Raw genomic sequence first — 144,179 nt, forward strand, 5'->3', positions numbered from 1 at the left:
AACATCATCATATATCATTCTGATAATTTTTGTTTTGTTTTTTATTCATCTACATTCGATTTGTATTCCTTCTTTTACATTACCAAATTGAATAAATAAATAAATTAACAAAAAAAATATTAACAATAAATATAAATACATATAAATAACTGGGATTCTCTAGTACATTTTCAATTCAATTTAAGGTAAGTAAAAAGCGCTATGCGTGATATTTCGTAAAATTATTATATATACTTATTTTTTGTTCTTAAAATTTTAATTTTTCTACAGTTTTATTATTATTATTATAATTATTAGGTATATATATTTATTGATGCTTAATAAATATTATTGTAACCATTTGTTTTTATGATGTCTTCTTGTATTTTTGTTTGGTTTCCTTCCTGTTTTCATTGTCTACAATTTGTTTTTTGTTTTTTTTTTTTTGTTGTATTGCAATACTTCGAAAATAGCTAGCATCTGGAATTTCGAAAGCTTTTCGTTTTCGACAAACGCACTAAATTTGAAAAAATATATATTTAAATAATATAACTACAGTATGTGTGTATATATAGAGAGATAGAGAGCGAGAAATGCATATAAAACTAGCGTTGTTTTTATGGACGAGAGCGTTGTATTGAGGGTCATTCGGACTATCGAGATCATAGAGATAAGAAACATACCACGCTTGGACAGAGAACGTTTGCGCTTGAAAATATATAGAGAAGCATTGTAATTAGAAGCAAAAGAGTCATATTATTACGGAAGAAAACAGCAACATCAGCAGAAATGGTTCGAAAAGAAAAGAAGCGACTTCATCGAAACCCTCGTCGCGGTGTAATTTAGGTTTCCGTGTAAATAAAGTTTAACCCCACATTAGATCACTTTACTGTGATCATGGTACAATGAAGAGAAGGTAGGTCAACTTTGAAAAAATTGCAAGTATAGAGTTCTACCTGTTTGGCTTGTAATGTCATAATTAGTATCAAAACAATAAAAAATCAAACAACTTGTTGCATTTATTTTGAATAGATAATTGAAAAACGCGATAATTGAATGAAAGGTCAACACTTCTTTTCAAAATAATGTACTATATATCTCTAAAGGATTATTTCGCTACAAAAACTCTAGATTTTGTCGATGCATACGTTGAAATAAACATTTTGAAAACACCCGAATTTCAATGTTTTCTGGATCATTTTTTTGTTATTGAAAAGAAAACACATACATAAACAAATAAAGATGACATATTAAGCCAAGAAAATAAAAAAAATTAAAATCATATGCTATCATAGCCCTACCTTGATATCATTGTACCATGATATAAATTTAACATTTTTTCCAATATTTCAATATAAAATTGATCTAATAGCATGTTTACACAAACGAGATCTAGTGGATATCCACTAGATATAGTATATCTAACAAACTTTGAGTTTATATCTCATTGGATCTCATTATTCGAATAACCCTCTTGTGAGTCTTCCGAGTAGAGAGAGAGTGAGAGAGCGAAAGATTTTTCTTTTAGCGAAAGTTTTCCAGGTTATTGTGAGTGTGTATTTGCAAATCCTTTATTATGTTATGCTTTTATTGATTGTGTTTTCGTCAGAGAAGCGTGTGTGATATATTCACTCTCTTCCAGAGGAGTGTTGTAGTCTTTTTCATTTGTAATGCGAGGAAATTGCTATTGTGATGTGTCTTTCTTCACATTGTTCAAGGCGCTGGAGGTTTTCCCAATAATAAGACCGGCTGTTCCGGAATATCCTCCTCATTCGATCGGGCTATATTAAAATATGATGTCGCACTATAATTGAAGAGTTCAAAGTCATATCTGTAAGAGAAGAAGAAAATGAGTGAATATTATTTTCTAAATGGGAAGATATTACAAATTTTCCAGTCTGAATATATACAGTGCAAAAAAAAAAAAAAAAAAACAAGTAAATGGGCCGAACTTTGAATGCCCTCCACCATTTGGAACAAATTCGCCAATTTGCAAAAAAAAAAAATAAATAAATAAATAAAATATAATCCGTTGAAAATTCAGTTAAAATCTTAAAAATACCGAATGTAGCTGTTATATTAGGGTCTATACGACGACGTGGACTTGCATAGGCAACTTTTGTCATAAGCCATTACAATATTCAAATGCGAAAATTGAACAAAAAATTCGGTGAATAATGTAGCTAAAACCATCAAAATACCGAATATAGGGAGGTATCATTATATGGGTGCACAGACAATTCTCTGTCATAGGCTGTAGTAACAATTACGAACTTCAAATACTAAATTTGAAGCGATTCCGGTGAATAATGTCGTTAAAATCATGAAAATTCCGAATATAGGGCGGTACCATTATATGGTGGCTATACGAAGACATGGACCTGCACAGACAATTTTCTGTCTTAGGCTGTAGTATCCATTATGAAATTCAAATACCAAATTTGAAACAATTCCGGTGAATAATGTAGCTAAAATCATCAAAATACCGAATATCGGGAGGCTATACGAAGTCGTGGACCTGCACAGACAATTTTCTGTCTTAGTGTGTAGTATCCATTAAGAACTTCAATTACCAAATTTGATACAAATTCCCGGGAATAAAGTCTCTAAAATCATTAAAATACCGAATATCGGGAGGTACCATTATATGGGGGCTATACGAAGACGTAGACCTGCGCAGACAATATTCTGTCATAGGCTGTAGTATCCATTACAAAGTTCTAATACCCAATTTGAAACATCTCCGGTAAATAATGTCGCTAGAATTATCAAATATCGAATAAAGGGAGGTACCGTTATATGGGGGCTATACGAAGAGGTGGACATACATTCGAAATTTTTTTGCATAGACTGTTGTACCCATTACAAACTTCGAATACGAAATTTGAAACAATTCGGGTGAATGTCGTTAAAATCATCAAAATACCGAATATCGGGAGATACCGTAATATGGGGGCTATAAGAAAAAGTGGCACGACATGGCACATTTACGAACTTAAAATGCCTCAATTCGTCGAAAGACAGCGTGACAACAGACAGACAGACGGAATAGTTCGAGGAGTTACAAACGGAATGACAAAGCTAATATATCCTCCATAGAATGACACCTGTATCGGCGTTTTGAAAGTTTTCATCGCAGAGTAACCTAAATTGAGGGGCAAGTTTCCTCCTCTTCTGCACTTTTGAATTAAGATTCCTCGGAATCCATGCCTTTTAGTTATTTAGTGAAATTTGAAATATTGCCTAAGACACTACACTACTACTACGCTACACTACCTAAAATGCATGTATTCTGAGGAATCTTAATCCGAAAATTTCCAAAAGTATGAAAGAAGGGGGAACTTTCACCCTCTATTTAGGTTACTTTGCGATGTAAACTTTTAATACGCCGGTACAGGTGTCTTCTTTTTTGCACTACTTTCATAATCTGCTGGATCTTTACCATAATTTAATTTTAATCTACTCTGCTCGATGTAGAAACTTTGCAGATCCCAATATTTTCGTCGGTGCTAGGTCAGGCGCCAAAATGAAAAAGTATCGTACTTCCCCCACAAAGGGTCAAATTTTTGAATAATTATATTATGAGAGTTTTTTACGGAGTCTGCTCTTCACTCTTGTTGATGTGGGAGCATTCCCCAGTCACTCCTATTTGAAAAGAGAGGGAAGAGAGGGGGTGTGACCGTGTAGAAAAAAGAATTACAATAACGGTATGAAAAATCGAAAAGAGTTCTCCGCAAGATTAGAATCTGCTCGATTTTGAAGGAATTGTGCTCCCACTCAAAAAAGATAAAAATATGGTCCTATGCTCTGGGGAGCGCTCTTGCTCGAATTCGGGCGAATTTTACTCTGTGTACAAATTCGAGTAAATTTTTTCGAGCTCTGGTTTTAATTCCAAATGATCTCAAACTTAGTCATATTAAATACAAATATTTACCTATAATAATCATACAGTCCATCGATCTCTGTTCTCGTTAACTTCGAATAGAATTGTTGCAATAAGTCCAATGTGTTTTTTCCTTTGCCAGGATTTTGCCATTCTGGCGCTATTATCTGTTTCAGACCAGTCTTTTCGATCAGATACAATTGATCCTCTTCCAGGGTTTCAAATTTTAAAATTACATCGAAATGTATGAGGCACGGTGTACAGAATCGTGTATACGAAACAAAATGCATGTCCAGATAGTTGTCATGCTTGATTTGATCCAATAGCCAACGGACAAATTCTTGGAATGTTGGATATTTGGGTGGCTTTAGCTGTAGACTCTGCAGAAAAGAAAAAAAAAAAAAAAACAAGAAATTATTGATTAATAACAAAGGCTGCAAAAATATAAGTATGTGTGTGTTTGTCTGCACCACTAACCTTTTTCCTATAAGTTCGTACTATTTTACGGCCGAACTTATCGTGCAGCGAATGTGGTATGGCATACACAAATTTATCGCGATAAGCGCTCAATAGCCTCTCGAAAGGATGGCGGGCTATTAAAAAGGTCACTGAATTGTTCTGAGCCTCGTGCAGCTGGTAGAGGAGAAGGAAGCAGAAAAACAACAAAGATGAAAATAACAAAAATGTCAGTAAAGAATAATAAAGGGTAATTAAGAGATAATTTACTTTTGAGTACTTTCCCCATTTACAACATTAATGAACTGTGAAAGGGTATTGAAGAGTGTGCCAAAAAGGACATAAATAGTAAATGTAGTTGGGTGGGAGGTAGGTAGAATGGTAAAGATTGGACTATTTGATAAAATTATATTTAATTGAACATTTTAAAGGGAATGTTTAATGAGTAATTTTGTTACACAATGATGAAGACACTAAGGGAATTGATGATTAGCTGTGGCGAGATTTGAAACTGTAAAGTTTATTGCCTTACTTATTCAATATTCAATGGCGGATGTGAAATTTTTTATGAAGTATTAAAACAGCACTGGGATATAGTTTGTATATTTTGAAAAAGGTCTCAGTTTAAATGGTATTTATATTAAAACGTCAAAACTTTTACTGCAAGAAAATAAAATGAAAATGCGTGGAGCCATATAGCAAGAGAGGGTATATATAATTTGATACGGTCAAGACAAAATAATTTTTTTAAAAACCTTTGAGAGGTAGATTTTTTAAAGAATATTTTGTGAAAACCCTTTTAGACGTGGATTTTTTAAGAAAATTTTTGGAAAACCTTTGAGATGTGGATTTTTTAAAGAATATTTTTGGAAAACCCTTCGAGACGTGGAGTTTTTAAAGAATATTTTTTGAAAAGCCATCGAAAATATTTATTACTTGATACTATGAACCAAAAAAAAAAAAAAAACGCTGTTAAATATAACAATTAAAAAATATAAATTATTTTGGAAGAGAATATATAACACGAATGGATCAAAAAACCATTTTATAGATATATGTATAACAAAAAGAATATTTGGAACCTTTTTCATTCACTATCGAAGTGAAACTGATATTTTTTTTTTAATTAAAACAGACCAATAGAACTGGGCAAGGCAGAGAGCCTCAAAAATTTTTTGTGATTGCATGTGTTTTGAAATAACAAAATATTGCAAGTGTTTTTTTACCTCTCTTTACAGAGTGAGAAATAATTGGTTATCTTAATATTTTCAATTTATAATTTTTCCGTTTTAAAAACAACTTCGTTGTTAAAAATTATTATTTTGATCAGACAATTCGGAGATATATTTGCAATAGACCAAGGCTAGGCAAAGAGTATCCCTTGGGATATCTGTGTGTTCACCAACACAATTGTAAAAAATAAATTGTTTTGAATTTTCTGTCAAAATGGTTTTGGGAGAATATTTAGTTTTATTCGAGCAGTCGTTGAGGAAGGTGCTGTCGGATATTTTTATGAATACACCGTAAGAAATATTGGAGCACAAATACATCTTACTACATATTCGGAACAAGTATTTCCGAATTTGTAAAAATTATAAATTTTAAGATTTTTCTTTTTATAATTGAATTTTATTTGACGAAATTTACATACGAATTCAGGAATAGGAATTTATTTCATATTGTTAGACAAATTTATTGTCCTTCCAAATTAATGGACATTTTCATATCCCTTGATTTCTCTGAAATTATATGTACGTTCTTAGTCAATATTATGGAAAATAACAGGATGTGATGTTTGTCATTCTGTTTGTAATTCATAGACATAATATTTTAGGACCCAACGCAGGATATGCGTTTCTGATCAGCATACAATTCTACAACTATTTGCGTATGTCAGTCCGTGGTAATCGGTATTAATTTTTAAAGGATCAACTTAGATGGTTAGGATGTTAAGTCCGAAATTATTATTTGTGTTTAATATTTTTTTAAATAAAAATTATATAAAATTTTATTTTATATATTTTTTTTTATTTTAAATTGAAATTTTTGAGGCTCTCTGCCTTGCCCTGCAATAGACCATGGCTATCTTTGTCACCCCTTTTTCTGAAATCAAAATTAAGTATTCAAAAGTAATGAAGTGTGTATTCGATATGATATCTATCAGCGCTAGGGCAGGTGCGAAAATAGACAATATAGGTCCACTCCATCAAGTGGAGTCAGAGTCAAAATTTTGAATATTAATCTACCTCTTATAAAATGTAATGAAAGAGAAAATGTCCGATTATCTTCAAATTTCACACATCCCAATATTTTAATTAACCTAAGGTCTGGTGTTAAGTTGGTATATCGGTCCACTGTTTCTGGTACCTCCCCCATAAAATATCAAAATTTTGAATAACCAAGAAGCTCATAAAAAGCAAAATATTTCCAGATGATAGGGATCGGACCATTCCATCTGGTACCTCCCCCACAAAGGGTCAACGTTTTGAATAACCAATACTATTATATGCGAAAAATGAATCCAGTTCTCTTCATATTTTACACATCTCATTATTTCTACCAACATACTTCTTGTGGCATCTCCCCCATAAAGAGTCAAAATTTTGACTCAAGCTCATAAAACGCGAAAATATTAACACAGTATCTGCTATAAAGGCGGTAGAGATCGGACCATTTCTTCTGATACCTCCCCCAAAAAGAGTCAACATTTTGAATAACCAAAACAATTATAAAATCCGAAATAAGCATGCGGCTATCTTCATATTTCACACATCACATTATTTTTTCTAACAAAAGAAGATGGGATATATCGGTCGATCGGTGAAGATGATATATATCTGCAAACACCTTCTGGTACCTCACCCACAAAGGGTCAATACTTTTATCTGTCATAAATTGCGAAACAAGTCAGTGATTATTTACCACTTTCCATATCTAAATATTTGTCTCAACCAGAAACCTGAGATGAATATTGAATTTATGATTTCGCATACAATTGGATATAAATATTCGATTTTCTTGTAATTTTGTGCAGATGAAGTATGAAAATGGAATACTTTGGTCGACTATATCTTTTACCTCACGCACATTTTAACAATTTTCTAAAAATTATTACATATCTGTAGTGGAATTCGTTAACTCTACATTTGAGTTACCGACAAGAGTCGGTAAAATTAAAATGCTTATCATTTCGGAATTTAACGAAATATGTCGGTAAGTTAAAGACGAAATCAAAGTATTCGCTAAGACCTATTGATAGATACCAATGTTGTCAACTTTAACTTCTTTTTTATATCAAAATTTTGAGTTTCAAAGTTACCGATTTTTGTCGGTACCTCAAAAAATGAGTTAGAGAATCCCGCTACTGATATAAAGTGAAGGAAGTAAGCAATATAGTCCAAACCTGGCACGTCTCAATATTTATATCTATTTATTGCGGTCCGATACGGAACAGGCTCCATAGAGTGTCAAACATTTGAATATTAATAACACAAGTCAAAATATGTTTAAATAATCGAACATTGGCTGAGGGTATATATCCGTCGGAAAAACCGACTGATACTTTTCAATTTGTATTTTAATTTGTTTCATATAGGGTCTGATTATTTATGACGATATGAAAAGTGAACGCGAAAGAAAAATACCAGTCCAAATAAGTTTTTCATATTTTTGGGTTGAAGTTTTGAAAACAGGCCCGCTTACCTCGTCTAAAGTAACTCGTGGATAACGCTCACGTGCTAAATGTAAAAATATCTCTTTGGTTTTACGCAAAAAATCTGGCGAATAACCGGCCAGAACATTAAAATTATACATCCATGATGAAGAGGCAGCTTTGAAAACATTGCACCTGAGGAGGAGAAGAAAGTGACGATTTGGAATTTGTTTAAAAAATGTTATTCGTGGAATTTTACCATATTATATGATGCTTTTTATTGACCAAAAATTCCCATGGATTTGGTTTGTGCCATGAATCATTTCCTGCAAAAGAAAAAAAGATTACACTGTGCAAAAAATTCTTTTTTTTTAATTATAAAAAAAACATTAGAATACGATTAGATTAGATTATGTTCCAGAACTGCAAGAATGTAAAAGTTTTTACTACGATAACAGATTTTCCCTTTATGATATCGAAATAAAAATTGCAAAAATAGTAGATTCTTGCAGGTTCTGGAACAGGCCACTAATAAGTAAGAAAGTAGTAATTTCGACCAGGCCGAACTTTTGATACCCAACGCCAAGATATATACAAAGTAAAAATTAGGATCAATATCAACAATTTTTTTAGGCGGTTAAACACCCATTATAAACTTTTTTACACCCTTCAAAGTATACATGGTGAGATGAAAAAACTGCAACCAACTTCAGACTGCTGTCACTTCTAAGGCACTTGTCCGACAGCTGTTAAAATTATTTCAGTGACATTATATTGTTTACAAGCGTAAAAAAGCATTTTGGTGAGAATTATCCAGTAAAAAAGTTATTCGTGATAGTGCGATTTCTTTATATTTGAAAACCAAAAGTGGCTATCGTTAGAGCACTCCAGCATTTAGATGTGAATAAATCTTTTGTGTCTCGTACCATCACTAGTTATCGTGATACTGGTAGCGTAGCCCAACGTCAAGGGAGTGGACGGAAGAAAACAGCAACATGAGCAAAAATGGTTCGAAAAGTAAATAAGCGACTTGGTCGAAACTCGCGTCGCAGTGGCCGATAAATGGCTCGTGAGCTGAACATATCGCAATATTCCATTCGGCAAATAATGAAAACTGAGCTCGGGGTAAAGCCATTGAAATTCCAAAAAAGTGCAATAACTTACACCGCAACAGAAAGAAAATAGACCCAAAGGAGCTAAAGAGTTGCTTCGCTTGGGAGAAAGTGGTGAACTGCCGAAATTGGTTTTCTCCGATGAGAAAACATTCATTGTCCTGCAGTTTGTAAACAAACAAACAAAATGATCGTGTTTACTTGCCAAAAAGAGGTCAACTGGAAATGTGCACCCTCGGTTGGCCACCAGAACTCAAGCGCCGGACATGGTGATGGTGTGGGCCGCCATAACAGCCGATGGTCTCTCTTCGCTCGTATTAATCGACCGTGGCATCAGAATAAATACCGAATATTATCGCGAAAATATTTATTCAGGGTGTATTAAAGCCCTCCGCAGACCTTGGACATTCCAACAGGACTCAGCACGCGCCACCCATGAATGGTTAAAAAATGTTCCTCGCTTCATTTCCAGCGCACAATCGCCACCATAATCTCCGGATACCAATCCGTTGGACTATTGTGTCTGGAGTATTTTGGAAAGCAAGGTTGGCACTAAAAAATACCAAAGTGTCGTTCACCTCAAGCAAGCGATTCGCCGGGAATGGGCCAAAATACTGCAAAGGTGATCAATTGGAACAAATCTAAATTTATTCTAAAATTTGATGGTATTTCCGAAATTGTTTGCTTTCATTCAATAAAATTAAAAAAAAAATGTAAAAATTATGGCGTTTGACTTTGTTGCAGTTTTTTATCTCATCCTGTATAGTCGGACCGCCCGACTTTTGACTTTTCCGTACGTTTTTTTTTAAATCTCCAAAGTTCTTCCAAACGGTAGAGGGTATTCAAAGTTCGGCCCGACCGAAATTACTGTTTTTTTCAACAATTTATTAGTATCCATATACAGGTATTTCCTGACTTAAGTTAATTCGAAAGTCTTGACCATATTTTCTAATGGAAAGTAGTTTCTAGCTTACTCTTCCGACCTAATTCGGTGGGAAATGTGGACATGGGAGGTACCTTCACCGATCTTACCAAATGAAACTTTTGGTGAAGTGTGATATTGAATTTAATTATACGCAAGTAATCACTGTCTCTCCTGCTCTAAAAATGTAACAATACTCTTAAAAAAAGAAATCAATATCACAGCTTTAATGGGTCACGGCACTTTCCGTTCGGGATAAAAGCAACGGATTTGTGTCACACCACATTAAATACTTTATTAATATTTCATTTGTACATCTGGCCGTATGTGTGTGCTTGCTAATAAATGTACATATACATATGCATGTTTCCATTGTATGCGAATAAGGAAGTATCTTCTTCATTCGCATTCATTGCATGGCGGATATAGGTTAGTTCTCTCAATTTGCATGATGATGTAACACATTCGTTCACATACTTGTTCCGCATACCTGAACAAACTCTTGTACATAATTGTGGCAAGGCAAACACATTGCTACACATACTTTAGGCTCGCATTCATAAATCCTTTTGCGGATTCAAATGAACAGGATATTTGCATAAGGCCAATATGACGATGGCGACGACGACGTTGTTACAGTTTTGTAGTTTTTTTTTATCTCTGCAACAAAAACAAAACTATGCCTTGCAACGATGTGGACTGTAGGCAAGGACAAGTGTGTGTGTGTGTGAATACTCGTATGTGTCGTTGTAACGACACTGTGTAAATATGTAAAATGTAAGCAAGGATGCTCGTTTGCAAATTCAATATCCTCCATTATTGACACATTAAACTTGTCCCCAACAAGCGTTCCGTACACTCAGGCGTATGCAAACCGAGTAAATTGAATCGGTTTGTCTGTGTGTCTGCCTGCGTGCATGTATTTCCGATGCTATCATGTTCTCGTATCGGCAACTAGGGCTATGGGAACATTTAACCTGTACCCCAGAGGCAGTTAATTATATTATTGAATTGCAGCTGCTGCGAACATTGTGCAGTTACATATGTACATACATTTATAGGTAACAAAGTAACTTATGGCTGATGGTTGAGATTTTTCACGGATACAAATATATATATATATATATATATATATATATATATATATATATATATATATATATATATATATGAAAACGCAAGTTTTGTATGAAAATTCACAAGTTGACAAAAAAACAAGTGCTAAGTTTCGTTCCATTATATCCGAATATAGTCTTAATATTGGGGGCTATGCGGGTTTAGGAACTTCAAATACGAAATTTCAAACAATTTCAGTTAATATTGTGCCTATATATGGAGCCTATAAGAAGACCTGGACCTGCATAGACCATTTTTTCTCATAGACTGTAGTTCCCATTATGAACTCTAAATACGAAATTTGAAACAACTCAGGCGAATAATGTCGCTAAAATCATCAAAATACCGAATATTGAGAGGTATCGGGGCTATACGAAGACCTGGACCTGCACAGACAATTTTCTGCCAATAGGAACTATTACCTATTAGGAACTTCAAATACGAACATTTCAAAAATTTTCGGGGAATATTGTACCTAAAATTGTCAAAATACCTAATATAGGCAGATACTGATACTGGGGCCTATACGAAGACCTAGACCTGCATAGACATTTTTCTTTCATAAACTGTAGTTCCTATTACGAGCTCTAAATAAGAAATTTGAAACAACTCCGGTGAATAATGTCGCTAAAATCATCAAAATACAGAATATAGGGAGGTACAGTTATATGTACTCCTGTGAATAATGTCCCTAAAACTGTCAAAATATCGAATATCGGGGGATACCGTAGTATTTGGGCCATACAATATCGTGGATCTATGTAGACATTTCTCTTCCAGGGGGTAAAGCACTTAGGAAAATTTTCTTGTATGGATTTATAGACAATTTCATTGAAAAATATAGGTAAATCATCAAAATGCCGAATATAGAGAGGTAGCGTTTTATTTTTTATTATAGGATATATACGATATATTATGGGGGATATACGATATCGTGTACCTATATAGACAATACTCTTTCAGGGGGTAAAGTACTCAGAAGGAACTCCTGGTGTGGAATTTCAGATAATTCCATTGAAAAATGTGGATACAGTCATCGAAATACCGAATATCGGGAGGTACCTTTATATATGGGGACTATACGATATCGTGGACCGATAAAGTCAAAAGGCCAAAGAAAAATCAAAAAATAGGAAATATTTTCTCTTTTTTGTAACATTGCCTCAAAAATTTACTTGATATATCATGAATTATTTTTTGGCATATTAGAATAGAAAAGAATTTTACCTAGTTGGTCCCTCCCGAAATCAATTCAAATGATTTAGAATTTTATGGTGATCAAGAATATATAGGATGAGAAATTTTAAATACCCCCTATTTATTTTGGTGGAAGGTATAAATACACATTAAGACGAGCCGCTATAACAACAACTTAAAATGCCACACTTCAAAATATTCCGATCTTGCCAAAAATAATGTTCTTACTATATTTACCCAAAGGCAGAACCAAAACATACCTTCAAAATTTTTAAAATATAATATGTTATAAGTTTTAAATTTAAATGCAAAAAAAGTTCCTATACCACGAAAAATGTATATGTCATCAAGTGGCTTAAGTGGTACCCCCTTTCTCAATCTCCTTCATTTTCAAATTCAATAAAATTAATTAGAATCTTATCAGCTTCTCGGTAATTTAGTTTTATATAAAAGTAGACTTCCAAAGCAAATATCCCATTTAAGCTCTATTCATTATTTTCATTATTCTCAAAGTAATTATTTGCTCTCATTGCAATATGTTGTTTTATGTGTACTCACCCACCACATCCAATCCCAGCTCGGAACATTTCTCCGCCAGAAATTTACGCCTTCTCTCCATGCGCCTCTCCACTTTCAGCATATCACTTTCCGATAGTGATTGTATTGCCTCATCCGGAATTAGTGGTAGATGTGTTTCGTTGATGTACTAACCGGATTCAAGATAAAATGCAAACAAAAGGCAGAAAAATAAACAAAGAAAAAAAAAAAACAAAATAACGAGAATAAAATTGCAATTAAATTACTTTTCAATTCAATTAATAAATGCCATTCAAGTAACGTTGGTGGTGGTCGTGGTGGTAGTGGGGGATAGAAAAGAAGAAAACTTAATAGGATATACGCACTTGAGTGAGGGAGGGAGGGATTATTCTACAACAATAAAAGACCATTAAATAAATTAATGTTTTAATAACAATTAAAACTAACAATAACAACAACTAAGAAATTAATGAACACTTCAGGAAACATGCAACATGGGGTCTTCTCTTTCCTACAACATTGTAGTTATTCAATGAATGGATATTGAAACCACAGGATGTAAACACAGAAGGAACGAACACCAATAGGAAGTTAAATATTGTGAAATTTCTCAATGCGATGAAGTGCTTCAAGATGTTGGGTAACCAAGGACATACATAGAGAGAGATAATTAAATTCTAATATAAGTTTAATGATAAGAATTACAAATCGAATTTCCAAATAAATGTTAGAGGGAAATGATTAAATTAAAATTGTAAATAATTGCTATTTTAGTTGTTGAGCAAATTTTCTTACTGATAAAATGTTTTAATACCTTCAAGAAAATTTTAGAAATAATCATTAAAAAGATTATTGAAAAGCTATCGCAAGGTCAACACTCCCTCTGAAAACATTTTAATGTAAGTAAAATAACCCCCATACAACGGTATTTATTGCTTGTAGATAGATTTTTAATATAATCATAGTAGAATTAGGAAGATTAAACGTCAATTAGACGTGACGTACTACCCATACCTATGAAGGTATATCCTCAATATAATGATACCTTGTGAAATTCGGTATTTTTCAGATTTTAGCCACGTGGATGCAATCATCAAAATACGGAATATCGGAAGGTACCGTTATATATGGGGGAAATACGTGTACCTATATAGACAATACTCTTGCAGGGGGTAAAGTACTCAGAAGGAACTCCTGGTGTGGAATTTTATACAATTCCATGTGAAAAATCGTAAACCCTATGGGGGATTTACGATATCGTGGACCTATATAGACAATTCTCTTCTAGGGGGTAAAGTACTATAGGATATCGATACCGTGCATTTTGATGAGTTCCAAACGAAATGACGAACTTAATATACCCTGTGTACTATGTGGTGGTTATAAAAAATAGTTTCGGAAGGCATTCCTGTGTACATTCCTGGTAATGGGTACCACTTCCTCTTACAGAAAAATTGCCTATACAATTTACATTTATCCACCAATGGAAATATCTTAAAATTAGGATTTGGAGTTGGTAATAGGATTTTTATGGCAGCTAAATGTTAATTAAATACATGCTCAGTATTTCGTATAGTCTCCATATAACTGTGCCAAACAATATTCGGTATTTTGATGATTTTTAGAAGCATTTTTTTCGCACCGCCCAACCTTAACTGCTTTTTTAACTGTTTTAGTCGCAATTTTAACCTGAATTTTCTGTAAATTGGTAGTTTTCTATTCCTCGCATAGAACTGAACCTCCCGATATTCGGTATTTTGATGACATGTGTTACAGTTTTCACCGGAATTGCTTCAAATTTGGTATTTGGAGTTCGTAATGGACCTCTTATGAAAGGAAATTGTCTCTTCAAGTCCACATCTTCGTTTAGACCACATATAACGATTCTTCCCTCTATTTCTCATTTAGATGATTTTAGCCACATTTTTCACCGGAACTATTTGAAATTTGGAGTTCGAAATATTCGTAATTATCTACCTTGGTAGATAATTTTCTAGAGAGGTTCATTTTTTGTGTAGCGCCCATAAAATACTCGAAATATTAATAATTTTAGTGGTATTTTCCAACAGATTTTACATTTTTCAAGTTCCTTCCAAATGTTGAAGCTGTTATTATAAGCTGGAACTATAAGATAGACTCCTAGCTCCTTTTGATGATCTGCATAGAATCACATTCTGAGTCGATTTATGCATATCCGTACGTCCGTTTGTCCATATGTTTTTGTAAGCAAAGTACAGGTAGCATTTATTGTCATTTATTTGGCCCAAGGACGAGATTAGAGATAATCGGTTAAAATTTAGATATAGCTCCCAGATATATCTTCGTTCGATTTGCTTTTTATTGTGTACCAAACGTGTAATATCAGCCCGAACAGCATGGAATTTTGCACATAGGACCAAATTAGGCCTGAAAATAAGTATGCCAAATTTGTTATTTTTGTCCTCCGCAGCCGTAAATGCACTCTGTAACAACAATATTTGGGGAAATATAACAAATACAGCTTAGAAATACCTTTGCCAAATTTTATTGAGATCGGTTCAGATTTGAATATAGCTCCAATATATTTCTTTATCTGATTTCAAGTTGAATGTGCAGCAAATGGGTAATACAAGCCCGGATTGAAAAGGCACAAATGACTCGGCAAATTTAATAGAAATCGAATCGAAGGAGGATATTCCTCTCATATATTAGTTCCTTTGAACTTTAAATTATAACTATGGTTTAATTCTCACAAATTCCCCATAAAAACTTTTATTTGTTATGTGAAGCTCTGCTAAATATGCAAAGTGGTTTAGCGTATTATAAAGTCGTCTACGCCCGACTTTAAGACTTTTTTTACTGGTTGACTTGTTTTCAAATAGCAATTTCAAGGAAAGTCCTATTGGTTTAATTTTTTCAGATTGCTGTCTCAAAAAACTGTAATAACTTACCGTTTACCATATATTAGCGTTTACCCGCAATATATAGTATGGAGGGTATATTAAGTTTGTCATGTCCCCTCGTCTGTGCGTCTATCCGTCTGTTCGTTTGTGGAAATCACTCTAGCTTCCGAACGAAATGAAGTGGGTTGATAAAAATTTACCCACATGTATATTATGTCTGCAGGACTTTTAGTACCTGGTATGGCCCCCATATAATGGTACCTCCCAGAAAATGTTTGAAATGTTTGAAATTTGGTATTTGAAGTTCGTAATGGATACTCCAGCCTATGACAGCCTTTGCAGGTCCACGTCTTCGTATACCTGCCGGTATTCGATATTTTAATGTTTTTTTGTCGACATTATTCACCGGAATTTTTTCAAATTTGGTATTTGAAGTTCATAATGGGTACTATAGCCAGGCAGAAAATTGTGTATGCAGGTCCACGATTTGGTATAGCGCCCATATAACGGTACCTCCCTATATTTGATATTTTGATGATTTTAGCTACGTAATTCACCGATTTTTTTTTTTCAAGTTTCGCATTTGAATATTGTAATGGCTTATGACAAATGTTGCCTATTCAGCCCGACGTCGGTATTTTTAAGATTTTAACAGAATTTTTAACGGATTTTTTTTTTTGAAAATAGCTAAATTCGTTCTAAATGGTGGAGGGTATTCAAAGTTCGACCCAGCCGAATTTAAAGCTTTTTTACTTGTTTTAGTTACTATGTTGAAATCTCATTAAACTTCTGTGAAATCTCATTAAACTTCACATTCAAATTCCCCAGTGAGCAAGCTTTTACCAAAGCTCCGATTTGTTCGATTTTACTCGCGAGTGAAAACTATTCGCTAGCGAGAGAGTACTTGTGGAGCACGGGTTTTATAAGATGTATAAACCTCATTTTTTGTTTTATTTGTAAGTGTTGAATATAAGAATACGCGGAGGAGTATTATCACTTCGAGCGAGTTAATTCGCTACTCAAATAATACCAAACATTTGGGATCTATCCCTTAGCCCAAAAATCTAGTTTTATAAATTTAAAACTTTTACAGGTTTTTTTGTTATAATAAATTGGGAGAAGTTACTGTTTCTCTTTTTAAATATTTAAAAAAACTATGTTTTTTCTACAATCACAAAAAATGATAAACTTCGGCACCAATTCTTTGGCTATCATAAAAATGGGGTTTTTCTCAGTATTTCTGAAAAAGAGTGTTGTTTTGTGAAATATATATGTTTTATAAAAATTGATATTTTGTTTACAATTGGAGATCTATAAGTGTTTAAAAATAAAAATTGAAATAAAAATTATTTCAAAATAATTTCCGATGATACAAAAGTTCAGTAAGAGAGAGTTTGCAATTCCTTCTAGACATTTTTGTTCAGTAAGAATTGTCCAGTATTATCCATTGATTGAAAATCAGCTGTTTTGTGATCAATCTAAAGATGTTAAAAATTGCAGATTGTTTATAGTTACAATTAAATAAAATAAATAAGTGTAATACAAATTAAAAAATATAAGAAAAATCCAGAAAAATAAATATTTGGAAATTCGATTTTAAAACAAAGATTATGGGGTTACACAGTATGAGGACCAATCAACAATGCAAAGTCTTAAACATTTATGCCAACTAAATCCATGGATAAAGGAATGATTTAGTAATTTTGTTTGGTATGTAAAATGTTCGCTTGTGTATTATATCAAAACAACAAAAAAATATTTACTTTATCGTATTTGGAAAATCTTTTTTTCGAGTTCCCTGTGGCCGCTACAGTTAGATCCTTATTTTTGCCAAGCAACATGACGGGATAACGAAACGATTTATCGGTAAAATGATCCTTGATTTTTGAGGCCTAAAAATTTGAAAAATTGTAGTTGTAGTAGTAGAAGTTGGTTTATTTGTTTATTATTGTATTTAAATGGTTTTGGGAGGAGCAAGGTTTTTTGAGAAAATTACAATTTGAAATACTAGCAAAAACTGGTAAAGGAAGCAGCCAGCCATTTTTTTTTTACTAAATAACAAAATAAAACAATTTTAAACTAAAGAACAGATTTCAATTTACTTTACAGCAATTATTTGTTTTAATGAAGATCCAAATTTCATTGGCCTTGTAGGAGCCAATTATGAAAGCAATATTTGGTTCTACTTTAAGCCTAGCAGTTCAATTAAATTTCTATTTTATGGTTAAGTTATGTACATATATATGTATTTTGAATCTTAGAATGATGGTGTCAATAATGCCCGCTTGGTGTCTATAATGATTAAATGTGGAGAAAGCTTTAAAATTGACGAATTCCGTTAGTGGCATTAAAAGTTTTTGTGTCTAAAAGCAATTGTAAAACAATGTAATATTTTTAAAAAGTGTTTCTTGATGAAATATATATATGAATCTCTTTTTTGGAGTATGAAATATTCCCATTTTATTTTTATAGGATAAAATGAATTTTGGTCAATAATTACAGGGGAAATCCAGCATATTATGAAAGTAGAGCTAAAAATCGCAAAGTAACCCAAATAGAGAAGGCAAGTAAACACTCTATCGGATTAAGATTCCTTGGAACATATTGATTTTAGGTGTATAATATCTTCCGCAATATTGCAGATAAAAACACGATCATTATTTTGGAAGAAAATTTTAACACTCAGGTCAGTTCAAAAAGTCTCGTTCTAATTATGGTTAAAAAACTCCGTTAAACCAGGATCGTAGCAAGTCAAAATATTCTACAGATTTATTTAGTACTGAAATTGCAAAATTTGTTCAGTTTGACAACATTTTTAATTCAAAATTTTGTCAGCGAAAAGTCCAACTTAAAACTGTAGATTCATTCTAACAGTTCGGAGGTAACAGTATGGAGGGTATATTAAGTTCGTCATTCTTTTTGAAACTTCTCGAAATAATAATTTTAGACCCGACCAAGTGTATGTATTCTTGATCAGCGTAAAATTCTAAGAGGATTTAGCCCTGTCCGTCCGTCCGTCTGTTGTAATCACGCCAGAGTCAAACCGAATAAAGATAGGAAGCTACAATTTTGCACAGATCAGTCTTTTGTCTGCAGGTAGGTCAAGTTCGAAGGTGCGCTATAGATCGGTATCGTATAGCTCCCATACAACGGTACCCACCGATATTTGGTATTTGGATCATTTTAGCCACATTTTACAATGGAAATGTTTGAAAATCGCCACAAGGAGTTCTTTCTGAGCACTTTACCGTCTGGAAAAGAATTGTTTACATAGGTTCACGATATCTATAGCCCCTATACAACGGTACCCCCGATATTCGGTACTTTTTTCATTTTAGCCACATTTTCCAATGGAATTTTTTGCAAATCCACACTGGGGCTTTTTTCTAAGTACTTTACCGTCTGGAAGAGAATTGCTTACATAGGTCCACGAATCGTATAACCCCCATTCTATGTCAATTTAGCGATGTCCGCCCGTCTATCCGTCTGCCCGTCTGTGGAAATCACTCTAGCTTCCGAACGAATGAAGTAGGATGATAAAATTTTACTCAAATGTGTATTATGTCTTCAGGACTTTTGGTATTGAAAATGGGACCATAATGGTACCTCCTTTTTCCGATTTTTTGGTGATTTAAGCGACATTATTCGCCCGAAAAATTTCAAATTTGGTATTTGAAGTTCGTAATGGGTACTACAGCCTATGACAGAAAATTGTCTGTGCAGGTTCACGTCTTCGTATAGCCCCTATATTCTATTTTATAGCCCCTATTCGGTATTTTGATGATTTTAGCGACATCATTCACCCGAATTGTTTCAAATTTGGTGTTTGAAGTTCATAATAGATTCTACAGCTTATGACAGAAAATTGTCAGTGCAGGTCCACACCTTCGTATAGCCCCATTATAACGGTACCTCCCGATATTCTGTATTTTGATTATTTTAGCTACATTATTCACCGGAATTGTTTAAAATTTCGTGTTTGAAATTCGTAATGGATACTACAACCTAAGGTAGAAAATTGTCAGTGCAGGTCCACACCTTCGTATAGCCCCCATATAACGGTACCTTCCGATATTCGGTATTTTGATGATTTTAGCGACATTACTCACCGGAATTGTTTCAAGTTTAGAGTTTGAAGTTCGTAATGGATACTACAGCCTATGACAGAAAATTGTCTGTGCAGATCCACGTCTTGGTATGGCCCCCATAAAATGGTACCTCCCTATATTCGTTATTTTGGTGATTTTAAGTACATAATTCACCGATTTTTTTAAGTTTCTTATTTGAATATTGTAATGGCTTATGACAAAAGTTGCCTATATAACATCTACATTCGGTATTTTTATGATTTTATATTTTTGAAAATTCCCGAATTCGTTCCAAATGGTAGAGTTTATTCAAAGTTCGGCCCAGCCGAATTTACAGCTTTTTTAATTGTTTCTTTTCCGAAGAAGCCTAAGTCATCGGCTGGCTTCCAGTCATAAAAGCGTTTTATATATTCTCACCGTTAGTCCTAAAGCCTTACTTTGTGTGAGTTTGTGCGAAGTTCTTCTACAAAGGATAATTTTAGAAGAATGTGTTCAAAGACAAACATTTTCTTTATCAAATTTCACTATAAGTCTCCTAAGAAAACAAATCTCTATTTACATCATATATCAAGAAAATATCTGCATCAATGTTCCCAAATAAAGAAATAATTTTTTGATCAACTTTTATCTTTAGTTCTTCTATTTGCCTTTGATTTTAATATCTCTCTAAAAACTGACTATCCCACAGTACAACTACACACACACATTTTGTAAATAAAAACTCAAGCTACTTAAAACAATTAAAATCACTAAAAGAAATATGCAGTTATATCATGAGAAAACAACATTTTCCTTTGAATTAGTTTTTTTTTTCACACCCACCGTAAACGGCGTGTGAGTGAGTGGTGGTTGGTTGGTTGGTAACCTTGACATAGACGTCTGTCTACCACACACATACACACATGTATACACATGATCATATACACTATAAGTGGGCTTGTAGGTGCCATGTGAGTTGACATGTTTATAAACGAACGAACTTAATGTCGGTTGTGCTGGTGTTGTCGGCTGACTTGCCAATTTGGCCCCAAGGACTCCGAGTGGAAACGGGGAAAAAAAACTCGGTTGTTTTCTTTTCCGTTTCGCGTACGTCAACCGATAATTGCATGGTTACAGGGTATTAATAATATAACGACACGATTCCTTTCTTTTTGCTGTTGTTTGTATGCGATTAACTGATAGTTGATGTGGTCGAATGGTGTCCTACATAAATACATATTTATGCAAACAAATAAATGAATGAAAGGAGCAATTATTTGCTGTGGCAATTCTTTGCATTCCAAGAAATAAAGAAATGAACAAATCGGGAATGTTTATGTTACTGGCAACATGTCTGTGAATTGTATTTGAATTCGATGTCATAAACATTTCTATTTTCGAAATAAGTCGGAAAATTATTATGTAAACTAAAAATCCACTATTTACAGTCAAAGAGTGCTTCTAAGGATTGTTCTAAATCGATTGGAGCTTTTACAAAAATAATTTATTTTAACAGCTTTTACAAAAATAATTTTAGAGTCATTTCAAATTATTTAAATAGCCAGGATTGAAGTAAAGGTAGCCATTTACAAATACTAAACAGTCCAGGTAATCATTATATGACTATTTTTTAAAATCGCTCTATTATTGATCTGATGGTATAATACAAAATTTTTACATTATAAAAATTCTACAAAAATATTTAACTTTTAGTACACGACTTGAATTTTGTTTACTTATATTCCGATGTCCAAAGACTCATTTTATGAGTCATGTCACCTTTTGAGTAAATGATATACAATTTTTGATTTTTTAATGGATCCTCACCATAAGAAGTAATATAGACGTGTTATGAAGTTTAGAGAAAATCTGGCAGAAAAAATAGAACCTTCTCGTACTCAAATTTGTTTAGTTTGACAAAATTTTTATACCCTCAGCCATATGGCTACAGGATAAGATGAAAAAACAGCAAACAACTTCAGACTGCTGTCATTTCTAAGCCACTCGTCCGACAGCTGTTTACAAGCGTTTTACAAGCAATTTGATGAGAATTTTCCAGAAAAAAAGTTATTTGTAATGGAATTCAAGCGTGATAGTATGATGTCTTTATATTTGGCTGGAAAATCATTAGAGCACTCCAGCATTTAAATGTGAATAAATCTTTTGTGTCTCGTACCATCGCTCTTTATCGTAATACTGGTAGCGTAGCCCGACGTCAAGGAAGTGGACGGAAGAAAACAGCAACACCAGCAGAAATGGTTCGAAAAGTAAAGAACCGACTTGATCGAAACCAGTGTCGCAGGCCGAAAATGGCTCATGAGCTGAACATATCTCAATATTCCATTCGCCAAATATTGAAAAATGAGCTCGGGGTAAAACCATTGAAATTCCAAAAATTGCAAGAACTTGCACCGCAACAGAAAGAAAATGGACTCAAAAGAGCTAAAGAGTTGCTTCGTTTGGCCGAAAGTGGTGAACTGCCGAATTTGGTTTTCTCCGATGAGAAAACATTCGTTGTCCAGCATTTTGTAAACAACCAAAATGATCGTGTTTACTTGCCAAAGAGGTTAGCTAAAAATTTGTACCTTCGGTTGACCACCAGAACTCAAGCGCCGGCCATGGTCGTCCCCGCTCATATTAATAGACCGAGGCATCAGAATAAATGCCGAAAATTATGGCGAAATTATTCTGGAGTGTGTATTTAAGCCGTGGGCACGCAAACATTTTGGCCGCAGACCTTAGTCATTCCAACAGGACTCAGCACCATCGCACTCAGCACGCGCCACCCAAGAATGGTTGCAAAATTAGGTTCCTCGCTTCATTTCCAGCGCATAATGTCCACCAAGATCTCCGGATACCAATTCGTTGGACTATTGTGTCTGGAGTATTTTGAAAAGCAAGGTTGGCATTAAAAAATACCAAAGTGTCGATCACCTCAAGCAAGCGCCTCGCCGGGAATGGGCCAAAATACAACAGAGCAACATTCGGGCAGCGTGTGACGGTTTCATTGGCCGTTTGAAGGCCATAATTCGTGCCAAAGGTGACCAATTCGAACAAATCTAAACTAATTCTAAAATTTAATGCTATTTCCGACATTTGTTGCTTTCATTCAATAACATTTAAAAAAAGTAAAAATTATGGCGTTTGTTGAAGTAGAGATGAAGAAGAGATTTTAACGGCACCTCCCGATATTCGGTATTTTGATGATTTTTGCGACAATATTCATCGGAATTGTTTAAAATTTGGTATTTGAAGTTCGTAATAGATACTACAGCCTAAGACAGAAAATTGTCTGTGCAGGTCCACGTCTTCGTATAGCCCCCATATAACGGTACCTTCAGATATTCGGCATTTTGATGATTTTAACTACATTATTCACCGATTTTTTGTTAAGTTTCGCATTTGAATATTGTAATGGCTTATGACAAAAGTTACCTATGCAGGTCCATGTCATCGTATAGACCCTAATGTAACAGCTACATTCGGTATTTTTAAGATTTTAACAGAATTTTTAACGGATTTTATTGTTTTTGAGAATTGCCAAATTCATTCCAAATGGTGGAGGGTATTCAAAGTTCGGCCCGGACATTTTTTTTACTTGTTTTATCTCACCTGGCATACGGATTCCAAGGAATCTACGAAAATTTCCAAAAAAGAAAATGTTCAAAAAGGGGTCCTCTATCCGCCGATGCACTTGTCTTCCATTTTAAGCTTTTCTTTCAGAATCTGTTGGATTTTCCCTTTAATTTTTTTGTGTTGCATAGTGTTATAAAATGGTTGTGATCATATTTTCGGAATAAAAGACTAGTGTTTATAAATCCATTGTATGTACACAAATCAGAGATGGGTATCTGTTTTTTATGCAGCAAAATTTTGACAAGGTATATTGCAGAAAATGCAGAGATTTATTTGAAATGACATTGCCTTCTTAATTTTACCAGGGTTGCCGATTCTCATTAACATATTTTACTTTATATTTATTTCTTCATCTTCTAATTTAGCAAAAAATAAAAATGAAAACCATTTTCTATTGATTTCCAACTAAATAAACAAACCAATTCGGCAAATGGTGAGAATATGAAATGTTTATTTACTTGCGAGAATATCATTACATTTTTACTTGGCAGATAGCAAGTGAAAACCCCCATTTCAATATTCCAACCCTTCCTCTCCTCCACCCACGGCTTTCATTTCCAAAGAAATGACTAGCCTTAATCATTCCGTTGTAAAAGCATTCCCGATGTGGCAATCATTTTTAATTGACCTGAGGGTCATGAATGTGTCTGTTCTTTTTTTTTCTTCTTTTCTACAAATTGCGAGTGTCATTTCGGTGAATGGGTGATGATGATTACTTTGACATTTCACTTTGTCCAATACTTTTTTCTTTTTGTTGTTCGTTTCTTTTGAGGGTAAATATAATTTGCCAATCAAAGGTGTAAAAATGATTTGAATTGATTTTGAGGTTGAGGTAATTAGTTTTCTTTTTGCTTTGTTTTACTCCGCACACGATTTTGTGGGTTGGGTTCTTAACCCGCTCTTTGGAACAATGATTTCTGAAACAAAAATGGATTTGATTGAGGTGAAAATATATATTTTTATATATTTTGACTTCTGTTCTGATTATGAAAATTTTTGACCCTCTATGGAGTAGGAATGGGTCAATATTATCCATTTCGTATCGGACCTAAATAAATATGATATATTGCGGAGTGCCAGGTTTCTACTATATCGACTATTTTGTGATATTTGATAATTTTTAGAAATTTTTTTAAATCTTTTAGATCCAATTTTATGCGAAATCGTAAAATTCATATTCAGGTCAGGTTTCTGGTTGAGAGAAATATTTAGATATAGCAAGTTATAAAGAAACGCTGAATTGTTTCCCAAGTTGTGACAGATAAAAGTATTGGAAAGTGTGACCCTTTGTGGGTGAGTTACCAAAAGGGGTTCGCGTATATAAATCATCTTCACAACAGATCTTGTGTTAGCAAAAATGTTTATGTGTGTGGAATGTGAAGAGAGTTAGATGCTCATTTCTTTTTTTTTTGGGCGTTTTGTTTTTAAAATTCTTGTGCCCTATGTGGGGTAGGTACCAGAAGAAATGGTCCGATCTCTACCATCTTATAGCAGATCTTGTGTTGATAGAAATATTGAGATTTGCCAAGTCTGAATGGAATCGAATGTTAATTCCGCATTTTATGAGTTTCATAAATATTCAAAATGTTGACCCTTTGTGGGGGAGGTATCAGAAGGAGGGGACCGATATATTTCCATTTTCACATTAGAATTTGGGTTAATGAAAATATTGTGATGTGTGACATTTGAAGACAATCGGACTCTTACATCACATTTTATAAGAGTTATAAATATTCAAAATGTTGACCCTTTGTGGGGGAGGTACTTGATGAGGTGGACCGATATTGTCCATTTTCGCACCAGACCTAGTACTGTTGCAAATATTACGATTTGCAAAGTTGGAGCAAAATCGGATTATCCTTTTTCTCTCTGTGGGGAAATTTTTTTTTTTTGAAAATCAATGTCAATGATTTTGTGTGGAAGGTACCAGAAGGAGTGGAGCGATATTGCCCATCTCCGAATTCGATCTAAGTTTGGCAATATTATTACGATGTACATAGTTTGAATCAAATCGGATACTCAGTTTGAGAGTTATCGTGCGCACCAGCCATCCAGACAGACAGACGGACGGACGGACATCTAGAGACTCCAAATATTCTGTAACGGATTTGGTCCAAAGGGAACTTGGGTTTAAAACCGTTATTTTGAGACGATTTAGCCCTGTTTTAATCACGCTACAGTCAAAACGTTTAAAGATAGGAAGGAAAAATTTTGCTCAGATCAGTTTTTTGTCTGCAGGCAGGTCAAGTTCGAAAATGGGCTATATAGGTCCACCATATCGTATAGATCTCATATAACGGTACCCCCCGATATTCGATCTTTTGATGATTGCAGCCAAATTTGTGAATGAAATTGTCTGAAAATCACAAAAGAGTTTCTTCCTTCCCTGGAAGAGAAATGTCTATATAGTTCCACGATATCGTATAGCCTCCATACAACGGTACCTCCCAATGTTCGGTATTTTTATGATTTTAGCGACATCATTCACCAGAGTTGTTTCAAATTCAAATTTCGTATTTATAGTTCGTAATAGGAACTACAGTCAATGACAGAAAATTGTCTATGTAGGTCCAGATCTTCGTATAGGCCCCATATATCAGTATCTGCTTATATTCGGTTTTTGATGATTTTAGCTTCATTTTTCACTAATGGCTTATTCATTAATGGCTTATGAAAAAATTGCCTATGCAGGTTCATGTCTTTGTATAGATCCCAATATAACGGTATATTCGGTATTTTTAAGATTTTAACCGACATTTTAACGGATATTATTATACCCTCCTCCTTGGAAAGGAGGATATACTAACTTTGTCTTTCCGTTTTTAATATCCCTAAATATTTGTCGTAGATCACATAGAGTATATATATTCATAATCAGAATAAAATTCTAAGTCGATTTAACGATGTCTGGCTGTCTGTCTGTCTGTCTGCCTCTTCGTTTGTCTGTTGAAATCCCGATGCAGCCCACATTATTTGACGTAGAGTGTCAAAATTTAGCAGAAAAATTTGTATTGTGTCTAGGATGGTTGGTATGAAAATGAGATATATTGGTCCACGTTTTGGTATAGTCCATATATAACGGTACCTCTCGATATTCGATATTTTGATGACTTTTGATTTATTTTTTACGGATTTGTCTGAAAATTGGTATTTGTAGGTCAAAATGGGACCTAGTTCGTGTGGCGAAGTAATGTATGCATGGGTCCACGCTTTGGTATAGGCCCCATATATCCCGATTTTTGGTATTTTTATGATTTTTGGCAAATTTTTTTTACGGATTTGTCTAAAAATTGGTATTTGTTGGTCATAATGGGTTTTGGCTGCGGTGTCGAAATATTGTATGTATAGGTCCACGTATTGGTATAGCTCCCATATAACGGTGCCTCCCTATATTCGATATTTCGATGATTTTTGCCACGTTTCTTCGCGGATTTGGCTAAAAATTGGTATTTGTGGGTCATAATGTGTTCTAATATTTCCTTTACCCTAAGGGGGATGGTTTTTAATTGTTTTTTTTTTTTTTGAAAATTACCAAATTCGTTCCAAATGTATAAATGGTATTGAAATATGGACCGGCCGAACTTACTACTTTTTTACTTTTTTTTCCCTGATTTCAAAACTCATTTTTCACCTGTTTTCCGTTTTGTCATCGACCCTAGCAACCTGTTCTCTTCTCTGAAATTTTGAAAACACTTTCATGCTACATCAAGTCAAATTTCCCCATTACAATGCTTGGACAACGTCAAGACTACACCACCACCCACATAACGGCTCATCGTTGCCGTGTCGTGTCGCATCGCGTCGACTTAAGTCAATGAAAATGCATTGTGCTTTCCGTCATTTTTAATAATTTATGGAATCTAAAGTGTTGTTCATTTAGTTGTAATCGCAGGGAAACAAATGTGGCAATCAAACACCTTTTGAGATTGCCAACAACAAGAAATATGTTTTCGTTCTGGTTTTTCTGTCGATGTGTATGGAGGTATGTATGTATGTATGTATGTATGGGGATTTGTATCAAAGCGGCCCGCTTAGTTGTAGAAAGAACGAACAAAATTTATTTCAAAATAAATGTTTCTTCTGCTGCCACTGCTGCTGATGATATAAATGGAAAAAAAATATTGTTTTCATAGTTGCCAGACACATAGCATACAAATCAGATCAATCGAATGAAATAGAATTTAATCGTTAATTCGTTTTAAATTTCAAATTGATGGCATAAACATACCTTTGAATTTTAATCATTTTCTTTTAACAATATTTTGAAAGAATTCCACAAGATTATAGAGTGATACATACAAACAAACTACTCTATACAGTCATTGGTATAACGAACGAAGTATTCTTTGGCTTTGTGATTTTTACACCTTCAGTTTTATGGATAGAGAGGTGGTCAGGGTGGGAGGCCGGAATCTCCCACAAACTTCAACCCTCAAAATGCATGTTTTTACTGCATGATAACTTTATACAAAATATTCCAAAATGGATATTAAATATTTAAAACATGACCCCCCTAACAACGTTTATCTACTCAAATTTTGGATCGAAAATAAATCAATAATTGATTAAATTTAAATTTGAAATGCCTAAACAAGACCATAACAACGGTAATTGTCCTAATGGTTGGACGTGACGAATAAGTAACAAATGTAATCGTTATTTCTAAATAAGTCATACTTCAATAGTCCACGAGTATGCACACGCACAATCATACATGTGTGTGTGTGTGTGCGTGTATTGACTATTCAAAATTGATAGGACAATTTACAATGTTGTTATGTGAAATAAACAAAATTGAGAAATTGGGAACTGTAATCCCAATTGCCTTGTTTTGGATTGGCAATAAACTATGTAAATTATTTTTAATGATGGATTCATTATTTTTAATGTCATATTTTAATTATTTGTTATTTATTGAACAAAATTAAAACTAAGCTAATGGATGTTATTATGGTTAAGGAGGAATTTTTACACTGTTCAAAATAGTTTAAATGTAATATTTTAGATCTAAACAAGTAGAAAAGTATCGGTCGGGTTTGCCGATTGCTGCATACCCTCAGCCAATGTTCGATTATTTTAAAATATTTAGACTTCTGTTATGAATTTTTAAACTCTTGACCCTCTATGGAGTGAGTTTTGAAAGAGTGGGTCAATATTGTCCATTTCCTATAGGACCTAAAAAATATGATATAAATATTATTATAAAAATATAAGAAAATCGAACATTTATATCCAATTTATGGGAAATAATAAATTCCATATTCATCTCAAGATTCTGGTTGAGAGACATATATTTAGAAATAGCTACTTGTAAAGAATCGCTGAGTTGTTTCGCAATTTATGACAGAAAAAAGTATTGAAAATTGTGTCCTTTGTGGGTGAGGTACCAGAAGGGGTTCGCAGATATATAGCATGTTTGTATGTGTGAAATTTGTAGAGAGTTGGATGCTTATTTCGCCTTCTTTGATCGTTTTGGTTTTCAAAATCTTGAAAATGGTCGGATCTCTACCATCTTTATAACAGATCTTGTGTTGATGGAAATATTGAGATGATCCCAGTCTGGAATGGAATCGGATGTTGATTTCGCTTTTTATGAGCTTCATGGATATTCCAAATTTTGAGACTTTATGGGGGAGGTACCAGAAGGAGTGGACCGATATATTCCGTCTTACTACCAGATCTTGGGTTCATAAAAATAGTAGAATGTGTGAAATTTGAAGACAATCGGACTCTTACATCATATTTTTTAAGAGTTATAATTATTCAAAATTTTGACTTTTTGTATGAGAGGCACTTGATGGTGTGGACCAATATTATCCATTTTGGCACCTGATATTCGTATATTCGGTATTGTAGTCAAAATTTTCAATAAAATTGTCTGAAAATCCACGTAAGGATTTCCTTCTGAGTACTTTACCCCCTGGAAGAGATATTGTCTATATAGGTCCACGATATCGTTTATCCCCAATATAACGGTACCTCCCTATATTCGGTATTGTGATGATTTTAGCAACATTTTTCAATGGAATTATCTAAAACTCCATACCAGAATTTCTTTATTCCCTAGAAGAGAATTATCTATATAGGTTCAAGATATCGTATAGCCCACATAAACGGTACCCCGCCCCCACGATATTAGATATTTGGCGATTTTAGGGACGTTATTTGCAAATTGCGTATTTAGAGTTCGTAATGGGAACTACAGTCTATGACAGAAAATTGTCTATGCCGGTCCAGGCCTTCGTACAAGCCCCATATATCAGTACCTCCCCATATTCGGTATTTTGATGGTTTTAACTATTCTATAACTATAACATTATTCACGGATTTTTTTCAAGTTTCGTTTTTCAATATTGTAATGGCTTACGACAAAAGTTTCCTATGCAGGTCCGCGTCTTCATATAGACCACAATATATTCAAAGTTCGGGCCGGCCGAACTTACTGTTTTTTTAGTTGTTAAATTTATTTTTTTGAAAGACTATTGAATCTATAATTGTTTTTTTTTTTAATTTTTGAATTTATAATTTTTTGCAGATATTTTTTTGAAGGATTATAAATCTGTTGTTGTGATTTTTTTGGGGATTTCGAATATTTTTTCCTGAAGTTATATCACAGCCTTAATTGTAGATTTTTATATTTTTTTTAAGAAAAGTGACTTCAGACCGTTGATTACGGATTTTTAAAATATGTTTCCTACAGACAATCAGAGCTTTTAAGAATGTAAAGTCATTTCAAATAAGCATATCCATCTCTGCATTTTCTGCAATTTTCTTGATATTTGAGGGAATATAGCAGATGATTTAGATTTATTATTTCAGGAACTGCCACTGCAAGAGCTAAAGCATTTGATTCTCTCCATTTATATTTTGCAGAAAAATCAGAACAATAATTATTGATTTGAAAATTTGGATTTAAAGGTTTGTTTTTTTATTTATTTATTATTTTTTTTTTTTTTTTTGGAAATTTGAAAACATTTTTTGAAGGTCTATCAGAGCTGTAACAGTGGATTTTTAAATTTATTTTTTGAAGGACTTTCGATTCTACAATTGTATTTTTGTTTAATTCTTGAAAGTCATTTCAAATAAGCATATCCATCTCTGTATTTTCTGCAATTTTCTTTATATTTGAGGGAATATAGCAGATGATTTAGATTTATTATTTCAGGAACTGTCACTGCCAGAGCTATAGCACTTGATTCTCTCCATTTATATTTTGCAGAATATTCAGAACAATAATTATTGATTTGAATATTTGGATTTCAAGGTCTGTTTTTTTTATTTATTTATTTTTTTTTTTTTTTTTTGGAATTTTGAAAACATTTTTTGAAGGTCTATCAGAGCTGTAACCGTGGATTTTTAAATTTATTTTTTGAAGGACTTTCGATTCTACAATTGTATTTTTGTTTTATTCTTGAATTTATAGTATTTCACGGACATTTTTTAATTAATTATTTTTTTATACATCAAAATAGTTATTAGATTTTGTTGTTTTTGATTAGCTATCAGAATATATTTTTTTGAAGGAATATCACAGATAATTTAGATTTATTTTATACCCTCTACCATTTTATGGAGGGTATATTATATTTGTCATTCCGTTTGAAAATCCTAGAAATATTCATGATATACCCTGGATCAGCGTAAAATTCGAAGACGAGATGTCTGTCTGTCTGTTTTGATCATGCAATCTTTCGAACGAATTGAGATAGGGGGTTAAAATTTTAAGGTTAAATTTTTTAAATTTTCTACATGGACCACGTCGGTCCACGTTTTCATATAGCCCCCATAAAAAGGTACCTCCCTTTAATCGGTATCTTTATGATTTAACCTACATAATTCTCCAGAATTCTTTCAAATTTCGTATTTGAAGATCTTAATGGGCACTTCAGCCTATGACAAAAAATTACTTATACAGGTCCACGTCTTTGCATGGCCTCCGTAACGGTATTTTTCGTATTTTTTTGAGATTTTTCAAGTTCCTTCCAAATGGTGGAGGGTATTTAAAATTCGGCTCAGTCGAACTTATTTTTTTAGAACTGCAGCTCTTGAGCAGTTGATTTTCTCAATTTATTTTTTGAAGAATAATCGGACAATAATTATTGATGTTGAAAGTTTGGATTTGAATGTCTTTGAAAATTTTATCCTGGTTTTTGATTTTTTTTAAGACAAAATTAATTCTCTATTAATTCGTAGGTTTCTTAATTATGTGTTTAAGATGTCCCACATCATTACCATATAACAGTATGTAGTAAACCTATTAGTTTTTCATTATATTCAAAAATTCATAAACATCACCTGTGATATATACATATGTACGCATTTCAATCCTATCAATCACACAAAGACAAGTTAGTCTGAATGTTTGCTTCCTTTTTTGTTTATTTCAGACTTGTTTGAGGAATAATTTAAAGCTACCCTAAAAAAATGAAAGAAACTCTTTTGCACGACTACCCCGCACCCCAGGCATATACAACACACACACACCCACCCACGCACAAACACTCACTTTCTTATGTACACACATATGGCTATGGCTACATATGTTCGTTGTTTGCTTAGGAGCGTCTACTGTGTTAGACTTGAAACAAAAGAAAATGAAAAACTGAAAAGCTACTTTACATTTTGTTTGCAGTTATTGAAAGCATGGTAGGAAAGAAAGCAAGAATTTAGAGGAAACAAAAAACAACAAAAGAAGCAAAAGCCAACAAACAAACAATGCGGACGTCTACTTGGATGGTTGGATCAATAGATGCATGGCTGGATGAAAGATGGAGGGTTGGTTGGATGGCTAAACTTTAAGACTTACCTCATAACCCTTGATTTTGTAGATTTGCTCACTGCGCACCAAATAGACCAGAGCCAGGGGTAGAAATGCAATTGCCGTGAAAACCAGAAAATAACGCCTTATGGCGCGCCAGTATGTCTTGTTGAGACGCATTGACGAAATGTCTGCGGAATCCGTCAACCACACACACGTCCACTTTACTTCGATGGCCGCCTCTAAAAAGGGGCTTTCGAATGCAGTTTTGTGTTTCCTTTTTGTTGTTGCAATGCAATTTTGCACACGTATACGCCCGATTGTAGCCGGCTCCCACGTTTTCTGTGATTCAGCTTAGCGGAGGAATGCACTCCGTGTAGATTTGTGTGAATGTATGTGTGGATGTTGAAATTTAACACCTTGATTCCTTTTCACACCACCATCGCCAAGTGCCGGTTTTAAACTTTTGTATAAATGTAAATATATCAGCATGTAGCTGTATGTCTGTTTGTCTGTCGACTTTTCTGTATGTGAGTGTGAATGTTTTGTTAAGTACTTTTAAGTTATTTTTCTACTTTGCAAAATTCCTTTTTTTTATTGTATTTTGTTGTTGTTGCTGTTTATTTTAATTTTTTCAAATACACTTTAGACACAATACAGCCAACCGGACTACTGGCGTTCTTGCTGCTACTGCTGCTGGACGGACGAACGAAATGTACAAAACGAACGATTAATTAACGCTGAGAGATTAAAAATATTCTTATTATTGTTGTTGTTGTTGTTCTTGTATTCTTTTTAGCACAAATTCAATTCACAGATTTGCTAGAGTCGTTTATACTGCTGCTGTTGTTGTTATTTGGCTGTGTGGTATTATTTTTATGCCGAGACTGCACTAAAATGAAAATTGCAATTAAAATTAAGAACCGCTAAACTGAAAAGCCGTTCTGTGATAATTATTCTCATTTATCTTCACTTTTAGTGCTCATATTCAAGAATAACAGCATTTAAAGCGGGTTGTTGTAGATTTGAATATAATTTTCAAAAATAATCTTCTTAAATGGGGACGTCCTTGGGGAAAGGCGTTTTATTTATACACTTCATTATTTGTAACAGTTTTTAAGGAATTTTTATATTGGGTCTTGAAAAAAACAATAAATTTATAGAATTGTTATGTTTTACGAAATTTTTAATTTTTTATTCAAATTTACTTATTTTGAAGGACTTTCAGAGCTCTTGTTTGGATTTTTTATATTTATTTCCGAAGGGACCATTATCCTGTTTTTTTAATATATTTTTTAAAGGACTATTAGATCTACCAATCTGGTTTCAAAACCAGTAAACAAAAGTCGAAAGTCGGGCGGGCCCTATAATTGCATGTATATTTAGTAGAGCTCCCGTAACAAAAGAATTTATATTGGGAATTTATTTTAAGTAGATTATGCCACCTATCAACCTTTGGCTTTGAGCAGTTACAATTTGGTTTCAGAGGAACCTATTATGTGGGAGGCATATCCAATTCTGAATTGATTTTCACCAAATTTGGCGGAGACATTTTTATTTTTTATACCAAATAGCATTGCTATAGAGAGCATGATATCACTTCGAAAAGGATTATATTCAAAAATATATATCGGAGCCGATTTCCATCAAATGAAAACGTACGTCCCGATATTCACTACATTTGTGCTGATATTAGCCATTATTTGTACAATAAACCCGAAATCGGATAATATATATATGCGGGAACTATATCCAAATCTTAGCCGATCTCAATAAAATTTGGCAGAGCTATTTCTGAGCTGTATTTGATTTTTGATACTAAATATCATTCTTGTGGAGTGCATAATACGAATGTGAGGGACTTCGGATTAAACATATATATGAGAGCTATAGCTATATCTGAACCGATTTTCACCAAACTTGATGTACTTGTTTCCAGATTGAATTCGGTCGGATGTGCAAAAATTCTGGTCATTTGGACTGATATTGGCTATTTGGAGCACAATTAACCAGAAATCGGTTGAATATATATGGGAGCTATATCCAAATCTGAACCGATTTCGATAAAATTTGGCAGAGGTATTTCCAATGAAATATATGTATATGGAAGCTTTGGCTATATCTGAACCGATTTTCACCCAATTTGATGTACTTGATTCCAGACTATATTCAATCGGATACGCCAAAATTCAGGTCATTTAGACTTATATTGGCCATTTGGAGCACAATTAACCCGAATTCGGTTGAATATATATATGGAAGCTATATCCAAATCTGAATCGATCTTGATAACATTTGGCAGAGGTATATCTGGACTCTGTCTGATATCTGGTACCAGATACCATTGTTGTGGAGTTCATATTACGAATGTGAGGGACTTAAACACCAAATCGGATGAAACATATATATGGGAGATGTAGCAATATCTAAACCGATTTTTTCTACACTGAATTCGATCGGATGAACCAAAATTCGGGTCATTTGAACTGACATTGGCCATTTGGAGCACAATTAACCCGAAATCGGTCGGTATGGGAGCTATATCTAAATTTGAACCGATTCTTACCAATTTCAATAGGGTTCCTCCTTGGGCCAAACAAATATTGTTTGGAAAATTCATCTCAATCGGATAAAAAATGCGACCTGCATTTTGTTCACGAGGTATGCAGCCAATTAGAATTTGCCGTCTGAACGTTCAGAGCCATTAACCCGTCTTCCTGCAGCAGCACTATAACAGGTGCATACTTTGGAACATTGTTGTATACAAAGATTTGCTAGTAGAAGTTCAGCCGATCTTGGAGGATTTCTGGTGTTTTATTAGCATATGCTTAATTGCAATAAGTTCCAAATAAGGCCCTTGTAAGCCATCGCCTACACCAAATATACCTGATGAGCTGCAAATTCCATTTCGCTATTCTTCTACAAAAACAAAAAAAAAAAAACAATAAATTTCAACTTTGAATACCCTCCATCATTTGGAACGAATTTGAAATTTTTCAAAAAAAAATAAAATCCGTTAAAATCTGTTAAAATCTTAAAAATACCGAATAAAGCCGTTATATTGGGGACTATACGAAGACGTGGCGTATACGAAATTTGAAAAAACTCAGGTGAATATTTTTGCTGAAATCATCAAAATATCAAATATCGGAAGGTACCGTTATGTCGATGCTATACGAAGACCTGAACCTTCATAGACAATTTTCTGTCATAGACTTCCATAGTTCCCATTACGAAATCTAAATACGAAATTTGAAACAACTCCGTTGAATAATGTCGCCAAAATCATCAAAATACCGAATATCGGGCGGTACCGTTGTATGTGGGCTATACGCTGTATCGTGCACCTATACAGACATTTCTCTTCCAGGGACTAAAGTGCATAGAAATAACTTCTACTATGGATTTTTAGATAATTCCATTGAAAATGTAGCTAAAATCTTTAAAATACCGAATATAGGGAGATACAGATGAAATTGTCTGAAAACCCACAAATGGAGTTCCTTCTGAGTAATTTAGCCCCTGAAAGAGAATCGTATAACCCCCATACAAAGGTGGCCCCCATATTGGATATTTTCATGATTTGAGCCACATCTTTTGGCTTAAAATCCACACAAGGAGTTCCTTCTGAATACTTAACCCCCTGAAAAGAATTGTCTATATAGGTCCACGAGAGCCCAAGGGTGCTCTACGATTTGAGGTATTTTGTTGATTTTAGCCATATTTTTCAATGGAATAGTCTGAAAATCCACACAAGGAGTTACCTCTGAGTCTTCTATCCCCTGGAGGAGAATTGTCTATATATGTATACATTTTAGTATAGCACCCATATAATTCTACCCCGAGATATTCGGTATTTCCTGGTTTTTGGCGACAATTCCCACACCGGAATTGCGTCAAATTTCGTATTTGAAATTCGTAATGGGTACTACATGCAGGTCTTAGTATAGCCCCCATACGACGGTACCTCCCTTTATTCGATATTTTGATGATATTAGCGACATTATTCACCGGAATCGCGTCAAATTTCGTATTTAAAATTCGGAATCGTTACTACAGCCTATGGCAAAAAATTACTAACCCAGCCCCACATAAAGGTTTTCATTTCAGCGATATTTTTTCGAGTTTTTTTTTTTTTGAAAGGTGTTTATAAGGCGCTTTTAGTCACAATTTACAACAATTGATACAGGACTCATAAAGAAAATTCCGACCAGACATATTAGATGACGAAATGCCATCTTCTTGTAATTCATAGCAGAGTTAAGGTGAGAATATATAAAACGTTTTTTTTTTTCTTTTTTGAATGGCTTAAGTCATAGGCTGGCTTCTTCGTAAATGAACAAAGAAGTTTTAGGTTGACTTAGTCCAATTTCGGCCCATAATTTGTACTTGCTCACCCCTCCCTCCTTTGTTCTTTTACAAAGACGACAGCCGACGAATTAAGCCAGTCAAAAAAAGCATTTAATGTATTCTCACAAACAAAAAACACTCACCGATTTGTATCCAATATCCCATGTTCGTACTTATGTAAGTATTGGACATGTAAATAAATCATCATTAGATTGAGTTCATCTTCATAGGAAAAACTAAAGGTCAAACATACTATTCAAATACACTGTCACATTTGCAGTAAAACCTCACCAAAGTCTATATCTCACGTCCTCAAAACGGTTACAACACAATAGTGACAAATGTAAGTTATTTACTCTGTCAACAATAATGTAATGCTCTCAGGAATTGTCAACATTCTAACAAATGTATGTCTGTTCGCATTCAAAAGGTTTTACTGTTAATGTAAACAAAAAACACAATAAAGAATACTGGCACGCGAATATTTGAATAAAAATAAAATAAACTAAAAACAAAGGCAAAATAAATAAATTTAATGTTCACATGCGGCATGTTTATCTAACATGACAGAGCACACATCTCCATACACAGACATGAAGGAGCTTTGTGTGTTTGTGTGTGACAGACACATTTGCCAACCATTAACATAAATGTAGACCACCGATGTGCATTTATAATTATGACACATTCTTTAGTCGTGTTTGGGTCAGAATGGGGGGAGGAGGGGGAGGCTTGGAGTTTCTGGCCTTTTGTGTCAGCGTTTCTATTCATTAACTTTGCTTTGACGATCGGATTAGTATTGAAGTCCACTGGAGCGTATGACTAACGCAACGCAAACAATTATCCGCCATGTAATCAGAAATTTCCAGTAGACATGTGTGACTGTGTGTATGTGTATGTGTGTGAGATTTGGTAACGGTGACAAGCCTAGTCAGCCATTATTGTAATATAAAGTATTCTAATGGCATTGCGATATAATCCAATAAAGGATTCGATCTAGTCAAAAACGTCCATAACACAATTTTCTCATTGATGTAGTCAAATAACGTTATTTTGTAATTTATGAAGGATTTAGAAATATTCCAGTTAATTTTTTTATCTATATATATAAATGAAAGTTGTGTTAGTTACTACGCTTATAACTTAAGAACCGCTGAACTGATTTTAATGATTCATACAAATTTGGAATTGTCTCCTCTCCGAAAAGGATAATATCCAAAAAAATCATGTAAAAATGTGATATATTAACATTTTCATTTTGACTTTTGAAATGTACAATAGTAATGTTTTATTTTGCATGATTTTTTTTACATTTTGACTTACTTTTTTCTAATGTACATTTGTAGTGTTTTTTTTATTATATTTTTGAATTTGAATATTAATACCAATTTATTTAATTGACTTGAGAACTGAAATTGATGGCGGGTTACATGGAAGTGTAGTACTAAATTATGTGGTGGCGAAACGGAATAGATGATATCGAAATAATTTAACGCGGTCACACCAAAGTTAAAAGATAATTACTTTTTCAAAATCGCTAAAAAATCACGAAAAATAGATCTCATTGCAAAAATTCTCAAATCGGGAAAAAATCGAAAAATTTTTTCAATGGAATCGAATTTTAAAATAATAGTACATTCTATTGACAAACTATGTAAGGATCTTTAAACATTTGCTGTAATACAGCGAACAAGTTTAAGATTTTTTTCAATTTGTTACTCTTTTTTTGTTAATTTTTTCAATTTATATTATCATATTGAATTCAGTGAATTTTTTGTGAACAAAATAAAAATAATTTTTCACTATATAAAATTTTTAAGCTAAAAATGAAATAAGTGCGAAATAGGATGTTAACTGACATCTACCTTTCAACTCCTGGGCCTGCATCGTGGTTCAGCTGGAATATGCGAACACATTTAAACAAACAAAAATGACCAAAAAGCCTGATGGGTCTCATTTAAAAGCGTGGACCTACTTCTTTCATGTGATAATAATCCGTCCAATGAGAGCTCAAAATGCAAAATTCGTTGGAAGTACAATCAGTAAAATCCCAAATTTAAAGGGTGCAAAATAGTAGAGCGAATGGAACTTTTAGTAAGAAAAGGATTTCTATCCTTCCAGAAATTCTTCCCAAACATTCAAAATACCTTAAATCGCATTTGCAGGTCATGATATCGATCATAACTCACGGATAAGGGTACAGCCCGATTTCATATTTATATAACCATCGTATGAATTAAGCTATTTTTGTGGTCTTGGCGACTTTTTTTCATATTTTGACCCTTATTTGGCTTCTTTGTTTCTAAGGGGGTAGAGAACCTATTCGCATAATATTTTAAATTTTCAGAGTAGGGCCCATTTTGGTCTTGACCACATTCATCAAATGATTTGGCTAAAAATAGTATTTATGCTACCCTGGGGTAGGGAACCATCATACAGATAATTGCCACATCGGAATTTATTTAAGTAAAGTCCCCAAGTCCACTTTCACATCTAATGTGTGGCCAGAAAAGAAAATTTTGTATTCTATTGAATTTGTAACCCCCAAGAGAATATTGGTTGGGCTACGTTTTGGTATAACCCTAATATGAATGTATCGCTGATTTCAGCTATGACCGTGGTCTTGGCCACGTTTTTCAACTGATTTCGCCTTTATTTGGCATCTTGGCTTTTCTATTTCGAGGGTCTTGACCACATTTTCCAATCGATTTTGCTGTATTCAGAGAACCATTTGTGAGTAGAGAACCGTCTTGCAGAAAAATGTCAACATACGTAAATATTTTGGTACAGTCCCCATATAGTCCCCAGGGCCACCGATCTACAGTGAGTTTTACCGATTGACGGACAACAACACGGGCATTGTTGATTCGTCATCGAATTTTACTATGAACAAGGACATAGACTTTTTGGAGACTCTAAAGCGTAATTTGAGGAGCTATGGTAATAGGCGTAAAAGCGTAATTAACTTTGACTATTCAGAAATTATTTTACCCTCATTACATAGGTATTTATTCCTATTTAGTCGGATCAATATTTATATTAAAATTTGTTCACCTTTATGAGCCAGATTTGTGAAATATTATGATATACAAAATTTGCATCAAAGACTAAAACTACGGGCCGGCAACGCGGACCGGGCCAGCTAGTTATTTTATAAATTTGGGATATTATGTAGACTATGGCAGATAAAAACTTGAATTTTCATTTTTTAAAGAATTTGTGCATTTGTTTATAACATGGAGAAGGAAGCCAAATAGACCTATAGTTACTTTTGAGGGTCTTCATAGAATCACTTTATGTGTCGATTTATACATTACAGTGCGTGCGTCCGTCTGTCCATGTATTTTTTGTGAACAAAATGCAGGTCGCATTTATTATCCGATTGAGATGACATTTTACAAAAATTATTTGTTTGGCCCAAGGACGAGCCCTATTGAAATTGGTGATAATCGGATCAAATTTAGTTATAGCTCCCATATATTTTTCGGTTTAATTGTGCACCAAATCGCTTATGTAAGTCCCAATGACCTGTATTTTGATACATACCACCGAATTCAATCTAGAAGCAAGTAAATCAAATCGGTTAAGATATGTTTCATCCGATTTGGTGTTTAAAGTCCCTCAAACGCGTAATATCCAAACCACGAGATTGATATTTGATACAGGGCATAAGATACTGCTTGAAAATACCTCTACCAAATGTTATCGAGATCGGTTCAGATTTTTATGTAGCTTCGACATACGGCTTCATCCGCCCGACTTTTGGCCTTTCCTTACTGGTTTAAGAGTTATTTTTTGAAGATCTGTAATATATTTTCAATATTTCTATCAATACAATATCTTTTATAATCGTGGTAAAGATTGGACCATTCCTTCTTGTACCTCCCCCACAAATGGTCAAAATCCGAAATAGGCTTCCGGCTATCTTCATATTTCACACATACTATTATTTCTACTACAACAAGACCTGCTGTTAAGATGGGATACATCGGTCCGCTTATTCTACCTCCCCCATAAAGGGTCAAATTTTTGAATATCCATGTAGCTCATAAAATGCGAAATAATATCCAATTCCATTAAAACTTGGCACATTTAAATATTTCTATCAGCACAAGATTTGTTATAAAGATGGTAGAGATCGGACAATTCCTTTTAGTACCTCCCCCACAAAGGTTCAAATTTGGAATAACCAAAACGATCATGAAATTCGAAAAAGATAATATTTCTACTAATACAAGATCTGCTGTGAAAATGGAATATAGCGGTGCATTCCTTCTGGTACCTCCCACAAAGGGTTGAAATTTTTGAAAAACAAAACGCTCAAAGAAAACGGCAAAAGCATCCAACTCTTTTAAAATTTGACACCTCCAAACCTTTTTGCTAAAGCAAGATCTGTTGTGAAGATGATAGATATCTGACAACCCCTTCTGGTACCTCACCCACTACGTTTCGCAATTTTCAATACTTATATCTGTCATAACTTGCGAAACAAGTAAGAAATTCTTTATATCTAAATATTCTTTTTATATCCAAATATTTCTCTCAAACAGAAATCTGAAAGCGGAATTTATGATCTCAATTTATGATCCAATTGGATGGATATAAATGTTCGAATTTCTTTTTATGGGTGAGGGTATACATCTATCGGCGAAACCGATTGATACTTTTTAACTTGTTAAAATATATTTTCTTAGAGGATTATCAAAGATGCTATAAATCCTGAAACCCAATTGAAATAAATTTCTAAATATCAAACACAATTTCCCAATACAAAATGGAAAATTCGAAATTTAAACAAAATATTCTAAAATCCAAATTTTTCAATTCGAATTTTCGTAATATGAAATTCTTTTTATAATTTTCAAACACACTATACGATATAATTCAAAAAGAATTTCCGATTTCTAACTGTTATTTTCTAAAATACTGATGAAAATGTTAAGAGTGCTCTTATTGTAGTGTTTGTTATAATATATTTTATACCGACCCCACAAATATGACCAGTTTGCGGAAATTGTTATCATTTAAGCCGGTCAACCAATGCAAATCACTCCGATTCAAAGTATTTTCATTCCATTGTCCCTGTGAACACATTTGCTCTTCGTGGAATAGTTCATTCGAAACTCTGCAAACAATGTGTTGCCACTGATTCAAAAGCTCCTCGTTCCCCCCTCACATCACTGGCCATTATGAATACTTAATGTCACACTCGCACACACAAATACACGCACTCTGGCCATTATGACACCCTGCACACAGGAAACGGATAAAGTCAATGAATGAAATTCAAACGTTAAATATATAACCATGTGTAGATAAGTAAATACAAATACATGTACATATATTTACATAGAAATTGTACGCACAAACATACATACATATATGGGGTGTTGAAGTTGAATAAATGAAGGAGGAAAAAGTGATAAGAATGAATTTTGTTACATGTGCACTTCTGTTCGAATTGCTGGTATGCCATTAGATTTTTTACAGGAAGAAGTTGATATTTTCTCATGGGGCACAGTGTGACATATATTAACTCTTGGTTTAAAGGTTTTGGCCGAATATTTTGGTCGTTTTTTTTATGTGTCTGGTTGGAACACACGATAATTGTCAATAATAATATCCGAGTATCAGACTTAGAGCGTTTTCGTAGAGTGACAGAATAGGGCACTTCGTCCTGGCAGCTCCACGAAAGACCGAATTTGAAAAAATATCAAAAAAAAAATTTGAATAATTACAATTCTTATAAAATGTGATGTAAGATTCCAATTGTCTTCAAATTTCAGACAGCCGAATAATTTTATTAACCCAACGTGTAGTGTTAAGATGGAATATATCGGTCCACTTCTTCTGGTACCTCCCTCACAAAAGTTCGAAATTTTCAAAAGAAAAAATATTTTCTGCACAGAAAGAGAAGCAATAATCCGATTTTGCTACAATTTTGCAAATCTTAATATTTGCCTTAGTTCTCGGGCAGGTGAAAAATGGATAATATCCGGCCACTTCATTAAGAGCTTCCCCACAAAGGGTCAATATTTGGAATAATTATAACTCTTATAAAATGTGATGTAAAAATCCGATTGTCTTAAAATTTCACAACAAACTCAAGATCTGGTGCTATGATGGAATATATCGGTCCACTCTTTCTGGTACATTCCCCACAAAAGGTCGACATTTTGAATATCCATTAAGCTCATAAAACGGGAAATTAACATCCGATTCCATTTAGACTAGGCACATCTGAATATTTCCATCAACACAGGATCTGTTATAAAAACGGTAGAGATCGGACCATTCCTTCTGGTACCTCCCCTACAAAGGGTCAAAATTTTGAATATCCATCAAGGTCATAAAACGCGAAATAAGCATCAGGTTTTCTTTATATTTCACACATTTCAGATTTCAAGCACTTCAAACCAAATTGTACCAAATATGGAATTATTAGGTACTTTTTGTAAAATTTCTTTGGTACATTTTCGGATATTTAGTACCATTTTAGAATTTTTCCTATCCATAAAGTTCGAATTTCCTGAACTTCATCAGTGCCTCCCATTCCAGTTGAAGGTCATTTCGTTTGTGAAAAAGAAGCTATGTTCCGTTGAGCCGAATGTTTAATACCCTACACTATATCAAAGGATCTTGAATAAATTAAAAAAAGAACCGTCGAAAAATGCCTCTTAAATGAAAACCGTTATATGTAAGTAAGTAATTTGTTATCATAGGCTGTGGTAACGATTCCGAACTTCAAATACGAAATTTGAGACAATTTCAGTGAATAATGTTGCTAAAATCATCAATACATTGGTTAAACGGAGGTATCGTTATATATGAACTATACGACGACGTGGACCTGCATAGACAATTTGCTAGCATAGGTTGTAGTACTCATTACGAGGTTAAAATTTAAATACGAAATTTGAAACAATTCCGATATAAAATGTCGCTAAAATCTTAAAAATACCGAATATCGGGGGGTACCGTTATATGGAGGATATACGATATCATGGACCTATATAGACAATACTCTTCCCTGGGTAAAGTACTCAGAAGGAAATCCTTGTGTGGATTTTCAGATAATTCTATTGAAAAAATGGCTACAATCATCAAAAATACCGAATATCGGTAGTTACCGTTATATGGGGGATATTCGATATTATGGACCTATATAGACAATTCTCTTACATGGGGTAAAGAACTCAGAAGGAACTCCATGTGTGGATTTTCAGACAATTCCATTTAAAAATGGTGGCTAAAATCATCAAAATACCGAATATCGGGAGGAATTGTTATATGGGGGATATACGATATCGTGGACCTAAATAGATAATTCTTTTCAGGGGGTGAAGAACTCAGAAACAACACCTTGAGTGGAATTTCCGACAATTCTATTGAAAATTGTGCCTAAAATAATCAAAATACCGAATTTTTTTAAAATTAGGAAAAATATTAGACAAATAAAAACAACTTGTTGAGTATATAATTTTGAATAATTCTGACAGGAAGCTGGCCAGTATCAGGACTGTATTTCTGTACTTTTACGAAGCTGTTCTACCTCCTTGTTTTACAATGGTAAAATCCAGTTCTCCATTTCCAATTTGTGTAATTTGACCACAACGCTATTTTTACTGGACTTTAAGGTATTCAAAATTTATAAAATAAATAAAGCTTCCAAATATTTTAACAGGTTTGTCCAAATGCAAAATTTGTCTTACACTTTCGAAATTAGGTTTTCCAAATATTAACTACCAGCATTTAAAAACGCAATGTACTATCATCATATTAAGACATTTTACTTGAAAGATCTCATATTTCATTCATGCTTTTAAAATGCATTTCCGGATACACCGGTAAAGTTCTGACGCACTGGTGCAAATCCCTATACAAAGGCTATGCTATAGGCTTTATTAATTTTTTAGTTCTTTTTAAATTGTACAACCAGGATTAAAAAAGGAACACTGTGTAACTGCAGGGTGGTTGTTTCGGAATGCCTAAAACTTCGCTGAGGGGGATGTATGTGTGTATGTATATTTGTGTTTGTCATAGAAATTGTCTCTTCTCTTTTGTACAATATTTTTTACAATTTTGTTGGTTTGCGGAAGTGAAACGGAGTCAATGTTTTGAACTTTAAGCCAAAAGAAGAAACACGAAGAAGAACAAGAATATAAACAAATACAACACAAAAGAGTAATGGTAAGTATCATTGGAACATACACATGTATGCATGTATGTGTAAGTTTGTATGTATTTTTTTCGGTGGAGTTGGTGTAACTGAAAGTAATGTAACAAAATTGTATAAGGCTGTGGTTATTGATTTTTCATTTTATATTTTTTTTCGCAGCACACCAATTTTCTAATACTTTCAAAGCAATTTATAATTAGCCATAACTTGACACATTGTTATAAATACATATATTTGACACATATTTTTGTCTGATGTTAATTTTAGTTTTTTTTTTTGCTTTTTGTTGTTCAACAACCATTTGTTTGCTTTTGTGGCCAGCACTTTTGTTTGCCAGAAAAACATAGGATTTTCACAGAATCGTGTAACCTTTCCCTACCAATTGGGTGGTTTGTGAGTGAAGCAGAACAACCTTCACATGTAATTTTGTCACATTTTTTCTATTTAATTTTCCATGTTTAATTTTTTGTTGTTGTTATTAGCTTTTCCTTAGCATATGTATTTTTTTTTTTGTATGATTTTATAACTTTTGTTTTTGTTAAATTATTTGTTGTTTCTTTCTTTTTTTTTGGTTTTTCACTGACTCGACCCGTTGTATTATTGTGCGTTTTCCTCAGCACCTGCCATGTGTTTGGCTTCACGTTTTCACTCGCAATGAATTGGGGGAAACATTTCACTTTAGTTCAGCAGAAACTTTGTGTCTCTTTCACAGCATGTTGTAGCATTAATACGTTTTCCCAACACATTTCAATTGGCTCTCTTTTGCGCTCTCGTGTATGCTATGTTTCTCTTGGCGCTCTAATGTTCTCTGTTTGGCCCCCCAATGCAACATCCACCCACCCCCAGTTAGGCAGCAAGTGTGTGTGTGCAAAAGAGTGGGGTTTCGTTTTGTTTGGCATTCACTCGACATACGAGTGCAGGCCATACAAACAACAACTCGAGTACTGTAGGTGTACGTGTGTGTGTGAGTGCGCGCATTTTTTGTGGTTATTGTTAGTGTTTTTGAAATAAGAAATAAATTTTTAGTGACAATTCCGTATTCTATGCACAATAGAATAGCAATGATTTCGTTGGAACAATGATGGGGTTGCCAATGTCACAGATAATTACTTTTTCTTTGAAAAAGAGAAGACGACTATTAAAAGATTAATAAAGGCGTTAGGTTCTGTCGAGCCGAACCATATTTACCCTTAATTGCGAAAAAAATATTAAAATTTTAGATGGTTATACAAAATATACCGTTTTTTGCCAAAGTTATATAATAATCAATTCTTGTTTTAACAAATAACCAAGACTTTACTCGGACAGGGCAGATCATTACAATATTTTAATACAAAGTTCCTGTGAAATTGCAATATCTTGAAAGAACGAACACCTCCAGATATAGGTAAAAAGTAATTATGGGTCTATCTGCTTACTTTTCCTGCAGAAATTTTCCAGATAAAGGTTGTCTTATTTTAATTTGCAAAAAAACTCTTGAAAAGTAAACAGACGGAGTCCCTGATAAATCTTTAAAGAATTCCGCTGATTGCAAAAATATTGTATTTTATTAAAAGTAACAAATACAAAAAACATTAAGTTCGGCCGTGTCGTGTTCCACTTTAAACTACAAATAACTGTAAGACCGTTTGGATAATGGTGTTAAACTTTTCAAAAAACCATAAAATCAAATCTTCTTAAATACCAAATTTGGAACAATTTCTTGGGTAAATGTGACTAGGATTATTAAAATACCTAACATCGGTGGGTATTGTTATATGTGCGCTATAAGAAAACGAGGACCTAATGTTCTGCCACCAAATCTAGAACCCAGTATGAACTAAAAATACCAATTTTTAGACACATCCGTGGGAAGGAGATACCATTATTTGGGGGGGCTATACGAAACCGTGGACCTATACATCCTATGTTCCGCCACAGCAGTTAGAACCCATTATGAACTACAAATACCAATTTTTGAACAGATCTTTGAAAAAAAGTGGCGAAAATCATCAAAATACCGAATATAGGGACGTAGCGTTATATGGGGGCTACACAAGAACGTGGACCTATACATACAGGGTTGCCCATATTCGACGAAACTTTGGGCCCTTTGGGCCCATTCCAATCGACGAGGCTTGTCCGCAGGCAACATTCTTTGCGTCAATTGAATTTTATACGGGAACAAATGCAAATCAATGCGAATAATCCGTTGTAAAGTGGACCGAGCCATGCCCAACTGCTGAGAACGGCGTTTTTGGGATGTTCTTGGGGACCTCTCAACACTGGCTCGCACGGCAGCGATATTCTCGGCCGATCGCCTTGATCGACTTTTATATGGCCTCTTCGGATTAGAAGAGCCTTACCAGTCGAAAATTGTTCGTATAAACGCTTAATGGTGTTCTTAGTAGACGCACTTCTTACATTTTTTAATGTTTTAAAAGCACGTTGAGTTTTCACAATTGACTTCTTCTGTTGAATGTAAATTTCAACTATTTCCGAGCGTTCGCGTGGCGTGTATTGGTTCATGGTAAAAATCTGCTTGGACTGACGCTTCAAACGCGGTATGTCATTAAGCGGTATGTCATTAAGCCATAACTTTTGACATCTCTGTCAAAAGTTATGGCTTTGCCAGATGGGTCCGTCGAATATGGGCAACCCTGAACAATGTTTCGCCACCGGAGCTAGAACCCATTTCGAACTTCAAATAAAAATTTTTAGACAAATTGGTGAAAAAATTTTGCGAAAATCATCAAAATATCGGCTATAGGGAGGTACCGTCTTATGGGGAGAGTTTTATTTATTTTTTCTTTTTGCTTAAAATGTGACTTTTTTTTATTAAAAAGTTGGTCAATTTAATTTTTTCTACCCACCTTCAGGAAAATTGAATTAAATTAATAAGAGAAACCCAATTTTCTCCTGAGTTTTTTTCAGTAAAAAATGGTAATTTCGGCCGTCGGTATGGCAGTTAGACACCACTTTAAATACAAAAGTTCAGACAATTCCGTTGAAAAAATTGTTGAAAACAATCATGCAAATATAGGTTGGTGCTTTTAAATGGGATACATACCACAATGTGGCTCTATATTAACACGTGACAACCTTTCAATATCAAATTCCATATAATTCCATTGAAAAATGTTGCGAAAATCGTCAAAATGCTTAAATGAGGGAGTACTGTTATGTGGGGGCTATACAAAAAGTTCGGCCTATATAACCCATCATCAAACTTGATCTAAGTTCAGACCTCAAGGGCATGTGTACCAAATTTCAGCACTCTATCTCAATCCCTTCGGATAATAGGGTGATTACAAGAGACGGACGGACGGACGGACGGACGGACGGAAATGGCTAAATCGGATTAGAATGACAAACTTAATATACCCTCCATGTTAAGGTGGAGGATATAGAAAAGTGTTAAGCACACAATGACTGAAACAGAGCAATCTCAGATCGAATATATCATAATCTACTAATATTTCATTAAAGTGTCAATTTGGTTAGAATATGGTGTTTGAGGAAAAATTATGCGGTTTTTCTGATGCGTGGTTACATGATACAGCAAGCTTTTAGTAGAACTGTTAGATTGTGACCATGACAACGGTATCGAAAACAAAACTGGTAGTATTCATCAGTGACGTAGGCTTTCCGGGTTCTCGGAATAAGAAGCAAAATTTCTAGACCAACAAGGCACGAAAAATGTATGGACTTATTGCAAAATCCCATGCATCTATAGTGAGAAGTTACAATTTCAGGCCACATGTTATTCTCTAGGCTTTTGGAGTGAAGGTAGAAGTAGAGCATTGCAAAAGTAACCAATGCATCCAGAAAAATCATAGTGACCGAACTGAGAATCGTAAGGTAACTGTGAATAGTGATCGCTATCGTTAGATGATATCCTGATTTTTTGACCAAAATGCAAGAGCTTGACTTGCAGGCACTCGTAAGAACGGCTTAATTGAGAGGCGAGTTCGGTAAAATTTTCTTTCACCTTCAGGACCGATCAATTGACCGCCAAGATCGTGTGATTTAAAGCCCTTAGGCTATTTTGGGGGACTGTGTTACAGCTCATGCCTATACAGATGTGAAGCATTTACTCAAGAGATACGGGCTGAAATGTTGGAAAGAGTATGCCAAAATTGGATTAAGCTTAAGATTTTGCAAGCAATAAACTTCAAATATTAAGATATATGGACAGTACTACCAATTCACATAAAACCTTCAACTCTCCTATAGCTCTTCAAATAACCCTATACAATGCCAAATAAGAAATTCGAATTTTTTATCAAAAATAAAATTTACTTTTTATTTAAAAAAATAAACTTTTCAAAAACTTATTTCTGATAAAAGTTGTGTTAGTAATTATTTAATAGTAAATGCTTTGTTTCAGGTAACTTCTATTGCTTTTTAGTGCCATATGTGTCTTTGATCGTTGATCTGCGATTTTAGTATTTTAATAAGGAATGAATATCGGCATCCAATTTTTTACGACCATCGAGGAATGCAAGTTCCATAACAACCAAACATTGAACAACTTCACCGCCAGCCTTGCGTACCAGTTCGATGGCAGCACTAAGTGAACCACCAGTGGCCAATAGATCATCAATAATGAGAACCTTTTGTCCGGGCTTTATTGCAGTTTTTTGCATTTCAAAGATGTCCTGTAAAGAAAGTATGATATTAGAAAATGCCATAAGAGATATAATTACAAAAAATCTTTTATTTTACTTATGATAAATTTAAATAAGAATTCGCCATATAAATATTTTAATCTGCATATATGAACAAAATATATATAAGTATTGAGCATCACTTGTTTTTGTCATATGAAATATATTTTGAAAATCACTAATATGTTTTAATTTCTTTGAATTAAATTATTTTTTTTTTTGCATTCTCTAAAGGTAAAAAACCATCTTTGGGCTCAATAATCCAAATAAAAATCACAAAAGATAAGTCAAAAGTAGATCATATTGGCTTTAGAGCAGTTTTAATTTGGTTTCAGAGGGAATTAATATATTGGAGGCATGTCCAATTCTAAATCGATTTTCACTAAATAAAAATGTTATAGTGCATCATATTAGGATTATATTAAAAAATATATATCGCAGCCGAGATCCACCAAATGGAAATGTACGTCCCGAAATTCACTCCATTTTAGGCTGATATTAGCCATTATTTGCACAATAAACCTAAAATCGGATTGGGGATATGTATGGGAGCTATATCCAAATCTTATCCGATCTTGATAAAATTTGGCAAAGGTATTTCCGAGCTCTATAAGATATAGGTTACCAAGTATCATTGTTGTTGAATGCCTATTACGAATGTGAGGGACTTAAACGCGGTGTGGTGCACAATTAACCCGAAATCGGTTGAAGATATATATGGGAACTAAGTCCAAAGCAATACCGATCTTAATACAATTTGGCAAAGGTATTTCTGGGCTGTATCTGATATCTGGTACCAAATATCATTGTTGTCGAATGCATATTACGAATGTCAGGGACTTAAACGCTAAATCGGATGAAACCTATAGATGGGAGCTACAGCAATATCTGAACCGATTTTCACCGAATTCGATGTAATTACTTCTAGACTGAATTCGGTCGGATTTGCCAAAATTCAGGTCATTTGGACTGATATCGGCCATGTGGTGCACAATTAACCCGAAATTGGTTGAAGATATATATGGGAGCTATATCCAAATATGAACCGACCTAGATACAATTAGGCAGAGGCATTTCTGGTCTGTATCTTATATCTGGTACCAAATATCATTGTTGTCGAATGCATATTACGAATGTCAGGGATTTAAAGACCAAATCGGCCAAATGCGACTTGCATTTTGTTCACAAAAATATATGGACAGACGGAAGGACTGACATGCACAAATCGACTCATAAAGTGATTCTATGATTCTCAAAAGTAACTATGGGTCTATCTCGCTTCTTTCTCCATGTTACAGACAAATGCACAAAGACAATACCCTTACCACTATGTGGGGTGTAGGGTATAATAAGAATATGTGTCTTAATGTCAATCTCGTACCGTTCATTTCACTTTGAGTATTTAATATTTCCGGTCTCCACCAAATTCTGTATTATTCTTGTGTAGACATCTAAACTTATATTACATACAATAACAAAATTACAATTGATATTTGAAGAGCGGTTCGTGGGCTAAACAGAAGTCATATCAGACAATGATTCGAAATTCTGTAATATGACGAAGGGCAAACAACTTCGGGATGTGACTTTTGAATCATGCATAGCTAAATGTTTTTCTATAAAAATCTCACTCTCCATCAAAATATTTATATTAATATATATTTATATAATATATATTTATATTAATATATTATTATATATTAATATATATTTGCCATTACCCATACAAATCGTTTTAATGAATTTTAAAAATATAATCTTGGGCGTTAAAAATTTGATAAATTGCATAGATGTATATTGAAGAAAAGTTAATTTTAAAGACGAAAACCAATTCAATGTATTACCCAAAACAGCCCCGCTTTCGAACCTCAATAAAGTGATCATTAATTAACTTTCCCAGATACAATTCCCTAAGACACATCTATCAATACTCCTTGACCTTTACTTACTGAACCATACTCCAATGTATATTCCACTGATACACATTCGCCAGGCAACTTGCCCTTTTTGCGTATCGGTGCACAACCGACTCCCAGTTCAGCGGCAAGCATTAAATTGAATAGAAAACCACGAGATTCCAAGCCCACAATTAGGTCAATATCTGGATTGGTTTTACGCACGTGTTCCAGCAAAACATCTTTCAGATACTGGCATGCTGTGGCATCAGTCAAAGCACCAAAAATGTCTCTAGAATATATTAAAGTTCCTTTAATATGTGGTACATACATATATGAATGCCATAACTCACCGGAAAAGTATGCCCTTTTTAGGAAAGTCTGGATAAACGCCAATATGTTTATTAATATATTCCAACTTTTGTTCGCTATTCATTTTGGTTATCTTTGATTGGGAGCCGTGTTTAATGACATAAAAGATGCTGCCTCTCTGAAGGGTCGTTGTCTTGTCAATGACTGCTGTTGCCTCTATTTGCTGATAATTTCAATGTCCAGTCCAAAACGATGGCGGTATCATTGACAATTTTCTTACATCTGTTATCAATAAACTCTACACCAACAACAAATCAACATCAAAATCATTTTGATAAGACAATACACGAACAGCTGACAATGACAACTGAAGGCATGGATGGGAGTATTGCATTGTCAACATTTGGTGGCGATTTGTTTGCCAAACATTAATAATGTTTACACAGTAGACAGGCAGATGTAAAACTTTTGATACCAAACTTTATAATGGAACATCTATTGATATCGCAAAAATTTTTAACAAGGGAAGTGGCGTATTGTTACTTGTTAAGGGTTATCGATAATAAAACAACCACAGGGAAACGTTCAGTATCGATCTATCTATTTATGCTTTTTGTATTATCGATAACATTTAACGCGTGACACAGGTTAACGGGAGTGTTTTGGTTAGATCTTAACAGTTTTTATACCCTACAACACTATGTGTTGGGGGTATTATAAGTTTGATTGGGCCAAAAATTATGTAACACCTCGAAATATTGGTTTCCCACATAGGAAAGTATATATGGATCTTCCTAGCTCGCCGAGCTGAGTCGATCTAGCTATGTATGTCCGTCCGTCCGTCTGTCCGTCTGTCCATGTTAATTTGTAATCACTCTACAGGTCGCAATTATGGCCCGATCTTCACGAAATTTAGAATGGAGGTGGGGTTAAGGTCAGAATAGAACCCTATTTCTTTTGGAGATGATCGCATAATATTTAGGGGTCGAAATGGACCAAAAACTGAAAAATTTCTTGATTTTGCAGTTGCTCTACAGGTCGCAATTATGGACCAATCGACGCGGCATGGCATGGGGCTAGAGCTTCGGGCTGGGCAGAAGCCTTCCATTTTTGATGGTCATCGGGTAATATTTAGTGGGTGAAAAAGACTATACATTTGTGTTAAATAAAAGTCAAAATTTCTATGAAACCACGAATATTTTTAGTCCCGGCGAAATCATAAATAGACGAACAGGTCAATTCTGACCGTTACGTAGATACCGATAGTAAATATATCGGATATATATAGCGAAATATATACAATGTGTATATACAAAGGAAAGGAATGTTAGATGGAATGCTTATATCTCAAGAATGGCTGGACCGATTTTGACAAATTTTGCCAATTCAGAACGCGCTCTTGACATAAAAGTATAAAATCTAAAAAAATCGCATAAAAATAAGTCAAAAATTATGTTAATATAGATTTTGTAGTATTTTGTGACATTTTTTTTATTTTTTTCATATTTTTTATCGCATGCGATTTTTTCATTTTGACTTATAATATTAAGGTATACATTTTGTAATATTTTTCCACCTTACGACACAGGTTTGGGATATTATATACAGATTGCAATTATCGTCCGATCCTCACGAAAAGGGTAGGGTTGGGCTCAGAAGGGCTAAGCCTATTGTTTTCAGAGATGTCCGCAATATATTTAGGGGTTGAAATGGACCAACAACTAAAATGTTCCTTATTTTGCAGCCGTTATAAAGGTCACAAATAGAAACGAATGGACACGAAATCTCGCATGAAGTTAGAGTTTAGGACAGCGGGAAGAATGAACCACTACTTTTGTCTGACTACTTTTGCTGATTTCGTTAACGAATATAGCCAAATATCCTAGACAAGCAAATTATATAGATGAGTCTAAATTTAGAAATACAGAGGGACCTCTTGCTTTTGGAGATGATCGCACAATATTCAAAAACAGGAAAAATTTCCTGATCACACAATTGAAGCCAATTGACACGCCTGAGAAAAAAGTTAGGGACAGGGAAGAAGTCTAGCATTATGTATGGCCATTGGATTATATTTAGCTGTAAAATGGACCACTACAACCAACAGCACGACGAAGTTCGTAAATATTGCTTAAATGTCCCTGGTCAAAATGCTAGTAATATCTGGGCAGTGCTCCGTAACATAATTTCAAAAGCGAAATCTTCCAAAATGGATTTGGACATAAGAGGGCTTCTAACATATTGTAGTGTTGTAGGGTATCACATGGTCGGCCCCGCACGACTATAGCCTTTGCTTACTTGTTTTTTTTTAAGATTTCTATCTATAGCTAGCAATTATGTACTCGTTGAAATGAAATGGTAGGATTATAATTAAATCTTTAACGGATTTTAATTAATGTTTACATACCCTCCACCATACATAGTTTGGAGGGTATATTAAGTTCGTCATTCCGTTTGTAACTCATCAAAATAATAACTTTAGACCTAATAAAGTGTATATATTCTTGATCAGCGTAAAATTCTGAGACGATTTAGCGAAGTACATCCGTCCGTTTGTTGTAATCGTGCTAGAGTCAAAACAAATATATTTAGAGAGCTAAAATTTTGCACAGATGAGTCTTTTGTCTGTTGGCAGTACGAGGCAAGTTCGAAAATGGGCTACATCGGTCTACGATATCGGATAGTCCCCAAATAACGGAGGATTTTATACATATTTTTCAATGGAATTGCCTAAAAATCCACACAAGGAGTTCCTAGTAAGAGAATTGTCTATATAGGTCTACGATATCGAATATCATTCATATAACGGTATCCCCGATGCTCGGTATTTTGATGATTTTAGCCACATTTTTCAATGAAATTGTCTCAAAATCCCCACAAGGATTTCTTTTTTAGTACTTTACCCCCCTGGAAGAGAATAGGTCAATCATACCCTATAGACACCCCCCGCACATAAGATATTTGTATGATTTTTGTAGCCCTCTTTCAACGGGTTTTCTTTTGAGCGGTATTCTTCGAAGTATTTTTTTTAACTTTTCAAGTTCCTTCAAAATGGTGGAGGGTATTAAAAGTTCGACCAGGCCTAACTTAGCTGCTTTTTTACTTGTTCGATATCATAAAAGTATCGTAGTAAAAAGTTTTTCATTCTTGCAATTATGGAACAAAAAAAATCATACAAATCATGGCTCAACCAGAAACGTTGTTTAGCTTCAAAGAAACTATAAAAAAATCAGCTCTGTACCAGAGTCGTATTGTCGAAAATACGCATTTATGTTGAAATAAAACCTACAACAACTTCGAATTGTTTTTTTACTGTTCCAAACAATACACACATATACACGGTGAGATAAAAAAACTGCAACAAAGTCAAACGACATAATTTTTTAATAAGTTTTTTAAAATTATATTAAATGAAAGCAAAAATTGTCGTAAATAGCATCAAATTTTAGAATAAGCAGTTTTTTCATCTCACCCTGTCTGTGCGCTATAGGAAAACGTGGACCTAAATTTTCAATATTCTGCCGCCGGAGCTAGAACCAATTATGAAGTACAAATTCCAATTTTTAGACAAATTCATGAAAATCATCGAAATACTGAATATCCGGAGGTATCATTAAATGGGGGCTATACAAAAACGTGCACCTATACATACAATGTTTCGCCACTGGATCTGGAATCCATTATGAACTGCAAATACCAATTTTTAGTCAAATCTGTGGAAAAATGTGGAAATAATAATCAAAATACCGAATATCGGGAGGTAGCGTTATATGGCGGCTATACCAAAACGTGGGCCGATGTATCTCATTTTCAGTACCAACCATCCTAGACACAATACAAATTGTTCTGCCAACTTTTGAAGCTCTACGTCAAATAATGTGGGCTGTATCGTGATTTCAACAGGCAGATAGCCGGATATACTTAAATCGACTCAGATTTTTATACTGATTATAAATATACACACTTTATGGGGTCTACGACGAATATTTAGGGTTGTTACAAACGGAATGACAAAGTTAATATACCCTCATTTTCAAGATGGAGGGTATAAAAATGTGACATAGAATTGGATTACCAGAAACAAAGTTGGAATTTAAGGAACTATGTTCTCAGATCGTTTCACGTCAAATATTATGTTGTTATACGTATAAAATATAATTTATCTATATCTATATAACAGATGATTCATCGGATATCAATATTTCATTCTGTCCCAATATCAAAGGGTAGACTGTGAGTAAATATTTACCTACCCATTGATAAATTGGGTCAATAGTTAAGCCCAAGTTCTTGATTATATATCATAAATTATAAAGTCATGATGAGATATCGAAATTATGTAAATTAGCATAAACAAAATCCAAAACATAAAAACTTTCTAACAACACACACACACACACTCTGACATCGCTCTCATACACACATTTGTTAGATACAAAATCGAAATTTTATTTCCATTATTCAATTCCGTAATACATGAAAGAATTCGTTCTCACACACGTACTGCGGTGAGGTAAATTAGATATGACATAAAATTGTGGTTTAAATCGGGTTATGGCTGGCAAAAAAAAAATAAAATTAAAAAATTACTTAACAATTTAATAACCTGAGATCGAACAGTTCAATTGATGAAGTTAAATGGCAGTAACACACACACAAAAATAAAACTAACGGCCAACGGAGAACAGCAAAGGTTATGCTTCTACTCCAATTTGGTCATTTCGCTGTGGTTAATGTGCTTATGGTTGTTTGTTTGTGTGTCATAAATCGGTTAATTTGTCTTCAAGAACACGACACCACCACCACATAATGATCATGAATTGAAGTTGACTGACTGTCAGACAGACAGACAGACAGATTGGCCAAATGCTCTTAGCCATCATTCCAATGTGAGCTAAGATCATAAGAATCCACACAAAACAAACGAACATTGAAAAGACATTAGCCAAGACAGGTGCTAAACGGCCAAGAAGAACAATTTACCGCTCAAGAAATGTAGAGAGAATAGAAAAAAGGTGATGTGATGCTAGTTGAGAGTTTCATAGATAAAAAATGAGAGACTTGTTTATATGAATTTTGGGTGAGAGAAGTATTTTGGGAGAATAATAAAAGTTTACTCCCATTAACGAAGTTAATAACAAAATGAGGGAAATTTAGATATTTTTGAAATTTAATTTTTATACCATCCACCATACATAGTATGGAGGGTATATTAAGTTCCGTTTGTAACTCATCGAAATAATCATTTTAGACCCAACAAAGTATGTATATTCTAGATCAGCGTAAAATTCTAAGACGATTTAGCCCTGTCCGTCCGTCTGTCCGTCGGTTGTAATCGCGCTACAGTCTAAACGAATTAAGATAGGAAGCTAAAATTTTGCACAGATTCCTCTTTTGTATTTTGATGATTTTAGCCACATTTTTCAACGGAATTGTCTGATAATCCACACAAGGACTTCCTTGTGGGTACTTTATCCCGTGGAAGATAATTATTTATATAGGTCCACGATATCGTATAGCCCCCATATAACGGTACCCCCCGATATTTGGTATTATGATGATTTTACCCACATTTTTCAAACGAATTGTCTGAAAAGCCACACAAGGAGTATCTTGTGGGTACTTTATACCTCGGAATAGAATTATCTATATAGGTCCACGATATCGTATAGCCCCCATATAACGGTACCCCCCGATATTCGGTATTTTGATGATTTTAGCCACATTTTCAACGGAATTTTCTGTTAATCCACACAAGGAATTCTTTGTGAGCACTTTACCCCCTGACAGAGAATTCTCTATATAGGTTAACGATATCGTATATCCCCCATATAACGGTACCCCCGATATTCGGTATTTTGATGATTTTAGCCATATTTTCCTATGGTATTGTCTGAAAATCCACACAAGGAGTTATTTGTGAGCACTTTAACCCTTGAAAGGTAATTGTCTGTATAGGTCCACAATATCGTATATCCCCCCATATATCGGCACCTTCCAATGTTTGATATTTGAAATATTTTAACAGAATTTTAATGGATTTTATTTTTTGAAAAGTTTCTAATTCGTTCGAAATGGTGGAGGGTATTCAAAGTTCGGCCCGGCCGAACTTACTGCTTTTTTACTTGTTTAGATTTACAATTTCACGATTGAGCTCTATATTAACCCTGCAGAAAACGTCAATGGTGAATAACTACTGGATTACTTTTGACTCTTTTCCTATAGACACTCACTAGTGATATTGGAGACATTGGAACCTGTGGGTCAGTAGTCCATGACGGGTCATATGGAGACATTGCAACCAGTTGAAGAGGGGCCATAGTAGTTTAGACATTGGTAGTTTAGAGTTTATTCGTTACTTTTTAATCCGCATTTGAGAAACGATTTAGTAAATTTCATAATTAGTTGAATTGTATTGTGAAGTTGCTTCAAGAGAAGAATTGTAAATTTATTTCAATTCATATTCAATTGTATCCCCAGCCTTGAGTTATGGCTATTCAAACTGTTGACCCTTTATGGGAAAGGCTGCGAAGCAGTTGTCCAATATTGACCAATTCGTATCTGACCTAAGACTGAAAAAAATTTACAACGTGTCAGATTTGGACTATACTTTATATGAGATATGTGCAAATTTTTGGAAAATGTGGAAATATGCGTGAGGTAACAGATATAGCGGACCAAAACATTCCATTTTCATACCTCATCTAATACAGATAAAAATATTGGTATGTGCACAATTTAATTTCGCATTTTATGAGCTTCATAGGTACTCAAAATTTTGACCATTTGTGGGGGAGTTACCAGAAGGAGTGGTCCGATATATCCCAATTTCACACCAGACCTTGACTTAATTAAAATGTTGTGATGTGTGAAATATGAATAGAACCTGATGCTTATTTCTGATTTTATAATCGTTTTGGTAATTCAAAACTTTGACCCTTTGTGGGGACGGTACCAGAAGGAATGGCCCGATCTCTACTATTTTTATAACAGATCTTGTGTTGATGAAAATATTGAGATGTACCAAGTCTGAATGATATCGGATGTTAATTTTGTGTTTTATGAGCTTCATGGATATTCAAACGTTTGACCGTTTGTGGGGGAGGTACCAGAAAGATTGGAGCGATATATTCCATCTTCACACCAGACCTTGGGTTAATAAAAATATTGTGATGTGTGTAATTTGAAGGCAATCGGATACTTACATCTCATTTTGTAAGAGTTGTAATTATTCAAAATTTTCACCCTTTGTGGGGGAGGTGCTTGATGGAGTGCTCCGATATTGTCCATTTTCGCACCTGACCTAGAACTGACGCAAATATTAGGATTTGCAAATTTGGAGCAAAGTCGGATTATCCTTTCTCTCACTGTGCAGTAAATTATTTTTTACATTTTGTGTGAGAGGTACCAGAAGGAGCAGATAGATATTGCCCATCTCCGAACACGATCTAAGTTTGACAATAATATTACGATGTACAAAGTTTGGATCAAATGGGATACTCCCTTCTATAGTTATCGTGCGCAACAGCCAGCCAGACAGATCGACTGTAAAAGATCGGCAAATATTGAAAAATGAGCTCGGGGTAAAGTGAAATTCCAAAAAGTACAAGAGCTTACACCGCAGCGGAAAGAAAATAGACTCAAAAGAGCTAAGGAGTTGCTTCGCTTAGTCGAAAGTGGTGAAATGCCGAATTTGATTGTCTCCGATGAGCAAACATTCGTTGTCCAGCAGTTTGTAAACAAACAAAATGTTTCGTGTTTGCTTGCCAAAGAGGTCAGCTGAAGATCCGCACCTTCGGTTGGCCAGCAAACTCAAGCGTCAGCCATGGTGATGGTGTGGGCCGCAATAACAGCCGATGGTCGCTCTCCGCTCGTATAAATCGACCGTGGCAGCAGAATACATGCCGAATATTATCGCGAAAATATTCTGGAGGGAAACATTCGGGTATCGTGTGACGCTTTCGTTGGCCGTTTGAGGGTCATAATTCGTGCCAAAGGATTTGTTCTAAAATTTGATGCTATTTCCGACATTTTTTGCTATTATTTAATAAAATTTAAAAAAAAATTGTTAAAATTATGGCGTCTGACTTTGTTGCATTTTTTTTATTTCACCCTGTATACCCTCTGTAGCCATATGGCTGAGGGTATAATAATGCGCGAAATTCTCGAATTACAATTGAAATATTTGCCAATAACAACTAGACATGTTGCCAAATTTTTCAATCATCCAATTTTCAACCAGTACCGTCCTCATATGCCTTACCGAAATTGTTATATAACCCTCGTATACAAGATTAATTTTCACCTGAATCCTCTCAATTACTCTCACCTGTACTCTTCAGTACATCTCACTAACCAGGTGTGTGCTGTTCAACTTCAGCTCTAGTTTAAGACGAGACGGCTTAAGTAACGGACGTGGTATTCGCATGCGTTAAGGTAAACGAGTGGGAAAATAAACCAAAACAAAAAGAAACGGATATTGAAATATATTTTGGTTAGCTATTCATGAGACGAGAAAGAAGTGCTAATCAAATTCAAGAAAGAAAAAAAAACCAAACGAAAAAAAACCTGAATATTGAATATAGAATTTTGAAGATACAAATTGTTGCCTTTTTAACAAAATATTGTTGTGGTTTGTGAGAAAATAAAAATACAAAACAGGGTTTGGCCTGGAAATGAAAAAGAATAACAAAAGCCAACCAAAATTCAGATTTATCTAAAAAAAGGTGGTGCATACATAAATTGCTGGCCAAAAGGAAACCAGTAAAGAAATTCTAAAGGTCACTTGTATTAACGGTGAGCTAAGCGTGAGAAAGAAACGTTTAAAGCAATTTCCTCATTAATTATGAATGTGTCCCAAAAATCGGATGATCGTGAAATTTGTCTAGAGTTGTGTTTCTGCTCTTGTCTGTATGTGCTAAAATAGAAATTTATCTGCAAAACTAAAATTTGGTTTTTAAGAAATAGTCGAAAATGAAAGAAAAAAACGCAAATCGAGAAATGAAAACCAGTCTTTTATCTTGAGAAATAAAAAAGAAGCAAAAACAACAACGCAAGAAGAAAACATTAACGGCCATACAAGAAGATCAGCGCAGGGCTGCCCCTCTGTGTAACATCATCAACAATTTTAACCAGAAAGCAGCAGCAGCAACTGCACAGGGAGAGTAAGCGGCATCAGACACAACGCGAATCCGCAAAAACAAAAAACGAGAAAAAACAAACCCATCAACCTTCGCAGAATCTTACATCTTAACCAGTCTGAGTTTACGTTTTTTCGCGCTTTTGTAGTAAAACAACTCTTGGCAAAAAAAAAAAGAGAGTGGGGCCACAACAATGAAACAGAATCAGACTCTACTACCAACATCGACTGGGCTGCTAGCCACATACCAGAGTAGTAGTCTCAACTCCATTGCAAGGAGAGCCATGATATTGGTTGCACTTTTGCGTAAAGCTGTTTGTGAATGTTTGTGGACGACATGAGAATCGTGATCTAATAAAAAAACATGAATATACGGCTAGCACTCCGCATGGTCGCCGAGCTATTGAAATGTTTGTTGGTCGGTCAGTCGTCTATCTGAATACCACGAAAAAAATGGTATTTCATTGATTTCAAAAGTCTATTCATCGCCATTGAATGTCAATATTTATTCGAAACTTCGTTTATGCCGGCATCAATATAAATCTGGATCATTTAGGAAATGTCAATTTCACTCTCATAAAATGTGGCAGATATTAAACTTGATATTCTGTTCGACGAAGATCGGAAGACGAAGATTTTATAAAATTATGATAAGGTTCTCATCCTAATCTCATAATTTTGACAACTTTCAACTGAAGGAATTGTGATTTGATATTAAGGGTCTTTGAGAAAATAAATTTCAAGATTGGTCTATTTTCCAGTATACTCCGATATAATGGTACCTTCGGATTTTTATGCTTTTGAACACATTTTCCGACCAAATTAGTTCTCATTTAACATTTTGGGTGCTCAGGAGATATAACAGCTACCTTTAAGAGTCATTCCGTGTAGATCCATTGTATGGTATATCATCTGTAATGAATTTTCAGCTTCATTATACCCTCAGCTATATGGCTAGAGAGGGTATAAATCATTTGATACGGCCAAAACGTGCCTCATCGAAATATTGGTTTTAGACCCTCGGTCTCTTTGGACCAAGTCCGTTTCAGGACATCTGGGGTTGATGTAGCGATGTCCGTCTGTCTGGCTGGCTGGTGCGCACGATAATTCTCGATGGTAGTATCCGATTTGGCCCAAACTTGGTACATCGTAAATCTATTATCAAACTTCGATCGAGTTCGGAGATAGACAATATCGATCCACTGCTTCTGGTACCTCCCAAATAAAATTTCAAACCTTAAAATTTAATAACTGCACAGAAAGAGAAAGGATAATCCGATTTTAGTCCAACTTTGCAAATCCTAATATTTGCACAAGTGCTATGTCAGGTACCTCCCCCACAAAGTGTCAAAATGTTGAATAATTATAAAATGTGATGTAAGATTCCTATTGTCTTCAAATTATATAAATCACAATACTTTTATTTACCCAAGGTCTGGTGTGAAGATGGAATATACCGGTCCCCAAACCTCCCCAAATTTTGAATATCCATGAAGCTCATAAAACGCGAAATTAACATACGATTCCATTCAGACATGGCACATCTCAATATTTCTATCAACACAAGATCTGTTATAAATATGGTGGAGATCGGACCATTATTTGTCTTACCGCCCCCACAAAGAGTCAAAGTTTAGAATAACCAAAACGAATATAAAATCCGAAAAAGCATCCGTTCTCTTCAAATTACAAACATCTCAGTATTTTTATTAACACAAGATTAGCGGTCCACTCCCTCTGATACCAAGGGTCAACATTTTGAATCTTCATAAAGCTCCTATAACACGAAATTAATATTCGATTCCATTCAGTCTTGCCACATCTTAATATTTCTATCAACACAATATCTGTTATAAATATGGTAGAGATCGGACCATTCCTTCTGGTACCTCCCCCACAAATGCTAAAAGTTTTGAATAACCAAAACGATCATAAAATCCGAAATATGGATCCGGCTCTCTCCATATTTCACACATCCAATTATTTCTACTAACACAAGGTCTGGTGTGAGGATGGAATTTATCGGTTCACTCCTTCTGGTACCTTCCCCACAAAGGGTCAACATTTTGAATATTCATAAAGCTCATATAACGCGAAATTAACATCCGATTCCGTTCAGTCTTGGTACATCTCAATATTTTTATCAACACTAGATATGTTATACAGATGGTAGAGATCGGACCATTCCTTCTTGTATCTCCCCCACAAATGGTCAAAGTTTTTAATAACCAAGACGATCATAAAATCCGAAATAAGCATCCAGTTACCATTAAATTTCTGGTACCTCCCACACAAAGGGACAAAACTTTAAATATCTATAGATTTCATAAAACGCGAAATTAGCATCTTATTCCATGCAGACTTGGCACATCATAATATTTCCATCAACATAAGATCTGTTGTAAAGACAATGGAGATGCGATCATTTCTTCTGGAACCTCACCCACATAAGGTTCAAGATTTGAAAAACCAAACGCTCAAAAAAGCGAAATAAGCATCAAAATCTCTTCAAGCTTCACACATGTAATAAGTTTTGCTGACACAAGATCTGTTGTAAAGATAGTATATATCTACGAACCCCTTCTGGGGTGAGGCACCTCTCCCTCAAAAGGTCACAATTTTCAATACTTTTATCTGCCATAACTTTCGAAACAAGTCAGCGATTCTTCAAAACTTACTTAACTATCACATATCTCATATAAAGCAAAGGAAATAAACAATATAGTTCAATTCTGGCATTTCGCAATATTTATATCATATTTATTTAGGTCCGATACGAAATGGATAGAATTGGCCCATTCCCTCGGAACCAATTTCAGAGAGGGTCAACAATGTGAATAAACATAATACAAGTCAGTATATATTTAAATAATCGAACATTGGTTGATGTCGGCAAAACCGGCTGATATATTTTAACTTGTTTTATTTAATTTCATTAGGAGTTTCGCAGATTGTGGCAATCCAATTAAATTGAAAATTTATAAAAAAAATATTGTGAAAAAATTAAATATGCCAAGAAAACATTTGAAGAATATGCTCCTGTAAGGAAGCGACTAAACGTTAACTTCATGAGCAATTTCATGTCGATTGGTCTATAATTGTGAAGGAAAATCAGTTATTGGTCCACATTACCCTCTTAATATTTTGCGATCATCTCCAACAACAATAAGTTTATATTGTGACCCTACCCCAACTCCGTGCAAAATATCGTGAGAATCGAATCATAATTGCGACTAGTAGTGTGATAACAAATTAACAGGGATTTATAAGTAGTTACGACTTCCGAAAATTAGATAGGAAACCTATTATTTAGAAATGGGAGTCCAGCTGCATGTTTATTCAATATTCAACGATATATCCAAATGAGATTTCCATTAAACGATTTAAAATATTTTAGCAGTCCTAACCAGATGGAAAATTTTGGTTTGAGTGGAAGAAATATCTCTTCAGGGAAATTTGTCACTTTAGTGATTTTAAAAGAGTTTTCATTGAGAATGGTATAAAATCTTTAATTGGGACCATGGTACAGTGAAGAGAAGGTAGGCTAACTTTGAAAAAATTGCAAGTATAAGTAATGTCGGAATTGATATCAAAACAATTAACAATCAAACAACTTGTTGCATTTGTTTTGAATAAATAATTGAAAACCGCGAAAACTGAATGAAAGGTCAAAATTTCTTTTCAAAATCATGTTCTATATATCTCTAATATCTCTAATAGTTTATTTCGCTACAAAAACTGTAGATTCTGTCGATGCATACGATGAAATAAACATTTTGAAAACACCCGAATTTGAATATTTTTTTTGTTATTGAAAAGAAAACATATATATAAACAAATATAGTTGACAAAATAAACCAAGAAAATTTAAAAATTAAAATCTATGGTATGATAGCCCTACCTTGATTTTATTGTACCATGATTGGGAAAATTTTCATGTAGTTTAGTACAAATATTTACTGCACAATTTCATGTATCAGCTTTTTGACGTAACTGTTTGGAACAGTGTTATTTCCGTTCCAAATTTATATCGTAAAATTTAATAGCACCAACAAATTTTTTCAACTATTATTCTGCAGTTGTCCGCCATAAACTATAACACCGACCCAAACCTAATTTTGATTTTCATTTTCTAAATAACCTGACTCATTCGCAAACAAAATTTATGTGTCAGTCCTCAAGAGATGAAAAGAGAAAATTGAAAAGAAAGAAAACACCGAAAAAAAAACAACGAAACACAAAAGAATTCGCCATACATTGAAAAATAAAAAACCAATAAAGGAAGTGATCGAAAACAAACAAAAGTTAAGAAGAAAACACACAAAACCCAAAAAAAAGAAAGTTAAATTTCGATTTGTTGTTTTTGTTAATTTTTCGTAAACAAAGAAGAAAAAATCATAATTTTTGGAAACGAACGTGCGAACCAACAGCAATAGCGGACGACCTCAAAGATACAACATTCACATCTTCCCAGCATTGCTCACGTAGGTGCACACCACTCTCTGGCAAATGTATGGTGGAAGTTACACAGGTAAATTTCCCAAGTACACATCACTAAACGACGGCCGCAAACCATACCTTCCGTACGTCCGTCAAGAAGAGTCAATAACGCCGTAACTGCACACACACCGCATCATTCGGAGCAACAACAAGAATCCAACTGCAAGACTAGTTTTTTGTTGTGTGTTTTTTTTGTGGCCCCCTCAAACATTGCATCGATCGAACATCGAACGCAGCAGTTTTTGAATATTCTTCCACTTTTGTTCCTCTCCATCTTTCTTGCCAATTTGCCGTTTACCAACCATAGCATATTTTTGCTTACCAGTTGTTAATATTTTTGTTTTTTTTTCGGTGTTGTTTTTTTATCATCCACAATTTGTAAACCTCATCCAATTGTTGCCGTTGCATTGCCGCACTTACAGCACGGAAGGAAGAAAGAAAGGTAAGCATGTTTGTGTTTTTTTTTTGTTTACACATATGTTCTTATTCAATTCCTGTGCCAAGCCGGAAGTAAAATAACAAACATTCTCAAGATTCTTGTAAAGGAAGTTACCGTTGTTGTCCATTGTACACGATTCACATCAATTTACTGGCCGATATGAAATGTTCCAACAAAAAGTAAGAAGCATGTGGCTGTCAAATAACCCATTACAGAGTTATGTTGACAAGTTAACCTTTGCATTACCGATAGATTGAAAATAGGGTATTCCCAAAAATACTTACAAACAAGTAAGCAAAGGCTATAGTCGTGCTGGGCCGACTATGTTATACCCTACAACACTACAATATTTTAGAAGCCCCCTTATGTCCAAATCCATTTTGCAAGATTTCGCTGTTGAAATCAGGATTTTGACTAGGGACATTTATGCACTCCGTCGGGCTGTTAGTTGTTGTAGTCCATTTTACAGCTAAATATAATCCAATGCTCATTCAAAATGTTAGAATTCTTCTCTGTCCTTAACTCTCTTCACAGGCGTATCGATTGGCTTCAATTGTGTGATCGAAAAAACATTTCTGCTTTTGGTTAATTTGAACCCCAAATATTTTGCAATCATCTCCAAAAGCAAGAAGCCCCCCTGTATCTCCAAATTTAGACTCATCTATATGATTTGCTTGTCTACGATATTTGGCTATATCCGTCCACGAAATCAGCATAAAAAAGCCAGAAGTTCGCCTTTTGTGTATTTCGGACATCGTCTGTAAGTAACGCTGGTATTTTTTCACACACAGTGGTCCATTGTCCCCGCTGTTCTAAACTCTAACTTTATGCGAGATTTCGTGTCCTCTGGTTTCTATTTGTGACCTTTATAACGGCTGCAAAATCACATTTTTAGTTGTTGGTCCATTTCAACCCCTAAATATATTGCGGACATCTTTGAAAACAATAGGCCTAGCCCTTCTGAGCCCAATCCTACCCTTGTGAAAATTTTCATGAGGATCGGACGATATTTGCAATACTTATATAATATGCCCAACCTGTGTTGTAAGGTGAAAAAATATTACAAAATATTAAAAGTCAAATTGAAAAAATCGCATGCGATAAAAAATATGAAAAAATATAAAAAATGTTACAAAATACTACAAAATCTATATTAACATCATTATTGGCTTATTTTTCTGCTATTTTTTTTTAGATTTTATACTTCTATGTGAAGAGGGCATTCTGAATTGACAAAATTTGTCAAAATCGGTCCAGCCATTCTGGAGATATAAGCATTCTAACTAACATCCCTTTCCTTTGTATATATACATTGTATATATTTCAGTATATATAACCGATATATTTACTATCGCCATCTACGTAACGGTCAGAATTGACCTGTTCGTCTATTTGTGATTTCGCCGGGATTAAAAATATTCGCGGTTTAATGGAAAATTTGACTTTCATTTAACACAAATGTTGTGGGCTATTTCACCCACTAAATATTACCCGATAACCATCAAAATTGGAAGGCTTCTGCCCAGCCCGAAGCTCTAGCCCCATGCTAGCTTCCGCTTTGATTGGTCTATAATTGTGACCTGTAGAGCAACTGCAAAATCAGGAATTTTTTCAGTTTTTGGTCCATTTAACCCCTAAATATTATGCGATCATCTCCAAAAGAAATATGGTTCTATTCTGACCCTATCCCCACCACCATTATAAATTTCGTGAAGATCGGACCATAATTGCGACCTGTAGAGTGATTACAAATTAACAAAGACAGACGGACAGACGGACGGACGGACATACATGGCTAGATTGACTCAGCTCGGCGAGATAGGAAGATCCATATATACTTTCCTATGTGGGAAACCAATATTTCGAGGTGTTACATAATTGTTGGCCAAATCAAACTTATAATATTAGTCGATTTTGCCGACAGATGATACCCTCAGCCAATGTTCGATTGTTGACCCTCTATGGAGTAGGTTCCGAAATAAATGGGTCAATGTTTTCCATTTATAAGTTGTGAAGAATCTCTGAATTGTTTCGCAAGTTATGGGAGATGAAAGATTTGAAAATTGTGACCCTTTGTGGGTGAGGTACCAGAAGGGGTTCGCAGATATATAACAATCTTGATCTTGTGTTAACAAAAATGTTTGTATGTGAGAAATTTGAAGAGAGTTTGAAGAGCGTTTTGTTTTTCAAATTTTGAAGTCTATGTGGAGGATGACCGGAAGAAATGGTCCGATCTCTATTATCTTTATAACAGATCTTATATTTATGGAAATACTAAGATGTACCAAGTCTGAAAGGAAAAGGATCGCTTTTTATTAGCTTCATGGATATTCACAATTTTGACCCTTTGTGTGAGAGATACCAGAAAGAGTGGACCGATATATCCGATCTTCACAGCAGATCTTGTGTGAATGGACATATTGGGATGTATGAAATTTGAAGGGAATTTGATGCTTACTACGGATTTATAAGCGTTTTATTTATTCAAAATTTTGACCCTTTACGGGGGAAGTACGAGAAGGAGTGGACCGATATATTCCATCTTAACTCCAGGGCTTGTGTTGATAGAAATATTGGGATGGGCGAATTTTGAAAATAGTCGGTTGCTCATTTCGCGTTTTATGAGCTTCATAGTTATTAAAATGTTAACCCGTTTTGGGAAAGGTATCAGAAGGAAAAACCTGATATATTTCATCTTTACATCAGATCTGGTGTTGGTAGAAATATTGGGATGTGTCAAATTTGAAGAGAATCGAATGCTTGTCTCGCAAATTATAAGAGATATAATTATTCAAAATTTTGACCCTTTGTAGAGGAGGTAAGGGAAGAAGTGGAGCGACATCCATCTTTACACCAAATCTTTTGTTAGTAGAAATGCTGTTATGTGCGAAAATTGGAGAGAATTGGATGCTTATTTCACATATTATAAGAGTTATAATTATTCCAAATGTTGACCCTTTGTGGGGGAGGTACCTGATGGAGTGGACCGATATTGTCCATTTTCGCACCTGACCTAGAACTGATACAAAAATTTTGGATTACCAAAGTTTGGGGTAAATTATTTTCTGTGGAAATTGTTGACCTTTAATGGTGGAGGTACCACAAGGAGTGGGCCGATATTGCTCGATCTAAATTTGACAATAATATTACGATGTACCAAGGTTGGATCTAATCGGATACTCTCTTTGAGAGTTATCGTGCGCACCAGCCAGCTAGACAGACGGACGGACGGAAATCGCTAGATCGACTTCAAATATTCTGAAACGGATTTGGTTCAAAGAGGCCTAGGGTCCAAAACCGTTATTTCGGCGAAGCACGTTTTGACCGTATCTACCCTCTGTAGCCATATGTCTGAAAGTATAATCATAACTTTTGTAAGCTGCGAAATATTTCACCGGTTCCTTACAAAATTCGTCTTTCTCAATATTTTTGTCAGTCTAAGATCCGAAGTACAAATGGGACATTTCAGTCATCTTTTTTGACCCTAGACCCCTTTAGACCAAATCTGTTTAAGTACATTTGGAGTCGATATAGCGATGTCAGTCCATCCGTCAGTCTGGCTCATTTGCACGATAAGGGAGCATCCGATTTGATCCAAACTTATTTCAGTATTGCCCGCTACTTCGTCTGCGAAAAGTCCACCTTAAAATTGTACATTCGTTCCAAAACGTTCCAATATTCGTTCCAGGCCTAACACGGTCTTTTTAGAACACAAAATTCACAATTTGACAACATTTTTTCATCAAAACTTCCGACATCGTACAAAATTTTCAGACTTTTCTGCGAAAAGTCCACCTTAAAATTGTACATTCGTTCCAAAACGTTCCAATATTCGTTCCAGGCCTAACACGGCCTTTTTAGAACACAAAACTCACAATTTGACAACATTTTTTCATCAAAACTTCCGACATCGTACAAAATTTTCAGACTTTCAAGGTTATAATATTCAAGTTTTTCCTTTTTTCGGAAAGTTTACCTTTTACACCAAAAAGTTACACCAAAGATCATATTAGTTGAACCCTTGCACAATAAACCCACATCCAATTCTCCCATTTAGTACGTATATCCAAAAAAAAAAAAAAAAATCTACATCTCTCCACCTTTGACACAAATAGTGATCCAGGTTTAGTACTATTTGGTACTTTTAAAACAATTATAGTACGCCTTTGCGAAACCACCACCAGATCTCAATACCAGAAGTCAACAGTGACATTTATATCAAATTTCCGCTCTATCGTTTCATCCAATAGAGTAACATGTAATATCATATCATATTTTAAACTACAAGCACTATATGTTCACCCAATACCGAATTGTATGAAAATATAGTGCTATTTAGTACTTTTCGTGGACATGTAGTACACCAAAACCACCTCAAACCAACAGCGACCCCAATGTCTAAAATTCCAGCTTCATCCTAAGCTGTTCCAAATTTAGTACGAGTATCAGTTCACACCTAAGTACACATTTCCAAAACAACCTGAATTCCCATTCCAAATTTCAAATTTTAGCGCTATTCATTCACCCAATACCAAATATAGTACCATTCACTACCGTTCGTATAATTATAGTATACATTTCTGAAACCACCTACATATGTCCAGGCTACACATTAACAGCGACCCGAATACAATTTTCAGATTTCACGCACTATCTGTTAACCTAATAATAAATTGTATCAAAAATAGTACTATTTAGAACTTTACGTGCACTTGCAGTACATATTTCCAAACTACCTCTTTATCACAAATCTGCCAGCAACAGAAGCCCCAAAACAAAATTTCAAAATTTCTGTTTCATCCGTTTACTTTAAATCAAACTGTTCCAAAATTAATACGATTAAGTACAGTTCGCACACTTAGTACCACCGAACTTCCAAATTTAATTTCTGCCAAACTTACTTCCCAACCTTGATTGTTATATCAGATTTCTAGTTTTTAGCTCTATTCGTTCACATACTATCAATGGTATCATTTTAGAAGTTTAGTACCATTTTAGAGCATTGAACGTAAGAATTTCCAAAAATCCTTTGGTACAGCTATCCTGAACTTCATCAGTGTCTCTCATTTCAAATTAGAAAATTATTAAATTATTACTACCTTTTAGTACCTTTCGTACACTTTTGGTACAAATTCCCAAAAACCCCGCCTTATCACGTTTTGTTTTATTTTCATACCCTCCACCATAGTTTGTAACACCTAGAAATATATGTACATTTTAGACCCCGCAATATATATATATATATTTTACTCAAATGTGTATTATGTCTGCAGGAATTTTGGTATTGAAAATTGGTCATGTAGGTCCACGTTTTAGTATAGCCCCCATATCATGGTATTTCTCGATATTTATTTAAGCGACATTATTTACCGGAATTGTTTTAAATTTGGTGTTTGAAGTTCGTAATGAATACTACAGCCTAAGACAGAAAATTGTCTGTGTAGGTCCAGGTCTTCGTATAGCCCCCATATGACGGTACTCCCCGATATTCGGTATTTTGAGGATTTTAGCGACAATATTCACTGAAATTGTTTCAAATTTGATATTCAAAGTTCGCAATGGATACTACAGCCTACGATTGAAGATTTTCTGTGCCCCCATATAACGGTACTTCTCGATATTCGGTACCTTGATGATTTTAGCAACATTATTCACCGGAAATCTTTTAAAATGTGGTATTTGAAGTTCGTAATGGGTACTACAGCCTATGACAGAAAATTGTCTATGCAGATCCAGGTCATCGTATAGCTCCAATATAACGTTGCCTCCCTATCTATATTCGGTATTTTGATAACTTTAGCTACATTGTTCACCGATTTGTTTCAAGTTTCGCATTTGAATATTGTAATGGATCATGACAAATGTTGCCCATGTCTTCGTATAGACCCTAATATAACGCCTACATTCGGTATTTTTAAGATTCTAACAGAATTTTTAAAAGATTTTATTATTATGAAAATTCCCAAATTCGTTCAAAATGGTGGAGGGTATTCAAAGATCGGGCCGGCCGACAGCTTTTTTTCTTGTAATTATTTTGTTTCATGTGGATACCAATTCTTTACAGGGGTTTTGATAACAATGTTTTCTTTTAAAAATATTAAACTTTACATAAAGTCCAACGTCTCTGCCTGGTAGTGTTGTAGTGCTGTAGGGTATGAAAATCACACCCCAAAAATCTGAAATTAAATGAGAGTAAAAAGCCATAACCATATTCTTTTCCGGTGCGCATAGTTTAATGGCCACAATTAACGCTATAACCATCATTTATTTTTATTTTTTGTTGGAAGTCTTCACGAATAAGAAGACTCGAAATCTAATTTAATGTCATAAATTTTGTTGTTGCTGATGTCTACAGAAATGATGGCCAAGAAGACATTCAACAAAGAAGACTTGGTGGAATAAAATAGTTTTTCATTTGGCAAATTTAACGGAAGTAAAACTTACCTTTCTTTAAAGTTGCGACCAAAACGGCTTAAAATGATTTTTTAAGTTTCACACGAAAACTGTTTGTGGTTGAAAGTTGTCCAAATGTTTTTTTTTTTTTTTTTTAACAAAAGTTTGACTACTAGCATTTAATTAGGTTAAATTAATAGTGGCTGGAAGGGAGGGAACACAAAAAAGATGTCTTACATTTGCTTCCATTGCTTGGTAAAAAGTTTCATCGTACCTGACACTTACTTCCATCAACACATCGTCCATTGTGCTGTAGGGTATCTTTGTTTTGGGCGGGTACCCAACATTACACACGAACGCAACGAAGTGTAAAGTTTATGTAATTAAAAAAATTAATAGCCGAGTTGTGACGTTGGCGATAAGACAGCCGCATTTAAGTCGTGGACGTCGTGTTTTCTAGGGGTTTGAGTTCGTAATATTTTCTTTTTGGCTATGTTTGCTGTCTCGTTTCAAAATAAATATAAAGTTAACAAATAACATTATCATTAAATTGTACAAATCGTGTATTTAAGCTGAAAACAAGGTGGGGAAGTGAGAGGACATGAAACTGTTGTTTGGAAACCTAAAGAGGTCATTGACTTAGAGTATTTTGAAAACAGAAAAAAAATTGTTTAAGAACTTACAAATTATTTATTAAAAACCCACCTAATATTTGTTGTAGACAATCTGAGGAGAGTTTTTTTTGGCTGAACAAAATGTGATCTTCTTAGACAAGAATAACTGATTACCTTTAGACGAGAAGAAGTCAGAGCAGTTCAAAAAAAAAAGAGCTTTCTAGCCAAATATAACTTCTCTTAGGTCTTTTAAATCAACAACAAATAACTGTTAAAACATTATTTATTAATTTTTCTGTATTAATACGCTTTATAGATAATCTTGGACAACATTCATGTTAAAAAATAATTGAAATGATTCGTTAAATATTACAAGAAATATAATTTTTGTTTTCTCTTAAATTATATCTTTTTTGGTCAATATATTTAGAGAGAGCTATTTTTGACGAGCTGAAAAGAGCCCCTTTACAGAAGTTGAAGAGAGACTCTTAACACACGCTGAAAAGAGTCTCTTCACACAAGCTGAAGAGAGTCTCTTGAGGGGGGCTGAATGGAGTCTCCGTAAGCGACCGTAACATAATGTCTCTAGAGCAGGGCTAGGCAGAGAGCCTCAAAAATTTTTTGTGATTGTATGTGTTTTGAAATAACAAAATATTGCAAGTGTTTTTTGCCTCTCTTTACAGAGTGAGAAATAATTGGTTATCTTTAAATTTTCAATTTAAAATTTTCTGTTTTAAAAACAACTTCGTTGTTAAAAATTAATATTTTGATCAGACAATTCGAAGATATATTTGCACAGTTATTTCAATTATGTTTGATTTTGAAATAAAAAAATACATAAGTTGACATTTTCAAAAATTTTATATAATTTTTATTAAAAAAAATTTAAAAAAAAAATTTATTAAACACTTATTATTATTTCGAACTTAACATCCTAACCATCTAGGTTGGTCCTTTAAAAATTAATACCGATTACCACAGGCTGACATACGCAAATAGTTGTAGAATTTTATGCTGATCAGAAACGCATATCCTGCGTTGGGTCCTAAAATATTATGTCTATGAATTACAAACAGAATGACAAACATCACATCCTGTTATTTTCCCTAATATTGACTAAGAACGTACATATAATTTCAGAGAAATCAAGGGATATGAAAGTGTCCATTAATTTGGAAGGATAATAAATTTGTCTAACAATATGAAATAAATTTCTATTCCTAACATGTGAATTCGTATTCAAATTTTATCAAATAGAATTCAATCAAAAAAGATAAATCTTAAAATTTTTAAATTTTTCCAAATTCGGAAATTGGAAGGACAATAAATTTGTCGATCAATATGAAATGAATTTATATTCCTAACATGTGAATTCGTATACAAGTTCTGTCAAATAGAATTCAATCGAAAAAGATAATCTTAACAGTTGTGATTTTTACAATTTCGGAAATATTTGTTTCAAATATGTAGTAAGATATATTTATGTGATCCAATATTTCTTACGGTGTATTCAGAAAAATATCCGACAGCACCTTCCTCATCGACTGCTCGAACAAAACTAAATATTCTCCCAAAATCAATTTGACAGAAAATTCAAAACAATTTATTTTTTACAATTGTGTTGGTGAACACACAGATATCCTAAGGGATACTCTTTGCCTAGCCTTGCTCTAGAGTCTCCTTAAAACACTCGGATTTGAAGAGCTTAATAGGGATATTTTTAAACGGGTTGAATTCTGCTTTTATAGACGAGTTGTAGGGAGTCTTTGTAGAAGAGTTGTAGGGAGTCTTTAAAGACGACTTGTGGAGAGTCTTTATAGAAGAGTTGTAGGGAGTCTTTAAAGACGACTTGTGGAGAGTCTTTATATACGAAGCGATTTGAAGCAAGTCTCTCTCTATAGACGAGTTGAAGCGAGTCTTTCCTATATACGAGTTGAAGCGAGTCTCTCTCTACAGTCGACTTAAAGCTAGTCTCTCTCTATAGACGAGTTGAAGCGAGTCTCTCTCTACAGTCGACTTAATACTAGTCTCTCTCTATAGAGGAGTTAAAGCAAGTCTTTCTCGTGGAGGCGAGTCTCTCTCTCTCTATAGACCAGTTGAGGCGAGTATCTCTCTGTAGACAATTTTAATCGAGTCTCTTTCTCTCTCTCTATAAACGAGTTGAAGCGAGTCTCTCTCTATAGACGATTTGAGACTTTAAATACCCTCCACCATTTGGAACGAATTTCTTAAATAATCCTAAAAATACCGAATGTAGCCGTTATATTAGAATCTATAAGAAGACGTGGACCTGCATAGGCAACTTTGGTCATAAGCCATTATAATATTCAAACGCGAAATTTAACAAAAAAAAAAAAAAAAAAACGGTGAATAATATCGCTAAAATCATCAAAATACCGAATATTGGGAGGTACAGTTATATGGGTGCTACACGAAGACATGGACCTGCACAGACAATTTTCTATCAAAGGCTGTAGTATCCATTACAAACTTCAAATACCAAATATGAAACAATTCCGGTGAATAATGTCGATAACATTATCAAAATACCGAATATTGGGAGGTACCTTTATATGGGGTCTATGCGAAGATGTGGACCTGCATAGACAATTTACTGTCTTAGGCTGAAGTAACTATTATGAACTTCAAATACTTAATTTGAAACGATTCCGGCGAATAATGTCGCTAAGATCATCAAAATACCTAATATCGGTAGGTACCTTTATATGGGGCTATACGAAGATGTGGACCTGCACAGTTAATTTTCTGCCTTTGGCTGTAGTATCCATTATGAACTTCAAATACCAATTTTGAAACAATTCCGGTGAATACTGTCGCTAAAATCTTCAAAATACCGAATATCGGGAGGAACTGTTATATGGATGCTATACGAAGACGTGGACCTGCACAGACAATTTACTGTCTTAGGCTGTAGTAACTATTATGAACTTCAAATACTTAATTTGAAAAAATCCGGTGAATAATGTCGCTAAAATCATAAAAATACAGAATATGGGGAGGTACCGTTATATGGGAGCTATACCAAAACGTGGACCTGCACAAAATTTTTCTGTCGTAGGCTGCAGTATCCGTTATGAACTTCAAGTACCAAATTTGAAACAATTACGGTGGAAAACGTCGCTAAAATCATAAAATTAGCGGATATCAGGAGATTCAATTATATGGGGGTTATACGAAGACTTGGTCCTGCACAGACTATTTTCTGTCATAGGCAGTAGCATCCGTTATGAACGTCAAATGCCAAATTTGAAATGATTCCGGTGAATAATGCCGATAAAATCATCAAAATACCGAATATCGGGAGGTACCGTTATATTGGGGCTATACTGAAATGTGGACGTACATAGCCCATTTTCAATACCAAAAGTTCTTCAGACAATATACATACATTTGAGTAAAATATTATAAACCTACTTCATTTTGTTCGGAAGCTAGAGTGATTTCCACAAACGGAACGGCAAATGTACATTTCGAGGTGTTACAAACGGATTGACAAACTTAATGTATCCTCCATACTATGGAGGGAGGGTATAAAAATGTTCAAAGTTGTATACGGAATATTCGCCGCTTCCCACTTCTTTTAGTCGCGAGAAAAATTTTTATTTACCTAATTTTTTATGAAATATCATTATTTTTTTTCAAGAAATATTTATTTTGAACATTCAAAATATGACCTTCTACTTCAGTTTCCGATGACTTGAGTACACACTTTCTAGGGCTCCATATGAACGAACCATCATCACTTTGCTCCACTCATTAAACCAAAACACTGATCATAATTCGATCGATCGAAATGGAGTATATCGGATATCGGTTTCATTCAGTCAGTCGGCCAGTCAGTCGGCCAGTCAGTCAGACAGATAGGCAAAACATACATTATGGTGTAATTGAATATCAATTTCCATGATTGAAATTTCAGATATGTATGTTTGTAATTAGTACTTCATATAGAAACAGACTTTCACAGCGGCAAATAACATATACATACTCGTATGTATGTACGTCAGTTTGTATTTATTTGCGCTGCAATCAACTTGATCTGACCATTCAATGTTATACAACTTTGTTTTTAGGCCTTTTATTGTGAAAAAAAAAACGACGTCCAAAGCAATCGCCAATCAACGGCACACTGTCTCAACAACAATACGTCTGTCATAAAAATCCAAACTTAACTCAGATTCAGATTCGAATTCAGCTGTAAGCGAATCGCCGTCGAAGACTGTTGTAAAAGAGAAGATTGCAATTAAGTGTAAATTGATGGAATGTCTGAAACGAGTATTTTCTGGTATTCAGACCAAACTTTCAGACAGACTCCAAAACAAAAATAAGGAGAATCATCATGAGACAGATGAATGGATGGATGGGATGGCTGGTTGTTGGACAGTTTAATGTGTGGTTGTTACAATGAACGACAAAACAGGAAAAAATCAAGTCATAGTCGTTAGGTTGAGTTATCGCCCATTTTGTCTGTTGTCTGTTTTGGGGAGAAATTAAAAGTAAAATGGTCACATTGCGGAGAGATGTAAGCGATGCACACATTACCCAGCGTTTTGGAGGTGTGCGGAGTTGGGCTACACACATCTTGAAAGCAATTTACGTTAAGTGAGTGCTAACTCTTTTTGCTTTCAATTGTGTGGTGGTATGGCTTTCAGCAGAGTCATGCCAATAATTCTTTGGATTTTGTTTTGTCTGCCAGCACAGCGGGGCCGATCTTGTCTTCGTCATATTTCTAGGCATCGCCATCATCATAAGTTTATTGGTTTACTTTCTACTTATAAACCGAGAGATAATTGTGTGTATCAGTGTGTGTATGTAACGAATGTGTGTGTGTGTTTGGACATACTTATGGACCGGCATAAATTGTTGTTAAAGTTTGTATCCAATGTAGAGATTCCAATTTTCATCGAAGACCAGCACAATCAAGAGGTTACCCAATAGAAAATGTGTGTCGACGTTCAAATGAGATAATTATAAACGAGCGGGGGAGTCGGTAAAGTCAAGATGAACCGAATGAGTCAAGATAAGCCGAAGGTAGTCTCTAAGGACGGCACGAGCCGAATTTCGCCGCTAAATACGACTCTATAAACGAGCCGAAGGTCGGACTCTATAGACGAGACGAAGGTCGGACTCAATAGAAGAGCCGAAGGTAGGACTCTATTGAAGAGCCGAAGTTCGGACTCTATGGAAGAGCCGAAGATCGGACTCCATAGAAGAGCCGAAGGTCGGACACTATAGAAGAACCGAAGGTCGGACTCTATAGAAGAGCCAAAGGTCGGACTCTATAGAAGAGCTGAAGGTCGGACTATATAGACGAGGCGAAGGTTGGACTCTATAGACTAGTCGAAGGTCGGACTCTATAGACGAGCCAAAGTTCAGACTCTATATACGAGCCGAAGGTCAGACTCTATAGAAGAGCCAAAGGTCGGACTCTATAGAAGAGCTGAAGGTCGGACTCTATAGACGAAGCGAAGGTCGGACTCTATAGACGAGGCGAAGGTCGGACTCTATAGACTAGGCGAAGGACGGATTCTATAGACGAGCCAAAGTTCGGACTCTATATACGAGCCAAAGGTCGGACTCTATAGAAGAGCTGAAGGTCGGACTCTATAGACGAGGCGAAGGTCGGACTCTATAGAAGAGCCAAAGGTCGGACTCTATAGAAGAGCTGAAGGTCGGACTCTATAGACGAGGCGAAGGTCGGACTCTATAGACGAGGCGAAGGTCGGACTCTATAGACTAGGCGAAGGACGGATTCTATAGACGAGCCAAAGTTCGGACTCTATATACGAGCCAAAGGTCGGACTCTATAGAAGAGCTGAAGGTCGGACTCTATAGACGAGGCGAAGGTCGGACTCTATAGACGAGGCGAAGGTCGGACTCTATAGACGAGGCGAAGGTCGGACTCTATAGACGAGGCGAAGGTCGGACTCTATAGACGAGGCGAAGGTCGGACTCTATAAACTAGGCGAAGGACGGACTCTATAGACAAGCCGAAGTTCAGGCTCTATAGACGAGTTATAGACGTGCCGAAGGTCGTCTGAAGGTCGTCGTTATAGACGAGTTGATGATGGTCTTCGTTGTAGACGAGCTGATGATCGTCTTACTGGTAGACGAACTGATGATCGTCTTCGTTATAGACGAGCTAATGATCGTCTTCGTTGTAGACGAGCTGATGATCGTCTTCGTTATAGACGAGCTGAAGGTCGTCGTTATAGACGAGCTGTGGAGGCAATCTTTTTATATCCTACACCACATAGTGGTAAGGGTATTATGTGCATTTGTTTGTAACATGGGAAGGAAGCGAGATAGACCCATAGTTACTTTTGAGGATCTTCATAGAATCACTTTCTGAGTCGGTTTATACATGTCAATCCATCTGTCCGACCGTCCGTCCATGTATTCTTGTGAACCAAATGCAGGTCGCTTTTATTATCCGATTGAGATGAAATTTTCAAACAACATTTTTTTGACCCAAGGACGAACCCTGTTGAAATTGGTGATAATCGGATCATATTTGGATATAGCACCCATATATATCTTCAACCGATTTCGAGTTAATTGTGCACTGCAATGGCCAATATCTGTCTAAAAGTCCTGAATTTTGGTGCATCCGAGCGAATTCAGTCTAGAAGCAAGTACATCAATTTTGGAGAAAATCAGTTCAGATATAGTTATAGCTACCATATATATGCTTCATCCGATTTGGTGTTTAAGTCCCTCACATTCGTAATATGCATTCGACAACAATTATATTTGGTACCAGATATCTTATAGAGCTCAGATTTGGGTATAACGCTCATATATATCCTTAATTAGATTTCAGGTTTATTGTGCAAATAATGGCTAATATCAGCCAAAATGGACCAAATTTGGCTCCTTCGACGGATTACGTCCTAAAAGCAAGTCCTTCAAATTTTGGTTAAAATCGGTTCAGCTATAGCTCCTATATATATGTTTCAACCGAATTGGTGTTAAAGTCCCTCACAGTGCAATCCACAGATGTTTATAAAGAGGGAATCATTTGGACAGGTTTTTTTTATAGACGAGATGAGCTGACAAGGTAGTGGTAATTTTGTGCTGCCAAAATTGAATCTCATTTTAATAACTTCATGGAATCCCTAATCATTAGCTAGAGATGATACTCTTTCAACTCCTCTAAATACAAATAAACACTGTTTCCAGCGATGAAGTGATGTTGAAGAGGAAGGAAAGATGAAATCGAAGCAAAACTTTAGTTAAAGTATTCCATTGATCCTCATCTGCACATGGATATGCAAAAAATATTACCGCGAGAAGCTCAGAGTATACATGTGTGTATGTATGTAAATATGAATACTACCACTTTCAGTTAGCTATTGAGCAACCAGACATGAAGTGAAATTAATTTTATTAACATGCAATGTAAACTTTAAAGTACCGGCTTTTTCGATGTTTTGTCTCTCGTTTTGTTGTTGTTATTATTTTTTTTTGTGGCAACAGGCAACCCATGACGCTGTACGTCGTACAGTTCACTACGTGTGTCTGCATCTTAAAGATGCCTTTCCATGGGGGTCTGATGTGTACTCGGTTACATGCTACACCACCGCAAATGAGTATCGTTTTATGGCCATCAGCTAGCCAGCCGGTCAGCCTCCAAGAAAAGTTATGATTTCAATGGAAACACCAATACATGATCGTTCATACAATATCTGTCCTAGAGAGTTGTTGAGTGTCCAGTTTTCTTTAGCCATAATCGATCATTTGCAGCCATGGCTTTTGGCGTCGGCCTGAGAATGTGGCACAATTGAAAAAAAAAAAAAAAAAAAAAAAACTGAAGCAAAAGGAGAAAGATAAAGTAACACAAAAAGTCTTGTGGATATATGGCGACAGCCCCACATCCTTGGGGGATGCTCAAATGTATGAGATGTTGTGTCTGTAACACATGTACACCTATGTTTGTGTGTAGTTTGTTGGTATTGACTTTATTAAGCGTAATGGAGAGACAGTTTTTTCCAATTTTATTTTTCATCTTTGCAAATTTCCACTATGATGCCAATTGATTTTCCATAATTGGTCAGAGTCTGTTGGTTAAGTTGTTGTTGTTTGAGATTTCATTCATAGCTTTTCTTGGAAATTTTCACAAATTATCTGAATGACTCATAAGGCTGTTTCTGCATTCCACAGGTTACGCCAACCAGTTTGCTGGAGAAAAAGTAAATTTATTAAATATTGTAAAAAATATCGAGATATGTTTTGGAGACAAAAATAGAAATTATAAACATAAATATAAGTAAAACCACATTTTGCCCTACTTCGATGATATTACTATGATTTGTTTGATTAAAGAGGTAACAAATTAAAAAGTATCAGTCGCTTTTTGCCGACAGATGTATACTCTCAGCTCATCAATGTACCATTATTTAAATATATTTTGACTTCTGTTATGATTATTCAAATTGTTGACCCTCAAGGGGTTCCTAAAGAAATGGGTCAATATTGTCCATTTCATATCAGACCTAAATAACATGATATAAATATTGCGACGTGCCAGATTTGGACTAAATTAATTACTTCCCTCACTTTATATAAGATATATGATATTTTTTTTAGAAAATATTAAAATGTGCGTGATGTACCAGATATAGTCGACCGAAGTATTCCACTTTCATACTTCATCTAATACAGATAAACCAAGTCAAAAAGGCAAAACCGACAGATATATACCCTCAGCCAATGTACGATTATTTAAAAATATTTCGATTTCTGTTATGATTATTCAAATGTTTAACCCCTTATGGAGTAGGTTCCGAAGGAATGGGTACATATTGGCCATTTCGTATCGAATCTAAATAAATATGATATAAATATTGCGACGTGCCATATTTATCTCAGGTTTCTGGCAAAGAAAGATATATTTAGATATAGCAAGTTGTAAAGAATCGCTGACTTGTTTCGCAAATTATGACAGATAAAAGTATTGAAAATTGTGATCCTTTGAGAGTGAGGTACCAGAAGGGGTTCGCAGATATATACAGGGTGAGATAAAAATTTTAAATTCTCTTTAAATGTTATTGAATGAAAGCAAAAGTAGCGGAAGTAGCATCAAATTTTAGAATAAGTTTAGATTTGTTCGAATGGGTCACCTTTGGCAAGAATTATGGCCTTCAAACGGCCAATGAAACCGTCACACGCTTCCCGAATGTTGCTCTACGGTATTTTGGCCCATTCCCGGCGAAGCGCTTGCTTGAGGTGATCGACACTTTGGTATTTTTAAGTGCCACCTTGCTTTCCAAAATACTCCAGACACAATAGTCCAACGGATTGGTATCCGTAGATTTTGGTGGCCATTGTGCGCTGGAAATGAAGTGAGGAACCTCATTTTGTAACCATTCTTGGGTGGCGCGTGCTGGGTGCGTTGGTGCTGAGTCCTGTTGGAATGTCCAAGGTCTGCGGCCAAAATGTTTGCGTGCCCAAAGCTTTAATACACCCTCCAGAATATTTTCGCGATAATATTCGGCATTTAATCTGACGCCACGGTCGATTCATACGGCGAAGAACGAATATCGGCCGTTATGGCGACCCACACTATCATCATGGCCGGCTCTTGAGTTCTGGTGGCCAACCGAAGGTGCACATTTTCAGCTGACCTCTTTGGCAAGTAAACACGAACATTTTGTTTTATTTACAAACTGCTGGACAACGAATGTTTTCTCATCGGAGACGGAGAAAACCAAATTTGGCAGTTCACCACTTTTGGCCAAGCGAAGCAACTCTTTAGCTCTTTTGAGTATATTTTCTTTCTGTTGCGGTTTCAATGGCTTTACCCCGAGTTCATTTTTCAATAATTGCGATATGTTCAGCTCACGATCCATTTTTCGGCCACTGCGACGAGGGTTTCGATCAATTACTTTTCGAACCATTTCTGCTTATGTTGCTGTTTTCTTCCGTGCACTTCCTTGTCGTCGGACTACGCTACCAGTATCAGGGTAACGAGCGATGGTACATTATATTCACATTTAAATGCTGGACTGCTCTAACGATAGCCACTTGTGGTTGTCCAGCCAAATATAAAGAAGTCACACTATCACGCTTGAATTCCATCACGAATAACTTTTTTCTGGAAAATTCTTACCAAAATGCTTTTGTCCACTTGTAAACAATATAATGAGCTGTCGCTGGAATAATTTTTATAGCTGTCGGACGAGTGGCTTAGAAATGACAACAGTCTGAATTTGGATGCAGTTTTGTCTTGTCACCCTGTAGCATCTGCACAACAGATATTGTATTAGCAAACATGATTGTATGTGTGAAATTTAAAGAGTGTTGAGTGTTGGGCAGGTAGCAAAAGAAATGGTCCGATCTCTACCATCTTTACTACAGATCTTGTGTTGAGGGAAGTATTGGAAAGTACCAAGTCCGAATGGAATCGGATTGTTAATTGGGGGGAGGAACTTGATGGATCGATATTATCCATTTGCCCGTCTGACCTTGCGTTGGTGCAAATATTAGGATTTGTAAAGTTTGGAGCAAAATCGGACTATTCTTTCTCTTTCTTTCAGTAATATATTTTTTTGAACATTTCGACGTTTGTGGGGGAGGTACCAGAAGGAATGGACCGATTTGTTCATCTCCGAACTCCATCTAAGCTTGATAATAATATTACAATGTACAAAGTTTGGTCCAAATCGGATACTCCCTTCGAGAGTTATCGTGAGTACCAGCCAGACAGACAGACGGACATCGCTAGATCGACTCCAAATGTCCTGAAACGGATTTGGTCCAAAGAGGCCTAGGGTGTAAAACCGTTATTTCGATGAGGCACGTTTTGGCCATATCAAATGACATATAACCTCTCTAGCCATATGGCTGAGGGTATAAAAACCGTTCTTAACAATTTTATTACCATAAGTTAACCCTTTATCTTCCGGTTTTCTTTAGAATTAATTATGGTAGTGAGAAGTCAAAAACCTTCTATTTTGTTTTGTTATATTATTATTGTTGTTGTAGTACTTGCAAGAGAAAATGTGAAAGATATTTTAATTGGGGCCTTGTTTTAATTATGGGAGACTGTTAATGTTTTTATTATTGTTGTCCAACGTGGGAGTGGCCGGCTCGTCAAGAATGTGGTTTTGTTGACGTTAAAACAATGTTGGGAGAAAAGAAAAGTAAACAATTCTTTGCTTTTGTTAATGGAGGGGGAGATTTACAAATAGAAAGATTAAAATAGAACATTGAACTAAACTAAATATAATCATTCATTTTATTATATAATGAATCACATCCAAAAAAAAAAAAAAATTGTGATAGTTTCGATTGCGGGAAGTTTTCAAATATTTTGTGGGAACAAATAAAACATAGACAGAACTTATTTTTGTTTTTTTATGTTAAAACAAAAATGCCATAATTTTTACATTTCATTTTTATTGAATGAAAGCAAATAATGTCGGAAATAGCATAAAATTTTAGAATTAGTTTAGATTCGTTCGAATTATTCACTTTTGGCACGAATTATGGAAAATTGTACACAATAGTCCAACGGATTGGTGTCCGGAGATTTTGGTGGCCATTTTACGCTGGAAATGAAGCTTATTTGTGACTATTCTTGGGTGGGCGTGCTGATTGCGATGGTGCTGAGTCCTGTTGGAATGTCCAAGGTCAGCGGTCAAAATGTTTGCATGCCCAAGGCTTTAATACACCCTCCAGAATATTTTCGCGATAATATTCGGCATTTTTTCTGATGCCATGGTCGATTAATACGAGCGGAGAGCTACCATCGACTGCTATGGCGGCCCACACCATCACTATTGCCTGCGCTTGAGTCCTGGTGTCCAACCGAAGGTGTACATTTTCAGCTGACCTCTTTGGCAAGTAAACGCGATCATTTTGGTTGTTTACAAACTGCTGGACAACGAATGTTTTCTCATCGGAGACGGAGAAAACCAAATTCGGCAGTCCACCACTTTCGACCAAGCGAAGCAACTCTTTAGCTCTTTTGAGTCTATTTTCTTTCTATTGCGGTGTAAGTTCCAGCATTTTTTGGAATTCCAATGGCTTTACCCCGAGCTCATTGTTCAATATTTTGGAATATTGCGATATGTTCAGCTCACGAGCCATTTTTAGGCCACTGCGACGCGAGATTCGATCAAGTCGCTTCTTTACTTTTCGAACCATATCTGCTGATGTTGCTGTTTTCTTCCGTCCACTTTCTTGACGTCGGGCTAGGTTACCAGGATCCCGGTAACGAGCGATGGCACGAGACACAAAAGATTAATTCACATTTAAATGCTGATGTGCTCTAGCGATAGCCACATGTGGCTTTCCAGCCAAATATAAAGAAATCACACTATCACGCTTGAATTTCATCACGAATAACATTTTTTTTTTTGAAAATTCTCACCAAAATGATTAAGTTCGCTTGAGCTGTCACTGGAATAATTTTAACAGCTGTCGGCTCTGGAGTGACAGCAGTCTGAAGTTGGTTGCAGTTTTTTCATCTCACCCTGTATATACATATATACAAATAGTTCCAAACCTTTTTCGCCTTAATCAAAATATTGATATTATTTTTAACTTATATCCAAAATAATTAAGCAATTATGGACTATCAGATTAATTTAATACCAAAAAAATGATTAAATAATTAATCAAATTTCAAAATTACCATAAATATAAAGGCAAAACAATAAACGAATCTTACAGCATAATACCGAAACGAAAGTGTTTTCGAACTCAGCTTTTTTTTTTGCCAGATATCGATATAAATTAAAGCCGCCAGCTATAAACAAAAAAAAAAACATAATTAATAACGAATGAATGAATGACGTCTGACAAAGAAACAGACAATGGAGCAGTTCACATAAAAAGTGAATTCATTTTGTGTGAAAGTTCATGCCAACCAACCAACCGACCAACTCCATTCATGGGACAATAATCTTTGTTGTGTTTCTTTTTTTTCGCATTTTCTTTTTGTTTCATTGTTATTAATATTATTATAAATTTATTATTATTTTTTTTTTAATGAAATTTCACATAAGCACCAACTTTTCATCCTGTGATTAAGACAACAATTGCAACATCATTATGTTATTTGTTAAGCAATTTTATTCATTTAATTAAATGAAAAAAGATATAACAGCTTTCATTGATTTTAAATCATAATTAAATGTATGACAATGCAGCATTTGTGTACGCTGACATCGGTGGCATTCAAATGCTTATATGCACGCATACATACCTGGGTGAATAACAAATAATAATTATGAAGTGTTAATCATCGAAACTCGACGATGTGATGAAACTGTCAATGGCAAGCCATGTACGAAAATATAGTATATTTACACAGTACAAGAGCTTATCTGAGGGAATGAGAGTTAGGGTTATGACATTTAAAACAAAGAGGGTAGCACCTATTGTCAACAACAAATTTCAACTTTGAAATAATTCCCTTTAACAATGTGTCTAAAATCAACAAAATAACGGATATAGGGCAGTATCGATGTATGATACGAAGATGTACACCTGTATGAGGAATTTTCTGTCACTGGAGGTAGTCCTGGAGTAGGTTCGAACTCTAAATATCAAATTTGAAACAATTCCGATAAATAAATTTGCCTAACATCATGAAAATAACGAGTTTGGCGAAATACGATCATAAGGGGTCCATACCAAAATGTGGATCTAGACGTGGACCGTTGTTTGCAAGTATGTTCCCGAAACACAGGGAGCTCAAACGGCTAAATAAAAGTGAATTGGGTGTAAAAAGCAATCTGTCGATACCCTTATATGGCGCTATACTAAAACGTGGACCAATGTGCCCTCTTTTTAATATTTGGGTACAATGTTATAAACCTCTATCATTATTTTTTGGGAACCTATTGTGATTTCCACATTAAATATGGAATATGTATGGAACTGAGGACACTGTGTAAGTTGAGAGGCATAAGTTTGGCCTTGGTTATGATACCGATATGGGTCTAAAGCATGGTCATTCAAAAGGGGATACCAACTTTTTACACTCTTCACCTTTGGGTAAAAAAACATTTTTATATAAAAGAATCTAAATTCAAACGTGTTTCCAAAAAGCGTATAATGCGTGAGGTCGTTGTATGGGTGGCCATACCAAAACGGAAACCTCTACTGGCAATTTTATACTTCATGGATTGTCATCTACCAAATCTTCTTAAATACATAATTTAAAAAAATTTTGTGGGTAAATGTGAATATTGAATTTCGGTGGGTATCGATATATATATGCTATATGAAAGCGTAGACCTAAATATTCAATCTTCTGCCACGGGAGCTAGAATCCATTATGAATATCGGGAGGTACTGTTATATTGGGGCTATAAAAAAACGCGGATCTTTACATAAAATGTTTCGCTACCGAAGCTAGAACCCATTATGACTTACAAATACCAATTTTCAGACAAATCTTCAGAAAAAATGTGGTGGAAATTATCAAAATACTGAATATCCGTAGATACCCTTATGTGGGGTAAGAACCCATTACAACTGTAAATATAAATTTTTAGGCAAATCCGACGAAAAATTTCGCAAAAATCATCAAAATATGGAATATCGGTTGGTACCGTTATACGGTTATACAATGTGGACCGATATATCTCGTTTTCAATACCAACCATCTTTGATTCAATACAATTTGTTCTGCCAAATATTCAAGATCTACGTTAAATAATGTGGGCTGTACCGTGATTTCAATAGACTTAGAATTTTATGCTGATTATGAAAATATATATATGCTGATATATAAATAAATTTATGTGGTCTACGACGAATATTTAAAAATGTTACAAACGGAATGACAAAGATAATATACCCTCCTTTTCAAGGTGGAGGATATAAAAAGCAGCTAAGTAATATCGCTAAAATCATGAAAATATTGAATTTCGGGAGGTATCGTTATATGGGGGTTAAACGAAGACGCCGTTGCATAGTCATTTTTGTCATAGGCTGAAGTGCCCACTACGAACTTTAAATACGAAATTTGAAGCAATTTCGATAAAAAAAATCTTTCAAATACCGAATATGAGGGGGGGGGTGTTACTGTTGTGTGGGGTCTGTAGTATATCGTGGATCTATGTGGACGATTCTCTTCCAGGGGGTAAAATACTCAGAAGAAACTTCTTGTGGAATTTTCTGCAAATCCAAATATATACGATATCGTGACCGATACTGTTGTTACTGTTGTGTGGGGTCTGTACTATATCGTGGATCTATGTGGACGATTCCCTTCCAGGGGGTAAAATACTCAGAAGAAACTTCTTGTGGAATTTTCTACAAATCCAAATATATACGATATCGTGACCGATATAATCCCTCTTCGAACTTGACCTGCCTACAGACAAAAGGCTGATCTGTGCAAAAGTTTAGCTTTTTATCTTAATTCGTTTTGACTCATGCGTGATAACAGCGTGATCAAAGCCGAACGGGAAGGACGACGAGTTACGAGGTGGTCCAAGATTGATCGACTCTCTGCCCTGTGCTGTTTTTAAAGAGTTACTCTCAAATTTGTAGTGTTTGTTTTGAAAAATTATATCTAACAAATAAAAAAGCAGCTAGAATCGACCGGGTCGCACTTCTTGAAAATTTTCAAAAAAAAAAAAAAAAAACCAGTAAGGAAAGCTCAAAAGTCGGGCGGGGCCGACTATATGATACCCTACACCACTGCATATTTAGTAGAGCTCTCGTAAAAAGGTTTATACAGGGCATTTCAGAGCTCTATGAGATATTTGGTACAAATTCAAAATCTATCTAATTCTATCGTGCATTTTACGAACTATAGCTATCTCTGAACCGGGTTTCTCCAAATTTTACGTATTAGCTTCTAAACTGGTGATTTGGGCTGATATTGACCATTTGGTGGTCAATTAACCCGAAATCGGATGAAGATATATATGGGAGCTGTATCCAAATCTGAACCGATTTCGATAAAAATTTAAAACAGCTATTCCTGTGCTCCATCTAATACCTGGTACCAAATATCACGGTTGTAGAGTGAATATTACGAATGTATGGGACTAAAACTCTAAATCGGATGAAACTTGGATGGTTGCTATATCTATATCTGAACCGATTTTCACTAAATTTGATATACTTGCTTCTAGGCTGAATTTGGTCCGATGTACTAAAATTCAGTCCATTTGGACTTATATCGGTCATTTGGTGCACAATTAACCCGAAATCGGATGTATATGTATATGGGAGCTTTATCCAAATTTGAACCGATTTCGATAAAATTACAAATAGCTATTTCTGGGCTGTATCTTATATCTGGTACCAAATATCATTCTTGTGGAGTGCATATTACGAATGTGAGAGGCTTAAACACCAAATCGGATGAAAGATATATATGGGAGCTATAGCTATATCTGAACCCATTTTCTCCAAATTTGATATACTTGCTTCTAGGCCGAACTAGGTTGGGTGTGCCAAAATTCAGGTAATTTGGACTGATAGTGGACATTTGGTGCACATTTAACCCGAAATCGGATGAAGATATATATGGGAGCTATAGCTGTTTCTGAACCGATTTTCTCCAAATTTGTTGTATTTGCTTTAAGGCTAATCTCGGTCACATGTGCCAAAATTCGGGCCATTTGGGCTGATATTGGCCATTTGGTGGCCAATTAACCCGAAATCGGATGAAGATATATATGGGAGCTATATCCAAATCTGAACCGATTTCGATAAAATTTAAAACAGCTATTTCTGTGCTCCATCTAATACCTGGTACCAAATATCACGGTTGTGAAGTGCATAGTAGGAATGTGAGGGACTTAAAGATCAAATCGGATGAAAGATATATATGGGAGCTATAGCTATATCTGAACCGATTTTCTCCAAATTTGATATACTTGCTTCTAGGGCGAACTCGGTTGGGTGTGCCAAAATTCAGGTAATTTGGACTGATAGTGGATATTTGGTGCACATTTAACCCGAAATCGGATGAAGATATATATGGGAGCTATATCTAAATTTGATCCGATTCTCACCAATTTCAATAGGGTTCGTCCTTGGGCCAAAAAAATATTGCTTGGAAAATTTCATCTCAATCGGATAATAAATGCGACCTGCATTTTGTTCACAAGAATACATGGACAGACGGACGGACGGACGGACAGACGGACTGACATGCATAAATCGACTCAGAAAGTGATTCTATGAAGGTTCTCAAAAGTAACTATGGGTCTATCTCGTTTCCTCCTCCATATTACAAACAAATGCACAAAGACATAATACCCTTACCACTATGTGGTGTAGGGTATAAAAACCGCTTGTATAGAATTTCAGACAATTCTATTAAAAAATGTGGCTAAAAATCATACCGAATTCGGGAGGTACCGTTATATGGGGGATATCGTGGACCTATAATGACAATTCTTTTTCTGGGCGTAAAGTAGTCACGAAAATCTTCTTGGTTAGAATACCAGACAATTCCACTGAATAGTGTGGCTAAACTTATCAAAATGCCAAATATCGGAATGTACCGTTATATTGGGGCTCATTGTGTAAAATTTCAGACAATTACATTAAAAATGTGGCTAAAATCATATATGGGGGCTATACGATGGCGAGGACGAAACTTGATCTGCCTGCAGACAAAAGCCAGATCGGTGCAAAATTTTAGCTTCCTATCTTTATTTGTTTTGACTCTAGCATGATTACAACTGAAGGACGGACAGGGCTAAGTCGCTTTAGAATTTTACCTTGATCAAAAATATATGAACTTTGTTGGGTTTAAAATTATAAAGTCACTGATAATCTTCAGGGGTATACTAAGGTTTGGTTGTTGTAAAATCAAACTAAAGTTGAGGATGGTGTGCGAAAATATGTGTCTATTTTGGTATGTATGGTGATATTTTAAAAAATCGTACAAAAAGGGAACTAAAACGAAGAATTCTAAAGAGAACAAGAAAAGCTGCAGTCTTTTGGAAGAAGTGGATCGATTACGTAACACTACGATGTATTAAATTTGTACGAAATCGGAATCTCCCTTTCGAGAGTTTTTGTGCGCACTAGCACACAGAGTTGAATATTACACGAAAGTTTCTTCTTCTAAATATATTATATATATGAAACGAAGAAACATCATATTTTAAACGAGTTTCAGTTTTGTGTGTGTGTTTGTGTGTTTTGTTTAATACTAAACATAGTTTCAAGCAGACGATGTTGATGAGTCATTAACAACTTTTGAATAAACAGAGAGAATTCATAAATGATTCGTCCGCAGACCAACCAGAAGAATAACAGGTTTTGTGGGTTTTAAATGAATATGAGCCAACCTATTAAACTCTTCATGATTAAGAGGGTTTATTATATCTATTTAAAATTGATTTATCGATCAAGAGAAATATTAAACACAAAAGCAAAGCTATTACTAAAATTTTGATTATGTTGAATGTCGGAAGAACTTTAATTACCTTTGGTACATTTTCTCCCAGGATGAATTCGTTCGTGTGCATACAAGGAGAAATGAAAAAAACTGCAACCAACTTCAGACTGCTGTCATTTCCAAGCCACTCGCTGTTAAAATTATTCCAGTGACAGCTCATTATATTGTTTACAAGCGTACAAAAGCATTTTGATGAGAATTTTCCAGAAAAAAGTTATTCGTGATGGAATTCAAGCGTGATAGTGTGATTTCTTTATATTTGGCTGGAAAACTACAAGTGGCTATCGTTAGAGCACTCCAGCATTTAAATGAGAATAAATCTTTTGTGTCCCGTACCATCGCTCGTTGCCGTGATACTGGTAGCGTAGCCCGACTTCAAGGAAGTGGACGGAAGAAAACAGCAACATCAGCAGAAATGGTTCGAAAAGTAAAAAAGCGACTAGATCGAAACCTGTGTCGCAGTGGCCGAAAAATGGCTTGTGTGCTGAACATATGCGCAATATTCCATTTGGCAAATATTGAAAAATAAGCTGGGGGTAAAGCAATTGAAATTCCAAAAAGTGCAAGAACTTACACCACAACAGAGAGAAAATAGATTCAAAAGAGCTAAAGAGTTGCTTCGCTTGGCCGAAAGTGCTGAACTGGGTTTGTCCGATGAGAAAACATTCGTTGTCCAGCAGTTTGTAAACAAACAAAGAGGTCAGCTGAAAATGTGCACCTTCTGTTGGCCACCAGAACAGCCGATAGTCGCTCTCCGCTCAGAATAAATTCCGAATATTATCGCGAAAATATTCTGGAGGGTGTGATGGTCTGCGGTATTTTGGCACAGCGTGTGACTGTTTCATTGGCCGTTTGAAGGCCATAATTCGTGCCAAAGGTGACCAATTCGAACAAATCTAAACTTTTTTTAAAATTTGATGCTATTTCCGACATTTTTTGCTTCCATTCAATAACATAAAAAAATGTAAAAATTATGGCGTTTGACTTTGTTGCAGTTTTTTTACTTAAGCCTAGGTCCACGATATCGCATATCCCCCATATAACTGTACCTCGAGATATTCGGTATTTTGATTTTAGTCATTTTTTAATGGAATTCCCTGAAATTCTATACAAGGAGTTCTCTGTGAGCACTTTATCCTCCGATAGAAAATTGTCTATGTAGGTTCACGATATCGTATAGCCCCCCTACAATGATGCCGTATTTTGAAGATTTACAGTCATATTTTTAATAGAATTGTCTGAAATTCTTCACACGGAGTTCCCTCTGAGTACTTTACCCTCTGGAAGATAATTGTCTATATAGGTCTACATTTTAGTATAGCACCCATATAATGCTACCCCAAGATATTCGGTATTTCCAGGATTTTCGCGAAATTATTCACCAGAATTGCGTCAAATTTTGTATTGAGGGTTCGTAACCTATGACGGAAAATTGTCCATGCAGGTTCACGTCTTAGTATAGCCTCCATACAACGGTACCTCTCTTTATTCGGTATTTTAATGATATTAGCGGCAATGAAGTTCGGAATCGTTACTACAGCCTATGACAAAAAATTACTTATCCAGCATCACGTCATCGTATAGCCCCCATATAAAGATCTTTATTTGAGCGTTATTTTTCGACGGATTTTTTTGTTGAAGTTTTTTTAAGTACCTTCCGAATGGTGGAGGGTATAGAAAGTTCGAACCAACCGAATTTAGCTACTTATTTACTTGTTCTGTACAAGATTTTGTATAATATTTACTTTGTATACTTGAATACGTATTTAGTGCCGACATTGTTAAGAGACTTCTAAGTTCTTAACTTAATTAAGCTTCTTACAGGTTACCAACATTTGCCAACAACAATGACCTTAAGCTTCTTGATTATTTTTTTCTGTCTCCATTTTTTTTTTAAAAAGCAAAACCTTAATTTGTGCTCATTTATTTCTTCTCATTCTAGTTTAATTGGAATTGTGGAGCATTACCAAAAATGGGCACAAAGATCGAGTACGTGGACACAACGCATCTCTATGCGACGAAATACATCCGGAACTCCAAAGCCATTGCTGTACTGTGGGCCATATTTACGATATGTTATGCCATTATTGGGATTGTGGCATTTGTGACACCAGGTAAAAGTCTATCTGTATTAGTTTAGTAGATGATCGATACAGTACGTGTGTGGAGTTGTGTTGGTGATTTTCTTTTTTCAATTATCTACGCAGAAAAAATATAATTTTTTCAATACTTTGTTGAAGCGAGTGAATTGGGAAGCGAGTGAATTGTGAGAATGATTAGCGATTTCTTGAAAGTGTCACGTTTTACAGTTTTCTGGATTATTTGGCGTACTGGTTGTTTTTTTCTTCTGTTTTTTTTGGTTGATTATTGCGGAAAACAGAATTTTCAAATATCAACGTAACTCTTATATAAATGTGAAAAATTGATAAATGGTTTTGAACAGAAAACAATAAGGAAATCATTTGTCATTTTTCGTTAATCGGGGTTGTATGCCTATTTTTCTGAAATTATGTGTCTCTTATCTGGGTCATTCTCTATTCTTCGCCATGGGGTGATATTCATTTATGTCACAAATCATGATGAAGGTAATTGTATAAGTTACACTGGGCAACACTAAAAATAAAAACAGGTATCACTCAGTAGATGATGAAAGTAGAGCTATAAATTTAAAGCGATATATAATACCATGGGTGGATTGTTCGACCTTTTTCCAAAATATCATTAAAAACTCCTTTTGAACCAGATCTTAGCAAATCCAAATATTCTACAAAAGTATTTGTCATAAAATAAAAGAGTGTTGATATAACTGATTGAGTGATCGAGAATCAATGCACTGGCGAAACGGCTAAAACAAGAATCTTGAGTCTTTGTGCGTAGTCGTATAAGAAGACTGGGTTTTTCGGAAGGCAGGAAATTCGCACCAAAAGGACACGAAAAGTACTAAAATGTACCAAAAATTGAATACCTTGTATTGGAAAATGGAATGAGCTGGAAAATTAAATTTGGAATGAGATGTACCAAAAGATTTTTGGAAATTCGAACTGAAAGGTTACGAAAAATTTAAAAATTGTACTTCCAAAATAGTATTATTTGGTATTATGTGGATGGATGGAGCTAAAACTTGAAATTTGGTATGAGAATCAAAGTTGGGAAGTATATATGAAGGTGGTTTTGGAAATGTGTGCTAAGGGTAAGAACTGTACTAAATGGTACAAAATTTGATTTAAGGTGAACGGAGGAACCTGGAATTTAGAAATTTTGTATAGAGGTTCCCTGTTGGTGGTAGGTTTGTGATAAAGAGGTGGTTTTGAAATGTGTACTACAAGAAGTTCAAGAAAAGTGGTAAATAGTACTAAATTTGGAACAATTTGGTATTATGTGAACAGATAGTGTTTGAAATCTGAAATTTGGTATTAGGGTGGGTCGTTGTTCATATGCAGCCTGTCCATATGGAGGTGGTTTCGAAAATGCATGAAAAGTCCTAAATGCTACTAAATTTAATATTGGGAGAAGTGATGGGGCTGGAATCCCCAAATTTAATATTAAGGTCTCTTTTGGTTTCTAGAATTTAGAAACAGAGGTAGTTTTTGGAAATATGTACTATACAGGGTGAAAAAACTGCAACAAAGTCATTTACATTATTTTTTTAATTTTATTGAATGAAAGCAAAAAAGTCGGAAATTGCATCCAATTTTAGAATAAGTTTGAATTTGTTCAATTCGTCACCTTTGACACGAATTATGGCCTCCAAACGGCCACACGCTGCCCGAATGTTGCTTTGCGGTATTTTATGCGATTCCCGGCGAAGCGCTTGCTTGAGGTGTTCGATACTTTGGTATTTTTTTAGTGCCAACCTTGCTTTCCAAAATACTCCAGATACAATAGTCCAACGGATTGGTATCCGGAGATTTTGGTGACCATTGTGCACTGGAAATGAAGCGAGGAACCTCATTTTGTAACCATTCTTGGGTGGGGCGTGCGATGGTGCTAAGTCCTGTTGGAATGTCCAAGGTCTGTGGCCAAAATGTTTGCGTGCCTAAGGCTTTAATACGCCCTCCACAATATTTTCACGATAATATTCGGCATTTATTCTGATGCCACGGTCGATTAATACGAGCGGAGAGCGACCATCGGCTGTTATGGCCGCCCACACCATCATCATGGCCGGCGCTTGAGTTCTGATGTCCGACCGAAGGTGCACATTTTCAGCTGACCTCTGTGGCAAGTAAACATGTTCATTTCGTGTAAGTTCTTGCACTTTTTGGAATTTCAATGGCTTTACCCCGAGCTCATTTTTCAATATTTGCCGAATGGAATATTGCGATATTTTCAGCTCACGAGTCATTTTTCGACACCTGCGACTGCGACGCAGGTTTCAAGTAGCTTCTTTACTTTTCGAACCATTTCTGCTGATGTTGCTGTTTTCGTCCGTCCACTTCCTTGACGTGGGGCTACGCTACTAGTATCACGGTAACAGGCGATGGTACGTGACACAAAAGATTTATTCACGAGTGGAAGAGTGCATTAGCAGTCTGAAGTTGGTTGCAGTTTTTTCATCTCACCCTGTAATTATCCATAGAGTAATATGTGGTACTGAATTTAAAATTATGATAAGGAATAGTGCTGGAAACCCCGAATTAGATATTGAGGTCTGTTTTGGTATCTTTTGGTGGTTTTGGAAATGGGTACCATATGTGTACGAAAAGTACTAAACTTGGTATTGGGTAAAGGAATAAAACTGAAATCCCGAAATTTTATACTTAGATTATTATTAATGGTATCTGCGTTTGAGATTTGGAGATGATTTCGAAAATGTGTACTATAATTGTCCGAAAGGTATTAAGGTGTACCAAATTGGGTATTGGATGAAGTTGGAATCCCGAAATTTGAAATTGAGGTCTACCTTGGTATATGGAATAGACATTTGGCGGTGGTTTGGAAATGTGTCCAATATTTGTATGATTAGTATCAAATGGTATTCAATTTGGGTGAAGGAATATGGCTGGTATCCTCAAATTTAATATTGAGGTTTCTGCTGGTATCTGGGAGGTGGTTTTGCAAATGTGTACTATAATTGTACAAAAAGTACTAAGGGGTACTAAATTGGATATTGGGTAAAGGGATAGAGTTCAAATCCTGAAATTCGATATAGATGTTATTGTTTTTATCTGAGGCTGATTAGAAGGTTGTTTCGGAAATGTGTACTATATTTGTACGAAAAGTGCTAAATGGTACTAAATTGAGTATTGGGTGAAGGGGTCGTTGTTGGTATCTGATTTGAGATATGGAGGTGGTTTTGAAAATGTGCACTATAATTGTACGAAAAGTACTGAATAGTACTAAATTTGGTATTAGGTAAATTGATAGAGTTGAAATTCTGAAATTTGCTATAGATGTCCTGTTGAGGTTGTGAGTTTGTGATTTGGAGGTGGTTTCGGAAATGTGTACTATAAACATAAGAGAAGTGCAAAATGCGACAAAATGCGCCGTTTGGTGTTGAGAAATATATAGAATTCTGATATTTAAAATTGAGGTCACTGTTGGTTTCTGAGATGTAGATATGCTGGTGGCGAAAATTTATTTTTTATACCCTCAGCCATTTGGCTAGAGAGGGTATATGTCATTTGATACGGTCAAAACGTGCCTCATCGAAATAACGGTTTTAGACCCTAGATCTCTTTGAACCAAATTCGTTTTAGGGAGATTTGGAGTCGATCTAGCGATGTCAGTCCGTTCGTCTGACGTTCTTTTCGAATTTGTGCAGAAAGTAAAATTTCGTTTTAGTTCAACAGTGTCGGCCTGTCCGACTTATGTCCATTCACATAAATGTATTAATAGTCCCTTAGTATTGGACATTTTAAAACATTTTCTAATCATTGTTTTATTCTTTCAGAATGGATTGGTGACCCCGACAATGAGAGTGCCGGTCGCATAGGTCTGTGGCAGATGTGTCAAAAAGACGAGATCTTCGATAACTGCAAACGAAAGTGGGAGAATATTCTACAAGTGCCAACATTTTCATTTCAAGTAAGTCCTCTTCGTGTTTTACACCCACATTTATCGATTGCTAAATAAATTCAATTTCGTCTTTTCACCGTTTTTCCAGTTGGCCACCCTATTTATGGCTGCTGCCGTTGCTCTGGCCTTATTGACGATATGTTTCCTAATATTTGTAATTTTCATGAAATCGACACGAGTCTTTCACATTTGCGGTTGGTTGCAAATCATATCAGGTATGTTGGGTGTGAGTGTGTGTATGTGTGTTGATGCAGACAGTTTGTACCGTTACTTGCTGGAATAATATTGAAAATCAAAATTGTGAATGTATTTTGTTTTGCATAGATCCATTTCAATTGATTGATTGAATTAATTGTGACTTAGACTTCTGTTTCTTTGTAACCACAAGACCCATATTTATTGGAGCTACTGTGTTTTTATGACGGAAGTGAAAATTAGGTAGATATGAAGAAGACCTGAAAAAATAGGGTCATTAAATTGGGTTACAAAATGACATTAACTTTTGACTTCAGCATTTTTGTTGTTGGCAAAAGAATCAACATTTGCTGATTGTAGCAATTTTGCTGCTTTTTTACATTATGGTCACTTACTTGGCGTTTCCACAGAATTTTGGCGAAACATGTCATTGTAAATAATTAACAAGAAAGCTTGTTGATATTGTAAAACTTGAAAATATGTCAAATGGAGCAATAAGCATGTTGTGCTGTATTAGCTTTTAAAAGAAACCCTTCTGAAAAGGGGTCTGCAGGGAATATTTTTTAGCGTTCTGAGACAAAAATCTACTAATTTACTACGATAAGTAAATTCTCTCTATTTTCTCTTTTCTCTATTTTGCTCCCTGTGAATATCTTCCATTTTTTCTCAGAGATGATCTACTCTTTCCAGAGCAGTATACCACTCTTCTCTGAGAAGATCAATAGCATGAGATTACTTTCATCTTCAATGGACTTCAGTTTTGTATAAGAAGACTTTTTGGACCTTTGGTAATTCCAGTCACCTATGAGAATACATTCTCGTCTTCATTTTTCTTTGAACAAATCTTCTACTCTGCTCACAGAAAATATTCTAATCTACTCAGAGTAGATCTTCTACGATAAGTTCTGATCTCCTAATATAAGAAGATCTCCTAACATTTTCCGAGAAAATCTCCTAATCTTTTACGATACTATATTCTATTTCTCCCGGAAAATATCTTCTACTTTTCTCTGAGAAGATCTTCCATTCTCTCGGAGATAATCTTCAACTCTTCGTGAAGAGGTCTTCTACTCTTTTCTGAGAAGATCTTTTGAGATTCAACACGAAAACCTTCTGCTCCACGGGAAAACCTTCTGCTCTTCTACGAGAAGACCTTCTTCTGATCTTCTACCAGAAGACCTTCTTCTGATCTTCTACCAGAAGACCTTCTGGTCTTCCACGAGAAGACATTCTTCTGATCTTCAACCAGAAGACCTTCTGGTCTTCCATGAGAAGACCTTCTGGTCTTCTACGATAATACCTTCTGCTCTTCTACGAGAAGACCTTCTTCTGCTCTTCTAGTGAGAAGACCTTCTTCTGCTCTCCTAGTGAGAAGACCTTCTTCTGCTCTTCTAGTGAGAAGACCTTCTTCTGCTCTTCTAGTGAGAAGACCTTCTGCTCTTCTCGTGAGAAGACCTTCTGCTCTTCTCGTGAGAAGACCTTCTGCTCTTCTCGTGAGAAGACCTTCTGCTCTTCTCGTGAGAAGACCTTCTGCTCTTCTCGTGAGAAGACCTTCTGCTCTTCTAGTGAGAAGACCCTCTCATCTTCTGTGAGAAGACCTTCTCGTCTTTTAAGAGAAGACCATCTCGTCTTCTATGAGAAGACCTTCTCGTCTTCTGTGAAAAGACTTTCTCGTCTTCTGTGAGAAGACCTTCTTCTCTTCTACGAGAAGACCTTCTGTTCTTCTAGTGAGAAGACCTTCTGCTCTTCTAGTGAGAAGACCTTCTGCTCTTCTAGTGAGAAGACCTTTTGCTCTTCTAGTGAGAAGACCTCGTGCTCTTCTATGAAAAGACCTGTTGAGCTTCTATGAGAATATTTTTTGGTCTTTTATGAGAAGTCCTTATGGACCTTCCCGTAGAACTTTAGATGGTATAGAAATTTTCATTCGTTTTATTTATTGAAAAAAAAATTAATATATTTAACAATTAAATGTTTTTTTTAATTTGCAGCTTTGTGCATGATTGTTGCCTGTGGTGCTTTTCCCTTCGGTTGGAATTCCGATGATTTCCGCAAGGTATGCGGACCCGATGCCAATCGATTTGAACTTGGACTGTGTGGCATCCGATGGGCCTATCCTCTGGCCATTATTGGTTGCATTGATGGTGTGGTGCTGGCAACATTAGCTTTTATATTGGCCACCAGACATGTGCGCCTGCAACCAGATCCAATGTATCAAAATTCTCTGTTTAAGGGTAATTAAAAAATTTCCACTAATTTGATTATGTATTAAATTAAAACACTTCCCTTTTACCCCCAACAGGTGAAATCAACAACAGTTACATCACAGATGGCGTTAGTTTAGCGGGTTCAAGGAAGAATCTCAATCTACAACCAATTCTGTTGGTTGCCCCACCGGGTGATGATACTATTTCCCAATTCTCGAGTAGAACACCCAACCATCGATACAATCGGCCGGACTATCACAACTCAATGCATCAATTCTAGTATCTCCTCTTCTGCTGCTGCTTCTTCATATTCTACCATATGTATATCGGGGACTTATCATCGCAATGATTGCTTGTGTGTTATATTGAGACAAATTTTTAAACAATTAGATTTAAGTTCTGAGTATACTTCCTCTTCTCTTCGCAGTCTTCTTTTGAAGATTAGCTAGCTAGCTATCTGTCTGTCTGTGTGTAACTGCCGTCTTTCTTGCTGATTTACATTTACGATGTAAGTTAATTTAAATGTGACAAGTGACAAATGTAACAAATTCGTAATAGGATATGCAAGTGTTATGCCCTTGACTGTTATTAATTTATAAACTATTTAAGTTGCGTAAACGTTTATGTGTATAGTTATAAAATAAAATATATATAAAAATAATTTTTATTTGTGTGTAAAAATATGTGTAAAAATTTATGAAATGTATACAAAATATATTTTTTTAATAAAAAAAGAAAAATAATTCAAAATGTATAATATAGAATTTAGATTTTAACAAGTAAAAAAAGGTGTAAGTTCGGCCGAGCCGATCTTTGAGAAGACCTTTTCCTCTTCTATGGGAAAAAATCCGTTAAAAATTCTATTAAAATCTTAAAAATACCGAATGCAGCCGTTAATTAGGGTCCATATGACGACGTGGACCTGCATAGGCAACTTTTGTCATAAACCATTACAGTGTTCAAATGCGAAACATGAATAAAAAAATCGGTGAATAATGTAGCTAAAATTATCAAAGTACCGAATATCGGGAGGTACCGTTATATGGGGGCTATATGAAGACGGGGACTTGCACAGACAATTTTCCGTCATAGGCTGTAGCATCCACTACTAACTTCAAATACCAAATTGGAAACAATTCCGGTGAATAATAATCATCAAAATTCCGAATATCGGGAGGTACCGTTATATGGGGGCTATAGGAAGACGTGGACCTGCACAAACAATTTTCTGTCATAGGCTGTAGCATCCGTTACGAATTTCAAATACGAAATTTGAATCCGGTGAATAATATCACAAAAATCATCAAAATGTCGAATATCTGGAGGTACCATTATATGGTGGCTATACCAAAACGTGTACCTACATCACCCATTTTCAATACCAAAAGTCCTGCAGACATATTTCACATTTGAGTAGAATTTTATCAACCTACTTCATTTCGTTCGGAAGGTAGAGTGATTTCCACTGACGGACGGGCATCGCTAAATCGACATAGACTTTTGTGAGATCAAGAATATATATACTTTCTGGGGTCTAGATCCTGTGATACTTCTAAGGAAGAAGATCTTGTCGTCTTCCATGAGTAGACCTGGTGGACTTCCGTGAGAAGACCTGGTGATCTTCTATAAAACGACATTCCACTCTTCTAGTGAGAAGACCTTCCACTCTTCTAGTGAGAAGACCTTCCACACTTCTAGTAAGAAGATCTACGACTCTTCTAGTGAGAAGACCTTCCACTCTTCTAGTGAGAAGATTTTCCATTCTTTTATGAGAAGACTTTCTGCTCTTTATGAGAAGACCTATTGCTCTTCCAGCGAGAAGGGATTTTGCTCTTCTATGGGAAGACCTTCTGCTCTGCCAGTGAGAAGACCTAGCACACTTTTATGAGAAGACCTTCCACTCTTCTATGAGAAGACCTTCCACTCTTCTAGTGAGAAGACTCTTCTTCGAGAAGACCTTGCATTCTTTTATAAGAAGACTTTCTGCTCTTCTATGAGAAGACCTATTGCTCTTCCAGCGCGAAGGGCTTTTGCTCTTCTATGGGAAGACCTTCTGCTCTGCCAGTGAGAAGACCTTCTGCTCTTCCAGTGAGAAGACCTTTTGCTCTTCTATGAAAGGACCCTGTGGTTTTCTTTGATAAGACCTTCTGGTCTTCTATAAAAAGATATTTTGCTTTTCTATGCGAAGGCTTTTTGCTCTTCTGTGGGAAGGCCTTCTGGTTTCCTGTGAGAACCCCTTTTGCTCTTCTACGAGAAAGTCTTTTGATTTTCTATAAGACGACCTGGTGGTCTTCTATGGGAAGACCTGGTAGTCTTCTATGAGAAGACCTTGTAGTCTTCTATGAGAAGACCTTGTAGTCTTCTATGAAAATATGTAGTGGTCCTCTAAGAGAAGATCTTGTCGTTTGTCTTGTATTTGGGAAGACCTGGTGGTCTTCTATGAGAAAATCTGGTGTTGTTCTATGAGAAGACCACTAGCTCTTCTGGTAGTCTTCTATGATAAAAACTTTTAGTCTTCTATGAGAAAATGTTGTAATCTTCTATGGAAAGAACCTGGTGATCTTGTATGAGGAAACCTAATGGTTTTCTAGAGAAGACCGCGTGCTCTTCTATGGGGACGCCTAGTGATCAACTATAAGAAGACCTCGTGAAAAGATCTTACGCTTTACTTTGACAATACCCGGTGGGCTTTTATGATAAGACCATATCTTGTGGTTCTGATACCATTTATCTGATCTTCTATAGGTTAGCTTGCAGCTTTTAAGAAAAACTATGCGTGAAGAATCCCAGGTATACTATAAGAAGGCCTTATGTCTTAGTTCCTTGAGAGTATATTATAGACTTCAATTAAAGGGCGATGTGGTCTTAGTGGCATCATTGATTTTCTATAACTGTGCACAAATATATATCACTATTCATTAGTGACGTCATCATGAATACCACCTGCACTTTTATGAGAAATAATCACAATAGAAAGTAACCATCAGTAAAACATTTTCTTTATTCCGCTGCAGTTAATTTTCTGGTGTATAATCGTTATCTAATAACCTTTAAATGCCATTAGTTGGTGGCTAAACCCAAGGCAATAAGCAGATCAGCCACGGTTTTCAGCAAATCTGCCACAAGTTCCGAAATGTGATCCACCAGCTCGGCAACATTTTCACCCAATTGTCCATTGAGAAGTACAGCAGGATTGATTAGAATCCGACCAACATCTCCAAGTATTTTGGTTATGTCAACGACAGCCGTTTCCAAATTCTGAACTAGAGTGTTCTCCTGAGCTTTGATGGTGGCAATGCCAAGGAGGGCAGCTGAAAGTGATTTGGGAAAGAAAAACTCAAAATTACTTTTTAGAAATATCGGTAATTCGCACTGTTTCACCTGAGATAATGAAAATTGCCAAGACTTTTTTCGAAAACATTTTGAGACGCTTTTAACGAAAAACTGTTACTTGGATCTGTAAGCGATTGAGTTTTTATACAGAACTCGGCTGGAATAATAGTTTGGGGTTTATAAATTGATTTCAAGCCTATCACACGGAAGTGGCAATGCTTTGTCGGTAACATGTTTTAAAAATTAGATTCGTTAATTTTTTTTTTGCATAGCAAATAGATTTTTATACCCTACAACACTATGTGTGGGGGTATTATAAGTTTGATTGGGCCAAAAATTATGTAACACCACGAAATATTGATTTCCCACATATGAAAGTATATATGGATCTTCCTATCTCGCCGAGCTGAGTCGATCTAGCTATGTATGTCCGTCCGTCCGTCTGTCCATGTTAATTTGTAATCACTCTACAGGTCGCAATTATGACCCGATCTTCACGAAATTTAGAATGGAGGTGGGGCTAGGGTCAGAATAGAAGCCTATTTCTTTTGTAGATGATCGCCAAATGTTTAGGGGTTGAAATGAACCAAAAAACTGCAAAATTGTCAGCAGGTCGTAATTATCGCCCGACCCTCACGCACATTTGAATGGGGATTACCGGACATTGCAAAAGGCAAGCAGGTTTGGATGGCCATCCAAAAATATTCAATGTGTGAAGGAGTTTGCCAACTTTTGTAGACAAAATACCAAAATATCCATTCCAGTGACTTTTTGGAGAATTCACAAATACAGGAAAGACGCACTTCTGACTATTTCGTTAACGCTGATTTCGTTGAAGAATATAGTCAAATGACTGTATCTCATGTAGATGCGTTTCATTCAAAAACCAATATTAAATGTTAATCTTTTGCCACTTCTGAGAGATTATGGGTCTTTGGGAAATATTGCTTCCAGATCTAGGAAGACCATTTAAGTGCAACATCTACCAATAAATTGGAAATGAGCAAACTAGTTTAAGTTGCTATTATTCGAAAATAAGAGAACGAAACCTGATGGTTTTCTTTTATTATTTGTCACAATATCTTGTGGAATTCTTTCGAGTATCTTGCCTATATAAACTGTATAGTTTATTATAGTGTTTTAGGGTATTCAACGGTCGGCCCTGCTCGACTGTAGCCTTTGATTACTTGTTAATGTTTAGAATTTAAAAATTTCTAAGAAAAAGTTTGTTTTTATATTGAAGTAAAAATAGGAGACATGTACGACATAAACATGTGCATGACTTTTTTTTCTTTCGAGGGTACGGGACTATACGAATACTACAATTTGCAACTATAGAACGTGTTCAAATTTAAATGGTTGAAGTTATATATAGAATGTTGTAGCTGCATATTGCAGCTAGGATCTTGAATTCGAATGGAAGCTTTTGTGGCGGATGGCGGATGGACATTAAAATTGTTATTCAAGGGTAATCTAAAAAAATCTGTTGAAAGATATGCCTCATTTCGAGATGTTACAAACTTAATATACCCCCATACTACGGTGGAGGGTATAAACAGCACCAGTAAGATAGTTTGGCTGTTTAACTTTTCAAAAAACCATAAAGTGGGTGAGGCCGTTGCATGGTGGCCATACCAAAACCGGAACCTCTATAGAAAATTTTATACTTCAAGGATTACCATCTACCAAATCTTCTTAAATTCCAATTTTGAAACGTGTGACTTGAATTATCAAAATACCGAATATCGGTGGGTATCCTTATACCTGCGCTATAGGAAAACGTGGACTTAAATTTTCAATGTTATGCTGCCGGAGCTGGAACCGATTATGAACAACAAATACCAAAGACTAATCCGTGGAAAAATGTGGCACAAATGATCAAAATACCGAATATCGGGAGGTACCGTTATATGGGGGCTATACAAAAACGTGGACCGTGGACAGGGGGAGATAAAAAACTGCCACAAAGTCAACCGCCATAATTTTTACTTTTTTTAATTTTATTGAATGAAATCAAAAATGTCGGAAATTGTATTAAATTTTAGAAAAAGTTTAGATTTGTTCGAATTGGTTACCTTTGGTACGAATTATGGCCTTCAAACGGCCAATGAAACCGTCACACGCTGCCTGAATGATGCGCTGCGGTATTTTGGCACATACCCGACGAAGAGCTTACTTGAGGTGATCGACACTTTGGTATTTAGTTTAGTGCTAACCTTTCTTTCCAAAATACTCCAGACACATTAGTCCAACGGATTGGTATCCGGAGATTTTTGTGGCCTTTGTGGGCTGGAAATGAAGCGAGGAACCTCATTTTGTAACCGTTCTTGGGCGGCGCGTGATGAGTGCGATGGTGCTGAGTCGTGTTGGAATGTCCAAGGTCTGCGGCCAAAATGTTTGCATGCCCAAGGCACCAATACACCCTCCAGAATATTTTCGCCATAATTTTCGGCATTTATTCTGATGCCACGGTCGATTAATACGAGCGGAGAGCGACCATCGGCTGTTATGGCGGCCCACGTCATCACCATGGTCGGCGCTTGAGTTCTGGTGGCCAACCGAAGGTGCACGTTTTCAGTTGACCTCTTTGTTTGTTTACAAACTGCTGGACAACGAATGTTTCCTAATCGGAGAAAACCAAATTCGGTTTCGACCAAGCGAAGCAACTCTTTAACTCTTTTAAGTCTATTTTCTTTCTGTTGCAGTGTAAGTTCTTACACTTTTTGGAATTTCAATGGCTTTACCTCGAACTCATTTTTCAATATTTGCCGAATGGAATATTGCGATATGTTTAGCTAACGGGCCATTTTTTGGCCACTGCGACGCGGATTTCGATCAATTCGCTTCTTTACTTTTCGAACCATTTCTGCTGCTGTTGCTGTTTTCTTCCGTTCACTTCCTTGACGTCGGGCTACACTACCAGTATCATGGTAACGAGCGATGGTACGAGACACAGAAGATTTATTCACATTTAAATGCTGGAGTGCTTTAACGATAGCCACTTGTGGTTCTCCAGCCAAATATAAAGAAATCACTCTATCACGCTTGAATTCGATCACAAATAACTTTTTTCTGGAAAATTCTCACCAAAATGCTTTTGACGCTTGTAAACAGCTGTCGGGCGAGAGGCTTAGAAATGACAGCAGTCTTAGGTTGGATGCAGTTTTTTCATCTCACCCTGTATACATACAATGTTTCGCCACCGGAGCTAGAACCGATTATGACCAACAAATGTCAATTTTTAGACAAATCCGTGAAAAAATGTGGCAAAAATCATCAAAATTCCGAATATCAGTACTGTTATATGGCGGAAATTCCAAAACGTGGAACAATATATCTCATTTACAACACTAAGGACTACGTCAAATAATGTGGGCTGTGTCGTGATTTCAACAGACTGATAGACAGTCTGTCGTGGTCAAATCTACTTAGAATTTCATTTTGATTATAAATATATATATACTTTATGTGGTCTACGGCGAATATGTAGGGATGCTACAAACGTAATGACAAAGTTAATATACCAACCTTTTCATGGTGGAGAAAGGGTAGGATAATTATCATTTGACCAGTAACTGTTTCAATCTTTCACAAAGGCTATTAACATAGAGTTCGTAAACATTTAACATACCAATTTATGTTATTATAGATAACCTTACAGAACCCTGCGCCATCTACTAAACAATCTATATAATTACAAGAGTAAATTTGTATTAAGTGTCTTAGATAAGCGAAGCCAAGCACTAATTACTTATAAAATGTTGCAACAGATGTCGCTGGTGCAATAAACAAATGCTAATAGTTTCTTATTATCGTCACAATGAAGGGTATATTTATTAATTTTGTTTGCCAAACTTGCTGGTGATTTTTATTCTCCCCGGCTTGAGAAGGAGGGTACATTCACCCACTTTATGTTTTTTTAAACTGCATTATCCAAATAGTCTTACTGATATATGTAGCTTAAAGTCGAACACGTTTGAATTCAGATACTTTGTATACCCTCCATCATACATAGTATGGAGGAAATATTAAGAAGTTCGTTATTCTGTTGGTAACTCATCGAAATAATAATTTTACACATAACAAAGTATATATATTCTGGATTGGCGTAAAATTCTAAGTCGATCTGGCCCTTTCCGTCCGTCCGTCTTTTCGTCTGCTGTAAGCACGCTAGAGTCAAAACGAATAAAGATAGGAAGCTAACATTTTGCACATATCAATCTTTTGTCTGCAGGCTGGTCAACTTCGAATATGGGCTATATCGGTCCACGTTATAACGGTACCCCCGACATTCGGTATTTTGATGAATGAATTTTTCAAAAAAAATGGTCTGAAAATCCATAAAAGGATTTCCTTCTGAGTACTTTACCCCCTGAAAGCGATATATTTAGATAGGTTCACGATATCGCATACATCCCACCTAACGGTACCTCCCTATATTCGGTATGTTTGAGGATTTTTGGGACATTATTCACCGGACTTGTTTAAAATTTCGTATTTAGCGTTCGTAATGGGAACTACAGTCTCTGCCAGAAAATTACAGGTCCAGGTTTTCGTATAGCCCCGACATAACCTCCCTATATTCGGTATTTTGATAACTATAGCAACATATTCACCAGATTTTTTTTCCTAATTTCGTATTTAATTATGGCTTATGCCTATGCAGGTCCACGTCTTCGTATAGACCTCAATATAACGGCTTAATTCGGTATTTTTACGATTTTAACAAAATTTTTAACGAATTTTATTTATTTATTTATTTTTTTTTTTTAATTTCCAAATTCGTTCCATATGGTGGAGGGCATTCAAAGTTCGGCCCGGTCAAACTTACTGATTTTTTTACATATTTTGCATAAAGTTGTTTTTTATCTGCTGCCAGGTCAAATTCGAAAAATAGCTATATTGGTCAACGTTTTCGTATACTTCCCCATATTCGGTATTTTGAATATTTTTATACCCTACACCACAAGGTGGTCAGGTTATTATGTCTTTGTGCATTTGTTTCTAACAGGCAAAAGGAAACGAGATAGACCCATAGTTCCTCTTGATGATCTGCATAGAATCACATTCTGAGTCGATTTATGCAAGTCCGTCCATGTATTTTTGTAAACAAAGTACAGTTCGCATTTATTACCTGATCCAGATGAAATTTTGCACAAATCATTTGTTTGGCCCTATTGAAATTGGAGATAATCAATAAAATTTTAGATATAGCTCCAATATATATCTTCGTCCGATTTGCCTTTTATTGTGCACCAAACGTTTGATATCGGCCCAAATAATATGGAATTTTTTTCATACGACCAAATTAAGCCTGAAAATAAGTATGCCAAATTTGATCAAAATCGGTTCAGATATAGCTATAGCTCCCATATATATTGTTCATCCGATTTCTTAATTTTTTCCCTCCTCAGCCGTATTATGCACTCTGTAACAACAATATTTGGGGAAATATATCAAATGCAGCTCAGAAATACCTTTCCTAAATTTTATCGAGATCGGTTGAGATTTGGATATAGCTCCTATACATAACTTCGTCCGATTTATCTTTTATTGTGCTCCAAACGTCTAATATTTGCCCAAATGGGATGGAACTTGGCACATACGACCGTAATATGAACTCTGTAAGAACTATATTAGGGGGAATATATCAAATACATGTCAGAAATACCCTTCCGAAATTTTGTCGGGATTGGTTCAGTTTTGGATATAGCTCTCATATATATCTCTGTCCGATTTATATTTTATTGTGCATCAAACGAATAATGTTATACCAAATGAGATGGAATTTGGCACATACGACGAAATTGAGCCTAGAAACGAGTATGTCAAATTTGGTGAATCGGTTCAGATATTGCCATAGCTTCCATATAAATTGTTATCCGATTTGTTATATTTTTTATTTGTTATAAGAAGCTCTACTAAATACTGTAATAAATGTTCGGTATCAAAAAGTCAGCTCCAACCGACTTTTAGACTTTCTTTACTGGTTATCTTTGACATTATGGAATTCCAAGGAATCTTGCGCAAAAATAACAAACTTTTTCCTGTGGTTCAATATTTTGGTATCAGATCCTTTTGAGGATTCCAAATATATTTATCTTCGAAACAAACTTTAATACCCAACATTTTACACCATCTCTTCCCTATTTATGTACCTACCATTTGCGAGTTATCGATTTGTATGTATGGGTATTTATCTCAATTAGCCAACACTCCATTAGAACTTTGGTATTACCTACAATTTTTTCAACCGAAATGTTTGCACTGGCCTTCAACTGAATTGACTTTTCACGTTCGCCAACTTCATTGCCAGTTCTATGAGGGTAATAGGAAAGTGGTAGCATCCTAGCTATGCCCTGAGTTTGGGGTTGTTTTGTCGTTTCTTTTAACGCTTCCTTATTCACTCGTCGTCCTTAAGACAATTCAATATAAAAATGCCAATATTTGGCGTCAGCTGGTTGGCCACTTAGATTATGTTAACGCATTATAAATGCGTTGATAGAATAACTTATGAATTATTCGGATTATTTTTTTCTTTCTTTAATAAATATGCTTTAGCTGGAGAGTACCCTATTTTGGGTATTCTAATATGAAATACAAATTTTGATACAAAATTATTAAAAGAGAATAGTAATGACACGAGATGACAAGAATTTTGATTGTGGCTTCTAGGTAACTACGATTCTGGTTATGACAATTATTCATAGACCACAAAAAATAGAATTTTGGGTATCCATGTCGACTAACGGCAACATTGCAAGAAATGCGTGCCTTAATTCTGCTAGCATTTCGTAGTGTGTCCCACTTAGCAGAACATAGGTCCAGATTTCGGTCGTTAATAGTTGAATTAATTGTAAAATTACAATTGAGGAGGTAAGTACTGCCAGAAACAAGTCTTAACTTCCAAAGTCCATATTTCCAATTGGTCAAGCAGTAAGTGATCTCCGGGGTTTAGAAGACGACTGTAATGCCTTTACCAAGAGCTTAAGCTTTTACAAGTCAATCTGGCATCTATCACCGCTGATGAGGGTGTTGCTATGTATACTGCAGCTATGCAGTTGACATTATCTATAAAGTAATAACTGATAGGGGGTTTGGAAGGAGAAAGATCATTTATTTACTAAAACCCGATAAATCGGCCACAGTTTTTTTAGAGATAAATCTCGGTTTTTCCGACTGATGTATACCCTCAGACAATGTTCGATTGTATCAATATATTTTGACTTCTGTTGTGATTTTCCAAGGAGGGCCACTCCGAAGGAATTGGCCAATATTGTCCATTTCGTGTCGGACCTAAATAAATATGAAATAAATATTGCGACGTGCCAGGTTTTGACTATATCGACTACTTCCTTCACTTCATATGAGACATGTGAAATATGTTAGAAAATGCTTAAATGTGCGTGAGGTACCAGATATAATCGACCGAAGTTTTCCATTTGCATACTTTATCTTATATAGGCTAAGATAAAAATGCTGCAACAAATTCAAATGCCACAATTTTTACATTTTTCCTCAAATTCTATTGAATGAAAGCAAAAAATGTCGGAGATAACATCAAATTTTAGAAAAAGTTTGGATTTGTTCCTTTGGCACGAATTTTGGCCATCAAACGGCCAATGAAACCGTCACACGCTGCCCGAATGTTGCTCTGCGGTGTTTTGGTCCACTTCCGGGGAAGCGCTTGCTTGAGGTGCTCGACACTTTGGTATTTTTTAGTGCCAACCTTGCTTTACAAAATACTCCAGACACAATAGTCCAACGGTTTGGTATCCGGAGATTCTGGTGGTCATTGCTCGCTGAAAATGAAGCAAGGAATCTTATTTTGTAACCATAATGGCGGCCCACACCATCAACATGGCCGGCGCTTGAGTTCTGGTGGCCAACCGAAGGTTCACATTTTCAGCTAGAGTTAAAAATAGTGCCTAAAATAAGTGGATTTCAAGATATTTTATTCCAAAGACCCAAAAAAAGTTGGTAAAAGGGGAAACTTTGCCCAACACATGTGTCTTCTATTTTTATACCCTCAGCCATATGGCCACACAGGGTATATATCATTTGATACGGCCAAAGGGTGCCTCATCGGAATAACGGTTTTAGACCCTAGATCTCTTTAGACCAAATCCGTTTCAGGACATTTGGAGTCGATTTAGCGATGTCTGTCCGTCTGGCTGGTGCGCATAATAACTCTCGAAGGCAGTATCCGATTTGGTCCAAACTGGGTACATTGTAATATTATTATAAAACTTAGATCGAGTTCGGAGAGGAACAATATCCATTCCTTCTGGTACCTCCCACAAAAAAGTTCGAAATTTCCAAAGAAAATATTTTACTGCACAGAAAGAGAAGGAATAATCCGATTTTGCTCCAACTTTGCAAATCCTAATATTTGCATCAGTCCTAGGGCAGGTGCGAAAATGGACAATATCGGTCCATCCTTCAAGTGCCTCAAATTTTTGAATAATAGAAGCAATGATTCGAACTCCACCATCGTTATAACAGATCTCGTGTAAGTGGAAATACTGATATGTACCAAGTATGAATGGAATCGGATGTTAATTTCGAGTTTTATGAGCTTCATGCATATTCAAAATTTTGACCCTTTGTGGGGGAGGTACCAGAAGGAGTGGACTGATATATCACATGTGATTTAAATCGGACTCTTACATGACATTTTATAAGAGTTATAATATATATATATATATATATATATATATATATATATATATATATATATATATATATATATATATATATGCTTCTCACATGTGATTTAAATCGGACTCTTACCTGACATTTTATAAGAGTTATAATATATATATATATATATATATATATATATATATATATATATATATATATATATATATATATATATATATATGCTTCTCTTATAAAATGTCATGTAAGAGTCCGATTTAAATCACATGTGATATATCAGTCCACTCCTTCTGGTACCTCCCCCACAAAGGGTCAAAATTTTGAATATGCATGAAGCTCATAAAACTCGAAATTAACATCCGATTCCATTCATACTTGGTACATATCAGTATTTCCACTTACACGAGATCTGTTATAACGATGGTGGAGTTCGAATCATTGCTTCTAGTACCTCCCCCACAAAGTGTCAAAGTTTGGAATATCCTAAACGATCATAAAATCCGAAATAAGCCTCCGGTTCACTTCAAAATTTACACATGCCATTATTTATTTTTTTGAGACAAGATCTGCTGTGAAAATGGGATATATCGGCCTACTCCTTCTGATACTTCCCCCACAAAGGGTTCATAATTTTGAAGAACAAAACGCTCATAAAAAGTAAAATAAGCAGCCAATTCTTTTCAAATTTCACGCATCCAAATATTCTGGCTAACGCAAGATCTCTTGTGAAGTTGGTAGATATATACCAACCCCTTCTGGTACCTCACCCACAAAGAGACACAATTTCCAATACTTATATCTGTCTTAACTCGCGTAATAAATCGGCGATTCTATACAACTAGCTATATCTAAATATTTCTCTTAACCAGAAATCTCCGAATTTATGATTTCGAATAAAATTGGATATAAATGTTCGATATCCTTTAAATTTTGCACATACCAATATTTTAATCCGTATTAGATGAAGTGGAATATTTCGGTCCGCTATATGTGGTACCTGACGCATATTTCCACATTTTCCAAAAATTTGCACATATCTCACATAAAGTATAGGAAGTAGACGATATAGTCCAAATCTGGCACTTTGTAATATTTATATTAGACTTAGGTCAGATACGAATTGGACAATATTGGCCAATTGCTTAGGAACCTTACCCATAAAGGGTCAACAGTTTGAATTATGATAACTCAAGGCTGGGGTATACATATGTCGACAAAACCGACTGATACTATTTAACTTGTTAAGCTCTACTTTCATAATCTGCTGGATTTGAATTATTTGAGTTATTATTGATTATTGAAAAAAATAGAATTTTGTCGTACAATGTAATTCGCAACATGTCCAGATTAAGAAATACAAAAGTATAATAATTTCTCCTTGTAGGGTGTACTAGCTGTGTACTATCACCCTCTCCCTTCTAAAATATATCTACTTCCGAATAAGTATAAGTATGGTGCGTTTGGCAAAAATATTTTCATATATATATAGCATTTCTACCCCAAATTTTATTGGGAATTAAGATGTCTGTTGGTGTGCCGTTAGGTGGCGACATATGGTGGCAAAGCATTTCCACGAACTTTGTTTCCTTTTTCCGCATGAATTCTATATTTTTTTGGTTTTTTTGTTTTTTTCTTTTCTTCTGTCTATGTCGTCACATTGGTGGTTGGCAATAAGATTCACAGGATTGTGGATGAACCCAAACACCCCCTCCTCCCAACCATTCCAAATCGCAGCCACTCTATCACATCTTGGCCGAAATTGTTATTGGCATCTGTAAATTGCTGCGTTTTATTGATTTGAATTTGGTGGTTGATGTTCATTGACTATTTCTAGTCAGTCAGTCAGTCAGTTATGTTGTTGGAATTTCGAATCTTTTTGGCAAATTGGGCGCTAAACGTTTGGGAAATTTGTTTCTTATTGCCATTGGGGCTTTTAGTATGGTTATTTGTCGACTTGTTGTTGTTGCTGTCGTACTGATATTTTGATATGAAATACATTTGTTGTTGATGGTTATTTGATATTTTGCCAATGAAGAATAATTTCCATCTTTTTTTCTGGGAATAAATGACCGACAACTGTTCCAGTGTGAGGGTAAGAGGGTGCAGTATTAGTAATGTAACGTGTTGAAATGTTACAAAGAGAGTGGGTTGGCCGAATTTCTATGATTTGATGATGATTTTATTCTCTTGTGATATTGTTCTAATTGCCTTTTATTGATATCGTAAATTTGTACATTATGATATTGTTTTTTTTTTTTTGGTTTGAGTAATGAAATGAAAATCTTTGATATTCTGCAAATACATTTTAAGGAGTTTATTTTGTGTGGAAGGAATTAAGTGATGATTTCGTAAAACAATTTTTTATTTGAATTTTCATCATTTCGCCCGTCTGAAGGCAGACCCGACAGACCCACTTGGTGTTGGTTCATTATCAGATTAATTTATGCAGAATGATTGTGTGTGTAGTATTTGTATATCTTTTCTGTAATTATTCCAGATTTCGGAGGGTTCGACTAAGATGACTTAAATTTGGTCTGTGTGTATATAATGTCTAAGTTTGTGGTTTTGAAAATCGCTTCATATTTTTTATGTTTTTTTTGGTATAGCCTCCAACAGCATCTTCAAGAGTATACTTATTCTTAAATAAAAACAAGTAAAATCTGATTATTCATACTGGTGACCCTTTATGGGGGAGGTTCCGAAGCAGTTGGCCAATATTGACCAATTTGTATCTGACCTACGGCTGATATAAATATTACAACGTTCCAGATTTTGACTTCCTATACTTTATATAAGATAGGAGAAAATTTTCGGAAAATGTGGAAATATGCGTGAGGTAACATATATAGCGGACGAAGTATTCCATTTGCATACTTCATGTAATACAGATAAAAATATCGATATGTGCAAGATTAGAAGGAAATCGAATATTTATATCCAATTTTATGCGAAATAATAAATTTAGATAAATTACATATACATATCAGATTTCTGATTAAGAGAAATATTTAGATATAGCAAGTTGTACAGAATCGCCGACATGCTTCTCAATTTATGACAGATATAAGTATTTTAAATTATGAAATTGCACCGATATATCCCATTTTCCCACCAGACCTTGAGTTAAAAAAAAAAATATTGTGATGTGTGTAATTTGAAGACAATCGGACTCTTTGTGGTTGAGGTACTTTATGGAGTGGACTGATATTGTCCATTTTCGCACCTGACCTAGCACTGATGCAAATATTAGGATTTGCAAAGTTGGAACAAAATCAGATTATCCTTTCTCTTTCTGTACAGTAAATTATTTCCTTTGAAAATGTTGATATTTTGTGGGGAAGGTAGAAGAAGGAGTGGACCGATATTGCCCATCTCCGAACTCGATCTAAGTGTGACAATAATATTCGATGTACCAAGATTCGATCAAATCGGATACTCCCTTCGAGAGTTATCGTGCACACCAGCCAGCCAGCCAGATACATAGACCGAGGGACAGACATCGCTAGATCGACTCCAAATGTCTTGAACCCGATTTGGTCTAAAGAGACCTTGGATCTAAAACCGTTATTTCCTTGAGACACGTTTTGGCCGTATAAAATGATATATACCTTCTGTAGCCATATGTCTGAGGGTATAACTAGTAAGCAAAGGCTATAGTCGAGCGGTGGCGACCATGTGAAATCCGTTTCCGTTTTTGAAATAATGCAATACAGCCCTGCGCAAATATTACGTTTGGTTTTTGACCGGTGTTGTTGTCCTTGTCCTATATTTACGCTCTTTGTCGTGCTGATATGCCTTCAACAATGGAGCGACTGCAAAATCAGGACAATTTTATTTTTTGGTTCATTTGAACCTCCAAATTTACATCTTCAAAAACAATAGGATTCAATTCTGACCCTAAATCCTACCACAATGCAAAATTTCTTGTGGATCCGAATATAATTGCGACCCTCAACACATATTGTTGTAGGGTGCCGGTATTAAAAATATCCGCGGTTTAGTGAAAATTTTCCTTCTTTTACATAAAAGTTATGGTCTATTTTACCTGCTAAATAGTGTTCGATGACCATCCAAATTTGTATGCTTCTGCCCAGCTCTAAAATCCAGCCCTATGCTAAATTCCTCGTTGTTTGGTCTATAACTGTGGCCTGTGGAGCAAGTTCAAAATCAGAAAATTTTCCTGTTTTTGGCCCATTTCAACATATTTTGCGATTATCTCCAAAAACAAAAGGCTTCTATTCTGACCCTAACCCCACCTCCATTTTAAGTTTCGTGAGGATTGGGACATAGTTGCGGCATGTAGCGTGTTTACAAATTAATATGGGCAAACGGACGGACATACATACATCGACTTAAGATTTCAGCTCTGTAATTTCTCTCATTGCCAAATTTAGTACCGTTTAGTACAATTACAGTACGCATTTAAAAACCATTTTTTTCTCTCAACTGCAGACACCAACACTGACATCCATATCAAATTTCAAGATTTAAGCTCTATTCCATCACCCAATACAAAATTTAGTACTATTTAGTACTTTTCGTACAATTATAGCACACATTTTGCAAAACCACCTCCATATCTCAATTCCAAAAGCCAACAGAGACCTCAGTATCAAATTTAAGAATTTCTGCCCTATCCCTTCACCCAAATAGAAATTTAGTACAATTTATAACTTTTCGTACAAATGTAAGACGCATTTTTAAAACACTGCTAAATCACAAACACAGATACCATTTGTAATCTAAATAGAAAATTGCATACTTTTATCCCAATCTCTTTAGTCAATTTCGGATTTCAAGCACTATCTGTTTAGCCAATACCAAATAGTATTATTTAGTACTACTTTAGTATTTATCGTGCACTTTTAGTGCCCAATTCCAAATCCACCTCTTTATCATTAACCTACCACCAATAGGAACCCTAAATACAAAATTTTGAAATTCCAGCTTCTTCCATTCTTCCTAAACCAATCTGTCCTAAACTTAGTACCATTAAGTACACTTCGAACACTTAGTACATAAAACCTCCCTCATATATCAAACTTACTTCCAACCACACCATATTTCAAGTTTATAGCTCTATCCGTTCACATAATACTAATTCGTACCATTTTAGAACTTTTCGTAAACCGTTGGAAATTGTGTTGTTGGTTTTGAATGCAAAGACGGCTAATCCAAATTAGTTGGACACAGATTTTGAGTCCATCTTGCAGCCAGCCTTACGATACAAAAATGTTCAAAAACAGAACTTTAAAAACATTTGTGTCTCGAAATGTAACACATATTTAAAATAAATATGCAAACTTCGAGTTTCTATACTGATTGTTTTGAAAATGATGTTCGTATCCATTTTCCAGATTAAAAAGTTATTTTCGCTGCAGTTTTCCCATTCAGTTATTGTGTTTCATCATCGAACAGGAGGAGACTAAGTGAGTTAAAATTCGGCTATTTTTTTGCACAGCCAATAATAATGGTCCAAACAATCGACCCATAGCCCATTTTTAAATTTGGTAACCTATACTGGTACAATTTGTGTGTCTGAGTGTGTGTTTCACAGTAGCCGCCTTGCATACAAAGCAAACTGACGCCTTAAAGGTTTCACATTTAGTAAATGTCAGCAACAGAAATTGAAATTTTATAAATGTTTTGAAAAAAAAAAAAAAAAAAAAACAGAAAATAACAATCAGTTAAACAAAGAGGAAATGAAATCAAGTAAACTACCCGAAAAACAAACCATTGTAAAGAAAAAAAAAATATAATCAAAATACATACGTACATAGTTATTTGTATTGCTACAAAATATGCCAAACATATAAATGTGTTTGTTAAAGGGTACTATTTTGCAAGGCGATTTTTTAAGCTTCTTAGATTTTAAAACAAAAAATAAATAAAAAAAATTATAACAAAAAATAAAAAAGCAGTGAGTTCGGCCGGTAAGGAATTCGGAAATTAAATACTGTTAAATATCATAAAACCAGTAAAAAAAGTCCTAAAGTCGGGCGGGGCCGACTTTATGATACCCTACACCACTTTGCTAATTTAGTAGAGCTCCACATAACAATTAAAATTGTATGTTAGAATTTAATCATACACGCTATGACTATAATTATTATTTAAAGTTCAAAGGACTAAATATGTCGAAGCATTTGTATCTTTTAAATTCGGACTTGTGTTGCCCATTTGGTGCACACATAATTCAAAATCGGATAAAGATATATATGGGAGCTATATCCAAATTTGAACCGATCTCGATAAAATTTGACAAATATATTTCTGAGCTGTATTTGATATATTACCCTGAATATCGTTGTTACGGAGTGCATATTACAACAAATCGGATGAACAATATATATGGGAGCTATAGCTATATCTGAATCGATTTCCATCAAATTTGGCATGCTTATTTTTAGGCCTAATTTGGTTGCATGTGCAAAATTCCATACTATTCGGGGTGATATTACACGTTTGGTGCACTATAAAAGGCAAATCGGACGAAGATATATATGGGAGCTATATCTAAATTTTTACCGATTATCTCCAATTTCAATAGGGTTCATCCTTGGGCCAAACAAATGTTGTTTGGAAAATTTCATCTCAATCGGATAATAAATGCGACCTGCATTTTGTTCACAAAAATACATGGACAGACGGACGGACGGACGGACAGACGGACTGACATGCATAAATCAACTCAGAAAGTGATTCTATGCAGATCATCAAAAGGAACTATGGGTCTATCTCGTTTCCTTTTGCCTGTTACAAACAAATGCACAAAGACATAATACCCTGACCACCTTGTGGTGTAGGGTATAAATAGCGAATATAGGTAGTCACCGTTATATTGGGGTCTGCACGAAGATGTGGGTTCACATAGGCAATTTTTACAGGCTTTAGTACCCATTACGAACTTCAACTAAGAAATTTGAAATAATTCCGTTGAATAATGCCACTAAAATCATAAAATATCAAATTTAGGAAGGTACAGTTATATGGGGCCGATACGAACAAAAGGACCTGCATAGACAATTTTCTGCCACAGGATGTAGTAACCGTTAGGAACTGCAAATACGAGATTTGAAACAATTTCGGGGAATAATGTCGCTTAAATCATCAAAATACCGAATATAGGGAGTTACCGTTATCGGGAGGCTATACGAAGAAATGGACCTGCATACGCAGTTTTTTTGTCACAACAATTTCGATGAATAGTGCCGCTAAAATCATAACAATTAAAAAAGCAGATAAGTTCGGCCGAGCCGAACTTTTAATACCCTCCACCATTTTTAAGGAACTTGAATAATTAAAAAAAATGCGTCGAAAAATGTCACTTAAATTAAAATTGTTATATGGGAGATATACGAAGACGTGAACCTGCATAAGTAATTTTTTTCGTAGGCTGTAGTATCGATTCCTAACTTTTAATACAAAGTTGAAACAATTCCGTTGAATAATGTCGCTAATATCATAAAATTTGAAACATGATGTTGCTATATCATCAAAATACCAGATAAAGGGAGGTAGCGTCATATATGGGCTATACGAAGACGTGGACCTGCATAGTCAATTTTCTGGCATAGGTTGTAGTACTTATTACGAGCTTCAATCTTTAAATACGAAATTAAAAACAATTCAGGTCAAAGATGTGGCTAAAATGATCAATGTACCGAATATAGAGGAGGTATAATTATATGGGGGCTATACGATATCGTGAACCTATATAGACAATTCTTTTCAAGGTGGTAAAATACTCAGAAAGAACTTCTTTTGTGGATTTTCAGACAATTCCATTGACAAATTTGTCTACAATCATCAAAATACCGAATTGAAAAATGTGGCTAAAATCATCATAATACCGAATATAAGGAGGTACCGTTATATCGGAGCTATACGAAGACCTGGACCTATATGGACTATTCTCTTCCAGGGGAAAAACTTCTCAGAAGGAACTCATTGTGAGGATTTTTAGACAATTCCATTGATGGTACCGTTATATGGGGGATATACGCTATCGTGAACCTATATAGACAATTCTCTTACAGGTGGTAAGGTACCCACAAAGAACTCCTCGTGTAGCATTTCAGACAATTTCATTGAAAAATGTGCCTAAAATCATCAAAATACAGAATATCGGGGGTACCGTTATATGGAGGCCATACGATATTGTCGACCGATATTGCCCATCTTCGAACTTGACCTGCCAGCAGACAAAAGACTGATATGTGCAAAAATTTTGCTACCTATCTTAATTTGATTATGACTTATTTGTTTAGAGAATTACATCTAAAACCTTCAGAACATTTCAAATCGGTGGTATAGTTATTAGGCTTCACAATAAATAGGGGATCTGTGCCGAAGTGTTAATTTGTTCAAGTAGAGATTCTTCCTGTTGAGAATGTGAAATGTTAACTTACAGTAATTCTGTCAGACATTGTAAAAACATTAAATACTAATATAAGCTACGGTCAATCACAGTCTACCCGCAGGCTTCTAAAAAATTTATTTCAAATTCCTAACATCTACATGAGGTCAGAGGAAAAGTCCTTGTGTTCAATTCTATTTTCTTTTTACATATGTATGTATATCGATTGTAAAATTGTAAAAAAGTTCTCAATGCCACACATTCCTTTAGGCATGTACGCTCGTTGCATACATATGCTTTGCAAGAACATTAGTTTCTCGCCCTTTTTTTTTCTTTCTTTTCGAATCCAATCCAACATCACAGAATTCTTACAATTCACTGCGTTTGGATTGAAGTTATTTATGGGCCATTTATGACGAAGCTGTGACAAACAGAAGTGAAAATATTTCATTTTGAACAATTGAATTCTTGGACAAGGCAGAAATCTTATGTCAAGTCGGACATCAATCAGAGCTATTAATGTTTTTTTTTATTTTTTTTTGGTTTGTTTGAATTCAATATAACGGATTATGTTTAGAAACTTTTTATTCTAGGAAATGATGGATAACATATTGTAAGCAAGGGCTTTGGGGAAAAGGGAGTTTTTAACTTTTTGTGCCTTATATTGCTTACATATACTTAAGTAAACATTAAGTTTCGTCTCGTCTGAAAACTTTTAAGTTTTAAGTTAACAAACATTAATAATTCTTTTTTAAGCTGAACCCGTACTTTATGTGAGTTTTTGCAAAATTGTCGTACAAAGCATCATTTTAGGACGATATGATCGAAGACTAAATTATCCTTCATTAAAGTCATCAACGTAAAAAATCTCTATTTCCATTATATATTAATAAAAACTTTTTTTAAAGTTGCCTTGAACATATATTTTTTAATTTTTATAGTCTCATTTGATATGGCCAAAGGGTGACTCATCGAATTAACGGTTTTAAACCCTAGTCCTCTTGTACCAAATTCGTTTCAGGACATTTGAAACCGATCTAGCGATGTATGTCCGGAGAGAAAGGATCATCCGATTTTGCAAATCCTAATATTTGCATCAGCGCTAGGTCATATGAGAAAATGGAACATACCTCTTTATCAAGTACGTTCCCCACAAAGGGACAACATTTTGAAAAATTACAAATTTTATAAAAGTTGAAGCAAGTGTCCGATTGCCTTCAAATTCACACATCACAATATTTTTATTAACCCAAAGTCTGGTGTGACAATGGAGTATATCGGTCCGCTCCTTCTGGTACCTCCCCCACAAAGGGTCAAAATTTTAAATATCCATGAACGCGAAATTAACATGCGATTCCACTCACATCTCACTATTTCTATCACTACAAGATCAATTATAAAGATGGTAGAGATCGGACCATTCCTTCTGGTACCTCCCCCACAAAGGGTCAACGTTGTGGATAACCAAAACGATCATAAAACCATATTTCACACACCCCATTTTTTTCTATTAACGATATTAACATCCGATTCCATTCAGACTTGGTTTCAAGATTTTGGAAAACAAAACGCTCAGTGAAAGCGAACTCTCTCCAAAATTCAGACATACAAATATTTTTGCTAACGTAAGATCTCTTGTGAAGATTTTTTATATCTGCCAACCTCTTCTAGTACCTCACACAGAAAGGGTCAAAATTTCCAATAGTTATATCTGTCGTAAATTGCGAAACAAGTCGGCGATTATTTACAACCATCAGCCCGTGTGTCAGTCTGTTTGTTGAAATCACGATACAGTCCACATTATTTGACGTAGAGCTTCAAAATTAGGCAGAACAATTTGCACTGTGTCTAGGATGGTTGATATTAAAAATGAGATATATCGGTCCACGCTTTTGTATTGTCGCCATATAACGGTACCTCCCGCTATTCGTTATTTTGATAATTTTTGGCAGATTTTTTCACGGATTTGTCTAAGAACTGGTAGTGTTAGGTCATAATGGGCTCTAGCTCGGGTGGTGGAACATGATACCCATATAACGGTAACTTCCTTTATTCCGCATTTTAATAATTGTGCAATACTTTTCCACGGATTTGTCTAAAAAATTGTTATTTGTTGTTCGTAATGGGTTCCCGCTTAGATGGCAAAACGTTGAATATCTAGGTCCATGTTTTCCTATAGCGCACATTTAACGGTACCCACCGATATTCGGTATTTGGAAAATCCTAGTCACATTTACCCATGAAATTGTTTCAAATTTGCTATTTAAGAAGATTTGGAAGATGACAATCCTTGAAGTATAAAATTGTCTATAGAGTTTCCCGTTTTGGTATGGCCCCATATAACGGCCTCACTCACTTTATAGTTTTTTTGATAAGTTTAACTGCATTATCCAAACGGTCTTACTGGTATACAGGGTGAGATAAAAAAACTGCAACGAAGTCAAACGCCATAATTTTTACAATTTTTTTCAAATTTTATTGAACGAAAGAAAAAAATGTCGGAAATACCATCAAATTTTAAAATAAGTTTAGATTTGTTCGAATTGGTCACCTTTGGCACGAATTATGGCCCTCAAACGGCCAATGAAACCGTCACACGCTGCCCGAATGTTGCTCTGCGGTATTTTGGCCCATTCCCGGCGAAACGCTTGCTTGAAGTGGTATTTTTGGTATTTTTTAGTGCCAACCTTGCTTTCAATATACTCCAGACACAATAGTCCAACGCATTGGTATCCGGAAATTTTGGTGGCCATTAATTGCTTAAAATGTTGGGAGGAACATAATTTTGTAACCATTTTTGGGTGGCGCGTGCTAAGGCCTGTTGGAATGTCCAAGGTCTGCGGCCAAAATGTTTCGGAGACGGAGAAAACCAAATTCGGCAGTTTACCGCTTTTGGCCAAGCGAAGCAACTCTTTAGTTTTTTTGATTTTTTTTCTATTGCGGTGTAAGTTCTTGTCTTTTTGGAATTTCAATGGCCTTCCCTGAGCTAATTTTTTAATATTTGCCGAATGGATTATTTGCGATATGTTCAGCCCACGAGCCATTTTTCGGCCACTACGGCGCAGTTTTCGATCAAGCCGCTTCATTACTTTTCGAACCATTGCTGTTTTCTTCTGTCCACTTCCTTGACGTCGGTCTAGGTAACCAGTATCACGGTAACGAGCGATGGTACGAGACACAAGAGATTTATTCTGATTTAAATGCTGGAGTGCTCCAACGATAGTCATTTGTGGTTTTCCAGCCAAACATAAAGAAATCACACCATCACGCTTGAATTCTATCACGAATAACCTTTTTTTTCTGGAAAATTCTCACCAAAATGATTTTGTACGGTTATAAATGTCAATGGAATAATTTTAACAGCTGTCGGACGAGTGGCTTAGAAGTGACAGCAGTCTGAAGTTGGTTGCAGTTTTTTCATCTGACCCTGTATGTAGCTTAAGTGGAACATGCTTGAATTCAGATATCTTTATATAAAAATGTTTTCTTTAGAGGGTAAGTTCGGCCCGGACTACCTTAATGTTTTGCTACTTGTTTACATGTCGGGGAGGCGGAATTTAAAACCCTTAACTGTTATACTTACACTCAGCGACCCAGTGATCCAATAAACTAGGTGTGCACAAATATATTTGATAACAATGACATTTATTTGTGTAAAATTCAATTTCTTTAATCTAATAAAATATATAAACCCGTTTTGTTTTGTAACCACAGTTTGTAGAGTTTTGTGAACTTGTTTTTGTTGTCTTTTTTAGTGTTTTGTGAAATGTGGATGGTATTCTTGACTTAATCGACATTTTTGGCTGAGATTTAATATTTTTGTTTTGTAATTATGAATGGATGGAATTGTGAAAATGTGTGTTGCTCCCAACTTCGTTTTTCTTCGTCGTTTTTTTTTTGGCATGAAAATGGAATAATTTCAAGACTACAATAATAACAATATCGTCTAACCTAACGAAATACTTCTAAATGAGTACAAAACGTATCAAAAAAAGCTTAACAGTGATACTAGACATATTAAAGAAATTAAATTAACAGAGAAAAACATATTAAAACTAGATTTTAGATATAAATAAAAATATATTTTAACAAGTTTATTTGATTATTTTAAAAAGTTCAAAAGTTCCAAATCCAGTTTTGATTTTTAATTGCAATTGCCAAGAAATTCAAAAAAGTGGACTTGGAACTTTCGTTTTGGCGATATGTTTGCTGAGATTTATGCATTCCCGAATTTTACAAGCACGCAAATACTCCACAGGCACACGAAAATGTCACGTACACACAAACAAACAAACAAACAAACATTCATTCATTCACGGCATGTTTCGCAGGAGTGCTACACAAGCTAAGAAGACTAACAAAATAAATTTAATTTCAAATCCTAAGTTAGTTGTAAGAGTTTCAGTTTTCTCTGCTATTTTAAATTACATCACAATTAATTGTTGTTGTCGGCTCGGGCTCGCACAAAAAATTGCTCTTAACTAAAAGACAAATACATATTTTGGGTATACCTATACATACACATATGTACACATCTATACATAGGGGGGGCTGAAAAATGCCCAACTTATTTTTGTTTTACAGATTTATAAATAAATTTGTTTCGTTGTTGATTTCTTCTTTTTTACCTAGCATTAGACTAATCAATCTATTAACTATGAACTAGAATCGCCACTATTCGTCGTTAATATGAGCATTTCATTGTCCGCTGTTGTTGTTGCTGCTGCTTCTCTTGCCGAGTTTTGCATCTCCTCCCTACTCCCTCTACTACTGCTGCCAGCCTCATCTGTGCTGTCATTTGAATGGCTATTACTTGGCGTTGTCGCCTTGAGCAAGGCGTATGAATCGCGATGCATAAACCGATGCTGATGGTGGGCGATAAATGTACTGCTGCGTCGCAATGAACGTCGTCCCATTTCCAAAATCTCCAATGTCGGATCATGGGCAAACACATAATTCTGATAGGCACGCAGGAAGACATACATTATGGCAAATGCACCGCCGGCTATCATTAGATACGAGCCAATGGGTATAACAGTCGGCGCGAACACCGTGGCCAAATAAATCCAACGGCGGATAGGTGGTGTCAAATCGGAGATGCCCTCCTCCAGCCACATGACGGGAAACATAAAACTACGAAAATCTTTAACGGGAAAAATGTGTTTGGCCTGGGTCACACGCAGATTCAATTGAATGCGAACTTTACCCTCCAGGGGGACACCGAGTTTCTAAAAGAAAAAAAAATATTTTTCGATACAAATTATAAAATAAAAATTGCATTCTTTTCTTACCGGTTGTATTTTAAAATAGGTTTCATGTTCTGCTGGATTTGGTGATAAACCCTCGACCGTTTCCAACAGCTGTGGATCGGCCTGATAAAAATGTGGATTCGATAGGTAGACGGGGGCACCATACTGGCAAGGACTGATATTTTGTAGACCCTTCAATGCACTATAGTCTTTGGTATCATAACATTTATTCTCGGGATTCTTCTCTGCATCACCGTAGCTGGTTTCGGGCAGCTTGTACAAGTCAGCATTTAAACCTAAGGATTACAATTTTATATTTTGAGATATAATATTATATATATTTGAGATATATTTCGCAAATTTTTATATAGAACCTTGTCGGTGTAAACACAGATTTCAAGGAATTTTTTAAACTATAGGTTTTTATCAACCGACATTTATGATAATTTTCTGTGGTATATTAATTCGCTGTAATGTCTGTAATTATTCTAAAATCGAGAACGGTAGATAGAGCTGCTCGTCTGGATTGCAAAATTTGAGAAGCGAAAAAGCACCTAAGTTCGGCCGGGCCGAACTTTTATACCCTCCACCATTTGGAAGGAACTTGAAAATTTTCAAAAAAAAAAAAAAAAAAAATCCGTCGAAATATACCGCACCAATAAAAACCTTAATACGAAGACGTGGTGATGGATAAGTAATTTTCTGCCTATTTCGAACTTCAAATACGAAATTTGAAACAATTCCGTTGAATAATGTCTCTAATACCATCAAAATACTGAATAACATGAACCTGTATAGACAATTTTCCGCCATAGTTTGTAGCACCCATTACGAACTTCAAATACGAAATTTGATGCAATTCCGGTGAATAATGTTGTGAAAATCCTGGAAATACCGAATATCTCGGTTTAGCGTAGGCGATTGCTACACTAAAACGTAGACCTATATAGACAATTCTCTTCCAGGATGTAAAGTACTCAGAAGGAACTCCTTGTGCGGATTTTAAGTCGACCCATTTAAAAATGTGGCTAAAATCATAAAAATACTCAATGTCGGGGGCACCATTTTATGGGGGCTATACGACATCGTGGACGTATATAGACTATTCTCTTCCAGAGGGTAAAGTACTCAGAAAGAACTCCTTGTGTAGATTTTCAGACAATTCCATTGAAAAATGTGCCAGAAATTAACAAAATACCGAATATCGGGGGTACCGCTATATGGGGGTCATTCGATATCATGGACCGATATAGCCCATCTTCGAACTTAACCTGCCTGCACAAATGACTGATCTGTGCAAAATTTTAGCTTCCTATATTAATTTGTTTTGACTCTAGCGTGATTACAACAGACGGACGGACAGGGCTTAATCGTCTTAGAATCTTACGCTGATCAAGATGAGTTTCGATGAGTTAAAAACGGAATGACGAACTTAATATACCCTTCATCTGTATATGGTGAAGGGTATAGAAATAATTTATGGTTGGATTTTGGCCTAAAACTCCTCACCGAATAAAAAAACAATCAAATACGGTGAGTTATTAATGACTAAGGTACGAATTCGGGCCAGTTTCACTCTCTACCCGAATTTGAGAGAGAGAGAGAGAGTACGCCTGCAAGCGAAAAAAAGTAATCGATGTAATTGTATGCTACTCGAATAAGAGTATGTTTTGCTTGTCTTCGAATGGAAACAAAAAAATCGCTAAAAATGGAGCCGATTCCACTCTTGCTGAGTACCTTTGTCATATTGTTGTTGTATTTTCGTAGATATACATATTTTCTGAACTCATAAACAAATACAAATACCACCTTGCCTCTAGTTCATGTTTTCCACTCGATTCAACCTTTATATTAAACTCTTACTCAATTTTAAACTATTTGACTCCCACTCGAATTCTTAAATGGGAGCACACATGAGAGTAAAATAAATGAAACCTGAGCTATGTTTAAGAGTAATTTCACCGGTTTGCCATATGTCATCAGTATTGGATGGGGGGACCCAAAGTCTACGAACAAGCTAAATATATGTTGAAATATTGGTAAAATCTGCGGACATCTTTCTAGTGATATTCACTAAGCCATAACTCTAATAAATGTTGACGAGATGATTGAATTCTAGCTGGGTCCTTTGGAATATCGTCAACGCGATAATCAACCATTGATCAGTGGAGCTCAAATCCAATGTAAAGCAGTGAACAGTACATTGAGACTAAAATATTAAAATATTCTTTAGAATCATTCTTATCTTAATTTTAGACTGTTCTTCAAAAATTCATGATCATAGCTTAGAACATGTTTTGAATAAAATTATTCAAATGTCCTAGATTATATATCATGCACTTAAAGAATATTCTTACAAAATTCGTAATTATAGCACTCAAAGGGCTTCAAAAATATTTTCAAACATCCACGATTTTATCACTAATGGCCATTGAAAAATATTCCTTAAAAACTACAATTACAGCAGTGCCATTCTTCTAAATTAGTTAGCTGAAAACCACGGTCTTAGCCCTAAAAATCCTTTATAAAAATTACTCATAAATTTGCATCTATAGTTCGGAACATGCTTTACCACTCGTTTATATGGCTCAAAATTAAAAAAAGAATAAATTTCGAAAATTTTTATTTTATTTACGATTATATATTTAAAAAAATGTTCCTCAAAAGTGTCTATCAAAAATCGTTATTTTAACGGAATCTCTTCAAATTTCGAAAAAAACAAAGATACCCATATACTGTGAATTGTGCTGCTGGTCTGGCACACTTTTTTTTATCATACATAAGGAATTTCTGCCTTAACTCGTTACTCGTCAAAAATTGTATAACTTTTATAAAAATGAGAATTTTTATAATCTGCAAGATGTGCTGAATTGTGAAATGATAGTTCCATTTTTACAGAGATTATAACGATTTTTAAAAAAATGCTGTTATTTTTCAAAATTGACATGTTTCAAAGATATGTTGAAAAAACTGCAATTCTGCCATACTTTCAAAAATATCGTTTTTTTTCCAGAATTATTTCAATAACAACACATTTAATATCCCAAAAAATATTAAAAAATATAATTTTTCAAGTCCTGGATAGAAATTAACAATGCCGGTGATTGTAGCCTTAAGAGTTTAAAAAAAAAACATTTTTAAATTAAAAATCAAAACCTTTGCCCTACTTTTAAATGTTCAACACTTACCATCCTTTTCTACTGACTTCTCATATTTCAACGGTATGACACGACACAAATCCTTATCGTAGACATAAACCATATTCGATTTTGTAAGATCACGAGGCGGGAAAAATGAACCCTCTGAACCGGTGATGCTTGTGCAGGGCTGCTCATCCCATTGAGGGAAATGATCGATGCCATTTAGCCGATCAATATAGCCAAAATCTTCCATACCCAAATGACCAGTCTTAATGGAAGAGACCTCTGACAAGGTGCCATTGCGCTGCAATATGTTATTGAAAACAATAAAATTATTATAAATTTACAAATATATTTTTAGATACTATCTTGGTTTATACTTACCGCAATTAGCAAACCCATTCGTTCTCCCGGCCTCAAATGTTTCGGATAGAATTTGTGCGCCAGCGTCACCAATGGATCATCGTAGCCGAACACCAGTTGTTCGGCAGTTACGTTAATAAATGGTTTAAATTTCGCTGCTGTCAATATGACAGATATGGTTTTGGACAGTACATAGCCCAATTTGGGACTTAAGCTGGTTAATGTCTGAAAATGGGGAATCGGATCGTTATATTTTATTAAATAAAAATAACTTATGGCAAAATAACAGAGACAACGACGTCTTTCTTTCTCACTCTCTTCTTTTAAAGACTATCTGACTGACAGAGAATCAACGCCCAGGCGAAAAAGCTAAAGCTAGAAACGAGGGCCAGTCTTGGTGCGTAGGGATGTGGTAAGGCTGTTTTTTTTTGGAAATTCGTCCTAAATGGATGCTGAAAGCACTAACATGTACATAAAATTGAATACTTTGTATTGAACAAAAGAGATTAGTTAGAATTCAGAAATACAGGGAGTCACGGATGGAGTGCAGGCTAGACGTACCAAAGGGTTTTTGGAAATTCGAACTTTAAGGTTAAGTAAAGTGTACCATTTGCTATTATGTGAACGGATACAGCTAATAACATTTGATATGAGAATCAAGGTTGGAATATAAGATTGATATATCAAAAGGTGTTCTGGTACTAAATTTGAAACGGTTTGGTTTCGGGTAAACAGATGAAGCTCGACTTTTGAATTTTTTTATTGGGGTCCCCGTAAGTGTTAGGTTTTGTGATAAAGAGGTCGTTTTAAAAAATTGCACTAAAAGTACTAAATAGTATTATATTTGTACCATTTTTTTTGTATTGGGTGAATAGTTATGTACTAGGGTCGCTGTTTATGTGTAGCTTGGACGTAGTTTCGGAAAAGTACTAAATTGTACTATATTTGGTATTGGGTGTAGGGATATGGCTGGAATTCTTAAATTTGATATTGGATATTGGAGAATTGATGTACCAAAGGATTTTCGGAAGTTTGAACTTTAAGGTTACGAAAAGTTCTAAAATACTACAAAACTTCTAAAATGGTACCATTTGGTATTATGTCAACGGATGGAGCTAAAAACTTTGGTATGGGAATCAAGGTTGGAAGACAAATTTTATATATGGAGGTAAATTTGGAAATGTGTACAAATCTTGCAAATTGTACTAAATAGTACGAAATTTGGAACAGTTTGGTTTAGGGTGAACGGTTGAAGCTGAAATTTTGAAATTTTATATTGAAGTTTCTGTTGTTGGTAGGTTTGTGATAAAGAGGTGGTTTTGAAAAAGAGAACGAACAGTACTAAATGGTACTATATTTGGTACAATTTGGCATTGGGTGAACAGATAGTGCTTAAAATTCGAAATTTGGTATAAGGGTCGCTGTTCATGTTTAGCCTGGACATATGGAGGTGGTTTCGGAAATATGTACTATAATTTTACGAAAAGTTCAGAATGGTATTATATTTGGTATTGGGTGAAGGGATAAAACTAAAATTCTAAAGTTTAGAGTACTGGTGGTGCATGTGTATGAGATTTGGCGTTGGTTTGAAAAGTACGAAAAGTACTAAATGGTACTAAATTTGGTATTGGGTGAAGGGATAGAGCTGAAATCCAGAACTTTGATACCGAGATCTCCTTTGGTATCTATAAAGGTATGGAGGTGTTTTTGGAAATATTTACTATAAATGTACGAAAAGCACAAAGTGGTACCAAATTTGGTACGGGTTAAGGAATAGAGTTGGAATCCCGAAATTGTATATTGAGGTCTCTGTTGGTATCTGGATTTTATAATTGTTCGAAAAGTATTAAATATTACTAAATTAAATTTTGGGTGAAGAAATAGGGCTGAAGTGGTGAAGTGAAGTGAAGATATCGAAGTGGTTTTGGAAATGTGTAGTAAAATTGTTCGAAATGTACTAATTGTACTAATCGGGTGTTGGGTGAAGGGATAGGGCTGGAATCCACAAATTTGATATTGAACTTTATTTTGATATCTGAAATTGAGAGTGGTTTTGGAAATGTGTACTACAAATGCACTAAAAATACTAAATAGTACTATATTTTGTGTAATTTGGTATTGAGTGAACAGATAGTGCTTGAAATCTGAAATTTGGTATTAGGGTCGCCGTTTATGTGTGGCCGGTACATCCTATGTACTTTTAGAAATGTCTATAATTATACGGAAAGTTCTTATTGATACTAAATTTGGTTTTGGTTGAAGAGGATGATATAAATTTCTAAAATGTCATATTAAGATAACTGAAATGTTAAGTTAATTTTGGTACTGGATGAAGGGATAGAGCTGAAATTGTGAAAAATTACATTTCGATGACTGTTGGTATTGGGTGAAGGAATAGATCTGAAATCCTGGCACTTGCTAGCATATGTATAAATATCACCTTGAGTTTTACATGGAATCAGAGTATATACCCTTTCAAGGTGTTACAGACAGAAAGCAATCAAAGGGAAATGAAGATAAAATATTCATTGTTATTCCGCACGAAAACTTTTCAGTATGGAATAGTTTTCACTTATTCGATAAATTTTTGTTCAGTTTATTTACACAGTAGTATCATATATCCTATATTTAAATATATTCTTAATATAAAAATTGTCAAAAATTCTTTCATATACATGTCGGCAATCACCCTTCGTTTATTTCATGAACGATTCATTCAATCGAAAATTCCAGGTAATTAAAAGATGCTATTAAATTGATGACTAGCGATCAATCCAAAAAACTACAGCAACAACAACAACTATGACACTCTAAGGTCATTGAAGATTCATAATCGTTTTTTGAAAGTGTGCTAATAATTTATGTCCCATTAATAAACCGCTCAAATGGCAACTAAATAAATACATCACCGAAGGCAGCCTTGTTGCCTGTCAAAATGCTGTCAACAGCCAATGGCGGTGATGATGCTGTCGTTGATGATGAAGATGATGATAAATACGAGACAACTACGCCTATTTTACGATTCAATGGCCCTTCAAGTCAACTCGTCAGAGACGAGACAAATACGATGGGTGGGTGTGTTAATCCGTCATTTAGTTAGGTTAGGTAACTCAGATGTTCGTACTCACCAATAGAGGTATGTTAGGTGTGACAATTGGTGTATTCTTGTCAATACTTAGTTCAGGAACAAATTCTAAGATTTTTTTGTGCTGATATGACACTGTGAAATTGTCGTGAAACTTAACGTTCACCTTTTGCATGTCTTCCCTGAAAACAGAAAAAAATAAAGGTTAACAATATTGAGATCTTCAATGTAACTAAAAAAATATTTATAATGTGATTAAAAAAACAACAACACCTTAATGTATATGATGTGTTGATAACAATGTCAGTTTGTGACATGTCGGCATGTATGTTGCCCTTTAAGATGCTATATTTAGTTAGTGCAATAATAAAACGACGCAGGCCAAAAATCGCTTAAATTAAAAGAGATACACTTGAGATGGAAATGGTCGAAGTTGAATGTAAGCTACCACTTTAAATTGTGAGGATGGCTAATTTTTAATATCATATTATTCCCAAACATAATTGGAATTAAGGAGAAGGGTATAGTCTTAGGGTTGAATTTTGAAATTCATTTATATAAAAAAGCTATTTTAGTGTTAAAGACAATATCTATATTTAAACCAGTAAAGAAAGTCCTAAAGTCGAGCGGGGCCGACTTTATGATACCCTACACCACTTTGGTAATTTAGTAGAGTTCCACATAACAATTAAAAGTTTTTATGGGAGAATTCAATCATACACGCTATGATTATAATTATAATTTAAAGTTCAAAAGACTAAATATGCCGAAGCATTTGTATCTTTTAAATTCGGATTTATATTGCCCATTTGGTGCACAATAAATTTGTAGTCGGATAAAATTATATATGGGAGCTATATCCAAATCTGAACCGATCTCGATAAAATTTGGCAAAGATATTTCTGAGCTGTATTTGATATATTTCCCTGAATGTCGTTGTTACGGAGTGCATATTACGGCTGTAGGTAACAAATACAACAAATCGGTTGAACAATATATATGGGAGCTATAGCTATATCTGAACCGATCTTCACCAAATTTGACATACTAGCTTCTAGACTCAATTCGGTTGTATGTGCCAAATTCCATCTCATTTGGACAAATATTAGTTTGGTGCACAATAAAAGGTAAGGACGAAGTTATATATGGGAGCTATAGCCAAATTTGAACCGATCTCGATAAAATTTAGCAAAGGTATTTCTGAGCTGTATTTGATATATTTCCCCAAATATTGTTGTTACAGAGTGCATAACACGGCTGCGGAGGAAAGAAATAACAATTCGGATGAACAATATATATAGCTATATCTGAACTGATTTCGATCAAATTTGGCATACTTATTTGCGGGCCTAATTCCATACTATTCGGGCTGATATTACACGTTTGGTGCACAATAAAATAAAAAAAAAAAATAAAAAATATTGACCAATTATCTTCAATTTCAATAGGGTTCGCCCTTGAGCCAAACAAATGATTTGTGCAAAATTTCATCTGGATCGGGTAATAAATGCGAACTTTACTTTGTTTATAAAAATACATGGACAGACGGACGGACATGCATAAATCGACTCAGAATGTGATTCTATGCAGGTCATCAAAAGGAACTATAGGTCTATCTCGTTTCCTTTTGCCTGTTACAAACAAATGCACAAAGACAATTTTGGTACCATTTGGAATTATGTGAATGGATAGTGTTCGATAGTAGTCGAAAAAACTGTACTAAATGGTACTGAATTTGGAGCCATTCAATTTTGGGTGAACGGAATAAGCTGGTAATTTGTAATGTTGGTATTGCAGTCCCTCTTGGTGGTAGGTTTGTGCTTAAGAGGTGGTTTTAGAAATGTGTACTACAAGTGTACACAAACTATTAAATAGTACTGTATTTGGTACAATTTAGTGTAGGTTGAACAGATGGTGCTTAAAATCTCAAATTTAACATTAAGGTTGATGTTCATGTTTAGCCTGGACATATCGAGGTAGTTTTGGAAATGTGTAGCATAATTGTACGAAAAGTACAGAAAGGTACTACGTTTGGTATTGGGTAAAGAGATAGAAATAACGTTCAGAAATTCGATATTGAGGTCTCTGTTGGAATCTGAAATTGAAATATGATGGTAGTTTTGGAAATGTGTACAATAATCATACGAAAAGTACTAAGTGGTACTAAATTTGGTATTAAGCGAAGGGATAAAAGTAAAATCCTGATATTTTATATAGATGTTACTGTTGGTGTCCGTGGTTGAGGTATGGAGATGGTTTTGAAAACGTGTACCAGAATTGTACGAAAAGTACAAAGTGGTACTAAATTAGGTATTTGTGGTGGTATAGGGCTGGAATCCTAGATTTTGATACTAAGGTCTCTGTTGGTATTTAGAATTGATATATGGGGGTGGTTTTGGAAATGTGTACTATAATTGTACAAAGAGTACTAAACAGTACTAAAAAGTACTAAGTGGTGCTTAATTTGATATTTGGTGATGGTATAGTGCTGGAATCCTCGAATTTGATATTGAGGACTAGTATCTGCATATCTTGAGGAGTTAGTATCTGCATTTGAGACATGGAGGTTGTTATGAAAATGTGTGCTATACTTGTACGAAAAGTATTAAATAGCACCAAGTTTGGTATTGGTTGAAGGAATAGAGCTGTAATACCGAAATTTGGCATTGAAGCCACTGTTGGCGTCTGTGATTAAGACATGGAGGTGGTTTTGGAAATGTATACTATAATTGCACGAAAAATACTGAATTGTACTATATTTGGTATTGGGTGAAGAAATTATTCTTTCCGTGAAAGTCTGAAAGTTACCCTTGGATCCCCCTCAGGAACTCCTTTAGTACATACGCAACTTTGGGACCCTCTTGATTTTTTAAGCCTTTGAAGTGTCCATAACTATACCGTATCTGAATCAACTTCTAAGTCTTTCTTGTCTTAAAAAAACATTAAAGTGCTCGTATCTCTTGGCCTGTAAGATACCCTTGGAGATGCGCGAAATTCTTTAGTCCTCTGTGACTTAGCAAGCCCTTAAAATTCCGTAATTCATGGTTCGCTCTTAAATTTACACGTCAGGAACCTATTTGGGTGTGCGTAATTTTTGGGTCCGTTGGGAATTAACCCAATGAAACTCCATCGAAGTGCCCGTTAAGAAGTTGAACTTTTTTAGGACTTCTGCCAAGAACCGGAGTTGTCACGCACCACAAATTTTAATGCCAAGAAAAGAATAGCATTATGTTTTGGCTGAAAGATACCTTAGAGTTTTTCATTCCCATCCCATGTGAACTTTTGAACCTTTCCGTTATTTTTATTCCATATTTTGAAATAATCAGTTTTTGATGCAACAAAGTGTCCGCCCGATAGAGTTGGGTCTAAATTTAGATCAAGTTCCGACAACGGCTATATCGGCCAACTTTTTCGTATAGCCACCATACAACGGTACCCCTTCATTTTAAGCATTTCAACGACTTTCGGCACAATTTTCAACGGAATTGTCTTGCAAAAAAACAGTTCATATAAGTCCACATTAAGGTATAACCCCAATATAAAGGTACAAACCATAATCGGTATTCTGATGAATGAAATTTTCTCGGTCTCCTCCAAATCATAAGAGTATCAGAAATCAGCTATTCCAAGTACCTTATTTGTGTGAAGACACTACCATCATTTTTTTTTTGTTATAAAAAGCTGTGACAGGCTTTGACTGGCCCGAGCTTGCTCCCTCGATCAAAGGGAACATGTGTCATAACAGCTTCTCAAGCAATGTTAATTTCCCTTCCTAAGATTATCAATATCCTTTATTTTTCTTTATCGTTATTGACGATGAAGATATCACTACTGGAAAAATTAGGACGGTCTTAAAGACTCCCAGTGTAAAAACCCAAGGAATATACGCTGTCACTTACTCTCCCATATTCATTCATTATTATTATAAAATAATATTTTTCAATTTTTATTTGGATGAGTTACAAACGTAATAATAAACATAATATACCCTCCTTCATTTAATAGATCACAGAGGTTACAAAAAACCCACAAAAGTACGTCAATGCGTACGAATGTCAAGTTCATCTGAACACAAAAAAAAAATGAAATAAATTAAAAAAAACAGATTTTAAATCCATTACGTATCCAGGTGTGTTAATGTGTAAATTATCTCAACTCTTGTCTGGTGGCACAAAAAGCAGGCCGAGATGGAATTTAAATACTTTCGTTTTTATTTGAAACAAGTCTTTTTTTGTGAAAAAGCCGGCAATTCAAGTGCCTTTTTTTGCTGGTGGTCTTCGGAATACATTTACATTTGTTGATGCTGGGTTACGTTATGGTAAATTATGAATGAACCTTGACTTAATTGATAAAAAGATTTTAAATAAAATATAATGTAATTGTTTACGTTATTATTTTAATAAATAAAATGTGTTGTGATTCAAGTGCAGTATACTTTATTAGCTTCCTTGAATTGTTGTCCCGCATTATTATCAAGCGTCAAAGAGAGTTTGTGAAAATAAATAAATAAATACATGAAAAAATTCCTCTTAAGGAACAACGATTTTTCTAATAGGGAATACCGAGGTTTTGGAAAGAGCCACCAATTCTTAACAGTTCCCTTGTTTTTTTTTTTTGTGGAGTATTCTCGCCGAAATTTTTAAATTTCTTTTTCAAGATCATAAGCTCAATAGAAGGGGAACAAATGAATTAAATTAAATTAAAACCAGTAAAGAAAGCCCTAAAGTCGGGCGGGGCTGATTTTATGATACCCTACACCACTTTGCTAATTTAGTTGAGCTCCACTTAATAATTAAAAGTTTTTATTGGAGAATTCAATCATATACGCTGTGATTATAATTATAATTTAAAATTCAAGGGACTAAATTTGCCGAAGCATTTGTATCTTTTAAATTCTGGCTTGTATTGCCCATTTGGTGCGAAATTAATTTGAAATCGGATAAAAATATATATGGGAACTATATCCAAATCTGAACCGATCAAGATTAAATTTGGCAAAGATATTTCGGAGCTGTATTTGATATATTTCCCTGAATATCGTTGTTACGGAGTGCATATTACGGCTGTAGGTAACAAATACAACAAATCGGATGAACAATATATATGGGAGCTATAACTATATCTGAACCGATCTTCACCAAATTTGGCATACTACCTTCTAGACTGAATTCGGTCGTATGTGCCAAATTCCATCCCATTTGGACAAATATTAGACGTTTGGTGCACAATAAATGGTACATCGGACGAAGTTATATATGGGAGCTATATCCAAATCTGAACCGATCTCGATAAAATTTAGCTAATGTATTTCTGAGCTGAATTTGATATATTTCCCCAAATATTGTTGTTACAGAGTGCATATTACGGCTGCGGAGGACAAAAATAACAAATCGGATGAACAATATATATGGGAGCTATAGTTATATCTGAACCGATTTCAATAAAATTTGGCATACTTATTTTCAGGCCTAATTTGTTTGTATGTGCAAAATTCCATACTATTCGGGCTGATATTACACGTTTGGTGCACAATAAAAGGCAAATCGAATGAAGATATATATGGGAGCTATATCTAAATTTTTACCGATTATCTCCAATTTCAATAGGTTGCGTCCTTGGGCCAAACAAATGTTGTATGCAGACGGACGGACGGATGGACTGACGGACGGACAGACGGACTGACATGCATAAATCAACTCAGAAAGTGATTCTATGCAGATCATCAAAAGGAACTATGGGTCTATCTCGTTTTCTTTTGCCTGTTACAAAGAAATGCACAGAGACATAATACCCTGACCACCTTGTGGTGTAGGGTATAATTATTATGACATGAATTCTTTTTTTTTTAATCCGTTTATTGACTTTCGACTTCCACTTTGGTAACTGCTTTCTTCCTTTGACATTACCATGTTAAATTAGTGGTTTAGCATTTCGTTAATAATAACTTAACTAGTAAGTGCCCGCTACTTCGTCAGCGAAAAATTCATCAATAAATATTGAACTAGTTCCAACCGTTCGTGTTAGGACATTTTAGTACTTAAAATTCACAACTTGCTAAGTTACACAACATTTTTTTAACGAAAACTTCATACATCGTACTAAATTTTCCGACTTTTAAGGTTTTAAGTATTATTAATATAGTTTTTAGAAAAAAAAAATAATAGGAAAATATTGACCTTTTCCACCAAAAAGTCTTCAAAATTGTTCAGTTTGAAGTTTATCAAGGAGAATATTAGTAAAACCATTGCAAACCCACATCCAAATTTACAGTCCAAAAACTATTTCAACGTCTCCATATGTAAATTCTAGGAATCAATAGTAACCTTAAAATAAAATTTAACGATTTCAATTCGCATTTTCAAAACAATCTACATCTCTCCATCTTAGACACAAACAGAGTTCGAAAATTAGTACCATTTGGTACTTTTAGAATAATTATAGTACGCATATAGAAACCCACAACCAGATCTCAATACTAGATACCAATAGAGAACTTAAAATCAAATTTTTGGATTCAATTCAATTCATCCAATACAAAATTCAGTACCATTAAGTGCTTTTTGTAAAATTATAGTACATATTTCTAAAATAACTTACAAAATTTAACCTCAGACACCAACCGTTACATCTGTATTAAATTTCAGAATTTTAGCTCTATTCCTTCACCAAATTTAGTACTTTTGAAAAAAATTACACACATTACAAAAAAAGAAAGAAAAGAAAAACTCCATATTTCGACTCCAGATACCAACAGAGACCTCAATATCAAATTTGAGGATTCTAGCTCAGTAATATCCCCCATTACCAAATTTAGTACAATTTACTACAGTTGAAGTACACATTTCCAAAACCAGTTCCATCTCTTAACCACTGACACAAACGGTGACATCCATATTAAAATTCAGTATTCTAAATCTATCCCTTCATCCAATATTTAGTACCATTTAGTACTTTTCGTACAATTTTATTATAAATTTCCAAAATCACCTCCATATCTCAAATCCAGATACCAACGGAGACCTCAATATGAAAAATTGAGGATTCCAGTCCTCACCCTTCACTCAATACGAAATATAGTACATTTTGGTACTATTTGTACAATTATAGTTCACATTTACATGACCTCCTCCGTATCATATCCACAGACACCAACAATATTATCCCTTCACTCCAAATTTAGTACTATTTAGTACTTTTTGTACAAATATAGAACGGAGTTCCAAACCAACGAAAAATCCCAAACACAGATACCAACAGAGACTTCAATACCAATATTCGGGATTCCAGCTCTATTTCCTTCACGGAATTTAGTTCCACTTAGTACATTTCGAACTATTACAGTACACATCTGTAAAATCACCTCCATTTCTTAAGCACAGACTTTAAATTAGATATCTAATTTTCAGGATTTCAGCTCTATTCCTTCACCCAATTTTAGTACTTTTCCTACAGTTATGGTACACATTTCCAAAACCTACTTCATATCTCAATTCGAGAGACTACAATATCAAATTTCAGAGTTCTGTCACTATCTATTCACCCAATACCAAATTTTACCAAACATTGTACAATTTAGTATTTTCGTACACACGTTTTATCACAAACCTACCTTCAAAACAAAACTTCAAAAGCTTGTTCCGATCACCCTAAACTAAAGTTTTCCAAATTCAGTACATTTCGCACACATAGTACAATTTTCCAAAACCACATTCACGTATCAAAGTCAGTAAGGAAAAGTCATAAGTAGGGCGGGCCGACTATATGATACCCTACACCACTAGGCATATTTAGTAGAGCTCCTGTATCAAAAGAATTTATTTGAATTAGATCATACCACCCATCAACTGTTGGCTTTAGAGCAGTTATATTTTGGTTTCAGAGGGAACTAATATATGGGAGGTATATCCAATTCTGAATCGATTTTCACTAATTTTAACGGAGACATATAATCTTTTATATCACATAATATTGCTATAGAGGGCATGATATCACTTCGAGAAGGATTATATTAAAAAAATATATATATCGGAGCCGAGTTCCACAAAATGAATTAACTCCATTTGGAGATATATTAGCCATTATTTGCACAATAAACCAGAAATCGGTTTAAGGATATAAATGGGAACTATATTCAAATCTTAGCCGATTCCGATAAAATTTGGCAAAAGTATTTCTGAACTCTATAAGATATCTTGTACCAAATATCATTGTTGTCGAATGCATATTACGAATATTAGGGACTTAAACACCAAAACGGATGAAACATATATATGGGAGCTATAGCACTATCTGAACCGATTTTCACCAAATTTTGTGTACTTGCTTCTAGACTAAATTCGGTCAGATGTGCCAAAATTCAGGTCATTTGGACTGGCCATTTTTCGCACAATTAACCCGAAATCGGTTGAAGATATATATGGGAGCTATATCCAAATCTGATCTGATTATCACCAATTTCAATAGGGTTCGTCCTTGGCCCAAAAAAATATTGTTTGCAAAATTTCATCTCAATCGGATAATAAATGCGACCTGCATTTTGTTCACAAGAATACATGGACGGACGAACTGTATTGCATAAATAGAATGAGAAAGTTATTCTATGAAGATCCTCAATCCTTCTCCATGTTACAAACAAATGCAGAAGGACATAATACCCTTGCCACAATGTGGTATAATGACTTTCCAAACTTGACTCGTATACCAAATTTAAGGTTTATAGCTCTATCCGTTCACATAGTACCAAAAGGTACCCTTTTAGAAGTTTAGTAACATATTAGAATTTTTCGCACCCATCAGTGATGCTTAAGTTAAATTTTAGAATTCTAGCTCATTCTGTTTTCCAATACAAATTATTAAATTTTTAGTACATTTTAGTGCTTTTCGTACCATTTTAGTACGAATTTCCAAAAAACAAGTTAAAAAGTATCAGTCGGTATTGCCGACAGATATATACGCTCTGCCTATGTTCGGTTAAATAATCGAAATATATTTGACTAGTGTTACAAATATTCAAACGTTTGACCCTCTATGGAGCCGGTTTCGAAGGAATGGGCCAATATTGTCCATTTCGTATCAGACTAAAAATATGATATAAATATTCCAACGTTCCTGGTATGGATTGTATCGACTCACCCCTTACTTTATATGAGATATGTAATAATTTTTAGAAAATGTTAAAAAGTGTGTGATGTACCACATAGAGTCTACCGAAATATTCCATTTTTATACTTCATCTGATATTGAGCGAAATATAAAATTAAATTTAAAAAATAAAATTAAATTAAATAAACAAAATTACAAGAAAAGTTATTTATGTCAAATTTTATAATCATAATTTTTATAATTTATAATCATAAATTCCGATAAATTTCATATTTATATCAGGCTTCTTATTGAGAAAAATATTTGAGCAGAGCAAATAGTAAAGAATTGCTAAATTGTTTCGAAAGTTATTACAGATAAAATTATTGAAAATTGTGACCCTTTGTATAAACTTCACAACAGATTTTGTGTTAGCAAAAATATTTGTGTGTGTGAAATTTCCACATTCCATGACATTCCATGTTAACACCAGATCTTGGGTTTATAAAAATATTGGAATGTGTGAAATTTGAAGACGTTCGGACTCTTGCATCACATTTTATAAAAGTTGTAATTATTCAAAATTTTGATCCTTTGTGGGGGAGGTCCCAGATGGAGTGGACCGATATTGTCCATTTTCGCACCTGACCTAGCACTGACGCAAATATTAGGATTTGTAAAGTTAGAGGAAAATCGGATTATTCTTTCTCTTTCTGTGCAATAAATTATTTTCTTTGAAAATTTTGACATTTTGTGTGGGAGGTACCAGAAGGAGTGGACCGATATTGCCCATCTCCGAACTCGATCTAAGTTTGACAAAAATATTGCGATGTACCAAGTTTGGACCAAATCGGATACTCCCTTCGAGATTTATCGTGCGCATCAGCCAGCCAGCCAGACAGACAGGCGGACGGACGGACATCGCTAGATCGACTCCAAATATTCTGAAACGGATTTGGTTCAAAGAGACCTAGGGTCTAAAACCGTTATTTCGACTAGGCACGTTTTGACCGTATCAAATGATATATACCCTCTGTAGCCATGTGGCTGAGGGTATAAAAATAATACACACGAAATGTACACGCCTTCACACCAAGACTGACCATCGTGCAAAATTTGAAGTTTCCAGCTTCAGCCGCTTCGTGTGGGCCTTGATTATCGGTCAGACAGTCGACCGAATGCATTTTGACAAATATTGTCAAATAAAACAAAAAAACCTAACTCTCAATAATTGTCAACTTTTATTTTGTCATTATGACTGAATAGGTTGTCATCCTTCTGTCATTCATAAAAAATTCCCAGAGTCATTGTGGCAAAACAAAAAAATTGTTTATGTGTTTGTCGCGATGTGTTAGTCATTAGGGCGCATACGCATGTGCGCTCGCTGGCTCATCATCCTCAGTCATGTGTTTATTTAAATGTCTTAATAAAAATTGTATTAAATCATCCAAGTACTGCTGCGCCCCAACGTCAAGCAACGGCAGTGGTGTCAGGCGCCAATTCCCAACGTTTTTTTTTCTCTCTCTCTCCAACATTTATTTTAATGATAGCTGGTCTTTAAACAATGTTTTATTATTTTTTGTTTCTAGTTAAACTCGTGGTGGCGGCTTTTAACCGTTTGTGGTTCATAACTCAGTTTTAGAGTTTAAACACCCTGTCATCGTGGGTCGGCTGATTGTTTGTTTGCCTCGCTGTCCGTCCGTCCGTCCATTTGAGGGGGCTTTTTGTTTTGGGTTTGTTAAAAAAAATGTTTGTACTCTCGTTTTTGTGGCCAATTTATGCTAACCAAAAACGAAACAAAAAAGCGACCAATTTTATTTGTAAACTTGCAATTGTTTGTGGCGTTTAAACGACGATTTAACACCTTTTTTGTTTTGTTAAATAAATATTGTTTAAATATTTAATGGTCAAAGTGTCACATCAATCTTGTTCGGCTGGCTTTTGAGGGAAATTGTCAATATCTCTGTTGGTCGATTAGTTGGTTTGTTTCTGCTGCTGATAATTAATTATACAAAAACGTGCTAAAATGAATGACGTTCAAATTATTGGAATATTTCCCAGAGAGAGATGTTCTGTTGTAGAACAAATAAATCTAGCATTTGACGTCTATTGTTATCTACTAAATTTTAAAAGATATGCTAAAAAGGGATATAGAATATAAAAGTACACCATTTACAAAGGTTATTATTTCGTCCACAGAGGCCTACGGTATAAAAACGTTATTTCGCTGAGGCACATTTTGACCGGTCAAATTGTACACTCTCTGTAGCCACATGGGTGGGGGTATAAAATAAAGTCTATTTACTTGTCCCTCAATTTTTTACCAGTTGTTGAGGTGTACGAGTATGTCTAGCATATTTCATTTTTAAGCTTTGAATGTCAAATCACAACTTTTTAGAAGGAGGTTGTGATCCAGTCTTCAATCAGGGACTTAAGAGGTTGTCTGACATAAATTGATAATATTATATAAAATTGCTAAAGTGTTCGCAACTTCGTCAGCGAAAAGTCCACCTCGAAATATTGAATTAGTCCCAACTATTCGTGGTTTTCTTTTTCGGTACACAAAATTCGCAATTTGTTCATTTTGACAAATTTTTTAATCAAAACTTTTTACATCGTACTAAATTTTCAGACTTTCATGGTTTTAAATATTATTGAAGGTTTTTTCCATTTTCGGAAAGAAAAAAGGAAAATGTTTACCTTTTAAACCAACAAGGCTTCAGAATCTTTCATTTTAAAGCATATCGAGGTCATCGAATTTTTCTGTCCAAAACTATTTCAACGTTTCCATATGTAAAGACATGAGAGCAACAGTGACCTCTGCTCTATCCCCTCACCCAATACCAAAACAATCTACATCCCTTCTTCCAAGATACCAACAGTGACCCAACATTTGTACCTTTTTGTACTCTTCGAACAGTTATAGGACACATTTGCAAAACAATCACCATATCTCAACATAAGATAATGTCAGAGACATTCATCCAATATTTACCAAATTTAGTGCTTTTCGTACAATAAATTACTCATTACCAAATCATCTCCATATCTCAACCTCAGATACCAACAGGAACCTCCATATCAAATTTCATGATTTCAGCTGTATAAATTTTCCCATTACCAAGATTGGTACAATTTAGTACAATTACTCAGCCACTAATAGTAACATCCATATAAAATCTCCAGGTTTCCAGCTCTATTTCTTCATCCAATACGAAATTTAGTACTCTTCGCGGGATTCCAGATACCAAGAGATACCTCAATATCAAATTTGAGGATTCCAGCCCTATCCTTTCAACCAATGCCAAATTTAGTGCTTTTCGAACAATTATTGTACGCATTTGAAAAATCACGACCAGATCTTAACACCAGAGACTTCAATATCAAATTCCGGGATTCCAGTTCTATA

General features: G+C 35.1%; 4 protein-coding genes across 11 annotated transcripts in view; 1 reads left to right on the top strand and 3 right to left on the bottom strand.

Moving 5' to 3' along the window:
* Positions 1–402: 402 nt before the first annotated feature.
* On the bottom strand, positions 403–45,402 carry LOC101897001 (carbohydrate sulfotransferase 11). 6 transcript variants are annotated; one of them, XM_011295507.3, is made up of 9 exons: positions 45,106–45,402; positions 32,246–33,089; positions 17,500–17,628; positions 12,876–13,023; positions 8,230–8,296; positions 8,021–8,165; positions 4,340–4,495; positions 3,914–4,242; positions 403–1,810 (listed from the first exon to the last, which is right to left on the bottom strand). In XM_011295507.3, the coding sequence occupies exons 2-9, from the start codon at positions 32,375–32,377 to the stop codon at positions 1,693–1,695; spliced, it is 1,224 nt and encodes a 407-aa protein (XP_011293809.1). In that variant the 5' UTR covers positions 32,378–33,089; positions 45,106–45,402; the 3' UTR covers positions 403–1,692. The 6 variants fall into 6 exon arrangements, with proteins under 6 accessions (XP_011293809.1, XP_011293816.1, XP_011293812.1 ...); XM_011295514.3 differs by having other exon boundaries at positions 32,246–32,890; positions 45,106–45,396; XM_011295510.3 differs by having other exon boundaries at positions 32,246–32,893; positions 45,106–45,396.
* Positions 45,403–48,993: 3,591 nt separating this feature from the next.
* Positions 48,994–51,919, bottom strand: LOC101897178 (adenine phosphoribosyltransferase). The gene is made up of 3 exons (XM_005186611.4): positions 51,624–51,919; positions 51,325–51,562; positions 48,994–49,366 (listed from the first exon to the last, which is right to left on the bottom strand). The coding sequence occupies exons 1-3, from the start codon at positions 51,704–51,706 to the stop codon at positions 49,151–49,153; spliced, it is 537 nt and encodes a 178-aa protein (XP_005186668.1). The 5' UTR covers positions 51,707–51,919; the 3' UTR covers positions 48,994–49,150.
* Positions 51,920–59,931: 8,012 nt separating this feature from the next.
* On the top strand, positions 59,932–100,182 carry LOC101897355 (LHFPL tetraspan subfamily member 3 protein). 3 transcript variants are annotated; one of them, XM_005186612.4, is made up of 7 exons: positions 59,967–60,018; positions 65,644–65,663; positions 93,022–93,193; positions 96,973–97,106; positions 97,186–97,312; positions 99,281–99,523; positions 99,592–100,182. In XM_005186612.4, the coding sequence occupies exons 3-7, from the start codon at positions 93,052–93,054 to the stop codon at positions 99,774–99,776; spliced, it is 831 nt and encodes a 276-aa protein (XP_005186669.1). In that variant the 5' UTR covers positions 59,967–60,018; positions 65,644–65,663; positions 93,022–93,051; the 3' UTR covers positions 99,777–100,182. The 3 variants fall into 3 exon arrangements, with proteins under 3 accessions (XP_019893450.1, XP_005186669.1, XP_019893451.1); XM_020037891.2 differs by lacking the exon at positions 65,644–65,663 and having other exon boundaries at positions 59,932–60,018; XM_020037892.2 differs by lacking the exons at positions 59,967–60,018; positions 65,644–65,663 and adding an exon at positions 60,208–60,378.
* Positions 100,183–123,478: 23,296 nt separating this feature from the next.
* The window catches only part of LOC101897522 (scavenger receptor class B member 1), a 130,500-nt gene continuing 109,799 nt past the window's right edge, over positions 123,479–144,179 (bottom strand). Inside the window, exons 5-9 of the mRNA XM_005186613.3 lie at positions 131,733–131,871; positions 128,626–128,829; positions 128,290–128,545; positions 125,144–125,397; positions 123,479–125,080 (exon numbers count right to left, since the gene is read on the bottom strand). Of these exons, the coding sequence (XP_005186670.1) occupies positions 124,508–125,080; positions 125,144–125,397; positions 128,290–128,545; positions 128,626–128,829; positions 131,733–131,871 (1,426 nt within the window). The 3' untranslated portion in view covers positions 123,479–124,507. The remainder of the gene's footprint in view (positions 125,081–125,143; positions 125,398–128,289; positions 128,546–128,625; positions 128,830–131,732; positions 131,872–144,179) is intronic.

This window comes from Musca domestica, unplaced genomic scaffold (assembly GCF_030504385.1).
Source record: "Musca domestica strain aabys unplaced genomic scaffold, Musca_domestica.polishedcontigs.V.1.1 29, whole genome shotgun sequence".
Taxonomy (NCBI): Eukaryota; Metazoa; Arthropoda; class Insecta; order Diptera; family Muscidae; genus Musca; species Musca domestica.

Coding starts and splice junctions, on each gene's coding strand:
- LOC101897355 (XM_020037891.2), top strand. CDS start 93,052: ATGGGCACAAAGATCGAGTACGTGGACACAACGCATCTCTATGCGACG. Junction 93,194..96,972: donor TGTGGCATTTGTGACACCAG/GTAAAAGTCTAT, acceptor TTATTCTTTCAG/AATGGATTGGTGACCCCGAC. Junction 97,107..97,185: donor TGCCAACATTTTCATTTCAA/GTAAGTCCTCTT, acceptor CCGTTTTTCCAG/TTGGCCACCCTATTTATGGC.
- LOC101897178 (XM_005186611.4), bottom strand. CDS start 51,706: ATGAATAGCGAACAAAAGTTGGAATATATTAATAAACATATTGGCGTT. Junction 51,563..51,623: donor AAAAAGGGCATACTTTTCCG/GTGAGTTATGGC, acceptor AATATATTCTAG/AGACATTTTTGGTGCTTTGA. Junction 49,367..51,324: donor ATACATTGGAGTATGGTTCA/GTAAGTAAAGGT, acceptor CTTTCTTTACAG/GACATCTTTGAAATGCAAAA.
- LOC101897001 (XM_011295507.3), bottom strand. CDS start 32,377: ATGCGTCTCAACAAGACATACTGGCGCGCCATAAGGCGTTATTTTCTG. Junction 13,024..17,499: donor GATTTTCCAAATACGATAAA/GTAAATATTTTT, acceptor GAATCCGGTTAG/TACATCAACGAAACACATCT. Junction 4,496..8,020: donor CACGAGTTACTTTAGACGAG/GTAAGCGGGCCT, acceptor CTCCTCTACCAG/CTGCACGAGGCTCAGAACAA.